Source organism: Trichosurus vulpecula, chromosome 1, assembly GCF_011100635.1.
Source record: "Trichosurus vulpecula isolate mTriVul1 chromosome 1, mTriVul1.pri, whole genome shotgun sequence".
Classification (NCBI taxonomy): domain Eukaryota; kingdom Metazoa; phylum Chordata; class Mammalia; order Diprotodontia; family Phalangeridae; genus Trichosurus; species Trichosurus vulpecula.
This window is the reverse complement of record NC_050573.1, coordinates 82,278,995-82,403,010: the sequence shown is the minus strand read 5'-3', so window position 1 is coordinate 82,403,010 and position 124,016 is coordinate 82,278,995. Positions and strand designations below refer to the sequence as shown.

The 124,016-nt window shown below is 44.6% G+C and overlaps 4 protein-coding genes across 7 annotated transcripts; 3 read left to right on the top strand and 1 right to left on the bottom strand.

Annotated features, from left to right (window-relative positions):
- The first annotated feature begins 1,558 nt into the window (after positions 1-1,558).
- VPS28 (VPS28 subunit of ESCRT-I) lies at positions 1,559-13,181 on the top strand. Its single transcript, XM_036765077.1, has 9 exons — positions 1,559-1,871; positions 2,257-2,285; positions 2,423-2,460; positions 2,909-2,998; positions 4,085-4,190; positions 4,347-4,448; positions 10,010-10,063; positions 10,296-10,387; positions 10,610-13,181. Exons 1-9 carry the CDS (start codon positions 1,835-1,837, stop codon positions 10,725-10,727), a joined length of 666 nt encoding a protein of 221 aa, XP_036620972.1. The 5' UTR covers positions 1,559-1,834; the 3' UTR covers positions 10,728-13,181.
- A 9,969-nt stretch (positions 13,182-23,150) lies between these two features.
- Positions 23,151-34,887, top strand: SLC39A4 (solute carrier family 39 member 4). The gene is made up of 12 exons (XM_036752116.1): positions 23,151-23,545; positions 25,495-25,755; positions 26,559-26,760; positions 27,246-27,409; positions 27,504-27,672; positions 29,008-29,180; positions 29,719-29,862; positions 30,013-30,129; positions 30,671-30,725; positions 32,913-33,065; positions 33,244-33,431; positions 33,532-34,887. The coding sequence occupies exons 1-12, from the start codon at positions 23,360-23,362 to the stop codon at positions 33,658-33,660; spliced, it is 1,941 nt and encodes a 646-aa protein (XP_036608011.1). The 5' UTR covers positions 23,151-23,359; the 3' UTR covers positions 33,661-34,887.
- Positions 34,888-57,655: 22,768 nt separating this feature from the next.
- On the top strand, positions 57,656-78,413 carry CPSF1 (cleavage and polyadenylation specific factor 1). The gene is made up of 38 exons (XM_036752069.1): positions 57,656-57,843; positions 59,875-60,048; positions 60,374-60,401; positions 60,531-60,673; positions 62,408-62,488; positions 62,854-63,005; positions 63,295-63,441; positions 64,432-64,571; positions 64,714-64,824; positions 64,984-65,077; positions 65,355-65,442; positions 65,629-65,766; positions 65,987-66,038; positions 66,178-66,272; positions 66,834-66,908; positions 67,108-67,188; positions 67,612-67,701; positions 68,281-68,391; positions 68,705-68,846; positions 68,995-69,173; positions 69,395-69,531; positions 69,616-69,790; positions 70,077-70,283; positions 70,401-70,490; positions 71,039-71,182; positions 71,298-71,450; positions 73,696-73,812; positions 73,996-74,086; positions 74,228-74,312; positions 74,402-74,543; positions 74,649-74,801; positions 74,916-75,092; positions 75,184-75,250; positions 75,364-75,411; positions 75,547-75,702; positions 75,797-75,926; positions 76,018-76,156; positions 76,258-78,413. The coding sequence occupies exons 2-38, from the start codon at positions 59,905-59,907 to the stop codon at positions 76,303-76,305; spliced, it is 4,350 nt and encodes a 1,449-aa protein (XP_036607964.1). The 5' UTR covers positions 57,656-57,843; positions 59,875-59,904; the 3' UTR covers positions 76,306-78,413.
- ADCK5 (aarF domain containing kinase 5) lies at positions 76,155-117,400 on the bottom strand. 4 transcript variants are annotated; one of them, XM_036752080.1, is made up of 15 exons: positions 117,283-117,400; positions 100,350-100,468; positions 98,856-99,005; positions 82,738-82,813; positions 81,699-81,899; positions 81,093-81,233; positions 79,995-80,108; positions 79,636-79,767; positions 79,384-79,467; positions 79,013-79,094; positions 78,843-78,921; positions 78,576-78,667; positions 77,235-77,487; positions 76,896-77,012; positions 76,155-76,807 (listed from the first exon to the last, which is right to left on the bottom strand). In XM_036752080.1, exons 1-15 carry the CDS (start codon positions 117,292-117,294, stop codon positions 76,702-76,704), a joined length of 1,758 nt encoding a protein of 585 aa, XP_036607975.1. In that variant the 5' UTR covers positions 117,295-117,400; the 3' UTR covers positions 76,155-76,701. The 4 variants fall into 4 exon arrangements, with proteins under 4 accessions (XP_036607975.1, XP_036607982.1, XP_036607989.1 ...); XM_036752087.1 differs by having other exon boundaries at positions 81,699-81,894; positions 117,283-117,359; XM_036752094.1 differs by lacking the exons at positions 98,856-99,005; positions 100,350-100,468 and having other exon boundaries at positions 117,283-117,386.
- Positions 117,401-124,016: the final 6,616 nt, after the last annotated feature.

The following is a 124,016-nucleotide window of genomic DNA, read 5'->3' as shown; positions in this document are numbered from 1 at the left end:
CAAAAATCTATTTTATGGAGAACTCAGGGCAACCATTCACATGGTGGTCAGATGAAGATACAGGGGCCCTCAAGGTCTCTCTTAAGAACTTTGGACTTGATTGTGTGATGTGGGAGATGCTGGCACAGGACCACTCAGCATGGCATGCCGTTATCAGAGGAGGTGAGCAAAGCGGAATTGAAATAGCTCAGAAGCAGCACAAGATACACAAATTTAGAGAATCCACCTCAAATGTTCCCATGGATTGTTTGTGGCTGTGGTAGAACAACCGGAGCTTGTATTGGTCTAATCAGACACAGTTGGACACACTCTTTTTTTTTTCTATTAATTTTTATTTTTAGTTTTGAGTTCCAGATTTTCTTCCCTCCCTTCCCCCCCTCCAAGACAGCATGGAATCCCATATAGCTTCCATATATAACTTCGCATTGAATTAATTTACACACTAGTCAAGTTATGGAGAACTGTGATCAATGAAATGAATCATTCAAGAGAAGAAACAGGACCAAAAAAAAAAACCAACACAAAAACAAAAACAAAGGAGAGAAAAGGGAAAAAAAAGGAGGGGGGGAGGCTAGCATGAAGTGGGACACACTCTAACTTGACTCTAGCATAGTGATGTCATTTTGATCTTCTTCAAGAATGAAGGACAACCATTTAATACACCTGAGAAACCCCCACTAGTAGATACTCATATATCAAATCCCTTGATTTCCTAGGTTTTAGTAAATATTAAAGTTACAATATATAGTTTGCTAACAATCAAATCAATAATAGGTGATTATTTACATATTCCAGTTATAAAAATCACTTCACCCCTCATTTGTAACTGTGAATGACAATGCAGTTGCCTGCTTTAGTTTGTTCAGGATATCAGACTTCAAGCAAGAATCCACTTTACACAAGAAAGACTGCAATAGTTGAATAAAGAAGTGCTCTCTTCCTCTTGCTACTACCGTCTTAGCCTTTAGAAAAAAACAGGTGACTCCATGTTTCATCACAAAATAACCACTAAGACACTATAACAAAACCCTATCTTTCTCTCGGCTTCTCCACTCCTAGACCATCTCCTAGACCAAAGTAAAATTCACACTCCCCGACTCCATAGAAAGACAGCTGTTACTTGGCGCCTGTTGGGTTGTTAGAGACCCGCCAAGGCTTTTGAAATGGTTTGGAGGAGACTAGATGTAGTTTTGGGAGGATTTTGCCCCTAGTCCGGTGTTACACTGAATCAGTCAAAAGGCCTGATTTCTTTTTTCGTTGGCTGTGACTGTGATGTTAAGGGCAAGGGATGGAGTTTTTTGGAGGAAACTAATGCCCTGTCCTGTGCAATTAGCTCAGAGTTAAATAGGGTAGGGAAAGCCAGTTACAGGACCGGGCCTCTGCGCTTAGAAACAAAAATGATGGACCCCCGAGGGCCGTTAATGTAACTGGGCTCAGTTTCACCCCACATTCTGATGAGCCTAGGACACCTTAGACCTGTATGAGGGGCGGAGCTTGTGAGGCGTTTCTTGCCCCAGCACCTCAAGAGGATCTGCGCAAGCGCAAGCTTCTTGGCGTACACGGACGAGGGCCGAAACATCGATCGTCCGAGAGCTCTCCAGGCAGGCGCCATCTTGGATCGAACAACCCTGAGAAGAACGATCCCCAGGTATCGGGAGTAGACCCCAGCGGGAGACCGGCGGCCCCGCCCCGCCCAAGGTGGGCCCCTGGATCTAGGGTCTCGGCCACCCCTGAGCCCTCTCCCAAGAGGAGGCCTGGCGGTAGCCGCGGCTCTCCACCCCGCCCGGTTTCAGCTTCGCGACCACGGACGAGGATCCCGGCGCCGCCGTCGAGCATGTTTCACGGCATCCCAGCCACCCCCGGGATGGGAGGTGAGTATCCCCTCCCTGCCTTGCCCCTATAACACGGGGGGGGGGGGGGGGGGCGGGCCGGGGGGAGTAGGAAAGAAACACGGCCACCACCGGTAGGGGGCGCCAGGAGCCCAGACCGAAGGAGGGGGCGGGGCGGGGGTGAGGGTCTGTCCACGCTCGCCTAAGGACTGGGCTGCCCCCCAAGCCTCCTCTGCCTTCCTGGGGCCCCGGGAGAACCGGAAGATGGAGGGAACTGGTATGAGAGATGAGCAGCCACAGGCTCCTATTAGTTTCTCTCTGGAGCATGGGCAGGGGGCGGGGGGAGACTGTAAGTTTAGGGAAGATCGGGGCCCTGCCCGCCCCCTTCCCCCCCATCTTGATCTGGAATCTTTTTCTTTGTTTTCAGCCCCAGGGAATAAGCCCGAGCTGTATGAGGTGAGGTCCGCATCCTTGCTGGTGGGAGGGAGTCGGAAAAGCCTGGGAGGGGTTCTTACTCCTGCGACCCCCACCAGCCCTCGCACCTGCCTCTTGCACGTACCGCCCTCAGAGCGGCCCTCTCTTGTCTCTTGCAGGAAGTGAAGCTGTACAAGAATGCCCGGGAGAGGGAGAAGTGAGTCCAAAGAGGAGGGACAAAGACGAGCGCCTCTTTCCCTCCGTGAACGAGGGTGGGGGTGGGGAGGGCCCCCCTACCCTACAGCCTTGGCTCCCGTCGGTCACCCCCGGGGCAGTACCGGGGGTCATGGCACGCTTGAGGCCGTGTAGCCTAGGGCTAGCTGGGCGCTCGGGGGCCCGGCTGTAACCGCTGAGCCCTGCTCCTCGAGTTGGGTAGCACTGAAATGTCAAGGGAACCGCCCGTCCCCCGGCCCTACCTCGCTCACTGGGTTCTCCGCGCGTGCCGGGACTTCCAGATCGATGAACGTTTCAGACATGTGCGGGGTCAGCGTGGCCCGCCAGGGCAGCTCATAGAGGACAGTGAGTTGGGGGTGGCTGCCCCCGAAAGAAGGGGTGGGGTACTACCTGGGAACTTCCCGTTTGACTGACCAGGCCCCTGTCCTCAGGTATGACAACATGGCAGAATTGTTTGCTGTGGTGAAGACCATGCAAGCCCTGGAGAAGGCGTACATCAAGGACTGCGTCACCCCGAACGAGTGAGTGTCCTCGAGGAAGGGAAGGGGCAGAGGCACCACGGACACCTGGCTTGGTTTGCAGGCGTTCTTTGTGAAGGCTCAGAAGCTCTGGGACTCAATGCCTCACTTGTCCTCTCCGTTACTCTCTGTGTATTGACGTAAGGTAGATCTAGGAGGAATCCTTCAGCTGTGGAAACGTTCTAGTTTTATAAACAGTTGTTAAGATTTTGCTGTGGGCAAGCTAACGTGCTAGGTGTATGTTTTCATCTATTTAAGTCAACGAACGTTGATGTTTGCTGCACGTGCTGAAAGGTTGGACCTTTAAGTTTCCTTCCAACTCCAGGTTTCCAAGTTAGGTGACTTTTTGAGCTTCCGTTATGAGGATGGACCCGTTGCTAGCCTGTGTTGAAAAGAATACAAAGAAGAAAAGTGTACCAGGCGCTGTGGTACGGTGGAGACACTATTAAATTTGGAGGTTGTAGGTTCAGGTTCCAGCTTTGTCACTTAATACCTGTATAACTTTGGTTAGTTCACAAGTCCTTTGAGTATCAGTTTTCTCTATAAAATTTGAGGGTTAGAGTAGGTGACCTGTAAAGTGCTTTTCAGTTCTAATTCTATGAGCCTGTGAAGAATACTGATCCTTTAAAGCTCGATTCAAGTACTACCTCTCTCTAGAAATCATCTTTGACTCTCCTGGTCAGTAATTTGTTTTTGTAGCGTGCTAATATACTTACGTAGTTTTGTGTGAAATCTGGGTTTGAATCGCGGTTCTGCCGCCTACTAGGTGGTACTAGCTGTGTAACCGTGGGCACATCTCTTATCTGAGGCTTAGCTTTTTCCTTTGTGATAGGAGGGAGTTAGATTAGATTATTGCTAAGGTTCGTTTCACCTGTGAACCAGGCATTTCTCACCTGCCCCATATCTTCCCTTGGCATGAGTTCTTTTTCCTTTGAGTTAATCTGCTAGAGTTCCAGGTTCCTACTTGACCTTTAAGACCCAAGCCCCTCCCTACCCTGGTTGGACTCTGATCCTGGAGAGCCAGACATATGTCTTTATCTTAGCTGAAGGTTTAGGTCATGACTCTTGCTGAGGCTTACTTCTCTACAGGTACACAGCAGCCTGTTCCCGACTCCTGGTCCAGTATAAAGCTGCCTTCAAGCAGGTGCAAGGCTCAGAAATCAGTTCCATTGATGAGTTCTGCCGAAAGTTCCGTGTGAGTCAATCAACCTGATGAGAGTACCCAGGGTGCTTTGACCCTTGCCCCTACTCTGATCTTTCTTTCCAGGTGGATGGACTTTCCCCCCCCCTGGGTATTAGGGCTATCTTCAGGTGTGTTATGTAACTTCACATCTCTTTACTCCTCTGGCAGCTTGATTGCCCACTAGCAATGGAGAGGATTAAAGAGGACCGACCAATCACCATCAAGGACGACAAGGGCAACCTCAACCGATGCATTGCTGACATTGTCTCGGTAAGACCTATGCCCTCAGAAAGGTCACTCTGGATTTAGCTCCTCAGTCTCATTTGTGTCCCGACATCAGAGTGAGGCAAGAGGAATTGTACTTTAGGACTGGTGGGAGAATCATTAGCAAGACCAACAAAAGATGGTGGTTCTAACTTTCAGTTACTGTAGAGAGCAGAAAGAATTTTTCAGTGCCCCACGTAGAGTATGCAGTACCTATATTTTACCATGGCCAAATGATCTCTATTCAAAGTGCGAATTGGTCTGTCTGCTAAAAGAGAAAATGAAGAAGCTGGAAGAACTATTCTCCCTTCTTTAGGCTATCATGGAGAAGGAAGTGTTCTTAAAAAATAGAAAGATTTCAATATGAAAACTAAAGGGGATTTGAAGAGGGAGATTGGAGGGTAGAAGACTATGATATAGAAGCAAAAGGGAAGAAGGACCATTGACATCTAAGTAACATATAAAACTTTTCTGAAAAAGGAGAACACTGGTTCCTCCAAGGAGGAAGCAGCTGTTTGTCCTTTAAGGAATGATGATTGGATCCAAGCATGCTGCTGGTAAGAGATATTCCAGTAAAGATCCAAGAAAGAAAAGATAAATAGTGGCAGTTGCGGATTTCCTAACGAGAGATGTTGAAACAGCTGTTTGTAGACTTGATAACAGAACTCAAGATCTGCTATGTCCAAGACATGAGGAGAACCTTTTAAGACATGTCAAGACATAACTAAAGTTACGTGCAAGAAACTAAAGACTTTTTTTTTCCATCACAATCACTGATAAATGGAAAGGAGAAAAGGCAGATTTAGGAAGTTAACATTTGTTTAAGATGATGGTGTCTGAAAGTGGGATTTAAATTTCTGGACAAATATAGGAATAACAGGCTTCTGGCTTCTGAAAAGACTGTATTTGCTTAGAATCTTGTCAAAGAAAAGGGGAGGTAGAAAACTTTCTTCATATGTCCACCAACTAGAGACTACAGTGTGGAAAGAAAAGTAGCAAGAGCAAGTAGCCCCTTCAAATTCAAGGGAGACGTACCTTGAAGGAGCCAGTAATACAACCCATGGCCTCATATCTGTTTACAGAGGCACAAAGTGTGGACTCAGAGGAAGGTGTCATGGAGATAGTAATGGAAGGAAATAAATTGGACCACATGGGTTACTGAGACATAATTGAGTGAGACTCAAGACTAGAATAATGTTCTGAAAGAGTAACTTTATTCAGACGGAATTAAGGTATGGGTAAAAGGAAGATGAGACTAACTCCTGAACAGCATTGTCAATGATGAAAAGTTCTCAGGAGGAAATCCAAGGAGAAAGAGTAGTGGAGCATTTGGGTGAAGATAAATGGAGGTAGAAACAGAAGCAGAACTGTCAGTCAAGGATAATGTGGACCATCTGTACAGAAAGAAGAAATAAAAGAGTTTAGGGAATGTTAGAAGCATGGCATGGAGGCTCGATGTATTGTATGGTCATGGCCAGATATCTGTTGGAATTTTCTTTCTTTCCAAAGTGGAGCAGCTAATTTCTCAGTTTTCCTTAATGATTATTTCATCCTTCAAAAAGGTGGAAAAAAAGTCTCTGGAAAGAAAGGGCTACTTCCCCTTAGATTTGACATTTGAAAAAAAAAAAAAAGAGGAAAGCAAGAGTCTGATGCAAGCTAGGCCCGAATTTGGCTTAGTCTAATAGGTTCCGGTGGTGGTTGTTTTTAATGCAAAAGATAGTTCTTGCTTTGGTTTTGTTGTAGGGACTCCAGTCACTGAAGCTAAAGGCTAGGGTTTCAGAAGGGGCTTAGCTACAGGGAGCCCTCTGAGGAAAAGGGGAGTCTGTAGAGCTAGCCCACTTTAGTGAGAACTGGATGTATACATTAACTGTAATATCCAGTTAAAACTACTTCAATAATTGAAGTTTAAAAACAGTATTGAACTACCTAACTCCACCCAGCCCCAATCCCTGGCCTTCCCTAGCCAAAAGACCATTCCTTTTGTAATTCAGACCACCAGGCCAGCAAAGCCCCAGGTGCTTAGGGGAAAGTGAGGTGGACTGTCTGGGGCCATAATAGCTACACAAATCCCAGAAACCCACCCAAGTCCCTCCTAGATTTAGAGAAGGCAGATTTCAAAGGCCTCAGGAGAGTTAGACAAGGTCCAGTGAACTAAATTCTTTTGAGTGAGGCCTGCTCAAAAGGGAGATAAGATGCTTTTCTAGAGTGAAATTCTGAAGATGTGAAGGGAACAATTCCAGTAGTGAGGAAAAAAGTTGACAAGGTTATCCTTAAAGAGACTGACATAGATGCACAGGAAACTCATCAACTTTGTTCTTTAAAAGACTGTTCAGAAGGTGGAAACAAAAGTAGACAAGGAAGGGTTAATGAAAAATAAATGATTATCAGATATTCAGATGACAGTTGTGGGGATAAGTAGTACATTGGGTAAAAAGATCCAAAAAGACTTTGAAAGAAGCACAGCATGGAGCCAAATTTATTAAGATGAAATTGAATAAGAATAAATGGAAAATCTTGCACTTGGGTTCAAAGAACCAGCTTTGCCAAATACAAAATGAGGGAGGTGTGGCTAGACAACAGTGTGTATGAAAACGATCTAGGAGCTTTTGTGGACTTTCTGGGGAAAGGAACAAGCATTTATTAAGCACCTACTATGTGCCAGGTACTGTCCTAAGTACTTCATAGATATTATCCTCACAAAAGTCAGGGCCATAGATGCCCATTTACAGGGGCACACGGTAACAACAGTGATCACAGCTAACATTTATATGGCGCCTACTGTGTTCTAGGCACTGTGCTAAGTGTTTTACAATTGTAATCTCATTTGATCCTCACAACAGCCCCTCAGGGTAGGTGCTGATATTATCCCCTTTTTACAGATGAGGCTGGCAGAGGTTGAATGATTTGCCCAGAGTCACAGAGCTAGTTGTCTGGTTGGAATCTGAGGCCAAATTTGATCTTAGATCTTTCTAACTCTAGCTCCAGTGCTCTGCGCCACCGTGCCCTGTCAATGCCTGCTTTTTTGCGCAAGCACAGCAGGCATCAGTGATGTGATCTGGCAGCCAAAACAGTGCCAAGACTAAATCCCCAAGATGTGAAGGGTAGAGTTTTCTCCCTCTGCTTGGCTCAGAAGGCATCTTCAGCGCTTTGTTCAGTGCTAGATGCCATACTTTAGACAGGGTGGTGATTGGCTGTCCTTCCAAAGGAGGGCCTCCAGAATAAGGATGAAGGAAAGACCTGGTAATGTTTGACCTGTGGAGAAGACTTAGTAAAAGGTCATGGTAGCTTTCTCCCAGCTGCTGAAGGAAGCAGAATTAGACTTGTGCTGCTTGGTTTCAAAGGGCTACACTGTGAACAGTGTGTAGAAATAGTAAAGAGTTGAAGTTAGGCTGGACGTAAGAAAAAACTAAACAATTAGAGCCACACAAAATTAGATGGGCCGCTTCAGAAAAGTAATGAATTCTCCTTCACTCAAGAATTGTAAGTCACAGGTGGCCTTTTTTCACAAATGATGTAGAAAGGATTTTTGTTCAGGTATGTGCTGGACTGGATGGCCTCTGAGGGCCTTCCATTTCAGTGGTTGTATAAGCATGGCGGTCATGCTCCTGAACCCAGGTGAGGAAAACTACTGTGTCCCTAAGTAGTGAAGCACCTTTGGGGTGAAATCATTTACTTCTGCGAGGTATGGTCATATCTGGCAGAGGCAAGAGGACTGCTTCTGGAATCTGAGGACTTGGGTTCAAATTCCAGCTCTGCCGAGTTATCTTGGGCAAGTTATTTGATCTAACCAGGCCTTAATTTCATCATCTATAAAGTGGGATTGAGCTAGATGACCAAGAGATCATGAAAAGTAGAGAGTTAGAACTATACTTTGTAGGCAGTCAGAAAGGCCCTGGAGATTTTTGATCAAAAGACTGGCATGACCAGATCTCTTCATAAAGACAGTGAGCCTATCAGCATATGTAAGATAGTTTAAAGAAGGGATTATAGAAGTGGAAAGACCTGTCAGGGCAATGATGGTGTACATCCCGTGAAGGAGATATATAAGCAATGTTGTGAGAGTAGAATGGGGGATTGGAAGTGGCAAAAAGGTGCATGTGCTACAGGGCCTGTTAGAAAGAAGCCCAAGCTAGGCAGGTCCTGATATCCAGCCTAGCTGAGTGGCACATGAAGAAGCATGATCTGGTGGATGTTGGATGGGTTGGAATGAGGTGAGTTTTCAGGCCCTTGCCATTCAGATTAGCTCAGTCCCAGGGGCAGAGGCCTGAAGCCAAGTGGATAAAGTTAAGGAACAGCTTCCTTTTCTGTATTTGTAGGGCAGCTAGGTGGCACAGTGGATAGAGTGCTGGGCCTGGAGTCAAGAAGACTCATCCTTCTGAGTTCAAATCTGGCCTCAGACATTTAATATCTGGGTGATACCTGCTTTCCTCAGTTTCCTCATCTGTGAAATGAGCTAAAGAAGGAGATGGTAAAGCACTCCAATATCTTTAAGAAAACCTCAAATGGGGTCACAAAGAGTTGAACACTGCTGAAAAGGAAAAAAATAGACAATACCGTAAGTACTAGAAATCCAGCCATAGTGTAGTCCATGATATTGTTTCTATAGGAGAATACTCTTCAATTTCCAAACAGCTAATTTGGAAATGAAGTAAACTTAATGGAACTCAACCAGTCTGTATTTTTGGGACATCGAATATTTATAAGGTGACAGCCTCAACCATTGGTTACAAAGCAAGAAGAGGGTCCCAGGAATCCCTGGAGAACTCTCCCAGACAACAGCTGACTGTGTAGGGATGGCCAGATGGCTCTACAGAGAACTGAGCATCAGTAGAGATATGGAAATAAAACAAAATTTCTTTGTTTCGTGCAAACCACCGAGCAGAAAAGTGGTAGATGTGGAAGCTTGGTGTGTCCCTGCTGGCAAGAAATAGCAGTAAATTGAAAGTCAGGAGACTTTCAGTTCCAGTGTTTGTTTTGCCACATAACTCCTGTATTATAACCTTGGTCAAGTCATTCTAGCATTTGGGCCACAGTTTCCCAGTGTCTAAAATAAGAAAGGTTAAACTACATCGTCTCTTAAGGTTTCTTCCAAGTTCAGAATCTTACTGTCCTTGTACTTCATACAACCTAGTGTCAGAACTGGACAGTGCCCCAAGAAGGGCACTGGGGACCAGAGTGAGAGGGTGCCCCAGAAGGACACTGAAAAGACAAGGGCTCTGATCTGGGGAAACAAAGGGGATCAAATCAAGGCCTCTGCTTACGAAAGGTGTGCCGAGGCACCATAAATCTGTAGCAAGGGGGCATCCCTTCAGACTTGAAGAAACAAGTTTAGAAGCCAGCCAAAAGGTGGTATTTGCTGAAAAGGTAAACAGGTTGGGGGAAAAAAGAGGAAGTTCATAGATGGCAAAGTCAAAATGCACTTTTGAAGGAAACAAGATGTTTAGGATATCCCTACCCTTTGTTTTTAATATTAGGGAGGACAGCTCTTCCTTCCCTCGAGGACCCTCAAGTCTCTGTCAGAATTAGGGCTGGAAGGCCTGTGCCTAAAGTTTGTTTTCTCTCCCTAGCTCTTTATCACTGTGATGGATAAACTCCGTCTGGAAATCCGTGCCATGGATGAGGTAAGATGTCTATAAGGGGACATTCAGAAATCCAGCCTCTATCCCCCAGCTGAGTGAAGATGGTAGAAGGGAATGCCCTTATTTTGGGAAGGCCCGGCTCTGTAGGGCACTCTGTCTTCTGCAGGACTGTGAGCTGAGTGCTTACATGTTAGGAAAAGCTTTGGTTGTTGGGCAGGAGTGGGAAATAAGGAAAAGTAATTCTTCCTGGAATCTGCCATCTCATTACCTTCAGATCCAGCCTGATCTTCGAGAATTAATGGAGACCATGAACCGCATGAGCCATTTGCCTCCTGACTTTGAGGGTCGACAGAAAGTCAGCCAGTGGTGAGTGTCCCTGGGAGATGGCTTGGAAGTGGTGGGTCATTGGGAAGGAGACTAAACAGGACTGTGTGGGAGAGTCGTCTGAGAATCTCCAAGTTACAGCATCCTAAAGAGCCAGAAAAACTGGACAGTTTTTAACACCTCCATAGTGTCAAGAGGTTCAAGGGGGAATGTCTGGTTTGTGAGCCCTTGTGGGCTCCCAGTGACCTTTCTCTCTTCCCACAGGCTACAGACCTTGAGTGGCATGTCGGCTGCAGATGAGTTGGATGATTCTCAGGTCCGACAGATGTTGTTTGATCTGGAGTCTGCCTACAATGCCTTCAACCGCTTTCTGCATGCCTAGACCCAGGGCTGGGACCATGGTTTGCGGGGCTAGAACCCTAGAATAAACTGCTCATTTCCCCCTTCTTCCAGCTTGGTGGGGTAGGGGTTGGGAGGGGACCTGTCTCAGGGTTACAGGAGAGTGCTTTTCCTTCACCACTTCCTCAAGAAGTGATTGTAAGTGGTGGCCTGGGGTTCATTCACACCAGAGCATTCTGCTTGGGCTGGCCCCAGCCCTCATAACCCAGGGTGCATTAACACAATCACTCTAGCTCACAGATGGTGTAGGAGCCGAGTCATCAGGGGCTCTCGGGTGCTTTCTCCTCTTTCCTTCTTTCCCAAGTCCACATAACCCACATCTACCCCTGACCATTTTAATCTCTCTTCCTTGGAATGGGGGGGGAATATGTGTAGGGTTAAGTAGATAGTATCCTATCTTGCCCCACTGGTACCCCAGAATAAAGATTGTTCCCTATATCTGGAATCAAGATGACTTGAGTTCAGATCCAGCCTCAGACACTAGTGTGTGATCCCTGAATAAGTCACCTAACCTCAGCCTCAGTTTCCTCAGCTGTAAAATGGGGATAATATCAGCATCCACTTCTCAGGGTTCTCATAAAGATCAACTGAGATGATATTTGTAAAAAGCTTAGCACGATACCTGGCATAGAGTAAGCACTATGTACTTACTCCCCTCCCCTTTAAATCCCTTAATTCCATGCACTGGAGTGAAGTGCTAGAATTTAATTCATACCGTTAGACTCCTTGAGAGGTAAAGTTCTCTACATCAACAGGGAAGGTTCTGCTGAACCAAAGTCATCCCCCCTTCCCTAAAGCAGTTACAAAGTCAGATACTTGTCTTTTTTTCATGATCCTCTTAGACCCGTCACTGTCTGGAGCTAGAAGGTAGTTCACTCAGTACTCCAAGCCTGCCCCTGCCCCCGAGCCTCCATAAGGGCAGAGTCTAGGCATAAATATTAGCTGATGTGACCTAAGAATCTACATCACTGTATCCATTCTGATAATCCCAGAGATTTTCCTTTCCTAGGGAAATCTGACCCCATTCAACTTAAGTTTCTGCTGTCTACCCATGGTTCTGACCCCTGTCAACAGGATCATTCTTGGTGCAGGTGTTTGCTCAGGCAGAGGGTAAATTGGTTAGACCACTTGAGTAGGGAGTTCTGCACTGGAGGCATGATCAGACTAGGTGACCCCTCTAAGATCTTTTGCTAACCGATTTGTGAGGGTTAGGCTCTGGCCTGCTATCCTTGTATTCCTTAATTTGAAATGAGCATGAGCCCCTTCATGCAAGAAACCTTGATGACTGAATAGCTGGATAGGGTAGAGATCTGGTTAACACTAGAAGGACCAGGTTCATTGACAAAAACTTTTATTGTAATTTTATTTTGAAATAAAAATTTTTATTATTTCTTTTACCTTATGGATAAAAGAAATGCTCTGTGTCAATTAATGCAGCTTAGTCTTTTGAGGTATTAAATTCTGGTCCTACTAGTACTAAGTAGGGGATGAAAACACTAAGGCCAGACCTGAATGAGACCAATTTCTTTGAGGGTTAAACATTTTCGGAGTGGCCAATCCCAGCCTTACTATGGAATAAATTATACACGTGGGCAGGAAGAGGGAGTAGATCTGTCTGCAAAAGTTGATTGACTTGCCCTAGCGCCCGAATCAGTGAGCTGCAGCAGTTAGCAGACTTCTCAACCCACAAACACCAAAGACAACAGAGAAGATTAGTGGGAAAAGCTGCCGGAGTGGAAGGAGTGGGGAGACAGAAGGGAGGGCCGACTGGGGAACAAGGCAACCAGAATATACGCCATCTTGGAGTGGGGGGAGGGTAGAAATGGGGAGAAAATTTGTAATTCAAACTCTTGTGAAAATCAATGCTGAAAACTAAATGTATTAAATAAAAAAAAAGTTGATTGACTTTTCTCTGACCCCCACATCACCTTTGTCTCCTGCTCAGCATGCTACCACCAATAGATAGAATTCAGAAAATCCCTTGAATCTGTCTGTATCCCTCTTTCCAGATCTTGTATTTTCCTTTTCTTTCAGACCTTCCTCGGGTCAATGAGCATTTCTTCACTCCAGTCTAGGTACTATGGGGAGCACAAAGTACAAAGATGACTCCATGGCTCTGTCCTTCAGGGAGCTTTTAGTCACATTTTATTTTCTGATGAGCATTCTCTCCCACTCCCTGATTGAGATAGCAAGCACAACAAACAACAAAACCCTTGTTACAAACATAGTCAAGCAATACAAATTTCCCCAGTGGTCATGATTTTAAAAACAGTTTCACTCTCCACTCTGAGTTTATCACCTATCACGAGGTCGATAACCTGTTTCGTCTTGTGTACTCTGGAATTGTGGTTGGACACTATGCTGATCAGAGTTCCAAAGTCTTTGAAAGTGGCCTTTATATGTAATGTTGTTATATAAATTGTTCCGGTTCTGCTCACTTGCCATCATTCTCTGCTTCGTTTCTTATAGCACAATGATATCACATACATCATGTTTTCTATATCACGACTTACTCATCCATTCCCCAATTGATAGGCTTCCCACAAAATCCAATTCTTTGCCACCAGAAAAGAGCTGTTATAGCAATTTTTGTACATCTGGGTCTTTTTCTTCCTTTGATCTCTCTGGGGAGTAGGCATAGGTATAGTTGAGTCAAAGAGTATGCACAATTGAATCACTTTTGGGGCATGACTCCAATTACATTTTGGAATGCCTGGAATACCAACAATGCATCAAGGTACTTGTTTTCCCAAAGCCCTTTCAGCATTTGTCATTTTCCATTTTTGTCAGATTTGCAACCTAAGTTGTTTGTGCATTTCTCTAATTATTAGTGAACTAGAATATATTTTCATATGGTTATTGACAGCTTGGGCTTCTTCCCTTGAAATTCATGGCATAGTCCTATCATTTGAGTATTTAACAACTGGGGAGTGGCTTTTATTAAATATTTGAATCAGTTTTCTGTAACAGTGGTGTCAAACTCCAATAGAAATGGATCTTTGCCAGCCACATAATGTAGGAAACCACAAATTAACATCATCTGTTATCTGTGTTACATTTTTATTTTGCATTTTGTTAAACATTTCTCAATTCTATTTTAGTTTGGGAGTGGGTGGTTGTCAGGACTTTGACGTCTTTGCCCTCTATCATCTCAGTCAGGTGGTACAATAAGAACTCAGTTTGGATTGAGTTCAAATCCAGTCTTCGTCACTAGCTACGTGATCCTGTACAAGTCATTTGACCTCTGTGCACCTCAGTTTCCTCGTATGTAAAATGAGGATAATAACACCTACCTCCCAGAGTTGTCATGAAGAGCAAAAGAGAAAATATCTGTAAAGTGCTTTTCAAACCTTAAAGGACTATATAAATACTAGCTATTATTATTATTAAATGAGACCTTTATCAAAGAAACTTGTTGCAAAGATTTTTCTCCACATTTACCTGTCCTGATTTTAGCTGCATTGGTTTTGTTTGTACAGAAATTTCATAATTTTATGTAATCAGAATTGTCCATTTTACTTTCTGTGACCCTTTCTCTTGTTTGGTCATGAATCCTCCCTTTTCCATGGATCTGACAGGTAATTTCTTCTTTTCTCCTCCCATCTGTTTATGACGCCAGGCTGCACGTCTAACTTGTATTCCAGTTTGGTTGTTTTGGTATTGAATGTGAGTTCTTGGTTTATGCCTAGTTTCTGCCATACTGCTTTCTTTTTTCCCAACAGTTTTTGACAAAGTAAGATCTTGCTCCAGTACCTAGGATCTTTAGGTCACTGTGCTCATTCGCTTCAGTATGTTGTGTGCTTAATCCTTTCCACTAATCAGCCTCTCTGTTTCTTAGCTAGCACCAAATTATTTGAGTGATTACTGCTTTGTAGTATAGTTTGAGGCCTCGCTAGGCCTCTTTCCTTTCCCCTTTTTTACTAATTCCCTTGACATTCTTTATCCTTTCTTCTTCCAGATGAGTTTTGTTACTGTTTTTCTTAGCTCTGTAAAGTAAGCCTTTGGTAGTTTTCTCCTCTTTCTTGGGGTGGATAGCATTTTTCATCATCTCATTCCATTTATACTTTAAACTCTTGCTTCAGCTCTTCCAATAATTCTAGTTGGGTTTGTGCTCGATCTGTGTTTTTCTTGGGGGGCCTTGCTTTTGGATATTTCCTAGTCATTCTCTTTTTCTGCCTTTGTGTCACAAAGCAGCCCTGCTAACCTGTTATAGCCCATTATGGTGGGGTTCTTTTGTTGTTTGCCTATTCTTCCAGACTACTTCCTGACTTCAGACTTGAGGTTAGGCCTGGGCTCTGCAGCACTTGTGGAGGAAGAGTTTCGGCTAGTCCTGTTGCTGCTTTCACGGAGTGTTGGTTCATTCCAGGATCTAAGGAACAGACTGAAGGATCTGAGGATCTGAAAGCTTTCACTGGGAACTCTCTGCCTCCCTGTGGTGACCTAGACTGGAAAAATTACTATGTGATTTTTTTTTTCTTGGCTTTCTCAATCAAGATTCTGTCTGGTGCATTTCTTAGATCTTGGTAGAGTTATCTTGGAGGAGCTGGGCTCTGTTTCTTCCTGCTTCTCCATCATCTTGTCTGGTCTCCTAGTGTCATTCATATAACACTTTTCAGCTGGTTCCTGTGCACTCAGGAAAGTGCCACCTTCATGAAGGCTTCCGTATTTGTTAATGCTCTCTCTCTTCTGAAATTACTTTGTGTTTATCTATCTGTGTACATATATATCCCCTGGAAGAATAAGTTCTTTGAGGGCAGAAACCATTTTGTTTTGGGGGTTTTGCATATATGAGGCACTTAGTATATATTTGTTTAGTTATGTGTACAGAGTACTTTGCAAGAAAAGATTAAAATGTCAAGTAAGATACAATTCCTGACTTTAAGAAGTTTGAGACCTCAATAAACATTTATCAAATGACTACTGGACAGAGTGCTGTTGTTGGTGCTAGAGAAAGTACAAAATTGAACCTGAATGGCTCCCAAACTCCAGAGACTTTAGTATCTTTTCAGAAAAGATGGTTTAAATTAAAAAATGGAATGTGCAAAGTGCCCACAAAGTACTTGTAGAGTTCATCAGACAGACTTGGGGATGGGTGGGGAGGTAGCAGCAAAGGATACACAGGGTATTAACAAATGGAGCTGGTGTTGGCTCATATCTGGGATAAAGGGTAGGGGGAGCAAAGATAGGAAAGTAACCAGGAAACAAATGGAGAAGAATTTGAGGCAGGCTAAAATCAAGGTTTGGGTTGATTTTTAATGCTGAAAGAGAGTGCAAAGAAAGGAAGAAATTTTTCCTTGACTTGCTCAGGTTTGTCATCAGGAAGTATTCCACCCTTTGAACCTAGGAGAAAGCCACTGAAACTGTTTTACAGCTGTGTGTGTGTGTGTGTGTGTGTGTGTGTGTGTGTGTGTGTGTGTGTGTGTGTGTGTGTTTTAAATGAATTTACATTTATTTTGACAAGCATCAAGATACTGGTAAGTGCTAAGCACTTAGCTAAGTATGGGGAATACTAAGAAACAGCAGTCCCTACTTTCAACCTAACTTTCAATTCTATTAAAACAGAAAGTACACTGGTAAGTAAAGATAGACTACACAGACAGTTCTCACGCTAAGGCAATTTGCATTATACAAATTCAACTACATAAAGAATTCTGAAAGAAATCCACATTCCAAGAAGATACCTTTGTTAACTACTCTACAATACTAAGCGCTCTGCTCCTGCCTATCTGCTCACAGCTCTGTAGCCCCCCCACCCCCCAAAAGCCCTAAAAGCTCCAAGTGAAAGAAAGGATATGGAAGAGACCACTGCTGCTCCAACCACCTGCCTATGTGTCTAGCTTCCTTCTGTACACAACTGAGTATATGTTTGGCCCCAATCTGACAACCACACTTACATGGCTGGCCTTGCCCCTGCCTGTTTCTGCTCTTTCCTCTCATGCTCCCCACCCCAGGTGTCCTCGAATTGAGTGCTGGTCCCCTTCCTACTTGCCTCCCTCCCAAAAAGTCTGTGGGCAAATTTGCATTAAGTAAAAATTATTCTGCCCAGAGGTCTGCAGAACGGCCCACTTAGGTGAAGTGAAAACTATATGTGAATATGTGTGGTTAGTAGGGGTGGGGGTACCTGAAGGAAATCAGATATTCCCAGAGGCTGAGGTTGGGGAGAACATTCCAAGCTTGGGAACAACCCTCATAAAGGTGTGAAGGCAGGAGATGGAATGTTCTTTATGAGGCAGTCCAGAGAGAAAGCCATGTGGAACCAGTCTAAATAGGTTGGAGCCAGTTTGTAAAAGATTTTAAATGGAATTTGTGTTTTACCTCAGAGGCAACAGGAAGCTTCCTGGGCTTTTCGAGCAAATGATTTGTGATCAGGTCTGTACTGATGTTTAAGTTATCTTCAACAGTTTATAAGTTCTTTCTCTTTTCTTCACCTATATATTCAATGATACTTTTTTTTTTACCAAGTTATTATAAACAACCATCAATAGGACTAATGAAACATGCAAAATAAGAAACAGAAGTTTACATGAAATCCTTAGCATAGTATTTTGGGTATTTTAACAACATAAAACCAAATTGACAAATCTGTTCTCCTCACGTCTGGCTTTGTTTTCTTCCTGTTGTAGTTAATGTGGATGTATTGTTCTGCTCCTGTTAATCTTACTCTGCATCATTTCATTCAGATCTTCCTGTGTTTCCTTTTATCCTTCATATTTATTTGTTTTATAGTGCCACTGTATAGCATTGAACAGGTTGAGGTTTTCAAGTGTTACAAATAAAGAGCAATTAATATTTTTGTGTGGATACTTTTTTGTGATCTTAAGGACAAGTCCTAGCAATGGAATAACTGAATCAAAGCATATCCATTTTGTAACTTGTATTTTATATTGCCACTTTACCCTCTAAAGAGTGGGGCTCTGCATCCCCACTGACAGCCCAGTGGAACTCTTTTCTTTCTCCCTAGACACACCAATATTGAATCTTGTTTTGCTTTTGTTACCTTTTTTCACTATTCCAAATTTTATTTTTTAACTTAATAGTATTTTATTATTTCCAATTGCATGTAAAATTAGTTTTCAACATTTGCTTTTATAAGATTTTGACTTCCAAATTTTTTTCTCCTTTCCCAAGAACAAGTGTTTCATTACATTCCTATACCAATACTTGTTCAGCTATCCCCCAATTGATGAGCATCCCCTCAATTTCCAGTTCTTTGCCACCACAAAAAGAGCCTCTATAAATATTTTTGCACATATGGGTCCTTTTCCCTTTTTGATGATCTCTTTGGGATACAGACTTAGTAGCAGCATTGCTGGATCAAAGGGTATGCATTTTGTTACCTTGTGCAGGTAAGGTTTAGGTTAAAGTTGTCTTGGTTTGCATTTCTCTAATTGTTAAGAAATTTGAGCAGGTTATTTATTACTCTCATAGATATGTTTCCAAATAGAGGTTAAGCTTTTGAATATAATACTTGCAGTTTTCCCCAGCAATTTTCTATATTTTTAGACATCAAAGAAAGATGGAAGAGGTTCAGGATTACCATAAAGGGTAGCTGCCAGTGGGTCACTTCTAACACTTTCTAGCGCCCTTGGGCTTCTTTGGGCATTCGCTCTTAATGATTGAAACTTTGTGAACCAAAACTGAAGTACTGAATGCCTAGGAGGTGAATGCCCTTTCTAGAATTAATGTTCATCCAGCTGCTGGCCAGAAAGACATGATCATCCTCTCCCACACAAGATGGGGGAAGCTAACATATGATGAGAGTGCTTCACTTTTCCCCTGTGATTTTGATTATCAAGGGGATGCTTCTCTCTGATGGAGTTTAGACTGTGGGAACCCTCTTGGACCCCAAAACAATTTGGGTCCCGTTTGTTTGAGGGGCAAATGATGAGAGTACAGTCTCTGTGAACCCCCTTGAACCTGATGGGATACAGTCTCTGGGAGCCCCCTTGAACTCTCCTTGAATCTTCCCACTAGATCTGGCCTTCCTCTAAGGTCATAAGCCTTATTATCATTAGGCCCAAATGTCTACCCAGCCTTGCCCTTTATTGTCCAGCTACTTCCCACCCTTGATACTATCAATATACATGCCTTCAGCTACTTCCCACCCTTAATCCCATTCTTTTGGTTCCTGTATGAGACTGGAAGAAACCAGTTAAGACCCCTGCCCCACAGCCCCGGATAAAACCCCCAGAAAGAATGGACTCAGACCTTTTGGCGTTTAGCAAATGTCTCTGGGGCTCCATGACTCCTCCGAGGAATGTCAATAGATAAGATCATCCCACCAAACGATGATCTGTCAGGGCCTTTGTCCCTGTGCCCCCGACCACCTTGTGACCTGGCCCGAAAATTTCAAGAGATGATTAACCACAGCACCCTGTTTTTTTTCTATAAATATGGCTTTTTCACCTCTACTCAGGGCTATTCTGATTTGAGTTGAACCCTGAATGGTCGCTGGCTAATAAATTCTCCATTTAAAACTTATATTCTGTGGTGTGTCTCACTCACTCTCGGTACAATACCTGGAGTCTGACTTCTTCCCAGTCCCATCAAGCTCCTCCTTAGAGTCCTCCTCAAGACCCTCCTTAAACCCCTCCTCTAGTCACCCCAGACTACTCAACAACCCCTCGATCCCTCCCACAACCTTTTTGTAAATAAGTTTCATCTTGCCTCCATGAAGGCACTCAGATTCAATCTAGCCCAGCTCAGGTTGATCTGGCCTGCTTGTGAAAACAAGCATCACAAAGGGTAAGATTTCTTAAGACAACCCATTATGGTGAGTCCTTAATAAACTTTGTCTTTTTCCTTGTCTGAGAAGGCTTGAATTCATTTGGCAGGACCTGGCGTGTCAGTATTTTGGGGTCTCCAGCACCCCTAGAAACCTATGGTTCCCTACCATCATTATTTTTCTTTAAGCTCATCATCTCTAAAGCTCTTGAGGTCTATATGTCTCTCTACCCATTCCCTACAAAAGCAGTGAGGCATAATGCCAAAGAGTAGGGAAGTTTGCCTAGGTTTATCCTGTTGCCCAGATGTAATGGCAATAGAAACCAATGGTCCTGATGAGATTAAATCTGAGCCCCTTCATGGAGGCAAGATGAGACTTACATGTAGGAGGGATTGAGGGGTGGTCTTGAGTAGTCTGGGGTGACTAGAGGAGTTTAGAGTGGACTGGGGTGACTGGAGTGAGGTCAGACTCCAGGGTGGGAAATAGCTGAAGACTACCTGGAGATGAAAGACAACAGAAGGCTGGAGTAACAAGAGCTAGGGTATAGATATTTTGATCAGGATCAAGGGTGGGAAGCTGCTGGACAATAGAGGGCTAGGCTAGGTAGAAATTTGGGCCTAGGTAATGAAAGGCTTATGGCCTTAGGGGAAGGTCAGATCTAGTGGGAAGATTCAAGGAGAGTTCAAGGAGGCTCCCAGGGACTGTATCCCATCAGGTTCAAGGGGGTTCCCAGAGACTGTACCCTCATCAGTCTTGGTCCTTATGCAGAATGGAGTCCTCCTCAAGACCCACCCTAAACCCCTTGGAATGGATTTGTTTCCGCAGTTTCATTCATTGCTAAATATTCATTGCTAAATCTTCATATAACTACCCACTATTATTATTCCACTATGTCACCCTAGGAATGGCTGGAAGCAGCTTCTTGAAGGCGGTTCCACTTGACTTAGAACAAGACAATATCCCAGGACCTCCTCGGGTGTGTTTGGAGAGGGAATTGGGTGAATAAAGTGTGGCCAATTAGGGAGGTATAGATTCTATACCATTGCAACAGTGCCTGTCTCTCCCCCTGGAAGTTTGGGGTGTCTAGTAGGCTGGCTTATCTAAATTCTTGGAGCCAGACACTCCTAAGTGAGGACTGACCCCACCTGATGACTTGCCCCTTTCTCAGGCTGGTCTGGTGCCCAGACCTGCTGAGATGGCTAAATAGTGCCTAATAAACACAGGTGAGCAAAGGCCACAAAGGCACGGGGCAGGGAGAGGCTGATACGGTGAGAGGGCTTGGCAAGAAGCACCCTAGATTTGACCCTTAGCTTCCCAGCCCACCCTCCCCCTCCCTTGGACATGGTCTCCTTGGACCTTTGTCCTCTGTAAGCCCAGCTTCAAGGCAACCAGAGAATGGATATCACTGCAGCCTTAGACACTCTATGGAAGGCATTGTCATTACTCTGGTAAAATAAAGGCTGTTTTCTGTTCCCTCCACCCCTGAGATCTACCACCATATTCAATGTCCATGTATGTTAGAGTTGGAAGCTTCCCCTCCCCCCAGGATACCTCATCCCTCACATCCTTGATTTCCCAATCTCCCCACATGCATGCCCATAAAAAGTATAGCTGTACTGGGACCTCATTTTTGGGACACAGGCTCCCAATCAGGAAACTGGAGCATGTGGATAGTAACTAACAGTCAGCAACGAGTTTCTGGTCTTCCCTAGTTAGGCCCCATATCCCTGTCTTTGGTTCTGAGAAGCAGCAGCAGCAGCAGCCATTTCTGCCTTTCCTGAGTGAGAGCAATCCCAGAACCCCTAACTGAGGTCCCTGAACTCCCAGATTGATTAGCTCAGGGTCATTGACCCTTCTTTGTGGAGCTTGCTGAACCTCTCGGGATGTCTGAGCCACACCCTGCTCAGGATCCTGGTGACCTCCCCATAATTGACCAGTCTAGGGCCTCTGACTCAAAACTTCCACCCCATCAACTAGCCAGGGACGGGGGAGCCCCTCACTATAAACCAGTTCAAGACCCCTAGCCCACTTCCTCTGCTCAAGTATACTGGAGAAGGACAATATAACAGGACAAGATGGATAGGTGGGGAAGAAGGCTAAGACTTTTCTGTTTGACCCCAGAGGACAGAACCAGGACAGTGAGTGGGAGCTGTAAAGAGGTGCATGGCTGGATAGCAGGATAAACTTCCTAATGATGAGAGCTATCTAAATTTGTAAAGGAGATAATGAGTTTTTCTCCTACCACGAGGTCTTCAAGAGGAAACTGAATGGCCACTTTGGTGTGTGACAGAGGGAATTCTTTTTAGGCATTACAGGGTCTCTGAGGTCCCTCCCATTTCTGACCCTCCCCCAGTGGCACTCAGTTCTGAAGAACCAGGTCACCACCCCACCCCACCCCACCCCCAAGCTCTGGTATTTAGAATTGTGAAAGAGTGGGAATGAAATGGCAAAATTCAGGAATTCTAGTTGCCTTTCTTAGACTCATGGCCTAGAAAGGGTTTGGGAAGGGGAAAGTAGGGAGAGGAGAGGATGGAGAGGAAGTATCTGAAGCTCCCCACCCAGTGCTGGGAAACCCCCAGGAATTGTGTAATCTGGCTCCAGGACAGCAGAGCCTTCTCTCCTCTAGCAACTCTCCCTGCAAGATCCCTCTTCTCTTCCTGTTTCTTCAGCCAGACCTAGATCTGCTGCCAAGGCAATTTCTCAGATGTGACTCTGGAGGAAAGGGGAGGGAAAAGAAAAGAGAAGCAGAGAGCAGGGAGTACCAGGAGCCCAGGTACCAGGATGGCACGAACTCTGGGAAGTTTGTGACTCAGACCCCAATTCTCCCCTGCCTCCCCCAAAGCACATGGCCCAGAGGACAGGATGAAATCCAGGAAAGACTGTTTGCTCTTTTTCCCTGTCTGGGCTGGGGCCTGACTGGACTAAGGAACCTGACTTTTAAAAACAGACTATTTCTGGTTGTATTTGTGTTCGTGTAAATCTGAGTTTGCCTATCCACACGTTTACGTAAATTTGTGTGTATCTTTGTGCAAAGTCTGTAATTTGGAGGCCCAGACACCCATGAACACCATCTCCAGGCCCAGCTTCCAGTGAGACTGGCGCTGGCATGCCATGGGCCCTCTCTGCCTATCTGCGTCAGTGTCATGGCCTGATCAGAGTAGGTTGGGCTCCTGGGTAGTCCAGAGGGGAGACCATGAGCTGTCCCCAGCTTGGTGGGGCAATTCAGGCTTTCATGGCTCTCTGTTGACATAAGTGAGAGAAACAGACCTCACAGGACAAAGGGCCACATAGTAAGATAAGGAGCCAGATGAAGAAAGAAAGGAAAAAAGGAAAGAAGGAAGGAGGGAAGAAAGGAGAGAGATTTTGCATAGGGTTGTGGGCTTGGGAAATAATTCTGTAGGTCCATGAAACAGAGGGGAAAGGGTAGGGACAAACAGACTGAAAGTTTAGGCCCCCCAAAAAAGAGAGGGGAGTGAAAACCAGGTGCTGGGAGAGTGAATGAGGAGATGGGGGCTGGATAGTTCTAACTGCTCTATCTAGGGAGGATCAACTGCTGGAATGGTTAACCTGGGGCCATCTGAGCAGCAGCCAATCACAGTGCCTGGCAGGAAATACCTACTGGGGAGATTCCCTAAGAATCCTACAGCCCAGCCCTGCCCTAGCCCAGGGCTTCTTGTGGCTAGCTGCAGTACAGTCCTCTTCTTTCTCCTCTTCCTGAGATCTAGATCTGCACCAGAGGGCCCCCACTCCCCCCTTCAACCAGGCCCCCAGAGATCCATAACCCAGCCCCCCAAGTCCCCACGTCCACCTCCAGGAAAACCTTTAGCATACCATCACCCTCCCTGAAACCTACCCTGACCCTTGTCAAGAGTCTTCTGGAGACCTGAGCTATGCGGAGTGTGGTCTGTCTCTGGCTGGGGGCATGGCTGGGGATAGCCCTGGGGACTACCCCAAGATCTGCCAGTCTATTGACCGTGCTCACCTCCAACCAAAGTTCTTTGGACCAGGATGCCCTGGGCTCCCTGTTAAATACACTGGCGGCCCGTGTGCACTGCCTAGATGAGCCGTGTGGAAAGGTAAGACACAGCAAAGATCCTTTACCTCCCTCTGCCTTACCCCACCCCTAACCAGGGCCGGGAGCAAAGGGGACAAATTCCAAGAGGGAGGGAGGGTAGGAGGCAGAGAGGAAGGGAGGGGAGAAGATAGGAGAGGACTAGACCCGAGTGTCTTGGCAGGCAGGAGAGATCCAAGGAAGAAAAGGGACCCTCCACCTCAACCCATCACTTTTAACCAGTGCTCCAGGAGAGAGAAGGACCCGGGGACTGAGGGGACAGGGCAGGAGCCAGGCCTTTACCATGCGATGCTACCTTAGGAAATGAGGGTGGGAAGAGAGACTAGCAGCTGGTCATAGGGAGGGGTGAGCCCGGTGTGTAGATATTTTGGGGCCGTGGCGGTCACCCCTAGAAACATATGGTTTCCCTACAATCATCATTTTTACCATAAACCTCTTCAGGCCCACTTGGATTGACCTTCTTTATGGGAGAAGAAATTTTCTTGGAAAGAAGAGAGTAGCTTGTGCCTTACCAGGGAAGAGCAGCCAGTGGCCCTCCAGGGGACAGACTAGTGTCTCCTCTTTATTTTCTTCCCCCCTTTTTTCCTTCCCCTTCTTTTCCCTTTTTGCCTTCAGATTCCAGACTTCCCCAAAGGGCCCAATTCTCTCCCTCAGGTTCTTAGCTGAGAGGCTCAAAGTCACCCCTGGGGGCAGAAGTGTGGATGTTGCCTACGGGCCACTGATTGTATGTTCTCCTCTCTCCCTCTCCTCCGAGTGAGAGGCTGCAGTGAATCTCCCATCTGCGTTCATGAGCAAGTGGGACCACTGGTACCCGAGTGTGTGTGTGTGTGTGTGTGTGTGTGAATGAAAGGAATCCTGTGTGTATGAGAATGTGTGAATAAATGAAAGGAATCCTATGTGTATGTGTGTATGAGTGTGTGTGAATGAGTGAAAGGAATCCTCTGTGTGTGTGTGTGTGTGTGTGTGAGAGAGAGAGAGAAAGAACTTGTCCATATGGGTGAGAGAGAGTTCTTCCATGTGTTAGAAAGATGGCACTTGGATTGAAGGAGAAGTCTTACATGGATGTCAGACAACTACGGGATGTGGCTTGCTTGGGTGTGAGAGAGGCTCCCCTGGGTCATTCCTCTGTGTGTGTGTGGGGATGAGACAGATCTTCTGTGCATGTGTGTGAATGGGGGTAGGGGAGACACCCTTACATCTTGTTCTGTGATGGAAGGTTTATGTGTGAAGGGGAACACTCCAGCTCCTTTGTCCAGGGGTGGTCAACAGAGTTCTGAGCCCTTTGTGTAAGAGAGTACTTCAGAGAAAGATGGAGGCAGAGGGAACGGCGAGCTTATGGAATCTACAGTGGGACTTCCCACCTGCAGGGGCCTTCCTTCCTTTCTGTCGTTCTTAATTTGTGAGCATAGGATCACACATTACCCAGTTTTCCAGACTTGATGCCTGGAAGTGCGTCTGTCACATGCCATGGCCTCATCCTGGGGGATCTGGGCATGGTGTTGAGGCTTGGAATAACTATGTGTAGCTTAAAGCCAGGGAATGGTGGAGGCAGCATATGGTGTGGGAGGCTGGGGGGGAGGGGGGAGAGGAAGATAGGGATTCAAAGGAAAGGATAGGGCCAACCAAGGGGAGGACTGGAAATGAGGAATCCCAGACTTTTCTTCCCCTGAGGTGGGGCAGTGGATAGAGAGCTGGGCCAGGAGTCAGGAGTTCAAATTCCACCTCAGAGACTTGCTAGCTGTGTGACCTTGGGTAGGCCACTGAAACTCTGCCTGCCTCAGTTTCCTCAGCTGTATAATAGGGATAATAATAGCACCTACCTCACAGGGTTGTTGTGAGGATCAAATGAGAAAATATTTGTAAAAATGGCTATGGAAATGCTTACTCCCCAAACTCCCCAAGACTGCCCTGATCCCTATCCTGACCACCGGGACTGTCTTTTTGTGCTGGCAGTGCATAACCGTGGAGAATGCCCTGGCCCTCTCGGGGCAGGGCTGGATTCTGACTTCCCAGAATGTGACCCAGTTCTGTGCCGGGATCGCTCTCTACCTCAGGGATCCAGAGGGCACTTGTGCTGCTATCCAGGCTGGCAGCTGGGGCTCCCAGGCAGAGAGCTTCCTGGCTTCCTTGGCCTCTGCCGGAGAGCATTACTCCAACATCCTGAACCAACTTCTTCAACAGACCCTAGGGCACTACCAAGCAGAGCCAGGCGAGGTGAGGACACCATTGTGACCCGGGAAGAGCACGAGGCACATGGAAGGGAAGAGCTCTGTGCCTGAGTCCTGGCCCTGTGTGACCTTGGGAATGTCTCCTTCTCACTGGACCTCAGTTTCTATCTTTAAAATGGGAAGTGGGGTGGACTCTGAGCTGAGGTGTTTGGACTATTCTGTAGGCAGTGGGGAGCCATTGAAAGTTTTAAAGGAGGAAGTGCCAGGGGACAAAATGATCCCTAAGGTGCTAGCAGCTCCAAATCCTGATACTGTGTGCAGTGGGAAGATTGTTCTTCAAGTCCTGAAAAAGTAGATTTGGAGAAGGGAGGGCCTGGAGGCTGGCTGGGAGTCTAGGCCAGAGGTCTAGGGCCTCAGTTAAGGCAGTAGCAATGTGAATCAAGAGGATGGATTTGAAAGGTATAGAGACAGCATCAAAAGGACTTGAGGACTGATTGCATATGGAAGCTCAGAGAGAAGGGGGCTAAGGTTTCAAGCCTGGGTGATTAAGTACACGGTGCCAGAGGAACAGTTTCAGGGGGACAGGTAAGAAACAAACTGAGTTAGGGATACGTATATGAAGTTGGATATCTTGGTGGAGATGATCTCCAGGCCACAGGAGATGTGGGACTGGAGCTCAAGAGAGAGGTCAGGGCTTGAAATGAATATTTGGGGGCCATCTGCATTCCCTCATTCCCACTCTCTCCCCCACCGTAAGCAAATTCCACACCACCACCCCATAGTTTTGTGGGGAGAAGAGGTAAGTGGGCTGGGGTAAAGAGGGGCCTGAGTTCTGTCTCTGATTCTCAGAGTTGTGTGGACATGCAGCAGATTTTGGAGGAAGCAGCAGAAGCCCAGGGGACTGAAGGCGAAGGTCCAAGTCGGGCTCTGGCTGCTCTCCTTGACCATGCCCTAGCTGGGTCCTGCTTCCATGTTCTGCCCAGTCCCCAGTACTTCATCGATTTTGTCTTCCGACTTCATGGCAATGAATCACGGAACCTCACTCTATCTGGTAAGTATTAGGGGGTTGGGACTAGAGATGAAAGGGAGAGATGGAAAAGAAAGATGGACCTTGGCGGGTTAGGCTTCAGATGGGCTCCCTTTAGGGAATGCTTTGTTTGACCTCTAGGTGTAGAAGGGTTTGGACTCAGGAAGAAGGAAGATGCCCCCAAAGGGGAAGAAATGGGACCCATGAGGGGCTAAAGTATCCAACATATCCCAGTCAGTGTCAAGACAGGGTAATATACCTTTCAGGTCCTGGTATACACACATTTCTCCATTTCTCTCTCTCTTCCTCCCTCCCAATCCTTGAAGGTGGCCAACATTTATTAAACACCCACCTCATGAAAAGAACACTGTGTTCAGTCCAGATATTCTTGGAGAAGCGGGCCAGTCCTGGAAGGCTTCCTGAAGGCAGAAGCAGTTGAGGGGGGAGGGAGGGATATAAAAGAAGAGAAGGAGCTGAGGTTAACAGCATTCCCTCCTTTTCCTACCCAGAGTTGCAGGCTCTGATGAGCCAGCTGCACGTGGGGGGGGAGACTGAGGTCCATTCCCATAGCAGCCTTGAAGAGCACCAGCGCTATCACAGAGAGTACAGCCTGGAAGGAAGGGCAGGCCGCCAGCTGAGGACACTGGGGGACTCTGACAGTGTATGGGACACGGTAAGTCAGGAGGAAGAGGAGAAGGGAGGAAAGCAGTGGAGGAGGTTAGGCTACTTTCCCCCTACTTCCTAATTCCTTTCCTCTCTGCCCCTAGGTATGCCTGAGTGGCTCTGATGTCCTGGAGGTGTATGGGCTGTCCGAAGAGGAAGGTGTGTCCCCAGAAGCCTGGGCCCGGCTCAGCCCAGCCCTTGTCCAGCAGCAGCTCAGTGGGGCCTGTGAAACTGTCCACACCACCACCCAGGGGGACCTCACTGTCACTGAAAGTGAGTGTCACCCAGTAGAGGCTGCCTCTAGTGCTGAGACCACAGAGACCCCATCCCTCTCAGCCTACATTGGCCCACTTGGCCTTTGGGGCTACTTCCTTTTGTTTTTTAGTGCTCGGTCCTTCTCTTGCCACCTGAGAGGGGTGGGGTGAGGGGATAGGTAATCCCTTAGTCTTTACACAGTTCAACTTCAATCACCAGTTAGTCCTACTGGCATATCACCAGGCCGGAAGAGCAGAAGGTTGTGGGAACAGGCAGCCACAGAGAATCAATCCTTTGTGAGAGAAGGGCTCCATGAGTGACTGTCCAAGAGGCAGCCTAAGTATTAGGAGAAAGGACCAATCCCTGGTCTTCCTGACCTTCCAAGTTCAGCACACCATGCATTATGCCAGGGTGAGGAACCTACAGCCTTGAGGCCACATGTGGCCTTCTAGATCCTCAAGTTTAGCCAGTCAAAAAGGTCCCAGGTTCCCCAACCCTGCATTATGCTATATCCTCTCTTCTCCAAGAAAAAGTTTCCCAAAAACTGAGCCAAAGCTGAGCCAAAATGGAACAGGCTGCCCTGAAAGATAGTGAGCTACCTGTCCCTGGGGGTTTTCACAGAGAAAAACTAGATGACCTGTTGTCTAGAATGTTGCAGAGATTTCAGTTCAGGTTAAGGTTGGACTAGATGCCTTCTGAGGGTCCTTCCAGCTCTGGAATGCTTGACTTACCAGGAAGGAATGTTATATTGGGCATAGAAACTCAGTCCCTTTCCACTTCCAATATGTTTCGCATGACTGCCTGTGTAGAATAGGTATTGTATCTCTTATGTTTTCTGTAGGTGGGGGTAGAGAATTGGAAACTGAAAATTAAAATAAATTTTTTTTAAAAGTTTCCACCTTAAAATCTGAACCATTCCTTTCCCCACTCCCTCCCAGAGCTTGGCCCTCCCAGTCCTTCCTGATTCAACACCTTCCTCACTCTTCCACCTCCTTCTTGAAAGATATTTTTCTTTGGAGGGCAGGAGGGAGCTGGGTGTTTCGATCACTCACAGTGGGATTCCCAAATCAAACATCCCTGTTTTGTCCCAACCCTTCCCCTCTATCCCTGTCTCCCATCTCCATGATTTCCAGCATAAGAGGGAAAGAGCTCAAGGTTCCCTGTGCATGGGAGCCCCAGGAGAAAAGGGGGCAGTGGGGGACATGTGTGTCCCCAGTCCTACCTTCTTCTCATCTACCTGCACCCACAGGAAAGCTCTCTAGCCACATTCCTCATGGGCCCCTGTCCTGGGAGAGGAGGGGGCAGCAGGGGACCTGTCCTCAGCCCTGATTTCTCCCCTACCTGTTCCCACAGAATACCTGTATAGCTCCCTAGCCACACTGATCATCTGCCTCGCCTCCCTCTTTGGCCTGGTGATTGTGTTCTGTGCCTCCTGCAAAGATGTCTCCCACTATGTCATCCAAACCTTTCTGGGCATGGCTGTGGGCTCCCTCACTGGTGATGCTGTGCTTCATCTCATCCCTAAGGTACCCCCTGAACTGCCCCCCCACTCAGGCCCTGACCCCTCCTACAACCCCTCCCCCCACAACTGCCCCCTGAGCTCTAGTACAGTTAGGGACCAAGGTGAGGTCTCCCCTTTGCCAGTGCTCACCTTGGTCTCAGGGGTGGGGAACCTGTGGCCTCCTAGGTCCTCAGGTGTGGCCTTTTGACTGAGTCCAAGTTTTACATAACAAATCCATTTTCAAGGGGACTTGTTCTGTGAAGTTTGGATTCAGTCAAAGAGCTACACTTGAGGACCTAGAAGGCCACAGGTTCTCCACACCTGGTAGGGTATGGCTCAACACCTTAGTTTTCATTTCCCCCAGGGATGACTAAAATATCCCTCTCCCTCCCTACTCTCTGATGACAGTCTTATGCCCCAGCTGCTATGCCTTGGAATCAGTCAGGCAATCAGTGAGCCTTTACTAAATGCCCGCTGCTTTCCAGGCACTGTGCTAAGTACTAGGGACAAAAAGAAAGGCAAAAAACATATACACTTCTATCTCCCTGGCTCTCTCCCTCCAGGTGCTAGGCCAACATTCCCATGAGGGGGAAAGTGAGCATGGGAGTCCTGAGCTTGTGTGGCGGCTCTTGGGTGCATTGGGCGGCTTCTATGCTTTCTTCCTCCTTGAGAACCTCTTCAACATCTTCATGTCGTGGGATTCAGGGGTGAGGAGACCCCAGGAGTAGAAGGGATGATGGGGAAAGGGGAGGAAGGGAGAGTGTTTAGGGCTGGGGGTGAGGAGGGTCATCTGAGAGTCAGTGTCTGGGGGGAAGTGTCCCTTGGACTTTGAGTGTGTTCATCCATTGTCCCTGTAGGACAAAGAGGACAGCGGCACCTGCAACCACAGCCACGGAATGTCCCTGCAGCTGGTGACGGATGAACTGTCACACCAGAAGCAGCAACAGCAACAGGAAGGCTCGAGGACAGACCTGGTAATGGCTGTGACCATGGCCCAGCCTCCATGCGGTTCAGCCGGCATTTATTAAGGGCCTATTCTGGTCAAGACTCAGTGCCAGAGGCTGGGGTTAAAGGGAACAAAGGAAGTATTCCCTGGAGCATGCTACATCATGCGTGTCTAGCAGCAGCGCATCCTGAGCCTCTGTTGCTGCTTTTAGTGCCAGCCCCAGCCCCTCTCCCGCACAAATTCTGGTTTCCAAGCCCACCATTCTCTCCTCCCCAGTCCCCCTTATTTTCTGAGCCCCTTTCCTGTACAGTGAGGGGAGAGACAATATGAAGGAATGTCCTAGGCTCCAGGGAGCCCAAAGGGGTTGCCTGAGCTTCCCCACCCCCAGGTAGGAAGACTTCCAGAAAGAAGGGTAAAGCCAGCTCCCAGGAGTTCACAAATTAGTCTTCCCAAGGCTCCACCAAACCACCTCTATGAACCTGGACTGGCTGGGTCATGGCAGGAGCCTGTGTGAGGCCTGACCTCTGGCCAGCCTCCCTGAGCATCTGTCTCCTCCTCTTCCTCCCCAGGTTTCGGATGAGAACCTAGAGCTTTCTGGTCAGGATCACCAAAAACCAAGCCGAGGTAAACCAAGCACTGAGCAGTCCTCTGCCTGGGCTCTGCTGTCTCCCTGGCCTGACCACTTGACCATCCCTTCCTCTGTCTTTTCCTTCCTATCTTTTCCTCTTCGTTCCCAAGCATGATCCTCTTTCTCCATCTCATCCCTTCCAGGGTCACTGCCACAATCTCCCTTCCTTCCCACCCCTGCTACCTCCTCCACATCCTGAAGCTGGGTTGCTCCCTCAGTTCTCCTTTACCAGTGGGATCGTGAGCTTCAAAGCTGGAAGGACCCTTAAATGCCGTCATCCAGATCAATTTTATAGCCCCTTAATGTTTGCAAAATATTTATTCCTCCGCAACACTCCTGTAAGGCAGACCATGTGGACATCACCTCCATTTTACGGATGGTAAAAGAGAAGCCCAGATAGAAGTGACTTGGCCAGGGTCAAATGACTCATATAAATGACAGAGCCAGGATGCTAGCTCAAGTCTCCTACAGCTAAGTCTAGTGTCCCCTTTTTACTATATCACATTTCTAAAGGAGGGGTCAGGCTCTGAGAAAGGAAGGGATTTACCTGAGGTCACACAGCCAGAGTTTTAACCCCAATAATCTGACGCCAAATCTAGAAACTCTTTTCAGTATACTACATTTCCTCTGGAGAAAATCCATAGAACCCAGCCTGATATTCAGGGCTCTCCATGATCTGGTCTCAAATTACCTATCTAGGCTGGTCTCTTCTCTTTTCCCTAAATGTGCTTTGTGTGATCCCGTCTCCATGGCTTTGCTCCCCGTACCTGGAGAGCCCTTCCCAAACACCCCCTCCCCATGCCCTTACTCCCACCTCCCTACATCCTTCCTCTCTTTCACTCTTAGAAAAAACCTTCCCTGTCTGATCCACTAGTTCACAAAAACATTGGTCTCTCTCTTTTCTGAAGTCTGTCCCATGGTACCATCTTTTCATTTATGCCTACTGTGTGCTGAAAGAAATACATAGCCCCTGTCTCATGGAACTCAGAATCCAGAAGCCCCAAAAGACACAAACACAGAGCTGTGTAATGTTAATTAAGTGTTTTGGAGAGGTACAAGCAGAGTGCAATGTTAGGTCTGGGGGGAAAATTGTCAACAAGCCTCTGGGGAATGAGGAAGACTTAGTGGAGGAGATGGCGTTTGAGGATGATTCAATTTAATAAGTTCCTACTGTGTGTCAGGCATTGGGAATACAGATCCCTTTTATAAAGGGAACAGGCACTACCCTCAAAGATAAAATATATAAACCCCAAAGTATATACAAAGTTATACAATGGCACGGAGAGAGAGAGATGAGATATGATGGAGGAGGGGAGACAGAGAGAGAGAGAGAGAGAGAGAGAGAGAGAGAGAGAGAGAGAGAGAGTGAGTACTAACAGCTGGTGCAGGTGGAGTTTAGGAATAGGCAGTAGACTAGACTTGCCTGGAATAAAGTGTTAGACTTTAAGCCAGGAAGATTTGAGTTCAAATCCCACTTCCTAAGTGTGTGTTCTGGGCAAATCACTTAGCCTCTTTCAGAAGGTTTCCTGAGACTGTCTACAAATTAGGGGTTTGTAGTCAGTCAGTTTGATTGAACAGAAGGTGGGTGAAAAGGAATAATATGAAGTAATAATGACGAGGTCGGTGGGAGCCATGGGAGCCATACTGTAGAGGGCTTGGTGTAATGCAAAGAGAGCTGGACGTGGAGTTAGAGGACTTGGATTGAAATACCGGCTCTGTTACTCATGTGACATTGGGCAGATCAATGTCCCTCTCTGGGTCTCATTTTCATCCTTTATAAGAGGAAGAATTTGGTCTAGATCACTTTTTTGAGGGAGGGAAGTTAATAGGGGTTAAGTGACTTGCCCAGGGTCACACAGCGAATAAATGTCTGAGGCCAGATTTGAACACAGACCTTCCTGTCTTTAGGCCCAGGCCCTCCTTAGCTACCTGGCTGTCCCTGTAGGGACCTTAGATCTCATTTAATCCAAAACCCCCATTTTACAGAAGAGAAAGTAACCTTGGGGGAAAGGAAAGTGGTACCTCGAATGAAGATTTCTTTCTTTCTATTCAAAATAGAATACGGTACTCCTTGGAAAGTCCCTGGAAGAGCTGCCCTTCTCCCCTATGGGAACTCCTTGAGGATTCCCTGAGACTCCCCTCCCCAGATTGCCTGGTAACCCCTGGCTTCTCTCTCCCCCCAGAGCTGCGGCTTCTCCCCTACATGATCACCCTTGGAGATGCCCTTCACAATTTTGCGGATGGGTTAACTGTGGGCGCTGCATTTACTGCTTCATGGAAGACGGGGCTGGCTACCTCCCTGGCTGTTCTGTGCCATGAGGTGCCCCATGAACTCGGTGAGGCACCTATCCCCAAATTCTTGATCCCAGGGAGCAAGCTGGCCCAGACTCGTGGGGGGCTGGCCTGGTCCCAGGAGAAGGGACAGAGCAGAGTGGGTGACCCAAAACTGGGATTGTGCCCTGGGGGAGAGGAGTATCCCATACCCTGTACTGACCTCCTCCTTCCTCTCCCCAGGGGACTTCGGTGCCCTGCTCCACGCAGGGCTGTCAGTGAGTCGTGCCCTGCTGCTGAACTTGGTCTCAAGCTTGACAGCCTTTGCTGGGCTCTATGTGGCTCTGGGGATCGGATCCAATGAGGAAAGTGAGCTCTGGATCCTCGCAGTCGCCATTGGGCTCTTCCTCTATGTGGCACTCTGTGACATGGTCAGTGCTGGGGCAGAGAAGGGAGTGGCTGATGCTGGGGAAAGCTGAGAGGTGGGGGAAACATACCATGCAGTGACCCTTTCTCCTTTCTTTCTGTTAGCTGCCATCAATGATGAATGTGAGGGACAAGAGGCCCTGGCTGCTCTTCTTCCTGCACAATCTGGGGCTCCTGAGCGGCTGGGTCATCCTGCTGGTGCTGTCTTTGTATGAAGAGAACATCACTTTCTGATCCCATGCTTGCCTTGTTGGCAACCTGACTGACATGTGACCCTTCACTGTCCACCCTCTACTCTCTAACTCTGAACTGGCCTCATCATAACCCCCTGGTCTCTGACCTCTGACCCCTGACCCCTTCTGTCACCTTGCGCAATGCACTAGACACTTTTCTGGGATGCTCTTTGATAATTGCTAAGTTGAGGTGCCCCTAGGTGCACTCCCCACCCCTATCACTCTCTGGATTTTTCAGGATCCTTTCATTAGAGCCTCAGAGAGAATTTCTACAAAGTTCTTTCAACACATCCTAAAATGCATACATAACTTCCACCAGAAGGGTGAGGAGGGGCTCATCACTCACTGTCCCCTGCCCCCACTGCTTTCTAACCTCCAGTGACCTTGTGGTCCTAGACATCAATTTTGTGTTCCTGGTCCTCAGCCCCTCCTGCCTCTGGGAATTCCTGCTGCACCCTTTATGCTGGACACAGAGGAGCAGGGAGAACAGAATAACCCAGGTTGAGTCCCAGAGAGGGCCTCTGCCACCACTTCATGCAAAATTTGTAAACCTGTTTTTTTTTCCTTTTTCTTGGCTGCTTTGGTCTGCCCTGCCCTTCACTGGGAAGGAGGAGGGGGAGAATGAAAGGATGGAGGGAGTCCAGTGTGGAATGGGGAGCAGGGTGGAGTGGTGGACAGATAACTCAAAGTCAGGAGGTTTGTGCTTAGAAGTTGGACAAAAGGCCCTAGCAGTTCCCTGCGGGCTGGCTTTGACAGTCTGAGTCCCTGAGATGTATTGAGGTTAGATGAGTACAATTCATCCAGAATGCTTACGGTCTTCACCGTTGGCATTTAGAAGAGTCCATGCCTCAGCTTTCTCCTTCCCTCCAGTTGCCCTAGTCAGGAGGCAGAGCTGGGAATGTTCTCCCATTATGCTCAGGTGAGGTGCCACTGTGATAGGGGAAGGACTGGAACCCACATCTCCTAGGTTCTAGATTGAGAGATTCTGTCTATGTCGAAATAAAAGAGGGAGTGAAATTGTGTGTGTTTGAGTGTATGAAAAATGACTAGTGAAATAATTTTATAAGAGGATTTCCTAAACATGTAGGTGACCTTTTTGAAGTTAGACAAAAGAATTCCATGGTGAGATAATCGTATGTGGGTCTATAAACCTTTTCTGCATCCTGGGTCCCTTTGGCAATCTGGTGATACCTATGAACCCCTTCTCAGAATGTTTTAAAATGTATAAAGTAACAAAAGAAATCAATTATGCTGAAATACAGTTATTTAAATAGTTCTTTAAAAATTTGTGATTGTAGTAATCTGTCTAGCATGGGTCTAATTGAACACAGTAATTTTAAAGCAGTAATGAGCATAAATGACATTTAGAGATATCGGCAACACCTGTAACGTGATATGAAAATATCTGATTTCTATTTAGTCACAAGGTCACAAGTACTATTAATTCCACCACGGTTTTTTGCCCATATTCGTAAATGTTAAATCAGAATTTAGTGAGAATAAAGATGTAAATTTTTTCCCCCTCATCCAGGATCACAATTAAGAAGCCCCTAGTCTTATATCTTCATCTGTACCTTGATCCATAGTGCAGACAGCCGCTCAAAGAGGGGTAACCAAGTCTTGGAATTAACTCAGGCAGGCTAAAGGTCAATACCTTAAAGGAGGCCAGGGTCTGAGAGAAGGCAACTTTGATTTCCCTTCTCCCTCAGACTGTTGACCCCAAACTGGTCTCCCTATTTCCACTTTTTCCCTCACACAGCTATCAAAAGAATTTTCCTAGTTCCCTGATCTTACTCTGCCAAAAAATATTTAGGGGCTCACGACTGTCTACAGGACAAAATACAACCACTATCCTGGCATTCAAAGCCTTCCATGTGGACCTATCCTACTCCTCCAACCTCATTTCACAGCATTCTCCTTTGTCACTCTAGAGCCCTACCAAAGTAAACTAACAGCTATTCCCTAGTCTCGTTCTTTGCTCTCCCACATCCCTGAATTCCTGAAGCTGGTCCCCGTGGGATGGAAGGCATTCCTGCCACAGTTCTATCTGTGGAAGTCGACCAAGATCCAAGCTGGAAGGGAGCTGGGAGGTTGTTGCTCTATCCCTCTCATTTACAGATGAAGACATTGAGGCCTACAGAAGGGAAGAGATGGGTCTAGTTAGTGCTACATCAGACTCAGTTCAATTATCATTAAGCGCCTACCTTGTGCAATGCATGCCTAGGCACTGGGAATATGGTGAAACCAAACAAAACAGAAGCTCCTCCCTAAATGAGGTCACATTCTACTTTGGGCACAGACTACACAGACACAGTTAAGTAAATACTAGGTAATTTGAGGAGGAATATAGGACTCACAACTGAGAGAATTACACCTGAACTAAAACTCATAAAGATAAGGATTCTTAGAGGTAGATGTGAGAAATAATACTTGGCATTAGTACAGGGAGTCCCAAAAGTCTGACTGCTGTTTTCAGCTTTAATAGCTTAAGACCCCTGGGATACCCAGTGTAATTCTTTCAAGTTTGCCTGATGCTTTGCATTATCTCGTTAGAGCCTCACAACCCTGAAAAGTCCGAACCACAGGTATCATCCCCAATTATTAAGAAGCAGGGATGCTAAATGACTTCCCCATAATCATAGACAATGAAGCAAAAAGAAGGGAAATGGATTATAGAGTTTGGGGAATAGCTGGCTGAAAATGAAAAAGCAGGTTGGAGACATCAGGGGTTCTCAGATGCTCAGATAAGAAGTGGCACAGTAAGAGTGATTTTGACTCAATTTTCCTGAAATAATAGCAAAACTATTCTGCAGGACATCCATTCAATTTAAGAAATGTTTATTATATGACTCATATGCAGGTTCTTGTGTTACATTATGAGGGGCATAAAGATGAAAAACCATATAGTCAATAACATGCCCTTAAGAACCTAATCTTCTGATGAAGATGAGCTGACAGGTACCCTGATGTCTGGACTCTCCATGACCCCATTTTGAGGTTTTCTTGGCATTTCCTTCTGCAACTCATTTCACTGGTGAGAAACTGAGGCAAACAGGGTTGTTAAGTGACTTGCCCAGGGTCACACAGCTATTGAGTGTCTGAGGCTGGATTTGAACTCATGAAGATGAGTCTTCTGGATTCCAAGCCCAGTTCTCTATCCACTGTGCCATCTAGCTGCCCCTGGTGCACTGCTACCTATGATGTATAGTAGGCAGCATTGAGGGGGGGAAAGCTCCCAGAACTCCATTTCCCATGAAGGTTGAACTCAGAGAATAATACTCATTAGGAAGAAGTCTCAGCATTCTATTTCCCACTGGGCTGTGAGTTCTGGGTTAGAAGTGCCAATTTTCAGAGCTGGGGAGGTTATTTGTATCCTCTGTTCATTCATTCTCCATTGTTTAGTAGCAAGCAGTTATGTGGTAAGTCCCTGCTTTCTCCAGGGAAATGAAATAAACAACTCAAATACAGTTCATGTATCCTAGAAAAGTTTATTTACAGAAGGGTATATGTGCAATTATTCAGTCCTTTGGGGAATAGCCAGTGTAGGGGGCAGCTCTGTGAAGAGGAGCTTCTAGCTTATTCTTTGTCCATAGAAAAAGCCCCATATCTAAAGCTACTCTGGTGACATTTTATCAGTCCTCCCTCCCCTGTTTTTTTTTTTCAATGTAAATATTTACTATTGACCTACTTGACAGACATCAACAGAAATGAACATTTCCCTAGACAAAGAACAGGAAAGGAAAATTGACTATGAAGTCATGACCTCTAATACCTACATTTTGAGTTTTTGTACATCTCAATTTAATGTGCAGTAGTTCCACAACTGCTCTGCTTGTCCATTAAGTCAACAAGCATTTATTAAGTGTTTATCATGTGCCAGGCACCATATTAAACCCTGAGAATACATATACAAGCAAAAAGTCCCTGACTGGAAGGAGCCAATATTCTAAGGGAGGAGGAAGACAACACATAAGAGGAAGCTAAGAAGGAAGAGAGAAGAGAGTGAAGCATGATGGAGAAGCTCAGTCTGGTGAGAAATGAGGAGATGGATGGGAGGAGTCATCCAGTCAGAGGAAGGGGCTTCAAAAGGAAATGGCAAACCAAAGATGCTGGTATCTTTGCCAAGAAAACCCCAAAATGGGATCACAAGGGGGTAGGATACAACTGAACAACAACATCAGTGTACCTGTCAGCTCATCTCCATTAGAAGATTAGGTTCTTAAAGGCATATATTACCTTTCAGAGAAATCCAGAGTTCAGCCTGGTGAGAAAATGAACTTCTTTCCTTTTTCTTCTGTTTTTCTCTATCTATCATGGATCTTTTTTTTAAGTATCACTATTTCCATCCCTTCCCCCTTAAACTTGTCCCCACCAAAGTTATTTTTTAAAACTTTCCCTTGTAACAAATAAATATAATCACAGAAATCCACACATTAGCTGCTATCTGAAAATAAGTGTCTCATTCTGCAGTTCTAATAATAATTAGCTTTTATATGGGGCTTTAAGGTTTGCAAAGTACTTTACATGTTATCAGACAGCAATCCTGGGAAGCAGGTACCATTATTCTCCCCATTTTATAGATGAGGAAATCAAAGCAGAGAGAGTTTAGTGGATTAAGTGACTTATCCCTGAGCATCTGAGACCAGATTTGAATTTGTCTTCCTAACTCTAAGTCCAGCACTTTACCTACTATACCGCTTAGTTGAATAGATACTTCTAGCCTCTGCCAATTTTCAAAATCTTTATCTTGGGGATTTCAAGTATTAGGGGTCTGCTGATTGGATTTGGATTAGCCTTCCTAGAACATTTGGCCTTTATCCCATATGGCATCTTTGGGTTGTAAGTCTAGAAAATACTTTTTTATGTCTTTAATAACACATTAAAGTGTTTTAACTTTAAAGACTTCCTTCTCTGAGCCAATATCCTCTTACTGAGAGGCAGTATAGCATAGTAGATAGGACACTGGACTTGGTGTCAGGAAAACCTGGAGGTTCAAACTCACCTCAGATACACACTAGCTCTATGACCCTGGGTAAGTCACTTAACTTCCCTCTTTTCTTCACTTGTAAAACTAGGGGGTAAAACTCAATGGTCTCTAAGATCTCTTCTAGCCCTAAATCTCTAATCTTCCGATATATACATGTCTGACATTTAAACCTCATCCCAGTCCCTTCAAGCTCCCCCTTAGACTCCTCCTCAAGTCCCTCCCTAAACCCCTTCTCTGGTCACCCCAGACCACCCCTCAATCCCTCCCACAATCTTTGTGTATATAATCTCCATCTTGCCTCCATGGAGGGAGGGTGGGGCGGGCAGATCCAATCTAGCTCAGACTGATCTGGCTCGCTTTCCTTACAGGCGTTACAAGGGGCAGGCCGATTTTGCTAACTCTTAATAAACCTTGTCTTTTCCCTTGGCTGAGAAAACTTGAGTCGAATTCTTTCGGCAGGACCCAGTGTGTCCGTACTTAGGGGTGTTGAGCACCCCTCACCCCAAACCCTCTTCATTTAGATGGAGAATGGTACGTAATGGGGAGAGACTTGAGGCAGACAGACCCTCCAGCAAGTCATTGCAAAAGTCTAGTCAACAAAAATCAGGTCAAATGAAAAAAAAAAAAAAGTTTATTGTGGATTGATCTATTATAGAAACTGGAAAGAAATTAAAAATGCGTGCTAGACTGATTTTGAAAATAAGAAATTTTTTAAAATCCTAATAACTTCTACCTTCCATATCTAATTGTTGGCCAAGTTTTTTGTGATACCTCTAGAATTATAAAGTTGAAAATTTATTTTAATTCTATTTTTCTAAGACTTAAGCCAGATTTAATATTCCCTTTTACAGTTTTTACCCATGTAAATTTCTCATCACATATACCATATTCCTCTGGAGAAAATCCAAACACCTCAGCCTGATATTCAGGGCTCTCCATAATCTGGTCTTAAATTACCTGTCTAGGCTGGTCTCTTCTCTTTTCCCTAAATGTGCCTTGTGTGCTCCTGTCTCCATGTCTTTGCTCCCCCTACCTGGAGAGCCCTTCCCAAACACCCCCTCCCCATGCCCTTATTCCCACCTCTCCACATCTTTCCTCTCTTTCACTCTTAGAAAAAGCCTTCCCTGTCTGAGCCACTAGTTCGCAAAAAACATTGGTCTCTCTTTTCTGAAGTCTCTCCCATGGTACCACCTTTTCATTTATGCCTGTAAGAAATGGGAGGAGGAGGTTTTGTTTCCACAGAACTAAAGGTGTGCTTCCCTGCCCTCCCCCACCCCAGCTTTCGCAGAGACCAGGCCTCAGCGTCGGTCAGGTGAGAGGTCAGAGGCTTGTACGCATGTGCTTGCTTTTTGAGAAGGCAGTCTGGGGAATTAGAAAGGCCAAACCCACTTGAACCAGTTCAAGCTTATCTAGGGTCTGGTCTTGGTCAAGAATCCAGGGAACTTAGGGGAGTAAGGAATGTAGATGTCCTAAACTCAGATAAGTCCAGGCCTACTGATTTGCATATGTTAAAGAGGGAAAGTAGGGGAAGTAAAAGAATTTAGTTTAATCCTAAACTAAGACAAGGAAAATCTAATTAACTTCACTTTTGCTTCTGTATCCTTATTATCCTACATGTATAAACTGTATAACCTAGGAAAACTATGTTAAAAAACAAAGATTGTAAACTAACCATAACTCTAGCAGGAGTGGAGGGAATGGTTACCCCTGCTCCTGCAGCTATATCAGTGTGAGTGTTCACATGAGCACTGCGCCTGCTCTCTCAAGGAGCGTAATAAAATGCCTTCCTCTGTCCACTCTGGTCCTGAGTTCTTTGGGTGAGAATGGGCAAATCACATGGATTTTCCTGAGGTCGAGTGAAGGGAAGCAACAGGCAGTGGAAGCTTGCCGGGTTTACTCCTGGATCTTGTCTTGGGGTGTCCTGTGATTCCCCACTGCGGTGTTAAGAGGGCTACCACTCTGGATTCCCTTGGGCAACCCTGTGGTCTGCACAGCCTTCTTAAGGGGACATCATTTGGTACTTTGGGTCCTGTCTCTGAAGTCTTGTGATCTTACCACTGCCCTAAGGGGCCATCACCGGGGTCTTCCTTAGGGTCTGACCTCTAGGACGCCCTGTGATCCCCACAGATTAAGGGGTGGCTACTGATGAGGGCACAGTCTCTGGGAACCCCTTGAACCCTTGAACTCTCCTTGAATCTTGCCACTCGACCTGGCCTTGGCCTGAGGCTATAACCATTAAGCCCAAATGCCTACCTTGCCCAGTCCTCTATTGTCCAGCTGTTTCCCACCCTTAATCCTGTTTCCCATCCTTAATCCTGATCAAAATATCTATACCCTAGCTCTGCTACCCCAGCCCTTGATGGGTTGTCATTTCCATATAGCCTTCAGCTATTTCCCCCACCCTGGAGTCTGACCTCATCCTTAAGTCCCTCCCTAGACCCCTCCTCTGGCCACCCCAGACCATCCCTCAATCCCTCCCACAACCTTTGTTTATATAATCTCCATCTTGCCTCCATGAGGGTGGTCAGAACCAATCTAGCTCAGATGGGTCTGGCCCTTTTTCCTTACAGGCGTCGCAAGGGGTGGGATCTCTCGGGGCAGGCTTATTTGGCTAACTCTTAATAAACTTTATCCTTTCCCTTGGCTGAGAAAGCTTGAGTCGAATTCTTTCGGCAGGACCTGGCGTGTCGGTACTTTGGGGTGTTGAGCACCTCTCACCCCAAACCCTCATCAGCTACCACGTGGTCTTCCTCTGGGAGTCCTGTGATCTGTACAGCCTTCCCTAGGGATTATCACAGGGTTCTTCCTCAGGACTTTGGCCCTGCCTAGGAAGTCCAATGATCCCCAAAGCCGCATGTTCTCACAATTTGGGGAAGCCCAGTGATCCCCAAAACCACGTTTCTCACATGCCTACTGTGTGCTGAAAGAAGTACACAGCCCCTGTCTCATGGAACTTAGAATCCAGAAGCCCCAGAAGACACAAACACAGAGCTGTGTAATGTTAATTAAGTGTTTTGGAGAGGTACAAGCAGAATGCAAGGCTAGGTCTGGGGGGAATGTTGTCAACAAGCCTCTGGGGAATGAGGAAGACTTAGTGGAGGAGATGGCATTTGAGGATGATTCAATTTAATAAGTTCCTACTGTGTGTCAGGCATTGGGAATATGAATCCCTTTTATAAAGGGAACAGGCACTACCCTCAAAGATATAAAATATAAACCCCAAAGTATATACAAAGTTGTGCAATGACATTGAGAGAGAAACAGAGAGAAGCAGAGGGAGAGACAGAGAGACAGAGACAGAGATAGACCAAGGGAAGGAGAGAGAGAAGAAGGGAAGGGGGAATCGAGGGAGGGAGAGTTAGTACTAACAGCTGACAGGAGGTAGAATGTTGAGTTTGGGAATAAGCAGTAGACTAAAATGAAAATAATAAAAATAAATTGCATTGATAATTGTAAAGAAAGTGAAATTATTTTCCCACTTTAAAGTATCTCATAATTTTAAAAGACAAAAGGGTTCATTCTACAGTTACACACTCATGAATTTTTTTTTAGATTTTTACAAGGTTTAGGTAAAGCTAAAAATGGTAAGATATATAAAAATGGAAATTTTCTAAAGTCTCAGGTGAATTATGCGTTCTTAATTTGACATTCTTCCTTTAACTTTTTTGTTAAGTTTCAGAACCATAAGACTTGAGCTGGTTTTCACCATATGAATTAGTTATTAGAAAACCAAACTGAAGAGATTGGACTAAATTATGTTGTCTTGTTACTGGCAGATTTTTTAGCAGAATTATCTAGGAATCTCTGCAAGTAATATGGACCCAAAGAAGAAAAACCCCCTTCAAGAATGAGACCCATTCCAGAATGTCCAAGAGGAGACATTTTCCCGAGACCAGAAAACTATATATGACATCTGGGACTCAAGATGAAATGATTAAATGGACATTGGGAGTGGTTTACAAGGATACAAGGAGACTTGGTATTAGTTAATAGTGGCGATCATTTTTTAATTACTTAGACTTTTTGTTCCATGATGTTTATGTTTAAGTTTTCTTGGTTACCTTGGTGACATGTAAATAAATCTCCCTTCTCAATCCATTGTGAGCTCGTTAAGTAGTTTGATATATGGCCTGATTTACATAATTCTATATGTATAGATTTGGCTTATAGATAAGTGATTCATGCCCACTTCCCCAAGAATCAAAAGGGGGAATTGAGTGAACCACACTGATTCTATCTTGTGACTCAATTCTGCATCTAGCTAAGTTCCCCTTTGTGCGGTATGAAAGGTCAAATAATGAGAGAGGCAGTCTCTAGGCAAAAGCAAAGTGAATTTATTGAATACAATCTCTCGAGAGGGGTGTCACCTCTCAGTGCAGTACTAGAGAGTGAGGCGAGCACAAAGAAAATGCACCAATAGAAATACCTTAAGGCAAAGATTCCCGCCGCCCCCCCCCCCCCATTCCTTCTCCACGTGGGCTGGGAGATAGGCACGAAAATCTAGACAAAGAACCAGGAAATCAGACAGAGCCAATCCATACACACTTTCCTTATTTGTCTACTGATGTGGTCATATCATCACTAAGATGAAAGAGAAGGAATGAGAAAGGAGAGGGGGATCTTCCTGGAGCAGAGAACAAACAGCTCACAGGTAGTCCATTATCTCCTTATTTGGTAAATTTCTTGTGCTAGCACTGAGAAAGAGGGGGAAGGGAGGGGCACCTACAGCTTCAGGCCCTGACTTTCTAGAAGTTAGGTAAGTCACTACAAGGTTAAATTCCAAGCCTCTCCTACTCCTTCAGACATTCCTTGTTCCAGAAATATGAGAAGAGAGTAGCCTCTATATTCTTACCCTGTGAAGTCTTCAGAAATTATATCCCTCTCACTCACCTTCTATTCAATTATAGGTCTAGTCCAACTTCTGTCTTGTGAGAAAACTATGTTCAGTTATGGGAATTGTGAGAAAACTTTATTGCATTGTTTGAACCTAGGCCTTCCAGGGCTGGAAAGCTGGACCACCTCCACCTGTTGCTTAGAGAGTTAACTAAGGATCTAGGTTATGCTGACCAGAAACCTAGTCAGATCCAGTTTGATGCAAAGGGTTTTCTCACAATTATACATCTCCAGCAACTCATATATCTTATCTGAAAATCGGCCCCATACTGGCCAATCAGTTATTGTTTCCACATTCCTTTGAATACACACGCTTGTGGGGAGGAGAGGTGGGGGTGGGGATGGGGGAGCAGGACACTTCTTTTTCTGATTTCAAGGAATTTTACCTATTTGCTCTCCCTCTCCCAAATCAGAAAGCCCCTAATCTTTCCTTCAACTAGAAATCAGATGACCTAATCTTAAATATTGGTTTATATTTTATTCTTTGCTATCTGAATTTCTTAAATATATCAAAATTGATGAGGGTATAGTCTCTGGGAACCCCCTTGAACCTGATGGAGTACGGTCTCTGGGAACCTCCTTGAACTCTCCTTGAATCTTCCCACTAGATCCGGCCTTTCCCTGAGGCCATAAGTCTTTCATTATCCAGGCCCAAATCTCTACCTAGCCTAGCCCTCTATTGTCCAGCTGCTTCCCACTCTTAATCCTATGAAAATCCCATTCTCCTTTCCTGGAGTCTTGATCTCTAGTCACCCCAGTCCCATCAAGAACCTCCTTAGACCCCTCCTCAAGACCCTCCCTAAACCCCTCCTTTAGTCACCCCAGACTACTGGAACACCCCTTAATCTCTCACACAATCTTTCTGTATATAAAATCCATTTTGCCTCCATGAAGGTGCTCAGATTCAGTCTAGCTCAGATTGAATCTGGTGTCACAAATGGTAAGATTTCTTAAGACAACCCATTATGGTGAATCTTTAATAAACTTTGTCTTTTTCCTTGGCTGAGAAGGCTTGGGTCAAATTCTTTCGGCAGGACCCGGCATGTTGGTATTTCGGGGTCTCGAGCACCCCTAAAAACCTATGGTTCCCTATCATCACCATTTCTCTTTAACCTCATCAAACATGACAATTTGTTCTAGCTTATATGTTTACTTTGGTAAATATTAAATCTTTAACCAAAAGGGCTCATTTTACAAGTCAGTTCCTCATAGGTTCTTTCTAAGATTCTTCCTTCAGCCTTTGGTTGGCAGTGTCTATATCAGGTACAGTGTCTAGATAAAGATAAAAAAACAGCAAAGGGAAGGTAAAAACTTAAGTTCTCTGAAGTTTCCATTGAACTGTGGCTTCCTAATTTGTTGTCCTCATAGCTTTGTTGTTAATAGTTTCAGAACCATAAAGTTTGAGCTGGTTTACACCACCAGTTGCACTGAGTCTGGTTATTGGCAGAATTTAGCAGAAACATCAGAAAAATCTCTTCAAGTCACCTGAACCAGAGAAGCAGATCTTCTAAGAGAAAACTCTCTGCTCTGAGATGCTCTGAGAACAGACCTATTCCAGAATGGCCAAGAAGAGAAGTTTTCAGAAACCAGACAATCACATGAGAAAAATCAGAGCTCTAAGATATGTTGCACTGATGAAATGGACATTGGGAATGGGTTACTAGGAAAGAGACTGAATGTTCACCCTTCTCTTTCTTTCCTTTTCCATATACCATTGTCTCTGTAAGGCTTGTTTATTTAAGGGGACCGCCCCTGACAGAGTTTGTCAATGCCTCAGTCTCTCGTGGTCTGAAAGACCAAGGGATGAATTGTTGTAAGATTAAGCCTGATGGTTGTGGGGCCACGTTTCAACAATTCAGCTAGCAGCTACTGTGGGTGTGTAAAACCAACAACAACTAGCACACAGAATGCTGCAAGCCCAGGTCCTTTTGATCTGCTTCACTAAGGAAAGCAACGTTAAGGGGTTAACAATCTTACTTTAATCCAGCATACAAATATCATTCACTTAGTTCAGGGGAAAAAGTCAGCACCCTGAACTTCAGAGCAAACACAAACGAATTACAAACATCAATAGACAGATCCTGTCTGATTCAAATCTCAATTCATAGTTACTAGAGTTTAACAAAGTCTGAACAGCTGGGTTTACAAGTTGGAGGGCTCTTAACTACAGCTGCCCAGAGTCTCCACATTAGTAAGCCAAGAGTGAGAGCCCTAAGCAAATAGCTCTTTCTTCTCTTTTTATGCACTCTTCAGCTGTCATCAAAAGTCTTCTGAGCCACCAGCACTTAAGCTCTTACTATTGGCTCTGGTCTTAGCAACTGCCCTTAGGACCATTGGCTTAGCACCTAGTAGCTAGGGGTTTTGGGCCTACTTGGGAGCTAAGCTATAATCAGACCTCCCTTCATTGGCCCCACCTGGAGCCCCACCTTAGTTACCAATGCAGGCCATCACCCATGAAATTAGTCCTATTAAAGTAGAACATCTGAGATAAAATTTCTTTAGTCCCTATCCTCATATATTAGGGTTGCAGCATTAATACAAGCAGAAATACTAACCCCTTTTTCACAACATTTTTTTCTGGAATCATTGCTTCCATATTACTAAACACTGTGGGTTAATAGACATACATGATTTTTAATATACTTTGATTTGTAACTTTAATGAGTCTAAGTGATTCAAGGAAGGCATAGCCTCCCAAGAATCAAAAGGGGGAATCATAAAATTGAAAACTGATTTTAATTCTACTTTTGCTAAGACTTAATCAAGCTAGATTTAATATTCTGTCAACCAGACCAGAACTGGCCTTTAACCTGTGAACTGGGTCAAAGGAGGGGTCCTGGAATTTTCCTCACAAAGAAAGGTGACCTCAATCAAGGCTGAGCCTGAAAGATTTAAGCAGGAAACGGTGGTACACTTACCAGACAAGGTGGGGGGATTCTGGAGAAATCTCTCCTGGCTACTAGTCTACCCCCACTGGTATCAAAAAGTCCACTTGGCTCTGTTCCATATCAAAATCCCACTTTCGATGCCAATTAATATCAACTGGACTAGAGCCAGCCTCTAATGGTCTAAATAACCTGTGGGTGGCCATATCTGAACTGAGCAGGCTAGAGACAGAAGAGTCAGGGATCAAAAAGACACCAATTAATGTGAAAGTGAGGAAAACAATACCTGCAGGTAAAAGTCCCCTTCCCCCCAAATGAGGGCTTATCTTCCTGGGGTGAAGGCAGAGTTTATATACATACTGGATTGAGCCCTAACATAATCATTTATAGTTTTTGAGTTACTGTTCCCACAGCAGGCTCATGTGTGGAATGCCTGGGGTTCTGTACAAATAGTTCTTAAGTTGATTGTCTCAAATCTCGGGGAATCATGATTATTCTGTAGGGTACAGAACCAAAGTTCTGTGACAGCAACAGGACTACAAGGAACAGTAATTGTGAGCATTGTCAGAGATGTGATGGATGTTGGCTCCCAGGTCCCTGGGAAACAGGGGAGGGTAAAATCATAAATCTTTCAGTGAATACCTGGTATTGGTCAAAGCAATACACTTTGCCAGGGAGTAAGATCATCCAGAGCTCAAACGACTATTGTTATGCTAAGCTCAGGGCACAGCCTCCTTGCTAGGCTTTAGCCCTGGAAAACAGGGTCTCTCCAAAATATTTTGACAATTCCCTTTCACAATTCCTTCCTCTGGTAAACCTCACCCTCCACTCACATCTCAGAGAAACTTGCCTAAAGGTCAAGCTTTTGTCCTATAGTTACCTCCACTTTTGTTTACTACCACCCCAACCATTACCCACATTTCAGAGAAACTTGGTTAATCTAAAGGTCACATCTCATCTATCTAAACTAGTGTAGCAACCCTCATCACCTGAAGACTACTCCCATCACCAGTCTTGTGCCTTGAATCTCCTGTCTTGGTTGTGGTGAAGGAGGTTTCAGAAAGAGGGGTCCAGATGATGTAATCTCAATTCTGACTATGTCACTGATAGCCAATCAGACAAAGACAAATCTTTGTTGCTCAAGATTTTGCTCTGTCATCTTGCTCATTGTTCTAAAAGACCTTGTCAGCCCTCACTCAGAGTTTTTGGTCACTGAGAGATACCATTTACCCAATTTATTGCTTACTGTTAACCTAAATAATAAATTGATTGTTCTTTTACCTTAATTTTCAAATGTAACAATCCTCTTCTCTCTACTCACACAATCTCTATCCTAGTTCAGATTCTTTCTACTTAATGCCTGGAATATTGAAATAGTCTCCAATTGGTCTCCTTTCTTCCCATGTCTTCCCTCTCCCATCTATTTTCTACATAGCTACTTAACTGATATTCCTAAAACTCATCTCTGATCTTGTCCTTTGCTTGTTTTTTTTTTTAAATATTTAGTTTTTTTAAATTTTATCTCACAATTACATGTGAACAAATATTTTTAACATTTGGGTTTTTTTTATTTTTGAGTTCCAAATTCTCTCCCACCCTCCCTCTTTCTTAAGAAGGCCCACAATTTGATATCAATTATAATTATACAAAACATTTCCATATTAGCCATGTTGCAAAAGAAAACAAAGACCAAAAAAACAAGAATAATAAAGGAAATTTAAAACATATGCTTCAATCTGCATTCAGACTCCATCAGTTCTTTCTCTGGAGCTGGAAAGCATTTCTCATCATACTGCCTTCAGAATTGTCTTAGATCATTGTATTGCTGAGGATAGCTAAATCATTCACAGTTGATCACCGTATAACTTTGCTGTTATCATTGAAAATGTTCTCCTGGTTCTGCTCATTTTACTTTCCATCAGTTCATGTAAGTATTTCTGGGTTTTTCTGAAAGCATCCTGCTTGTCATTTCTTGTAACACAGTAGTGTTCTAGAATAACCATATACCACAACTTGTTCAGCCATTCCTCAATTGATGGGCATCCCCTCAATTTCTAATACTTTGCTATGATAAAAAGAGCTACTATAAATATTTTTGTATGTACATAAATCCTTTTCTATTTTTAAAAATCTCTTTGGGATACAGACCTAGTAGTGGTATTTCTGGATCAAAGGTTATGCACAGTTTTGTAGCCTTTTGGGCATAGTTCCAAATTGCTCTCTCCATAATGGCTAGATTAGTTTACAACTCCATCAACAAAGCATTAGTGACCCTATTTTTCCACATCCCCAACATTTATCATTTTTCTTTTTTCACTTTAGCCAATCATTCTAATTTGCATTCTCTAATTAATAGTAATATAGAGCATTTTTTTCAAATGACTATTATAGACAGCTTTGATTTCTTCATTTGAAAACTGCCTGTTCATATCCTTTGACCATTTATCAATTGGGGGAATGACTCATATTCTTATAAATTTGACTCAACTGTCATTTTGAGAAATGAGGCCTTAATCAGAGAAACTTGCTGTAAAACATTTTTTCTAATATTGGCGACATGCCTTTTGTTTGTGCAAAACTTATTAATTTGATGCAATCAAAATTATTATCTCTTGTTTGGTCATAAATTCTTTCCTTAATACAGAAATCTGACTGGTAAAATTTTCCATGCTCCCCTACTTTGCTTATAATATCACCCTTTATGTCTAAATCATGTACCCATTTTGACCTTATCCTGGTATATGCCTAGTTTTGCCAAACTGCTTTCCAGGTTTTCCAGCAATTTTTGCCAAATAGTGAGTTATTCCAAAAGCTTGGATCTTTTTGTTTATGAAACACTAGATTACTATGGTCATTTACTACTATGTATTTGCATCTAATCTATTCCACTGATCCACCACTCTATTTCTTAGTACCCGATTGTTTTGATGATTACTGCTTTATAATACAGTTTGAGATCTGGCACAGCTAGGCTACTTTTTCATTGATTCCCTTGATAATCTTTAGCTTTTATTCTTCCAGATAATTTTTGCTATGATTTTTTTCTTGCTCTATAAAATAATGTTTTGGTCATTTTATTAGTATGGCACTGAATAAGTAAATTGATTTAGGTAGAATTGTCATTTTTATTATATTGGTTTGGCCTACCCATGATCAATTAATATTTCTCCAATTGGGGGCAGCTAGGTGGCGCAGTGAGTAGAGTCAGGAAGACCTGAGTTCAAATCCAGCCTCAGACACTTGACACTTACTAGCTGTGTGATCTTGAGCAAATCACTTAATCCCAATTGCCCTGCCTTCCCTCCTCAAAAAACAAAACAAAGCAAAATTTCTCCAATTGTTTAAATTTAAATTTATTTGTGTGAAAAGTGTTTTATAATTATGTTTATGTAGATCCTGAGTTTGTCTTGTTAGATAGGCTCCCACAAATTTTGTATTGTCTACAGTTATTTTAAATGGAATTTCCTTCTATCTCTTGCTGCTGGACTTTGACTTGCAATATATAGAAATGCTGATGGTTTATGTGTGTTTATTTTATATCCTGCAACTTTGTTGAAATAGTTAATCACTTCAGTTAGTTTTTTAGTTAATTTTCTAGGATTCTCTAAGTATGTCATCATAATGTCTGCAAAGAGTGATAGTTTTATTTCCTTATTGCCTGTTCTAATTCCTCCAATTTCTTTTTCATGTCTTATTGCTATAGCTAACATGTCGTTCCTTTCCTTGTTTAAGAAGCTTTAGTGATATGATGTGTTTCCTGTCCCCTTGTGACTTTGGGACCTTTGGGTGCATCTGTTTGTTGTTTTTAAAGATACAGAAGACAGGATGGTCAGAACTGAAAATTCCCAGCTTGCCAGGAATGTATGAAAAAGCATTTATGAAGCGCTAAGCTATGGGGATGCAAATACAAAGAGGACACAGTCCCTGCTTTCAAGGAGGCTATATTCTAAAAGGGAAAGACCACACACACACACACACACACACACACACACACACACACACAGTGGTGGCTAGGGAATGGAATGTCAGAGAAGTGACTGGGATGCTGAGTTGATCTATAGGGCAATCAGTTCACATGGTAGTCAGAAGAAATGATACAACGACACTCTCAAGACCTTTCTTAAGAACTTTGGACTTGATTGTGGGACATGGGAGACACTGGCACAGGACCACTCAGCATGTAGTGCCCGCAGCAGAGAAGGTGCTGTGCTCTATGAGCAAAGCAGAATTGAAACAGCTCAAAGGAAATGCAGGATGCTCAAGTTTAGAGTATCTACCCCAAATGTTCACACAGACTATTTGTGTCTGATCAGCCACAGTCAGACACATTAAAACTTGACTCTAACATAGTGATGTCATTTCGGTCCTCTTTGAGAATGGACAACAACCAATCTAGGAATAGTATTACTTTTTTCATAGCAGGAATGACCCTGCTATTCTGGAGTTTTAAAATTACACTTTAACTTTTTTTTTTTTCCTTTTGCTTTAGTAAATGCATTCGACCTAATTTCCAATTTAACCAATGGTTTGGGTGACATGCTGTGGAGGGAAAGCAAGATTGAGAATTTAGTGGAAATTGGTACAGAAGAGTCAAGGAAGTGATGTTATTGGAATAATCTTATCCGTAGGCCCAAAGCTGGGCAGCTAGGCGGCACAGCAGATAGAGCCCTAAGTCTGGAATCAGGAAGACTTGAGTTTAAATCTAGCTTCACACATGTTTTGTAACCCTCTCTGCCTTAGTTTCCTCAATTCTAAAACGAAGATGATAATAGCATCTACCTCACAGAGTTGTGAAGATCAAATGAGATATTTGTAAAGTGCTTAGCACATAGTAGGTATTTAATAAATGCTGGTTCCCTTCCCCAATTTGGGGGTGGGAGGTGGGGGTGGGGTGGGGAAATGGGTATGCACTTCTAGTTAAGTGTAGCCCACCACCTAGTGGCTCCTGCAGATATAGCAGACGGAGTTGCTATTCCAACCACACTGACCAGAAGAAACACTGTTTCAGTTTTAAAATAGTTTTAAAATAAATACATTTTTAAAAATGTCTTTAAATCATAGTCATTACCCCCCACCATGGAATCTTCCTTTGTAACAAACAATAGTTAAGCAAAAGTATCCAGTACAAAAAACCTTATATGACAATGTACATAATATTTTGTCCTATTAGACTCCCCATCTCTCTAAGGTGAGGAATGAAGTTTTATTGAAAGTGAATTTTCTTGGGAGAAAATAATCAACTCCATCTTGTTCTGTATCAGCCATTCTGCTGTATATGAACCTTCATGAACCACAAAACCATTGGCAGCAGCTGGTGTCTTCTTTATGCCTGATACATAGTTGGCACTTAATGTTTATTGATGGATTGATTCTTCTTATTGGTACAAAAAGACTTAGTTTTTGAAGATAGAGGATTCCAGAGTCCTTGGAACGTCGTCCTCCCTTGTCTGGTGCAGTGGGTAGTTCTCTTTGATTTATTGAAACTAGCTATACTAAGAAGATTTTTTATCTATCTCCAATAGCAAATAATATACTTTTTCCTTTAACAAGTATGCTGTTTTCCTTTGTATGGCCATCTGCATTTTAATGAGTAGCCATCTTTTTTTTCCTTGTTTCGTATAATGTATAATGTGCAAATATTGCTCCCTGCATTGTGAATGATGCATAATCCCCTACCAGCTGGTGATGGAGAACACCGCATTCTGGATGTAATAAAACCTGTCTGCTGATTCATTCTGGCTTATTGGTTTTAGCTAGTAAAAACAATCAGAAAATTCATGTGACTTTATGTTTCATTGTCTTGTATTCAGGACTTTATTTGGTTTATTTGGTTATTCCTTGTTCAGCTTCCTTTCCTCCATCTTTTCACTTATATTATTATAATTATTGTTTATGTTGTTCTCCTGGCTCTGCCTATTTTAGTGGGTCAGTGCATACACATCTTTTCATGTTTCTCTGAATCCATCGTACTCATCATTTTTCTACTGCCCAATAATATTCCATTGCATTCATATACCAATTTCTCAGCCATTCCTTAGTTGATAGTGTTTCAACAATTTGGCTAGCAGCTGCTGGGGGCGGGGTGTAAAACCAACAACAACCAGCACACAGAACATTGCAACAGTCCAGGTCCTTTTGATCTGCTTTACTAAGGAAAGCACCGTTAAGGGGTTAACAATCTTACTTTAATCCAGCATACAAATATCATTCACTTAGTTCAGGGGAAAAAGCCAGCACTCTGAACTTCAGAGCAAATACAATCAAATTACAAACAGACCAAATACAATTCATAGTTACCAACATCTGAGTTCAGCTGGGAGCTGGTCAAAGGCTGGCTCAGAGTCAAACGTCACTACTGCTGCAGCTCAGAGCTCTGGCAAAGGAAAAGCCAACCCCTGGTTTTCTATCTTTTGTTCAGGGTCAAAGGTGAGTCACACATGTGACTCACCCATGTGACCTAAAATCATCACAAAAATGCGACTTAAGCCCCATGGTCTAAAAGCCTCTGATGTCACAAACATGTCACTCAAACCCATTTTGATTGCCAATACAGATGGGCACCTACTTTGTTTCTAGTTATTTCCTACCTTAAAGATGCTATTATGAGTATTTTTGTGTGTTTCGGACCTTTGTTTCTGTCCTTGACTTTCTTAGTCATTAAGCAAGTCAGTAAATGTAGAGTAGTTGTTTATTATGTTCCAAGAATGAAGCTAAGTACTAAGGATACAAAGAAAGCCACAAACAAGTCCCAGTACTCAAGAAGGTCACAATATAATGGGGAAGACAACAGGCAAACAACCAAGTACAGATAAGCTATAGACAGGATGAACTGGAGATGATCTACTGAGGGAAGGCTCTAGCATTGAGGGGATTGCTGGGAAAGACATTTTGTAGAATAGCCCTCTGATATATGTTGCCTACAACACTCTTGAGTGTGGCCAGAATCAGATTAAAATGTGATTGGGAAATATTTAACAAAATAAGCATAAATACAATAAGATATTGATAATATTACATCATAAAACTAATGCAATATGCTGCCTGCAAGAATCCTTCTGTGCCCCCCATATCTATTTGAGTTTGACACCATTGTTGTGCAAGATGGGATTTTAGCTGGGACTAGCTGGGACGAGATGGAAGCCAAGGAAGCCAGGGGAGGCAGAGGTGAGGACAGAGATTTCTAGGCATGGAGGACAAACCAGTGAAAACACACAGGTTTGGGATAGAAAGCGTCATGTGCCAGGAACAGCAAAGAGGCCATTGAGGCCAGTGTCACTAGATCACAAAGAGTGTGTGGGGCAAGAGTAAGACATAACAGGAATGGAAAGGTAGGGCCAGGTTATAAAGGGCTTTGAATGACAAACAGAAGAGTTTATATTTGATCCTGGAAGTGAAAAGGAGCCATTGGAATTCAGCCTCTGTGTGAGTGTGTGTGTGTGTGTGTGTATATGTGTGTGTGTGTGTGTGAGAGAGAGAGAGAGAGAGAGAGAGGGTCTGCCTGCACTTCAGAAAGTGGTAATGATGAGGGCACAGTCTCTGGGAACCCCTTGAACCCTTGAACTCTCCTTGAATCTTGCCACTCGACCTGGCCTTGGCCTGCGGCTATAACCATTAAGCCCAAATGCCTACCTTGCCCAGTCCTCTATTGTCAGCTGTTTCCCACCCTTAATCCTGTTTCCCATCCTTAATCCTGATCAAAATATCTATACCCTAGCTCTGCTACCCCAGCCCTTGATGGGTTGTCATTTCCATATAGCCTTCAGCTATTTCCCCCACCCTGGAGTCTGACCTCATCCTTAAGTCCCTCCCTAGACCCCTCTTCTGGTCACCCCAGACCACCCCTCAATCCCTCCCACAAGCTTTGTGTATATAATCTCCATCTTGCCTCCATGAGGTGGGTCAGAACCAATCTAGCTCAGATGGGTCTGGCCCTTTTCCTTACAGGCGTCGCAAGGGGTGGGATCTCTCGGGGCAGGCTTATTTGGCTAACTCTTAATAAACTTTATCCCTTCCCTTGGCTGAGAAGGCTTGAGTCGAATTCTTTCGGCAGGACCCGGCGTGTCGGTACTTTGGGGTGTCGAGCACCTCTCACCCCAAACCCTCATCAGTAATTTAACAACAGAGTAGAGGATAAGAGAAATGGGAAATGGGAAGAGACATGAAGCCCTGAGATCAACAAGAAGTCTCTTGCAAGTTGCTAAGTCATTTTCTACTTGTGTATGACTCTCCTGTGACCCCATTTGGGGTCTTCTTGGCAAAGATACTACAGTGGATTGCCATTTTCTTCTCCAGCTCATTTTCCAGAGGAGGAAACTGAGGCAAGCAGGGTTAAGTGACTTGCCCGGAGTCATACAGCTATTGTCTGAGGTCACTTCTGAACTCAGAAAGATGAGGCTTTTTGGTTCTAAGCCCAGCACTCTGTGCACTAAGGCACCACCTAGCTGTCACGTTTAAGACAACAACGGCTTGCACTAGGGTAGTGGCAGTGACAGAGGAGAGAATGGGATTTACATTGGGAAGGTTGGGGAGGTAGAAAGGTAGGATTTAGCAACAGAATGAATATGGGGGAGGGGAGGAGTGACAGTAAGGAGTTGAGGATGATATCTAGGTTTCCAGGTTTCCAACCTGAGTAATTGGGAAGGTGGTGGTACCCTCTACAGTCATAGAGAAATTTGGAAGAGTGGGAAGTTTCGGGGGAAGAGTTTTGTTCAGTTTAAGATGTCTATGGGACATCCAGTTGGAGATCACCAATAGGCAGTTTGGGATGTGAGACTGGAGGTCAGGAGGGAGATTAGGGCTGGACAAATAGATCTGCTTAGAGAGGATCATTGAACCCATAGGAGCTGAGATCACCTTAGTGAGACACTTTAGATCAAGAAGATAAGGGATCCAGGACATAACCCTAGGAGACACTCACTCTTTATTATTTTAAAATACTAACCAGGATGAATCTCCAGCAAAGGAGACTGAGAAGTGCTCAGATGGGTAGGAGAACCAGGAGAGTGGTGTCATTTCTTTGGGGGTACATGCCCAGTAGTGGGATTGCTAGGTCAAAGGGCAGGGGCAGCTTAGTGACTTTTGTTGTTGTATAATTCCAAATTGAAATTCAGAACGATTGGACCATAGTCTGCCTGTCTTCCCACTCTCCCTCCAATGTTGACTAGATTTTTTTTCAGCTTTGCCAGTCTTAAAAGCGTTTGACAAAAACGGCATTATAATATCTGGTCCCTTAATGACATATAAACATTTCTTTTCCAAAAATGGGATTTGTGGATATAGTGCTTGGTGAAGCATTGAGACTGAACAGGATACATATAAGAAGAAGCAATACTGAATATGGGGGAGAGGGAAGACAGGAAAGATTTATTGACCTCCTTTTTCATCAGGCAGCAATCTGGCTAATTGCTTATGTTCCGTGACTCAACCCTTCACTATCAAGCCAGTTTCCCACTTATCAAAGTGGGAGTGGGGAGTGGGAGGAGTGTAGGGAGGGAGGGAATAAGCATTTATATACACATTATGCCAGGTACTGTGCTAAGCACTTTTTACAAGTATTATTACAACTCTGAGAAATAGCTGCTATTATCATTCCTATTTCACTGTTGAGGAAAGCGAGGAACAGAGATTAAATGGTTTAGGGTCACCCAGTTTAAGTGTCTAAGGCTGGATTTGAAATCAGGCCTTCCAGAATGCAGGCCCAGCAGCCACCAGCTGCCTGCTGAGTAAGCTGTATAGGCGCAATCAGTCAACAAGCACTTATTAAGCACCTACCAGGTACTGTCAGGGCTTTTGTATAGTACTTGAGTATTTATTAGGTGGTGCTGAACAGAGGAATGACCATTACCTGCTCTTGTCCATACTGCTACAAGGTGCTCTAGGAAACTCTGTGGAAGTTAAGATCCCTTTTAGTTGGTCATGGAAGACTGCATGGAGGAGGTAACCCCCAAGGCATAGGTGGAGATAAGCTTGAATACATGAAAGCAGAGGAGAGGAGGGTGACATCAGGAAACAGCTAGCAATCCAGTAGGCCCAAATTTAGAGGGCAATTAATATGAATTAAGCAGAAGAACCATCAAGACCAAATTCTGGAGGGCCTCAAAAGTATACATTTATAGAGCTCGGGGAGGTAAGCTCAAGGAGCCATATGCTCCACTAAGTCTTCCAGGATTTCCCTTTCCTCAAGCTTCCTATTTGATTCTCTCCTACACTAATCTTACTCGACCTGGAGTTACGCTTCACTGGGTTCCTGTTTTATCTGTCCACTCTTTCAGAAGGCGGTTCTCTTTTCTTTGCCCAGTTAAGCTCTATGAAGCTCTAGGCTCACAATCCTGAGGATGCCAATATTTATTAAGCATCTGCCATGTGCCAGGCATCCCGGGGATACACGAAAAGGCAAGAGACAGCCCCCTCAGGGAGCTTACAATCTAAGGGGAGAGACTAGTGCATACATATCATGTACGATCAGGCCGTATACAGGATCAAGAGGAAATGGTGAAGAGGGGCAACGTTCTAGGACTAAGAGGGGTTGGGGAGGCTTCTTGGAAGAGACGGGACTTTAGCTGGGACTTGGAGGAAGCCGCGGAGGCCAGCAGGGCAGTCGCGACAGAAAGAGCCAAGAGGCCGCAGGCAGAGAGGGTCTGGTCGTTGTCTTCTGGATTTTGAGGGGGTCCGATCCTCTGGATTTTGAGTGGGGGGTTCAGTTTTCCTTCCCCCTCGGGAGTTCCTTTATTCCTTCGGTGATCCGGCACACCTCACTTCCCCTCTGCGAGTCCGTTTCCACCGTAAAAGGAGGCCCGAGGTTCCTTTCTGCTCTAAGATGGAGTGAGAGAGCCTAGGAAGCAGTAAGGGATGGGGGGCAGAGAAGGGTTGTGACTCTCCCAAGGCCACACAGCACCAGACTGGGGGATGAGTGGTATTTCCCATCTTGGCTCGCCAGCGCCCCGCACAGGCCGAGAGGTTTAAGTACTTTTTAGAAGGAAAAAAAAAGTTTTAAGAAGGACTGAATGGTGGAAGGAGGGCGCGCCCACCGCCGCTCGGCCTGCGGAAGATTTCGACTCTGGCCGCATCACTTCGAGTCCCGTTACTATGACAGAGGCCGCCAATGCGCAGGTGCGGGGGAGGGGAGGCGGCAGGTCTTCCGGCTCGCGGTTTGCTCCGCCCCCTCTTCTCCGGGATTAGACTGGCGGGGTGGGGCTGGGACGCGTATAGGAGGAGCAGACAGGGGAGGGGGCGGTGCCAGGGCCGGAACGTTTGTGCTAGGGTTACGCGGAGCGGTCGGAACGCTTTGGTGGACGTCCTCGAGCCCGTTCCTTTCCCCATCCCTTCTCCCCAACCTGCCGCCGCGAGCCCAACTGCCGCGGCCCGTGCGCGCCGGGAGCGAGGCCACGTGAGGAAGCGGAGGAGGCGGCGCGCGGTGCAGGTGGGGGAGGGGAAAGAACGTTAGAGATACGGGCACCGGGGGAGGGGCGGGGAGAAGATAGGGGAGCCCTGAAGGGTGGAAGGAGAGAAGAACCCGGAGGGAGGGGGAGCGTCCTGGGCGGGCAGTGAGGGGCAGGAGAGCTGGGGAGGGGGGACGTCTTGAGGGGCAGCAAGGGGCTGGAGAGGGGGCGTCTTGAGGGGCAGCGAGGGCCAGGAGAGCTGAGGAGGGGGAGCGTCTTGGGGGGCAGTGAGGGGTAGGAGAGCTGGGGAGGGTGGGGCGTCCTGAGGGACAGCAAGGGGCTGGAGAGGGGGAGCATGCTGAGAGGCAGCAAGGGGCTGGGGAGAGGGGGCGTCCTGAGGGGCAGCGAGGGCCAGGAGAGCTGAGGAGGGGGAGCATCCTGAGGGGCAGCAAGGGGAAGGAGAGCTGGGGAGGGGAGCGTCCCGAGGGGCAGTGAGGGGCTGGGGAGAGGGGGCGTCCTGAGGGGCAGCAAGGGGCTGGGGAGAGGGGGAGCATGCTGAGAGGCAGCAAGGGGCTGGGGAGAGGGGGAGCATCCTGAGGGGCAGCAAGGGGAAGGAGAGCTGGGGAGGGGGAGCTTCCCGAGGGGCAGTGAGGGGCAAGGGAGCTGGGAAGAGGGAACGCTGAGGGGGAAGGGGGGGAAAGTTTAGGCAGGAAGGGAGGAGAGCTCCGGGGTAAGGAGAAGATTAACAATCTGGGGGTCCTCTGGGGGATGGAACCTGAGAGGAGAGGAAGGACAATGAAGGAAGCATGGAAGTGGGGGAAGAAGGGGAAAGGCTGAGGGAGACCCAGGCATTTTGAGAGAACTAGGCTTGGGGGTACTTAAGGAAAACATAAAAGGTAGATTCTGGGGGAAGGCTTGGAACGAGTAAGTTTGGGGGGACTGGGCTGGTCTAGAAAATCAGTGAGAGAGAGTTGGGGGGCCACCAAGCCCAACACCTAGCACTACTGGTTGATGGCTTGATTTAATAATAATAGTTATTATTTATATATGTCACCTTGAGGGTTGCAGAGCACTTTACAAGTATCTCATTTGATCCCCACAACAACCCTGGGAGCTAGGTGCTGTTATTCCTACTTTATAGATGAGGAAGCTGAGACACACTGGTTAAGTGACCTGGCTAGGGAAACACAGATAGCAAGCCTCTGAGAACAAATTTGAATGCAGTTCTTCCTGATTCCAGGTTCAATGTTCCATTCCCTTTGCCACCTTAGCTGCCTGATTGATTGATTGAGCACCTACTGTGTGCAGAACCCTGTAAAGGGATATTGGGCACTGGGGAATATGCAAAGTTTAGATAAGAGAGATTCTTTGCCCATATGGAGCTTATATTCCTATAGGAGGATAAAACAAAGAAACAGATACTTCTTATATATAGTATTACATGCTAAATACATTAGAGGGAGGTACAAAGCAAATCCTTGCTTGAAGTGGGAGGGAAAATGGTAATTACGGATTAAATGGGGGTTCATAGGTTTCCTCAAGAAGATGGTATTTTATTTGGGCTTTAAAAGATGGCAGAATTTCAGCAAGTTTGTGAAGGTAAGGAAGTCAGAAGGAAGAACAAATTTAGGGAGAAAAATGAGCCCAGTTTTGGATAGGTTTAGTGTGAGCTACTGGTAGGACAAACAGGTGCATGTCTTATAGATAGTTGGAGATGTGGGTCTGAACTCAGAAGAGATGCCAGGGCTGGAGACTGGATCCAGGGGGAGGGCAAGTGAGAGACAGGAGGGTTATAAAGCACTTTGAGCATTTTTGGGGGTAGGGGTAGGTAACTGTATCCCTAGGAAGCGTGAGGGAGTTTGCCCATGGAGAAGGTCAGGGCTCAGAATGTACTGTAATGAGAGGGTGATTGAAAATCCTGGGGAGGGGGTGTGCAGGGTTGGAGTGAGAGCTGAGGGAAGAGGGGAGATTTGGGTATAGCCTAAAGTATAGTCTGGAGGTAGTGTGGGTCAGGGTCTGGCACATGATGGTTATCAGTAATCGTTCTAACTTGTCCCCACTGTTTTTGATAGGTTGTAAGGCTCCTTCCCTCTGGCACCACCATGTATGCCGTGTACAAGCAAGCTCACCCCCCTACGGGGCTGGAGTTTTCCATGTATTGCAATTTCTTTAGTAATGCAGAACGCAACCTTGTGGTGGCGGGGACCTCCCAACTGTATGTGTACCGGCTCAACCATGATGCGGAGGTAAACCCCTTCACTTCTCCATGTTCCTCTTCCCTCTTAGCATGTTTCCACCTCCCACCGCATGCACGTCCCTGACCTCCTTGGCCCAGTACTTTGGATTTTTCCAAACTCATCTTGGGGTGCTCACTTAGCTAAGCTAAATGGTTTATTCCCCCTCTGGGTGTAGGGATAGAGTGGGGGGTAGTAGTAGGAATGATAATCCCAGTTGCTTAGGCTTTTGACCTTGATCCTCCTACAGACCATGAGGGACAAGGGGAGGGAATCTGCTCTGCATGCAGGGGTGAGACAATGATCTGACTTTTCCTCTGTGTTTGTTTCTCCCAAGACTTCAACCAAGAGTGATAGGAATGCAGGTAAGCAGCTGGGCCAGCGGGAGAAGAGGAAAGTATGGTGTCTTAAAGACTTCAGAGGACAGTATTGTCAGTGGATGGGGCCAGAGGTATAGGTCCCTCACTCCAATATACCTCTGCTTCTACTCCCAGAAGGGAAGTTACACAAGGAACACAAAGAAAAGCTTGAACTGGTGGCCTCCTTCTCCTTTTTTGGAAATGTCATGTCTATGGCCAGTGTGCAGCTTGCTGGAGCCAAAAGAGATGCCCTACTTCTCAGTTTCAAAGATGCCAAGGTGCCAGGGCTACTTGGTAGTGGTGAGGGGAAAGGTGGGGGGGGGGAACAAGGCAAAGGGGGGCTACTTTCCCTCCCTGTGTTTCTATCTCTCTAATAATAATAACAATGATAACATCGACATATTTTCTGAATATATTTGTGTATATTTGGATAACTATAAAAGGTTATTTTTTCTCTGTACAACAGTCAACAGAATATTAAATGTGAAGAAATATAGTAGCAGATAGTTACTAGACTTAGGACTATTTCCATCCGAACCCCATCAGAAAACATGAGAATTTTTTACATAATAATGATAATTTTGTTAGTACTTTAAAGTTTACATTGCACTGTTCTTATAACAACCTTTTGAGGTGTGACCATTATAATGCCTACTTTATAGATGAGTAAATAGACCCAGAAGGGTGATAAGATCATAGAATTTAGAACTGGATGGGACCTTAGAGATATCTTGTACGGGGGTCTTTAACCTTTTTTGTGTCATGGATTGCTTGGTCAGTCTGGTGAAGCCTATGGACCTCTTCTCAGAATAATATTTTTAAAAGCATAAAATAAAATATACACAGTTACATAGGAAACCAATCTTTTTGAAATACAGTTATCAAAATACTTTTTGAAAAGTTGATGGACCCCAGATTAATAATCCTTATCTAGTCCAACTCCTTAATTTTACATATAGAGAAATTTAGTCCCAGAGAAGTGAAGGCACAATGAGTAACAGAGAGCTGATAAATACACGAACACATTTCCTGACCTATGTCTGCCCAGCATTCTTTACAATCTTTCATGATGTCTTCCTGTGATATCAGGTTGTACATTCAGAGATTGAGGCCACAATCCTGGGAAAGGGTGAATAAACAGGATGGTTCTCATTCTCCCACTTGAAATGAACTGTGGGCTAAAAAACAGAATGAAAGTACTGATTGGACTTCATGAAATTAACCCTGTGTGGGTTATTTTACTGGACCAGAAATATAAAATGCTGTCAGATATCCAGAGGGCTTTCATGGGGGAGGGATTGGGCTTTTTCTGCCTGGCCCCAGAGGGAAGAACCTCTGAGAGCATTGGGTATAGAAAAGCAGATCTTGGCCCTGGATAAGGAAGAATTTAGAAAAAGTTAAAGTAGTCCTACAGTGAAATGGGCTTCTTTGAAAGCCCAAAGTGAATTCCATGAAGTACTTGTACAGAGATTTTTCAGGAATGTCATAGTGAGAACTTTGGTTGAGGGATTGGGTAAGTGCCCTGCCAGGGTCCTTTCCCTACCTGATGGTCCATGATTCTCAATAGGAGTTCCACAAAATCGAGTTCTTTAAAAAAAAAACAACAAAAAAAAAAACAACTGATGGCATCTGATTTGTAGAGCACTTACATGTTTACCCTGGTGCTCCAGTGATCCCAGCTGAATACTCTCCAGCCCTAGGTCAGCTAACTTTTTTTTTTTTTTTTTTGCTTGTGGAATTAGGATGGGAAAGAATGGTGTGAGAGGGACCCTGACCTTGGATAGACCTCCCCTAGCCTTGGTTCATAGGTGGGGCCTTAGACAAGGTTGACCCTGAAGTGAACTTTTAGATTCCCCATTGTGTTTCTGACTGAATTTGCTTTGCCCTCCTGGCCTCAAAAAGAGGTAATATTGTCAGTCTAGTGCCAGGGCATGGGTACAGAATCCCTGTGAGTGCCTGGGATGGTGTGAGGGGCCGAGAATGAAATGAACTCTTCTCTCTCTGGTCTTCAGCTGTCAGTGGTAGAGTATGACCCTGGGACTCATGACCTGAAGACCCTCTCACTACATTACTTTGAGGAGCCTGAGCTGAGGGTAAGAGTCTCTTTGCCCCCTCCCCAGGCCCTATGAATTGTCTCCCTCACCCTCCAGTACCTGGTTCTGTGTGCTTGCAATTTCCTACCATCCTCAGGATGAACCCTGTAAGTAGGGGCCTCTGGGTTCTTTGAGGGGGGAGCTAAATTAGAATCCCCTAAGTCAGAGTTAGGTAGGGGTTTCCCTTTTTCTACAACAGGAGAAATGTCTGTACCTCAGATATATTCATTGTGGACCTGAATTGGTTCTGGCCTTGACACCACCTTCCTGTCCCCCCTTACTCTTCTCCGGATGGGGTTGTGTGGACCCTTCCACAGGCCCTGACAGTTCCTAACCTGGCCTCCAATACTTTTCCTCCATCCCAGGATGGCTTTGTCCAGAATGTGCACACGCCTCGGGTGCGAGTGGACCCTGATGGGCGTTGTGCGGTCATGCTGATCTATGGAACACGACTTGTAGTGCTGCCTTTCCGAAGAGAGAGCCTGGCAGAGGAACATGAGGGGCTAGTAGGGGAAGGGTAAGTGTTGGGAAAGGGAGGTTGAGGAATTCCCGGGGGCCTATGGAAAAGCTGGGGCCAGTGAACCTGGGGTTTCTCTGTATGTTTGGAATTGAGCTTATTCTGGAACTCTTCTACTGTTCTTGGCACCCCTTGTTTTGGGGGTATAGACTTGGGTTTGAAGGGCAAGGACTCCTCTGGTTGGGGAGAGATATATGGATCCACCTTGGGGGCATGAGTTGGAATTGCCCATGATAGAAACCCCAGTTGGAGTTCTCTCCTCCCTCCTCTCCTAAATCCCTCTCCCCAGGCAGAAGTCAAGCTTCCTGCCAAGCTATATTATTGATGTTCGGGCCTTGGATGAGAAGCTCCTGAACATCATTGATCTGCAGTTCCTTCATGGGTACTATGAGCCCACTCTCCTCATCTTGTTTGAGCCCAATCAGACGTGGCCAGGGTAAGAACTTTCCTTTGTCTACTTTGACATTTGTCATGAAAATAATAGTGCCAGTAGACAAATATATAGTGCTTTGGGGCCTTCAAAGTAAGTGCTTTACAGACACTCTCATTTAATCCTCACAAACAATTGAGATGGACACTACAGATATTAGTATTTCTATCTTTGAGAACTGGGAACTGAGGTTTAGGGAGGTAAATGTCTTACTTGTGTTGCTCACTGCTAGTACTCTTTTTGGGCCTCATTCCTTCCCTAGTAGAATGAAAGGCTTAGCCTAGATGATCTCTCAAGGCATTCAGCTCTAGATCTGATGATCCAGAATTCTGTCATAGCTTTGCATTCTACTCCTTCCCTAACTCAGTCCAGCACTATTTCCTACTATACTGCCACATAAAACAAGGCTGAATTTGCAAGGCAGGTACCATGGAAGGTTTTCCATTTCTCAAAGGGTCTTACTACAGCAATGATCGGTGATACTAACACCCAAATAATTGCCAGACATTTCTTTTCCCTGGTGTATTTTCTTCTGAAATGTCAAGTGATATAGTCGATATTTTTTTTGTAATAACACTGCATTCAGTTCACTACATGATGCATTTATTCTTTAATAGGCTCAACCTTCATTCCTTCTGAATATTTTGTACCTATCCAATTTGAAACAGCATTTAAACAAAGTTAAATAAGTTAAATACATTACCACCCCCGTACTGGTAAACCTTTTGTGCCCTCATTGCCCTCTGATCAGACTTTTACTCACCTTCCACCTTAACCAAGGAAGGGCTGTATAGCATGACACATGCCCCTCTCAAAATTGATGTGCTTCCTCCTTGATCCTTCCTCCCATGTCTTATGGTAGGTGGCTTTCTGGTAGGATACAAACTCCATGGTGAACCTGAAGCCTTCTCTAGCACCCCTAATCCCTACGCACCCCCCCACCCAAAAAAAAGATGCTTATGGCAGCCTCTGAGTCCCTGTGTTGTCTTTGGCCAGGCGTGTGGCTGTACGACAGGATACATGCTCCATTGTTGCCATTTCTCTGAACATTCTGCAGAAGGTTCACCCAGTTATCTGGTCCCTCACCAACCTGCCTTTTGACTGTACCCAAGCACTAGCAGTACCCAAACCAATAGGTGAGCAGTGGGTCTAGGGGCCGACCCATTCCTCTAAAGAGGATTCCCTTCTGTAAGGGAGGCTAGGGTGTTGGATGGGGGTGGGGGAGGATGGAGACTCTTTTCTGAGAAGCTCTGCCTGCCCATCTGCCTCTCCTCCCAGGTGGAGTAGTAATCTTTGCTGTCAACTCCCTCCTTTACCTGAACCAGAGTGTCCCACCCTATGGTGTTTCCCTCAACAGCCTCACTGCTGGCACCACAGCCTTCCCTCTACGTGAGCCAATCTGGGAATGGATGGGAGGTGCTGGAGAGATGGGAGGGAGTTCTCTGTGGTCGGGGGAAATGAATAGAGTTGGAGGGAGATGGTGTAGATGGGAAAAATTGGAACTTTGGGGTTTATCTTAAGTCATTGATGTGCTCTCTGTGCTTCTAGGCATGCAGGATGGAGTGAAGATCACTCTGGATTGTGCACAGGCTGCCTTTATATCCTATGACAAGATGGTCATCTCCTTAAAAGGGGGCGAGATGTGAGCCTGCCCTGACTTCTGGCCTCTCTCCCCGTGATTTCTGGCCCTTTTCCCCTTGCCCGGCCTCTGATTTTGACTCCTCCCTCCCAGGGTTTAGGTCCAAAAATTTGGGTTTGAATCAGGCTGTGCTGCTCATTGCTAGTACTCTTTTTGGGCCTCATTCCTTCCCTAGTAGAATGAAAGGCTTAGCCTAGATGATCTCTCAAGGCATTTAGCTTTGGATCTGATGATCCAAGTAGAATTCTGTCCTCCTCCTGACTCTACCCTCTCTTCCCAGCTATGTACTGACCCTCATCACAGATGGGATGCGTAGTGTCCGATCCTTTCACTTCGACAAAGCAGCTGCTAGTGTTCTTACCACCTGTGTGAGTTCATGTGATGAATATAGGCACTCCCTCCCTCCTGGAGATGGGGCTAGGGAGGATCGATTGTGGAGGAGAAGATAAACTTGTTGGGGGAGAGGACCCTGGAAAGTAGTGGGTAGGGATGGTCTCCTAAGAATAGAAGGCTTTAGGCCCTCTGTGAAATATTCTTTTCTTTCATCTTCACAGATGATCACCATGGAACCAGGTTACCTTTTTTTGGGCTCTCGTCTTGGGAATTCACTTCTACTCAAATATACAGAGAAACTACAGGAACCACCAGCCAGTGCTGCCCGAGAAGCCCCATCACGGGAGGTTTCTGACAAGGTGAGATTTCTTATGCAACATAAAGGTACCCTGAAGACCCTCCAGGTCAATAGCAGGAAGGGGCCTTAGTACAGGGACTTGGAGAACAGGAATCAGGGTGGACATAACAAGATTTCCCACAATACCCCTTTTCTCTTTCATCCCTCTCCCCAGCTTGTGTTTTTATAAAGTAAACCCTAAAGTATTACATAAATGTGAATTTTTGTTATTATTTCCTCAGGATGAGCCGCCTGTCAAAAAGAAGCGAGTGGAGTCCACGCTGGGCTGGGCAGGTGGTGGGGGACATTGGCCTGGCCTTGGGGGTGGGGATGAGGAAAAGTAGCTGGGACTCTAAATAGGGGCAGGACTTTTGTTGTTTGGGGAATCTGATCCTAGGCCTGAGAGTGGCCTGATATTGGGCTGATGTTGCAGGTGGGAAATCAGCTCCCCAGGATGAGGTGGATGAGATTGAGGTGTATGGCAGTGAAGCCCAGTCTGGTACCCAACTGGCCACTTACTCCTTTGAGGTGAGAGAGAGAGAATTAGAAAGGGAAAGGGAGCTGTCCTTGAAAGACCTTTCACCACACCCACCCACCCACAGTTTTTCCATTTCTGCTTAGACATTGACTGAAGTGTGGGAATGGGTGGATTGGGCCCTGAAACTGTATCTGTCTTTCTGACTTCACAGTCCATGATATTCATCTTGTCTCCTCATAGTTTGTGCCCCTTTGCCTTTAGTTCCTTCTCATTCCCCTTCTCAGTCTTCTTTCATCTGTTTTCTCATCTTGAACTTCTTTCTGCTGCCCAATTGAGGCAGCATAGCAGGCTAGATACCTGACCTGGAATCAGGGAGAACTGGGTTCAAGTTCTACATCAAATATTTAGGCATTGTGTGACACCAGGCAAGTTATTTTAACCTTTTGAGTCTTGGTTTTCTCGTCTGTAAAATGAGGATGATAATAGGACTTACCTCATAAGTTTGTTGGGATGACCAAATTATAATGTTTACAAAACACTTTGCAAACCTTAAAGCGTTATATAGATGTGAGCTATTATTTTTATGTCTCTGCTGCTACTCACTTTGTCAGGTATGTGACAGCATCCTGAATATTGGACCCTGTGCTAATGCTGCCATGGGAGAACCAGCTTTCCTGTCCGAGGAGGTATCCCATCCTACTTGGGGCATTTTTCTTTTGAAGGGAGGCAGCTGGGGTTCTAACTCAGAGGTTAGGCTCATGGAACAGGGTTTGGGCCTTGAGGAAGTAGGGTGAGGGAAGCTAAGAGACCATGGGTGACTGAGGTGTTGCAGGCCATGTGGGGATCCTATGACTGATGCTGTTTACCTCTACTACCCATTTGCAGTTTCAGAACAGCCCAGAGCCAGACCTGGAAATTGTGGTTTGCTCAGGTTATGGCAAGAATGGAGCACTGTCTGTGCTTCAGGTGATGAGTCCATTATCTTCCCCTTGGGGTGGGAGGGGATGGTTCATAGTAAAGAGGGGCTATCAGGGTAGGGCCTTATGAAGACTGATAGCAAAGGGAAAAGGTGTGGGGGAGCTGGCCTGCACCCTGCGAAGGCCTGCAGCAGAGAGCGTGTGCTGTAGGTCTGGTACCGGTGCCATAGTAATCACTACTCCTGGTCCCTCCCTGGGCTGCCTGCCTCCTGTTGGGCTGCCTGTGAGCAGCAGCTGGGAACACATGGAGATTTCTGGGGGAAAAGTCAGGAAGACTAAGTCCCAACATGGACTGCTTCCTTCCCTACCTGTAATATGCCCCAGGAGGAGGCAGTGGGAAATGAGGAGGGTCTGAGGTGGATGTGAAGGGTACTCCAGTTGATGTCTTCCCAACAAATCTTTGCTCTTCTAGAAGAGCATTCGGCCCCAGGTGGTGACAACCTTTGAGCTGCCTGGCTGTTATGACATGTGGACAGTCATTGCACCCTTACGCAAGGAAGAGGTCAGATCCTGCCCTTGGGAATCTCCCCACCATTCCTTTCCTCTAACCTTGTCAAAGCTAACACGAAAACTAGAGTGATGCTCTACCCTTGCATTGTTCGTACCTCATGCCTATTCTTTTTTTCTCTTCCTGTTTCCTTCTGATATTACTTTTGAATATTGAGGCTTAACTTAAGATTGTATAAGCCAACAGATTAGGTTTGTTCTCCTAGGCATGGGTAACTGAGAATATGGTTTACTACATGGTTTAGGCACTTCTATAAAATATAATTCTTAAAATGAAGAGTAAGAAATTTTAATGAATAACTACTAATTACAAAGTAGGTAATTGACATCTTAAAGTATGTTTGGAATGGAAAAAGCTCTGGATTTGGAGTCAAGGGACCTGAATTCAAAACTCTTTTCTCACTCTACATGGGTGGCCTTGGGAAAATCCCTTCAAACCTCCTTGATATTTCTCTTTGTGTCCCAACCCCACCCCTCCTGCCACCCCATGTAGGCTTCCTCTGCTCTCTGTCTCTTTCCTTCTTATTGTGGATTCCCCACTCTTATGTCTTCCTCTATCTTCCTTTCCCCCCAGGATGAGACTACCAAGGGGGAGGGGACAGAACAGGAGACCAGCTCCCCAGAAACAGAAGACGATGGGAAGAGACATGGCTTTCTTATTCTCAGCCGGGAGGATTCTACCATGGTGAGGGGACAGTAAGGGGAGGAGGACTCTGTGGGGTGAGTATGGGGTACTGAGTGACAGGTTGGTGTTATAGAAAAGAACACTGAACTGCAAATGAAGAACTCTAGTTGGAATCCAGTTCTGTTATGTGAGCTTCAGCAAATCACTTCCCCTCTTGGGGCCTTGGGCTTTTTCTGTAAAATGTGGGAGGCAAGATTAGAAGGTCTCCAAGTTCTCATTCTTAGAGATGATACCTATTTATAAATACCTAGTGGGAAAGGGATGGTTTTCAATCCTAGGCCTGAGGTCTAACATCTCTGTTCATACCCCCTAGATCCTACAGACAGGTCAAGAGATCATGGAGCTGGACACAAGTGGCTTTGCCACACAGGGTCCCACTGTCTATGCTGGTAACATTGGTGACAATCGCTATATTGTCCAGGTATCACCCCTCGGTATTCGTCTGCTAGAGGGAGGTAAGAACTTTAGATCCTGGGGTTGGGGATAAGACATGTGAGAAGCATAGTGGAGTAGCCAAGCCTGAGTTCCTGGGCCTGCTTCTTCATTAGTAGGGGCATTAGATCTGGCCCTGGGATGGTGATGGGTTTGCCACTTGCCTTGCAGTGAACCAGTTGCACTTCATTCCTGTGGACCTGGGCTCTCCCATTGTGCAGTGTGCTGTCGCTGATCCTTATGTGGTCATTATGAGTGCTGAGGGTCATGTGACTATGTTCCTTCTGAAAAGTGACTCCTATGGGGGAAGGAACCATCGCCTGGCTCTTCACAAGCCCCCTTTGCATCATGTAGGGAATGCCACTACTCTCTAACCCCACTTTTCAATCACTGATCTCAAATCTAATTCCTTTTCCTTCATTTCCCTTTCCCTACCCCCCATAACTGAAAATAATTTCTCTTGATTTTTCTTACACCCAAACCATACTCTTAATCCTCTCTCTGAGCACTTACTGCCTTTCCCTGCCCCTTTGAGATGCTGTGCTGACTTCTTATTCTTTCCCTATTACAGCAATCAAAGGTGATTGCACTCTGTGTGTACCGGGATGTCAGTGGGATGTTCACCACTGAGAGCAGAGCGTCTGGAGCTCGGGATGAACTGGGAGGTCGAGGGGGACTGGAGGCTGAAGGCCTGGGACCTGAGATCAGGTATATATGGGGGAAGGGACCAGGGCCATGGGCTAAAGCTTGGAGTATGAAACCTGATTGTGCTTTGTCACTGTCTGCCTTTAGCCCCACTGTGGATGATGAAGAAGAGATGTTATATGGAGACTCCAGTTCCCTGTTCAGTCCCAGCAAAGAAGAGGCTCGAAGGAGCAGTCTCCCACCTGCTGACCGAGACCCTCCCCCATACAGAGCAGAGCCCACCCACTGGTGTGTGCTAGTACGAGAGAGTGGGGCCATGGAAGTGAGTGACCCATGACCCTCTTCCCTCTTCCCCACTGACCTGGGTGTGCTAATGCAGGAGAGTGGGAGTACTTAGGTGTGTTAACTCTTAACCTGAGCTCTGTGTTAGTATAGGTTTGTGGGCCTGTGGATAGCAGTTGATACCTATTACTGCCCTCCTCTGATATAGCCTCTTTGTGTTAGTATAGAAGAGTGGAGATCCTCTAACTCCTGCCTTTGTGGTCTTCGTGTGTTGATACAAGAGGGTGGGGTTTGGCCACTTAACTCCCTTTTTTCCTTGACCCTAGATCTATCAGCTCCCAGATTGGCGCCTGGTGTTTCTAGTGAAGAATTTCCCCGTTGGGCAGCGAGTACTAGTAGACAGCTCCTTTGGACAGCCAGCCACCCAAGGTGACACCAAGAAGGAAGAGGTGACTAGGCAAGGGGAACTTCCTCTTGTTAAGGAGGTGTTACTGGTTGCCCTGGGTAACCGTCAGACCCGCCCCTACCTGCTGGTGAGTTTCACACACAAGATTCTCCCTTTCCCCTACATGATTTCTCTTATTGCCGGGAGCCTTGAGTCTTCCTCACACTCCAACTCTAACAGCCTCTTCCCTCAATACCTCCCTTAGGTTCATGTAGACCAGGAACTGTTGATCTATGAGGCCTTTGCCCATGACTCCCAGCTCGGCCAGAGCAACCTCAAAGTGCGATTCAAAAAGGTACCTGAGCCCCTAACTCCTCTATTTCATTCTTGACGTAGACCATAACATATGGGTCAACCCATTACGGGGCAGGGCCAAGACTGGGCAGCACCTACACTGTGTGAGAAGACAAAGAAATAATAGTGGTCAGGGAAAGCTTCATGGTGATGCTAGGGGTGGGGGGTGGGTTGGGGGTGGTGATAGAAGCTAAGGCCTGAAGAATGAATAGTGTTTGGAGCAGAGGAACACTGATGGAAAGGCTTCAGAAGAGATTGGTGTAGTGGCAAGAACACTGGATATAGAATTGGAAGACCTGAGTTTGAAATTTGTCTCTAATACTTAGGTATTTGTGTGACCTTGAACAAGGCCTATTATTTAATTTTACTAAGTATTTGTGAGCTGTAAAATAATTGGGCTGCACAGACGGTCTCTTATCTCCCAGTGTCTAGTTGCGAGTACCTTCCTTAAGGTTCATACTACCTGGGAACTACTTTTGGTATGACAAGGTGTTCTCTCCACCTTTCCCTCCCTCACTGCCTTCCCCACATCTTTTTTCCATGCCTTAGGTCCCCCACAACATCAATTTCAGGGAGAAGAAGCCAAAGCCATCAAAGAAGAAGCCAGAAGGGGGTGGGACTGAAGAGGGTGCTGGTGCTCGGGGCCGTGTGGCCCGGTTCCGTTATTTTGAAGATATTTATGGCTATTCAGGGGTCGGTGGGACATGGAGGGAGTGGGGCAGGTTGATGACATGAGGGGTGGTCAGTGGGACAGGCTGGAAGCTTTGGATGAAGTCTGAAACGTTCTTGATACTCCTCCCTTACGAAGGTGTTCATCTGTGGTCCCTCCCCACATTGGTTGCTTGTGACGGGTCGGGGAGCCCTTCGATTGCATCCCATGGGTATTGATGGCCCCATCGACTCCTTTGCCCCTTTCCACAATGTTAATTGTCCAAGAGGATTTCTGTACTTCAACAGACAGGTAGGAATGGAGAAGGAACAAAAAGTCCTTCATACATCTCTCTCCTCATCTTTCCCCATTGTCACTCAGGGTATTTCTGCATCTAGTCCTTTCGTATGACTGCCAGAATACTCCACAGCACCGCTTTGCTATGACTCTCCAGGTTGCAGTCTTCAGAGCTTCCTTGAATTCTATAGGATACAGCCTTTAAAACTCCTTAGCTTGGCTCTTGAGACCTTACACAGTCCGACCTCAGTCTGTTCTTTCTGTCAGGGTTGTCCCAGACATCTCACGTTTATGCCCACTTCATGTTTTTGCTCACACTGTGCTTCTAGAGCCTCAACAACGCTGCATACTGGGTCCAGTCCCATTTTCCTCAGCTCTGGGAAGTCTTTCCCAGCTGCTCCCAACTACTTTATTCTAATTAATTCCCATACGTCTGACTCCAAATCTAGACTACACAATCTAGCACTGGATTATGTAGTCTTGAACTTTTTTCTGTTACACATGTGAAGCTAGTCTCCAACTAGACTGACCTCTTTGAAGGGAGGGCCCTCATCTTCTCGTCTCCCAATTTACCTAGAAAACATTTATTAAGCACTGACATTGGGTATGTTCTATGTGAGAGAGAAAAAGACAAAATGGAAAAACAGCCTCCATACTTTAAGGAGCTTATATGTTCCAGGGCCCACAGCGTGCCAAGTGAGAAGAATGGTCATAATTTGACAACTCAGAAAAGACTTGTCTTAGGAGGTGAAAAATGAATTGAACTAAGCATGAAAGGAAGTCTTCAAAGAGGCTTAGGTGAGGGATGGAGTGACAAGCTGCGTAAAGAAAGGCACAAAGGTAGAAATGCTAAATTTTGGGAACAGAGTTGTCCTTTTGGTTGAAACGTGAAGGAGGGTAATGTGCATTAAGCCTGGAAAGTAGAATGGAGAGAAATTGATATTGTTTAGGGCTTTAAGTGCCAAGCTAATAAGTTTGTATTTAGTCTTAGAGGAAGTAGAGAGCCACTGATTTAGCACTAGTGTGACATGGACAGACTTGTGCTTTTAAAGATTATTTTGGCATTTGTGTGAAAGCTGGATAGGAGAGGGAAGACACTGAAAGCCCAGAGTCTAGTTAGGGGCTATTGTAATAGTCTAAGGAGAGGTGAGGCAGTCCTAAACCAGGTGGTGATATTGTGAATGGAGAAAGGGAATGGGTGCAGGGGGTGTTATAAAGGAAGAATTGGCAAAACTGGACACCTGTGGTAGTAAGGAAGAATCCTGGATGATAAAGATTTTGAATCAGGGTGTCTGGAACAATGGTGCATTCAACAGGAATAGGGAAGTTGCCAGAGGTATATGCTTTAGGGTGAGAACAAATTCCATTTTGGAAATGTAGCATTTGAGGTGCCTGTGGAACATCATTTAAATGGGGAAATATCAGCAGAGGTTATTGTAACCTCTGGGAGTCGAGATCACCAAGGGAATTCAGGGATGATGACCCAGGATGAGGTCTGGGATGTGGTAGGGAAGGGGTTTTGTACAGTTATGAATTCAGCAAAGAGACTGGCCAGACAGGAAGGAGAAGCAGTGCTATGAAAAACCAAAAAGTTTGAGTATTGAGGCAAGGAGTGATTAGCAGTGCCTAATGTTGCAAAAAGGTTAAGAATGAGTGAGAAATGGTCATAGGGCTTGTTTAATTTAAGTGGTGAATTTAGAAGCCAATTTGTAAGTAAGAAGGAAGAACGGAAAAGAAGTGGAGACAGGGAGAGTGCTCTGGAGTTTAGTTGTAAAAGTTATAGAAGGATATTACAATCAAGTGAAGGGGTTTTTTTTGTTTTTTGTTTTGGTTTGTTTTTAAATTCTGGGAGAGACCTTGGTGTATTTCTAAGCAGCAAGAAAGGAGCTGATAGATTGAAGATAAGTGGGGAGAGGGTCACAAAGGCAGTAGAAGGGGAGATCTTGGAGATGGGATTGGGGTATAAATAAATACAGCAGTGCATAACTGGCTACCTCATTAGAGGCTGAAGCAAAGGTGGGAATGGATGATGATGTTTCAGAGTGTAGCAGATGAGAAAGCTCATGGTAGATGGTATCTTATTTTTTTGGTAAAGCAGGAGGGGTATATTACTAATATATAATTACTGAATGGGAACCTGGGTGGGGCAGTATCCTATTTTGTAAGTCAAATGTAGGTGGGTGAGGGTCAGAGGGGCATGGAGGACTGTGTCCAGCTCTAGGACCTGCCTGATCTCCCTTTCCCTTTCTGGATGCCCTAGGGGGAACTTCGGATTAGTGTGCTCCCAGCCTATTTGTCTTATGATGCTCCCTGGCCAGTAAGAAAGATCCCATTGCGATGCACAGCTCACTATGTTGCCTATCACGTGGAATCCAAGGTTAGCAGCCTGTCCCCATGCCTCCTCACTCAAACCATACCTGGAGATGCCTTGAACAAAATCCCCAATATCCTCCATCCTGTCCTGTTCCTATAACTCTGAGAATTTCCTGTCTCTTCTGCTCTTTACCCATGATTAACTATTATACCCCTTAATCCTGCTTCCTCCAAACAAACCAAATAGGTTTATGCTGTGGCCACCAGCACCAATGCCCTATGCACCCGCATCCCTCGAATGACAGGTGAAGAGAAGGAATTTGAGACAATAGAGAGAGGTTAGTCATTTATCCACCTAGCCTTCCCTTTTTCTTCCCCTCACATCATCCACAATCCCACTTAGCTCCTATCTCCAATGATGTACTGTGTTCTCTAAGAGTATTGGGACTAGGGGCTGACTGTGACTCCTGTCCTCCTAGATGAACGATACATCCACCCCTTGCAGGAGGCCTTCTCTATCCAGCTTATCTCTCCAGTCAGTTGGGAGGCCATCCCCAATGCTAGGTAAGACCTTGGGTCAGAACTTCCTCATCCTCTTTTCATCCCTCTTAGTACCTTAGGCCCCATCCAGTGTTTCTGGGTGTTTTCTGTAGGATTGAGCTGGAGGAATGGGAGCATGTGACCTGCATGAAGACAGTATCCCTTCGCAGTGAGGAGACTGTGTCTGGCCTCAAGGGCTATGTGGCTGCTGGAACCTGCCTCATGCAGGGGGAGGAGGTCACATGCCGAGGCAGGGTAAGCAGTCATGTACACTGCAGGAGGGACGTGGTTCTGGGAATTGCCCACCTTGAATCTTTAAATTGCTTAACTCCACCTCCCCTCCCACCCCCCTGCCCCCAGATTCTGATTATGGATGTGATCGAGGTAGTTCCAGAGCCAGGACAGCCACTGACAAAGAATAAGTTCAAAGTGCTGTATGAGAAAGAGCAAAAGGGGCCGGTAACAGCTCTCTGTCACTGCAATGGCCACCTGGTATCAGCCATTGGCCAAAAGGTAATGACCCTGTCTAGCTCTGGGGTGAGGCTTAGGCTGAAGGGGATGTGCTCTGACCAGGCCACCCACTTGTGACCCAGCTTGCCCTGCCTTCTCTTCCCTCTGTTTCCCCAGATCTTCTTATGGAGTCTTAGGGCCAGTGAGCTGACGGGCATGGCTTTCATCGACACACAGCTCTACATTCACCAGATGATCAGTGTGAAGAATTTCATCTTGGCAGCTGATGTCATGAAGAGCATTTCTCTGCTTCGTTACCAGGAGGAAAGCAAAACCCTGAGCCTGGTGTCCCGGGTATGGGACTGAGGCACCCAGAGAACCTAGGAGGGGATGGGAGGAGGGTCGGGGCCCACAAGAGAAGATACTAAGCCCAATTTACCCCCAGGATGCCAAGCCCCTGGAGGTGTACAGTGTGGACTTCATGGTAGACAGTGCTCAACTTGGCTTTCTGGGTGAGTGAACCTAGAACCCCAAGGGGTAGAAAGGACATTTTCTAAGATAGTTTGCAAAGAATTTGACTTGGGCCTACTGAACTTTCCCTTCTTCTCCCCCTCCTCCCCAACAGTGTCGGACCGGGACCGCAACCTCATGGTGTACATGTATCTGCCTGAAGGTGAGTATAAATGACTTTCCCACAATCCTGAGGGAGCCACTGAAGCCACAATGAATCACTGCTCTTCATCCATCCCAGGGATTTCTGAGGGAGGTGGGAGGAGAGAAGAAAATAAGTTTATCCCCCTGATCCTAGCCAAGGAAAGTTTTGGAGGGATGCGGCTGCTGCGACGGGCAGATTTCCATGTGGGTGCCCATGTGAATACATTCTGGAGGACACCATGCAGGGGGGCGGCAGAAGGGCCTAGCAAGAAATCCATTGTCTGGGAGAACAAGCACATCACATGGTTTGGTGAGTTACTCATTGAAAAGGGAAGGGGGTACCCTGGGTGGGGGTGGAGGGGAAGAGCCTTTGGTTAATAATGCTTGCCTCATCTTTTCTCCAGCCACATTAGATGGTGGCATTGGGCTCCTATTGCCCATGCAGGAGAAGACATATCGGCGGCTACTGATGTTACAAAATGCCCTGACCACCATGCTGCCCCACCATGCTGGCCTCAACCCCCGTGCCTTTCGGTGAGACTCTGCCACACCTTTCTTCTTACAACCTCCTTCCCCACCCCTTTTCCTCAGATGACACTATAGTTTTAATTTCCCCAAAATGCAGGATGCTGCATGTTGACCGTCGCATCCTACAAAATGCTGTACGCAATGTCCTTGATGGAGAACTCCTTAATCGTTATCTCTACCTTAGCACCATGGAACGTGGAGAGCTTGCCAAGAAGATTGGAACCACGCCTGACATTGTAAGCACCTTAACCAGAGTCTCAATTTATTGTCATATATATATATATATGTATCTGCCTGTGCCTTACCCTTACCCAATCCTCTGTCTCTGTCCTTCCAGATTCTGGATGACCTATTGGAGATTGACCGTGTTACAGCTCATTTCTAGTTGCCCCTGTCCCAAATACACACTTTTGGATAAAACAAGGTTTTGTTTTAAGGAAACTAAAAGGGTGTGGAGATGAGTATTAGAGTTTTACTTATTTTCTGTGAAGAAGCTGCCATGGGATGAAGAGGGGCCTTCCTATCACTGAAGACTCTGCTCCTAGCACCCCATAACCAAGGAAGCTGCAGTTGGAGGCATCCACTCCTTTATTCTGTGTCCCAAGGGGCCTCCTCGGCCTTAGTCTGAGCAAGCAAGACAACTTGTCTGTCATCTCTGTATTCTTGGCCATTTGACTCCTGTGGGTCTTGCTGCCCTGGTGGCTGATGCCTGCTCCTCCTCTCTTTGTTGAAGGAGGTGAATTTGTGCAGCTGAGGGTGGGTATGACAGGGCCACCCAGACCTAGGGCTCCATTTCCTTGAGTATTTCCTCAGGCTCAGGCATGACACCCAGGTAAACCAGGAATTTGATGATCATGGAGGTTAGGTGCATGGATAACATCTCCAACCTGGAGCCAAGAGAGAGAGTTAAAGGACTAGCCCCACCATCATTCCCCTCCCTCCCTTTCTCAGAAGGGTTGTTGCTTCCTGCCTCACCTGAGGACCATTTCAAACTTGAAGCTCTCCCATGTGACCTTGACCCAATTCAGAAGTCGTCGGTAGAAGGTACCTTGAGTCTGCTCTCCCACCAGCCGGCTCCAGCTCCTTACAGCACTTCTCCGCAATCCCCCCAAAATCCCATAGCATTAGCATTTTCTCTCCTTTGTATACATTCTTTGCTACCCCAACCTTTTCTAGACTCTGAACTTTCCCTTCCCTGGGAAGTGCCAAGATAGCCAAGCAACCCATCATCCCCGTCTCAGGTGGGTGGTAGACTTAGAGTATGGGCCAGCCCCGTCCCTTCTTTGGCCTTCTAAGTTCCAAGGGCACACAGACCTCTTAGCCATGAGGAAGTACCGGTCCACGGGGGCCTTCAGGGTCATGGTGATGGAGCGGACGGTGTTGATGTTGCGCAGGACAAGCAGCATGGAGCGGGGCAAGGCCTTCAGCACCTCCATGATTCGGGCAAAGTGTTCTTTGGCCATTTCCTGCATGTAGGCTGTCTCCGCATGGCTCAGCATGCCAGAATTCCACAGCTGCTTCATGTGAATTGGTCGTTGCATTAGCATCTCACTGAACAGGAAATAGTCTTGGGGTTGGGGAAGAAGAGGGTATGTTAGATACTGGGGATGGAGACAGCTGTCTTTAAGGCAGAAGTGTCAAACTCAAAGCCCAGTGTGAACCAGATTACAATGTAATTGGGAAATGTACAAAATAGAAACAGTACAACATAGAAAACCAGAAATAAACCACATTATCTAAGTCAATATGGCATTTCTATTTGAGTTTTACATCTGCCTTAAAGACTGTTGGAGATGAGCCTAGTTCTGGTGTGCAGAGTAAAGATACAGAACAATTAGAAAGTCTGCTAAGGTAGATTCTAAGTGAAGACACCACCTTATAATTATTCTTGTTCAAAAGTGGAGTGTCAGCTATCCCAGGTAATTTTTTTTTTTTTTTACAATGTATAAAAAAAAACTGGTGAGGTTAATCCTGCAAGGTAAGGCTAATTGTGAAGTGTTACTGTGTGTTCAGCTACTGCAACAAAAGAGATGAATTTCCAAAGTGCTTAGGTGTTCCTGAGAAACAAAAGAAACCTAGGACAGGGCTTTTTCCTTCCTCTGACTTTAGCCAACATCTACTTCCCTATATGTTAAATGAGGGGACTGCTAAGTTCAGCCAAGCAAGGGAGGGAGGACCAGGAGGAGAGCTTCCTTGTAACATAAGGAGGTCTCAAGTTTAAAAGGTGAGTTAAGGACAGTACCCCCCTCAACACTGATCAGAGATCCACAGTGAAGAGTGAAGTTAAACATAGAAAGCAACTGTCTAAAGCACAGAGGTGTCAAACATGGCCCCATCACAAAGTGTGTTTGGAACCAAATTAAACATTGATGTGGCATTAGGTCTAAACATTCCAGATATCTGGAAAACTTTTAACTGTGCATTCCACTTTCATATCAATATTTAACTGCTTTAGTGCAGAGTTATAATTCTATTAAAGAATCATTTGTGTTGGCCACCTGTGTGGAAAGCCTGCTTGTATGAACCCCAATCTCAGAAAGCCAAGCAACACTTTCCAACTAACTAGAGGCAGAACTTAACTACCAACTTATGACTACTGTGTAAACCCTATACATAAGGTCTAACAGCATCACCTCAACATCTCCCCTTTCTTACCTTCAACACCAAGCTCAGCAGAATGCTTCTTCATGGCTGCATCATCCCGCAAGATAATGGCCCGCCACAGTTGGCACAAGGCCAAGCGGTCCCTGGGAAGGGGGTGGTGATGGTGTGTATGTGAGATTCTTTTGGTCAGATCAGACATTCCACCCCTTCCTTGTTCCCCACAACTGCATGGTCTCTGGGGCCCCACAGGGTTGATCCAATGCAGATAAATGATTCTCCCTCCCCCGCCCAGGGTACTGTCACAGGTATGGATCTTACTTCTCATTCAGGAACTGGTACAGGCCATGATCCAGCAACACCAATTCTGCCTGCCCATCCGAGCCTTTCCGTACCAGTACTAAGAGAGAACATGGGTGGGTAGTACCCAAACAGCCCAACCTCGGATGGCCCAGACTGATGTCTTCCCTCCCAAGAGTGTGGCATCTTACCATTTCCAGGGTGGGGGTCTGAGTGGATGAAGCCCGTGTAAAAGATCTGTTCAGCAAACACTCGGATCAATTTAGACGACGTCTAAAAGAGTGGGTGCCCATTAAGAGGGGCATTAAGAAGCAGAAATAGGGCATCGCCAGCATTGTCAGGGACGGCACAGGTCTGAACCACCCAAGCTACTTCTCTCATAAAACACAAGTCCCACTCTTCCTCTTTCACACGTTAATTTTGCAAACAACTGTTTAGAGTGTGTTAAGAAATAAAAAATTCAGTTAAAAAACCGCTCCTGCCCTGATGGAGACCATCAATCTAATGGATTAAACAGTTGTAGGTCACGTACAGAAGTGCAGACAAACAGGTCCGTACTCACGTCGCTTAAACTGAGCCCCTGTTTCTGGATCTCTTCCACATTGTTGACCTTACAGCCATTACAGAAGTCAGCAGTCAGCACTCTCTGCAAATTGGGAGGCAAGGGCTAATAAACAGGCCAGATCTGCCCAGCCTGAGAACAGTAAGGGGTGGGGGAGGGTCATTTGAGGACCTAGTTTGGGTAGGACAGGGTAAGTTGTGGAAGGGAAAGAAGATCCTGAATTAGTTCTTGGGGAAACCTCAGGGCTCAAACCTTGCTGGACTTGTCCCAGTAAACACGAGGCACCACTACATAGCGAAAGTGCTTCAGGTCGTTGGCACAGCGCTCTGAGTTCCGAGCCTCGTTCTCAAAGTCTAGTTCCTGGGCCAAGGTCCCTTTCAGGTCCTGAGGTGGGGAATCCAACATGGGCAGGTGTCAGTGTGGGGACTGGGTTGTACATGGGGAAGATGTGATAAGAAGGGAGTCCTAAGGTAGCAAATTCAGAACATCCCAAGAGTGGAGGCTATTACCTCATTAGACTGGAGTCTCCCTGAGGTCTAGGTAAAGCCATATTTTCCACTCCCTTTCTAGTGCCATGTGCAATGCATTTAAGGGGCTGGGGCCAGAGCTACCTTGAGGACCCAGCTGAAGCCAAAGCTGGGATGCATGAACTCGATGATCTGCAGCAGGAGCTCAAGGGTGTAGATGTCCCCGTCAAACCTGTCCCTTAGGTCAATGTACTGCACCTGTACTGGATGCAGGAGTTGAATCATCTTCTGCCTCATCAACACACACTGACCTCTCCTGTCCCATCCCATTTTAGAACCCCTTGCTCCCTTCAAGAAATCGTCCAGGGACCATCCTATTTAAAGCCTTTCTTGATTCCCCATTTTAAGTGCTCTCCTTGAGTTGCCTTGTATTTCCCACCTAGCAGAGGGATCCCATTTACAGCCTGGAAATGGTCTTAGGTCCGCTAAGGAAAGGCTAAACAGCAGGGTACTTGCTTGTGAATGGACCAGCTTAGAAAAGGAAGAGCAGTGGGGGCTGAAACAGGTCAGCGAGACTTCCTAGTAATAGGGGGCCTGGAGTTAAATGGGCCCTGGAAGACAAAGGAGGAGGGAACACATTCCAGATATGATTGGGGATAGTAAGGAAAACTATGAAACAGGTGGATATAACAGGGAAAGGCTGGTAAGGCCCAGATCACGGAGGAGCCTTAAGTCTCTATTTTATTCTATGAGTAACAGGGAAATATTTAGTTTCCCAAGCAGGATAGTGACCTGACGAAAGCAGCCTTCTGGTTCAAACCAGTGCGGCTAGAGGAGATGGGGATGTCAGGCTGCTATGTGAGGTAAAGAAGACCATGTAATGGATTCAAGAGCAAGCCTGGAGTCACAAGATCTATGTTTGAATCCCAGCTCTCTGGCACTTAGACAAGTCATCCTCTCTGTTTTTCTCCTCTGCAAAATGCAGAGTCAAATTCTACATGATTCTTAAGGTCCTTTTCAGCAATAATGTTCTGTAAGATCCTGTGATTTCAGGCTCCACAAGCGTCAGGGACTGTCCTAAATCTGTATGCCTCTCCAAGCTGAACAAGAACTAGACGTGCTGATAGCGTACAAGTGGTATCAATGTGCCTTCCTAATGATCCTCCTGGTTCCTTCTACCAGTCCCAAATCTTTGGGCAGAGCCCAGGGACACTTAAGGGGCACCCCCACATATATACACACCTTCACAGCCACCTCTGTGCCATCCTTCAACTTTGCTTTGTGCACCTGGGCCAGGCTGGCTGCTGCTACAGGCTCGTAGTCAAATTCCTGGAACACCTCACTGGCTGGAGCCTGGAAATCCTCCAGGAACAGCTCATCCACCTGCAGGGGAAAGGGAGCCCACTCCAGGGACAGTCTCAGGAACTCTGCCTTAGGCCTACTCTAATTCATTAGCCTTTCTTATGATTACTAATAGCATCCTAGTCAAGTAACAACATAATGTTTCCAAGGCCTCAACACTCTTCCCTCCATCTCCTTGCCCCACAATCTTCATATGGGCCATCCCATACCATCTTCAACATCTAGCTCAAAATGCCCTCCTCCAGCCTCCCCAGTTCCTCCCAGGACCCTGAGCACTTGCATCTCCCATAGCTCTTGGTCCATCAAGAGTCAGAAAATCTCCAGAAGGCAAAGCCTTCAGTTGCCTTTATAAGTCAGCTCTTCCCCAGTACTCAGCATGGGGCTGGAGCTCTTCACAGCTGAGGGCATAGGAGTTAGCCCTGACTACCCAAGTCCACCCCCATGCCCCCAACCCCCGCCAATGCCTGAGGCCCAGGGGGTGCCAACCTCTTTGTATCCCCGAGTGAGGGCTTTGTCCTCCAGTAGGCGAAGGGTGGTGATGTATTCAGGGGGTAGCAGGTGGTTAAAGGAGCAGAGTCCCTGGCCCAGCTTCACATAGAGACCTCCATTGAGGATGGCTCCAGCTACCAGAGCATCAGCCGCTCGCTGGTGACACGCTGACATCACCTCCATGTAGCCAGGGCTGTTCTGGCCACAGGGACAGAAAGAAGGGATGGGGGAGGGGGTGTCTGCCTCTCCTCAACCCCCCAACCCTCAGGGCAACCCTAGGATGGCTTCCATCCTAGACAGAGAACTTTCTTGGCTTTCCTCTCCTACCTTCAAGCCTCTGCTTAGGGACCCCATAGTCCTGAAACAGCCTCCCTCCCTCCCTGCGTCTTTCATATTCATTTAATCTCTGTGGTTTGTTTCCATCTCTGTTAAATAAAAGAGTTGGACCAGGTAGTCTCTAAGGTCTCTTTCAGCTCAAAAAACTATTATCCCATCTTTTTCCTCCTTTATGCCATAATTCAAAACTATCTCCTAAAGGAAGGGTTCCTTGGTCAACAAAATTCAATTCACACTCTCATAGGAAGATTGTTAGAGTTCATAGGGGCCTTAGAGGTTACTAAGTCCAACTTCCTCAGATTATAGGAGGAAACTGAGGCCTAGGGAAATCAAATAACTTTCCTGAGGAAACACAACAAGTACTACAGAACTGAGCTTGGTCTAGTGAGAAGAAATCACAGGCTTTGGACTCAGAGGACCTGAGTTCAAATCTCATTATTCCCTGACTTCTAAGCCTATTTTATCCCGCTGCCTCCCAATCTTTAACTCCTGCCTCCCACCCTGAAGGAAGCCTGACCGATAACTCAGCCTTCCAGGGACACAGGGGACAAAACAGCACAACTAATCCAAACTGAAATGCTGACACTATTCGCCCTCTCCCGTGCACTAGAGAACCAATGGAAATCCCCAGAGCCAATGGCTGCCAGGATTCCCCTGGCTCCCAGAATGCCCTCTCTATTCCCAACAACAGGAGACATACCTCGTCCACCCCTTGGAGAACCACATTTGTGCACCACCAGTAATCCATGGAGATCTGCATGCCCACTTTGAGAGACCTGACAGGGAACAAAGGCAAGGGTTAGGTCATTGTCCAGGATCTAATAGTCCCACAGAGATGCCACCTCTGGACAGATTCCCTCTGGGCCCCTCTTGCATACAGCAATCTTGTGGCTGGGAGACTCAAAATCTGGGTGAAGTCAGCCCACTGGGGCAGTCTGCTTACAGAACTCCCTATCATTTGTCCCCTCAGGGACCTGGGGCCCTCAGGCAGCTTGGTTCAAGGGGAAGAACTCTATCTCGGAATCGGAATACCTGGGTGCAAGTCCAGGCTCCACCACTTAGTAGCTGTATGGCGTTGGGCAAATCACTTCCCTCTCTGAGCCTCAGGTTCCTCATCTCTAAAATGGGGATAACCACCCTTGCCCTGGATCAAATAAGAAAATGCATGGGAAAGGGCTTTGTAAGTGTAAGTCATTATCCACTTGAAAGTTATAACAATAACAACACCACTGTTCTTGTTGTTCCTGTCCTCTCACAGGGGGCTGGTCTCTTAAACTAATTATTGTGGGATAGTACAAATTTCATAAGTGAAACCTATTTAAGCATGGGGTATCTTTAAGAAAACTCTAGGGGTGACTTCACCATTGGGTGACTGACCCTGACTTTTGGATGGGAGCTCTGTCCTTACCATATTTTTTTTCTACTTTTTCCTTAATTGGGATGGGGGAGGGAGCATCTAATTAACTCAAGGAACATCTATTTAACTCCTGGATTCCACAGGAATGTGGGGATAGCCTACCATGCCACCAGAAGACTCGGTGGCATAACAGAAAGAATGCTCAAATTACAGTTTAAAAAAGATGGGTTCAAATCCTAGCTCCAAAAACAATTTGGAACTATACTAAAAAAAAAAAAAAAAAAAGATGAAACTTTTTATACCTTTTGATCCAGTGATATCAGATACATTCCCCAAGGGGTGGGTGGGAAATCACAGATAGAAGGAAAGATCCCAAACTTACCAAATATTTATTAAAGCACTTTTTGTGGTAGCAAAATGGGTAACCCATCAACTGGGGGAATGGTTAAAAAAACTATGGTATACAAATGTGATGTAAAATTACTGCATTACAAGAAATGCCGAATATGAGGAATTCAGAGAACTTTGGCAAGACCTGCATGAACTGATAGAAAATAAACAGAACTAAAAGAATAATAGTTCTTCTTACTAAAAGTTTTACTTACACAACCCCCTATCATTTGTCCCCTGAAGGGTCTGGGGCCCTCCCCTTGAACTAGCATGGTGAAGGGGAAAGAACCCTGAATGAGGAATCAGAATACCTGGGTGCAAGTCCAGCCTCCACCACTTACTAGCTGTGTGGCCTTGGACAAATCACTCACTTTCCTCTCTGAACCTCAGGTTTCTCATCTTTAAAATGGGGCTAACCACCCTTGCCCTGGATCAAATAAGAAAATACACGGAAAAGGGTTTTTGCAAGTCATTATGGCCACCATACTATAAAGGAACATAACAAAGACTTAAAAATTCAGGTCAGTGCCGTGATCCATTTTGACTCCAGAGGACTGATGATGAAACATACTTCTCCCAGTGGAGTTGATGTACTACAGACGTGGAATGAGATATATGTGTCTATATGGTCAATGTGTAGGTTTATTTGGCTTAACTGGACTACTTTGGTACAAGGGAAAGTTCTATATACTAGACACTGACAGTAACTGTTTTTTAAAGCACCAATGCAACATTTTTTAAAGTCTCAGGCCCAACATGTGCTAACATGCTGGCCTTCAAGTCTTAAATTCTACTTTCTACAGGAAATCTTTCCCAATTACCCCTTAATCTTCATGCCTTCCTTCTAGTGATTATTTCCAGTTCATACTGTATATAGCTTGAGTGCACGTAACTGTTTGCATGTTTCCCTTATTGGACTTCGAGCTCCTTGAGAGCAGGGAATGTCTTTTACATTTCTTTCTTTTATAACCCCAGCACTTAGCACTGTGTGTGTGCCGCAAAGTAGATGCTTAATCAATGCTTATGCACTGACTACTTCTGAGCAGGTGAATTCCTCTTTATGAGTTTCTTAATTTGGAATTTCATTTTTTTCACTGCTTTCCCTGGCCCGCCACGGTTACTATGAAAAAAGTGCATTGTAAACCTCAAAGCACTATAGGAACAGATGCTATAATGAACATCTCTGAGCTGAGAGCTGGGATTATATAGGCCAGTATGTACAGGGAGGCCAATCCCCAGGTCAATCCCCTCTGTTCTCTGGGACAGAAGACATTCTCATCTGGAACCAAAGGAAGAATAATTATGGGCTAACCCAAGCCTGAGGAACTATAGCTAGAAAGACTGACTTAGTAATGATATACCGTCCAGCCTAAGATTTTTTTAATCCACATTTCAAATTGCTTGCTGGTAAATATTTCAGAATTGAGATCTTCTCTCTTCCCCCAGTGAATAAACTTGAGAAGACGCCCCCTTGTGACCTAAAGCCTAGCAAGACAGTGGGCTGAAGGGGAGGAGGGTACACATGCTGCTCTTAGGTATGTGATCACAGTAGGTGGCAGCAGAATAAAGAAGGAACTAAGGGCATCTGATCTCTATAATCTGGGCACCAAGCTGACTCATGGGCCAGAAAAGTCCAAGGAGCTCAGTTGCCTGAGAATAGTATCTGGGGACTAGGAAAGGTTAACAAAACTATGAAAGGTGAAATCCCTGGGCATAAGGTCCATTTCCCGAGGAGATGCTCCAAGCAGAGGAGCAAGTGCCCTGGGAGACTAAGTCAGGCTTAAGAAGGCTCAGGGCTGAGGATGAAAAAAGGAATACAGAGACTAGAGGGATGAGACAAATGATAGAATGTCCAGCTTCAGACATGGGCCTGCAGGCCTTTCCCACCTCCCCCTTCCCATCCCGCCACAGTGGTGACCACTCTCTTCAACCTCAAAGGGTTTTTTTGGTTTGTTTGCCTTTCTTCGCATCCCCAGGGCTCAGCACAATGGCAGGCAAATAATGAGAACTTCATGGAACAAGCATGTATACGTGCTGGGCACTAAGTGCTTTATAAATATCATTTCATTTGATCCTCAGAACAACCCCATGAGCCAAGTGTTATTATTATTCCAATTTTACAGTTATGAAAACTGACTCAGACAGAGATCATGTGATTTGCCCAGGGTCATACCGCTAAGTGTCTGAGGCCTGACTCCAGGCTTAACACTATATCCTCTGAGCCCCCTAGCCACTTCTGATAATGCTTGTTGATGGACTGACTGAGCTAATAAAGCTAGGAGTATGTGTTCATCCTGGTGCAGGGCTAAAGGGGCCCTCTCCTTGCTTTTTAGATCTCTGCCTGGTCTCCCAGCTGTGCTTGCTAATCTAAGGCACAGAGCATTATCTCCAATGAGCTTGGGCAGAACCACCCTGCTCCACGGTCAGATGGCTTGATATGTCTTCAGTGAGAGCATAAGCCTGATTGGGAACATGGGACTTCACTTCAAGGATTACCTACCTTCCTCTGATTGCAAGGCTGGTCAGCCAAAGGAAAGGCAAAGTGGTACAGCAGAAAGAATACTAGACTGGGAAACAAGAAACATGAGCTGATATGCTGATTCTGTCACTAACCAGCTTTCTCTGAGCCTCGGTTTTCTTATCTGTGAAATGAAGGGGTTTAACTAAGTGAGTGCTAGGTGCCTTCTGGCCCTGTGGCTCTATAACGTACAAGTTTGCTCCTGCATTACTGCCCAGCTTGGAGGCCTTAACCCTCAGAATGAAGGAGGAAAGTTCAGCTAGACTCTACCTAAGATAGGCCACATTTATGCTGCTGCCATAAGTCCTAGGTATAACACTTTTAGAAGAGACTGTGACAGACAGTAGGCCTTAAGGAGAAAAACCAAGATAAGAAAGAGATGAGCTGCCATTCCACATGAGGACTAGATAAAACAACTGAAAATGTTTAAGTTAGAGAAGACTTAAAGACTTGGAGGGATATGACAGTTATTAAAGGAGTGACATGAGAAAGGAGACATTCTTCTTGGCCCTGGGAGAATAGAACTAGGTTGAAGTTAAACAGAGGAAAATTTAAGCTTCATGTAAGGAAAACCTTCCTAACAATTCAAGTTATCCCAAAGCGGAATGTGCTGCTTTGTAAGTTTATGAGTTTCCCCAGTCTGAGTATTTTCAAGACACTAACTGACTACTTGTCAGGAATGCTGGTAAGGGGATTCCTCTTTATATGAGGTGGACTACATGACACCTGAAGTCTTCTTGAGTTCTATAATTCTGCGATTTTTGTACATATGAGATGAACATAATTACTAATGGAGAAATCAAGAAGCCTATCTATCAATTATCCCCGAGACCAAACAGCCAGAGTCAGGCCTTCTGTCAGTGACAAAGGGAGATCAGGGTAAAAAAGGCAAGGATTTCACTTTGGAAGAAAATTATGACTTAGGAAGAAAGCAGACTTCTTAGCTATTTATGGGACATTCAGCTCTACTCAGACCAAGAGCTGGATAATACAAACTCTTTGAGAAGTGAGGTATAAAAGGGGCCTATGATACAAGACAAAATGGAAGCAGGAAGGAAGTTGGAGGGAGGTATCCCGAGTAAGAGGGGAAGTTGGTTAGAACTGTTTTTTAAACCTAAGGAACTGAAACTCTGTACTTACTCTACCCGATTACTCTGTAATTGCCTAATGTGACCACTGGATGGAGGTACTGAAGAAGGGATTCATACATTAGGCATAGTGGTTAACTAGATGACCTCTAGATAAACTTCCAACTCTTAGGTTCCATTTTTATTCTGCAAGAATTTACTGTCTACTTCCTATGTCCTCACCCACTGCTGAGCAGGGTAGATTTAAAGAAATGAATATAAAGGATGGTCCAAGGTTTAAAGCAGTTTACCTTATGGTGGGAATAAGGGGAGCTCCTCCCCAATTCCAAAGGAGTATGTATTAAGTACAAAGAAGCATGCCATATATCCTGAGGTCAGGGTGTTCAATGGGAAGAGAAATCCCTGTGGGTTGGAACAAGCAGTCAGGGGCAACTTGATTCTCCATTTCTCTAGCTTTATTGTTTTTCTCTAACCATCAAACCAAACTGGATTCCCCTGACATGGCTTGTACTTTCCTGTTTAATCAATCTTTGCTTGCACTCTACTTTATGGCTAGAAACACCTTCTCTCTCCAATCTCTCACCCCTCAATCAACTACCTTCTCCGGAAAGACATTATAAACCACCATTCTTTGTCAGTAATGACCTTTGGCCTTCAGACTACATGTAACACTATCTGCACCTGGATAACGCATCTGCCATATATTCTTGTATGTTACAGGTAAGTATATCTTATCCCTCTATTGGATAGGGAGCTCCATGAGGGCAGGGATTTAGTCTTATACTTTGTCTCTCCCAAGACCAAACATAAGACTTTGCACACGAAGATGGCGGCTGGAAAGCAGGGACTTGCCTAAAGCTCTCCTCAGGACCCTCCAAACAACTATAAAAAACAAATTCTAGAACTGCAGAACCCACAAAATAGCAGAGGGAAACAGGGCTCCAGCTCAGGACAGCCTGGATGGGCCCTGGGTAAGGTCTATCACACCATGCTGGGAACGGAGCAGAGCCCAGCGTGGGCCATGCCCAGATCAACCAGACCCAGGAGCCAGGCAGAACAGGCTGTAGCTCCCTGAATCAATGAGCTGTGGCAGTTACCAGACTTCTCAACCCACAAACACCAAAGGCAACAGAGAAGGTTAGTGGGAAAAACTGTGGGGACAGAGTGAAAGGAGTTCAAGGTTGGCCACTGCCCCGGGGGGGTTGGGGGAGTAGAGGTGGTACAGCTCTGAGGCTGCTTACAGAACTACAGCTGCAGTTGCTTCTGGCCCCAGGCCCACCTGGTGGGAGGAATTAAGTGGCGAATCAGAGCAGGAGTGCAGAGCCTGCTTAGATCTGAGTGGCGGTCCGGGGTGGCAGTTCTTGGGAGAGGAAGAGTGCTGCTGTGGCAGAGCTTGCTGTGTAGAAATAGCTCTGAAAACAGCACAGCCCCTCAAGCTTGGGACAAAGTACTCTCTACTCTACAAGCAGTCATACCTTGACAAAAAGCTCAAGGGTCAAGTAGCTGGCTGGGAACATGGCCAGGCAGAAAAAATGGTCTCAGATTCAGACTCAGACTTTGGAATCTTTCTTTGGTGACAAAGAAGACCAAAACATACAGCCAGAAGAACTCAACAAAGTCAAAGAGTCTACTTCAAAAGCTTCCAAGAAAAACATAAACTGGTCTCAGGCCATGGAAGAGCTCAAAAAGGATTTGGAAAAGCAACTCAGAGAAGTAGAGGAAAAATTGGGAAGAGAAATCAGAGTAATGTGAGAAAACCATGAAAAATAAGTCAATGACTTGCTAAAGGAGACCCAAAAAAATACTGAAGAAAATAACACCTTAAAAATAGACTAAATCAAATGGCAAAAGAGCTCCAAAAAGCCAAAGAGGAGAAGAATGCCTTGAAAGGCAGAATTAGCCAAATGGAAAAGGAGGTCCAAAACACTACTGAAGAAAATACCACCTTAAAAATTAGACTGGAGCAAGTGGAAGCTAGTGACTTTATGAGAAATCAAGATATCATAAAACAGAACCAAAGGAATGAAAAAGTGGAAGACAATGTGAAATATCTCATTGGAAAAACCACTGACCTGGAAAATAGATCCAGGAGAGATAATTTAAAACTTATTGGACTACGTAAAAGCTATGATCAAAAAAAGAGCCTAGATATCATCTTTCAAGAAATTATCAAGGGGAACTGCCTTGATATTCTAGAGCCAGAGGGTCAAATAGAAATTGAAAGAATCTACCGATCGCCTCCTGAAAAAGATCCCCAAAAGAAAACTCCTAGGAATATGGTCGCCAAATTCCAGAGCCCCCAGATCAAGGAGAAAATCATGCAAGCAGCCAGAAAAAAAACAATTTGAGTATTGTGGAAACAATCAGGATAACACAAGATCTAGCAGCTTCTACATTAAGGGATCAAAGGGCTTGGAATATGATATTTCAGAGGTCAATGAAGCTAGGATTAAAACCAAGAATCACCTACCCAGCAAAACTGAGTGTAATGCTCCAAGGCAAAATATGGACTTTCAATAAAATAGAGGACTTTCAAACATTCTCAGTGAAAAGACCAGAGCTGAATAGAAAATTTGACTTTCAAACACAAGAATCAAGAGAACCATGAAAAGGTAAACAAGAAAGAGAAATCATAAGGGACTTACTAAAGTTGAAATGTTTTATTTACATTCCTACATGGAAAGATGATGTGTATAATTCATGAGACCTCACTATTAGGGTAGCTGAAGGGAATATATCTATCTATCTATATATAGACAGAGGGCACAGGGTGAGTTGAATATGAAGGGATGATATCTGAAAAAAAATCAAATTAAGGGATGAGAGAGGAATATATTGAGAGAGGGAGAAAGGGAGAGATAGAATGGGGTAAATTATCTCACATAAAAGTGGCAAGAAAAAGCAGCTCATTGGAAGGGAAGAGGGGGCAGGTGAGGGGGAATGAATGAATCTTGCTCTCATCAGAATTGACCTGAGGAGGGAATAACATACACACTTAATTGGGTATCTTACCCCACAGGAAAGGAGGAGGAAGGAGATTAAAAAAGAGGGGATGATAGAAGGATGATAGAGCAGATGGGGGTAATCAAAAGCAAACACTTTTGAAAAGGGACAGGGTCAAGGGAGAAAATTGCATAAAGGGGGATAGGATAGGAAGGAGCAAAATATAGTCTTTCACAACATGAGTATTGTGGAAGTGTTTTGCATAACGATACAACATGTGGCCTATGTTGAATTGCTTGCCTTCTTAGGGAGGGTGGGTGGGAAGGAAAGAGGGGAGAGAATTTGGAACTCAAAAGTTTTAAAAGTAGATGTCAAAAAAAAAAGTTGTTTTTGCATGCAACTGGGAAATAAGATATACAGGTAATGGGGCATAGAAATCTATCTTGCCCTACAAGAAAGTAAGGGAAAAGGGGATGGGGGGGGAGTGGGGTGACAGAAGGGAGGGCTGACTGAGGAATGGGGCAATCAGAATATATGCCATTTTGGAGTGGGGGGGAGGGTAGAAATGGGGAGAAAATTTGTGATTCAAACTCTTGTGGAAATCAATGCTGAAAACTAAAAATATTAAAGAAATAAACAATAATTTTAAAAAAAGACTTTGCACACAATAGGCATATAATGTTGACTGAATTAAATTAAGTTCACTCATGGGGTCTGTTCTGGAATTTTCTTAGGCAGAATCAGCACGGTCTACTGTGCCCTTACTGAGTTTCCACAGCAATGCAATCTACACCACTTCTGGGCACTTCTTGTATGTTGTTTTCCATGGTCAGTTTTCTTTCTGTGTATGTATATCTTTTCTCAGAATCAGGCTGTGAGTTTCATGAAGGAGGGGACCATATCTCATATTTATTAATCCTAACAATGAAATGTAGTCCTTGCACTCCAAGATGTCTTCCACCAAAGTCCTACTTCCTTCTTTCCTCATGGCATGGAGCTGACTCTGGGTTCTCAAAGACTCATCAGCAGAATACTGTGAGAGGGATGGTAGGAGCTCAGAGGAAGAAGAAAGGTTATCATGTACTATAGGAATCGGACAGACAAGACTTCATTCATGAAGAATTAGCACTTAAGTGTTGGCCTCTGTTTCTCCAACAATCCACCAGGCTAGAGGAAGACAATTATTCCCTGACCTGGTACCCCAGAGCAGCCCATTCTAGTAATAAATTTTCTCCTTTCATAAGACAAGTGCCCTCAGATACAGTTAAAAGGTAAGCGCTTGATTGTTTATCTTATTACCTGCATATTTCAAAACTCTGGAGTCTCTTTTTCTCCTTCATCTCCTACCACCAGTCACCAAATACAAACAATTCTTTCTTAGTGACACATCTGGCAATATATGGAGAAAAATGAAGTGCTCATGGGTAGGTCAAGCCAATATAAAATAAAAAGGTTAATTAGTGGATCAGGTACATAACAGAAGCAAACACACAAAATAGCATGGTCTTTGATAAAACCAAAGATTCCAGGTGCTAGGGAAAAAACTCACTAGTAAAAAAAAACTGCTAGGAAAACTAGACAGCAGTCTGATGAAAATTAGGTTTAGAGTGGGGTGGGAAACCTGCAGCCTTGAGGCCACATGTGCAGCCCTCTGACTGAATTCAAACTTCACAGAACAAATCACATTAATAAAAGGATATGCTCTGTAAAACTTGGACTAAGTCAAAAGGCCACACCCAAGGACCTAGAAGGCCACATATGGCCTCATGGCTACAGGTTCCCCACCCCTAGTTTAAACCAACACCTTATACCATGTATAAAGATAAGCTCCAAATGGATAAAAGATCTAGAGGGAGAAGTGTCACATCAAAGACAAATTAGAGGAGCTAGAAAGAAGTTACCTTTCCATGACTAAAAAACAAGGATCACACAAGATAAAATGGACAATTTTGATTATATAAAAAAAGTTTTTGCACAAATAAAACAAATGCAGATAAAATTAGAAGGGAAGTAAGTAACTGAACAAAGTTTCTCTGATAAAGATTTCATGTTCCAAGATACAGAAGGAAATGATTCAAATTTATAAAACTAAGAGTCATTTTCCAGGAGACAGTCAAAGGATATGACTAGGCTGTTTTCAAAGGAAGAAATCTATGCTGTCAACAACCATATTTTAAAGAGCTCTTACTCACTAATAATCAGAGATATGCAAGTTAAAGCAAGCTTCTATCTACCTCAAACTTATCAGACAGGCAAAGATGATAAAAGAGGAAAATAACAAGTTTTGGAGGGGCTTTGGGAAAACAAGAGTACCAATGCACTGCTGGTGGAGCTGTGAATTGGTCCCGCCATTCTGAAAAGCAACTTGGACCTATGTATGCCTCAAAAATTTTTAAACCATACTATATACCCTTTGAGCTGCTGATACCACTACTACTAGGATACCTCAAAGGAAGGGGTCAAGGACCCATCTGTACAAAAATATTTGTGGCAGCCCCTATCTTGGGAGCAAAGAATTGGAATGGGAACAGATGAATAAGTTATGGTATACTATTGTTGTCCTTTGTTCTCAAAGAAGACCAAAATGACATCACTATGCTTGAGTCAAGATTCAATGTGTCCAACTGTGGCTGATGAGGCCAATACAAACTTGGAATGCTCTACCACAGGTTTGGCACAAATAGTCTGTGTGAACATTTGGGGTGGATGCTCCAAACTTGGGCATCTTGCATGTCCTTTGAGCTGTTTCAATTCTGCTTTGCTCACAGAGCACAGCACCTTCTCTGATGCTATGCTGAGTGGTCCTGTGCTAGCGTCTCCCATGTCACACAGTCAATTCCAAAGTTCTTAAGAGAGACCTTGAGGGTGTTCTTGCATCTCTTCTTCTGACTACGATGTGAATGCTTGCCCTGTGTGAGTTCTTAGCATACTATATGATTGTGATGGAGTTTGTACTCTAATAATGATGCAAGCGATGGTTTCAGAGAAATCTGTGAAGACATGTATGAATTAATTCAGAGGAAAGTGAGCACAGGAAAATTACACAATATTGTAAAGAAAACTTTGATCATCAAACTCTGATCGACACAACCAACCACAACTCCAGAGGACTTGTGATGAAACATGCTATCCATCTCTTGACAGAGAAATGACGGACTCAGAGTGCAGACTGAGAGATTTTTTTTTTTTGGACATGGACAACATAGAAATTTGTTTTGTTTTACTATACATGTTCATAACAGGGCTTTTGTTTTTCTTGCTTTTTCAATGGGGGCTGGGGAAAAGGAGAAAAAACAAATCTTGGTTAAAAAAAAAAAAAGAGAAAGTGCAACCTAGCTACATTTTAGGTTCTTTACAACCCATGATCTCAAATTAGGAGGTACCTCAGATGTCACCTGAACAGGCATGCCCCTCTATAACATTCCTAAGTGACCAATCAACCTCTACTTGAGAACTGACTTACTCTCAAGGCAGTGCATTTCACTTGTGGACAACTCTAATTTTTAGCAAGCTTTTTCCCGATACTAAACTGAAATCTACTTCTCAGTTTCTACCCACTGATCTCCCATCTTCTCTTAGGACTTACATGCTGCCACCTAGACTCCTTATAACAGCTATTATAGAAGACAGGTCTGTCTTGACAAAGGCTTTTAAAAATCTAGGCTAAGTATTCCCAGTTTCTTCAAGCCTTTTCTACCTTCCTTCTCTCCTTCACCTCTCCAGATTCTACTTGTTCTAAAAGCCCAGTTCAAATCTTACCTCTAGCAATCCTTCTCTGACTATTCAGTTTCCTTATCTGTAAAATGAGAGGGTTGGACTAAATGGTCTCTGAGGTTTCTTTCAACTCAGATCCATGATCCTATAACCCCAGAAAATAGTCTCCATCTGGGGCTTCTGTAGCACTTCCTGGAAGAACTTAATATGTTGGCTATTGCTTGTGTAAGCCTCATCCTTCTCAACAAGACTGTAAGCTCCTCAAGAAAAGAGATCTTGTACTTATATGAACTGATGCAAAGTGAAATAAGCAGAACCAGGAGAACACAGTGCACAGTAACAGCAATACCATATGATGATCAACTTAGCTATGAATGTGAATGACTTAGCTATTACAGTGATCCAAGACAATTCCAAAGGCCTTATGACAAATGTTATCCACCATCAGAGAAAGAACTGAGAGCATCTGAATGTACATCATAACATACTTTTTAAAAAAACTTCTTTATTATTCTTATATTTTTTGGTCTGTATTTTCTTTTGCAACATAGTTAATATGGAATTGTTTTGCATTACTGCATACGTACAATCTATAACAAACTGCTTTGTCTTCTTAAGGGGGGAGGGGAGGGAGAGAATTTGGAATTCAAAATTTTTAAAAATGTTAAAAATTCTTGTTTACATGAAATTGAAAAAAAAAAAGTCTTATCTCTCACAATCCTATACAGCAGCCAAATCAACAAGCATTTATTAAGCTCCTACTATGTATGTGCCAGACACTGTTCTAAGTGTTGGAGATGTAAAAACAAAAATGAAAACAGACTCTGCCCTTAATGTAGATATTAAATACTTACTGATGGGAAAATCTGCTTGCTCTAAGGGGCTCTGGTCTCAAACTGTGAACTCTTCAGGAGTTGGGGCAATTGCACCACAGAGAAACAGGCTATGAGACTAGGCTACATGGTGGGGAAATTTTCTGATTGGAATCCTGTCTGAGCTTCTTTAAAACTCATGGAAACTTGGGGAGCAGTATCACACCCAGGTTACAGCCAGGGACACAAAGGCAAAAAGAGGACAAGTGTCATGTCCCAGGACCCATGGCAACCCGGGTGCTGAGCTAGGCACATAAAGCCGTTCTCTGGACTCTCAGTCCAAGGCTCTTGTGAAGGGCTTTAGTGACAGAGTAAAAGTTATCCTGGGGCAATAGTTCTTAACCCAGGATCTATAAACATTTTTAAAATTTCATAACTATATTTCAATTTAATTGGTTTTCTTTGTAATCCTATTTTTTTTAAAGTTTGTTAATTTACAAAAAAATTATTCTAAAAAGGAATCTATGGACTTTACTAGACTTCCTAAGGGTACAATAAAACAAAAACAGTTAAGAACCTATCCTGTAGGCAGTATGGAACCACTGACACTTTTGAGCAGGGACAGACATAGTAAAAGAGGGTTAGTAATATTAGTTGGCAACTGTGTGGAAGGGAGAAGCTGGGAGCCCAGCAACAATATAAACCAGGAAGCTGTTATAAGACACAAGAGGTGTGAAGTAGTACATGGCTGTGTGAGCAAAGATAGGGGTATGGGTATAAGATAACTTGTACAGGTCAAATAGGCAAGACTTGGCAACCAACCGGACACTGGGTGCGAAGGACAGGTAGGAGTCAAAGATAACTCTGGGGTCGCAAATCTGGATGACTAGGACAGCGGTATCTTTAAAAGTCAAGAAGAGGGTGAGTATAAGGATAAAGAAAATGAGTTATGATTTGGACATGATAAATTAGAGAAGCCTACAGTACATCCAGATAGTGATATCCAGTAGAAAACAGGGCTAGAGCTCGAGACCCAGAAAAGGGATGGTTATGCAGATTTGCAAGTCATCTTCATAGAGATAAATGGACCTAGGGGAGTCTAATGAAGATAAAGAAGATAGCCCAGAATATAGCCTTATGGTACATCAATGAATAGGAGGTGCTGTGGTACAGTGGAAAGTACCCTGGATTTGGAGGTAAAGGACAAAGATTCAAATCCCTCCTACCACTTACCAGCTGTGTAACTTTGGGCAAACTATTTGACCTCACCAAGCCCCAGCTTCCTCATCTGTAAAAACGAGGGCAGTATGGAACCACTGACACATTTGGGCAGGGACAGACATCGTCAAAGAGGGTGAGCAATATTAGTTAGATTTGGAGCTAAAGGTGTATCTTTAGGGTGTACCAGGTGCCTAGACCTAAATCTAAATCTATGATCCTATGATGATGATGATCCAGCAAATAAGACATTTCTGCTGTCACGAGGTGACCCTTGCAAAATGGCCAAGCAGGAGACACCAGACTCTCTGTTGATACCTGGTGCCAGGGCAATCCCTGGGGTCTTCTTGCTAGAGAGGCCAACCTGAAGAAAGTCTTACAATGGAAGTTGGGAGGATTACCACTGCCAACCTTTGTTCCAGCTGGGGGCACTGCTACAGAGGGGTGTTTTTCATTACACTTAGTTTTTCCCAAAGAGAAGGGAATAATGGTAAAGACAATAGTAATTATGAGTCAGAGTTCTATACCACTTTCCTCATGATATATCTGGAGAGGTAGGTAGGTAGGGTAACTATTATTAGTGCTCTTTTACAAATGAAGAAACTGAGGCTCAGAGAGGTCAAACAGCTGGTAAATCTCAAAGCTAAGATTTGAACCCTGGTGCCCGAACTCCAGTCCAGTGCTCTTTCCATTATACTACATGACCACTGAAACTGCCAAGGGTGTCTGACTCAAGGAATTCAGCAGTTTGCTTTGCTTTTTGGAGATATGCAAGGTTACCTTTACAATCCTCAAATTATTAATAACTACCTGAAAAAATGTCAAACTCCCTAAAAAGTACTCACTACTTGAAAAAAATTGCTAGGAAAACTGGGAAACTGTGTTGGCAGAAACTAGGCATAGACCATCATCTCACACTGCATACCAAAATAAGGTGAAAATGGGTACATACTTAGACATAAAGGGTGATGCCATAAGTAAATTAGGAGAACAAGGGATATTTTACCCATCAGATCTATGAGAAGGGAAGAGTTTATGACTAAACAAGAGATAGAGAAAAATACGAAATGCAAAATGGACAAGTTTGATTACATTAAATTAAAAAGTTTTTGGATAAACAAAACCAATGCAACCAAGATTAGAAGGAAAGCAGAAAGCTGGGAAACAATTTTTATAGCTAATGTTTCTAATAAAGGCCTCATTTCTAAAATGTAGAGAATTGAGTCAAATTTAAAAGAATACAAGTCATTCCCTAATTGAGAAATGGTCAAAGGATATGAATAGGCAGTTTTCAGATGAAGAAATTAAAACTATCTATAGTCATATAAAAAAGTGCTCTAAATCACTACTGATTAGAGAAATGCAAATTAAAACTCACACCTATCAGATTGGCTAACCAAAACTATCTATATTCATATGAAAAAATGTTCAAAATCACTATTAGAGAAATGCAGATTAAAACAACTCTGAGGTACCACCTCATAACATCAGATTGGCTAATATGACAGAAAAAGGGAAATGATAAATGTTGAAGAAGATGTGGGAAAATTGGAACACTAACGCATTGTTGGTGGAATGGTGAACTGATCCAATCATTCTAGAGAACAATTGGGAACTACGCCCAAAGGGCTATAAAACTGTACATATCCTTTGATCCAGCAATACCTTTACTGGGTCTGTAACCCAGAAAGATCACAGAAAAAGGGTAAAAGGACCCACATGTACAAAAATATTTATAGCAGCTCTTTTTATGGTGGCAAAGAATTAGAAATTGAGGGGATGCCCATCAATTGGGGAATGGCTGAACAAGGTGTGGTATATGAATGTAATGGAATATTACTATCCTATAAAAAATGAGCAGCAGGCAGATTTCAGAAAAATCTAGAAAGACTTATACGAATTGAGTGGAACCAGGAGAACACTGTACACAGTAACGGCAACACTGTATGATGATCAACTGTGACAGACTCAGCTCTTCTAAGCAATATAATGATCCAAGACAATTCCAAAAACTCATGATGGAAAGTGCTATTCATATCCAGAGAAAGAACTATGGAATCTGAATGCGGATCGAGGTACACTATTTTCTCTCTTTACTTCTTCATGGTTTTTCCCTTTTGCTCTGATTTTTCTTTCACAACTGACTAGTGTAGAAATATGCTTTTATATGATTGTACACGTATAACCTATATCAGATAGCTTGCTGTCTTGGGGAGGGGAGTGGGAGGGAAGGAAGGGAGAAAAATTTGGAAATCAAAATCTCATAAAAGTGAATGCTGAAACCTCTTTTTATATGTAATTGGGAAAAAAATAAAATACTATTAAGTGGGGGGATGGACAGACAGGGGAGTACATATAATGACTTGTACATGGTAGGCATATAACAAATGTTTAATTGAATTACCAATCAAAGAACACAAATTAGGACCTATAAGTTCCTGAGCCAGTCTGGCCCTTGGAATCCCCATCTTCACAGCCTTGGAGCTTAGATTATGATTTTCCCAAAGACTTAAAATGTTTCATAAGCAGCAACTGACACCTGAAGATAATGCTTGCATGCATTTTAAAAGCTCTAGCCCTAGAGCTTATTCTCTACCTACTGACATGCTAGTTTATGGTCCTCCTGATGCCCAGACAGGCATCTTCTGTGTTTGGTACAAAGTTATAGAAATGGACCTAACTGGGTAGAATACTGCAGTGCTGTAGAGGAATCCTTTGTAGTTTAGGGAAACTGGAAGGATGAGCCCAAGAAAAGGCCCTTACACACAGCCAACCAACCTGCCAAATCGTCCGATGCCATCTACCAAAAGCCTCATCTTCCTCTTTTCTCGTTTGTTGGCAACGGCGTAGCGGAACCCAAACAGCAGGGGCACACCGACCACCATGACGGAAACTGCCTTCTTCCATAGGGGTCTGGGAACTGTGCGGCTGCAGGGGAGCCATAGGGCAGTGATGATTCCTTTTTCCTGTTGCCAAAAACCCCACCCTTCACCCTCACCCTCCCTCGTCCATCATCTTCCAGCAATTTTCCTCTCCACTTCCACCCCAATCAAAAACCATCATTTGAAAAGAAGGTCCCAAAGAAACTATAGAGTGAGTCTGTGTGGTTCTATAGGGTTTTTCTCCCTCCATTATGCTTTTTTTCCACCATCCAAAGAACTTAGTTTTGCTGCCACTCATACAACCAACTTAATTTCTCACACACACACACACACACACACACACACACACACACACACACACACACTATTAACTCCTGTCCTATTGCCCCAAAGGCAGTGATCGACTGGAGAGATGGGGATAATATTTAGATAATTGCTATCCCTGGGCTGCCCCACAGACAGAGCTCTGGATCAGAGAAGGCCCAGGTGATGAACCACTCTTCCTCTATACATCTCTCCTCTCAGGCAGTCATATGCTTCATGGATTTCTTTTCCTCTAAATACTATATGACACAATGCTTCGAATGTCCAACAGAAAGAGGGTTGGAGGCCCAGTAATTGAAAAGCATGGCTCTCCACTTTGGGTATTCCACACGTTTGCCCTGGTTGTAGATCCAGAGCAGAATTTGGGTCCTAGCTCCAAAATGCACAAGCTACATGGCCTTCAGCTCTGTGAGTCTGCTCCTCTGTAACACGTGAAGAGAAATACTTGCACTATTTGTCCCATGGTGGTGCGTGAGGGAAGAGCTTGGCAAACTGCTATGTGTTTTATATAAATGGAACCTGTTGTTATTATTTGTAATCACTTATACTAGGTTATAAGCTCCTCTGAACCAGAGACCAAGAGACCACAGACCAAGCCTCCTGACTGATCATGTGCACAAATAACACATTAGGCTTGTTCACAAACCGAATGATTTGAAGAGACAAGTTCTTGAAGGTAGGGGCCGATAAGTCATATACTTTGGCAACCCTCACAGGTACCCAGCATAAGGCCTTAAGAAATATATTTACAGATTGATTGGATAACACAAAGAGAAGTCATTCCTAATCAATCAATATGTGTTAATGAATGAGGGATTTTCTGGGGCAGTCAATCTCTAAGTGTATATGTGGAAGACTTATGTGTTCAAGGTTCTGTGGTAGGCACTGGGGAGCATACAAAGGGATAAGCCAGTCCCTACCCTGCCAGAGTTAATAATGAGGCCAGGAGAAAAAAACTAATGACAAGAAACATGGAGAATAGACTATGGGACAGGGCTAGGTCTCAAGCATGTAGTATAGATGCGAAGTCCTCTAAGATCCTGGTGGCCTGGGGACAGCTCATTACCTTGCAGGTAATGAGCTTGCAGGTCCCGCTGTCAAGTTTTTCCTGAAGAATACAGCTGGGGACAGCCAGGGCAGCTGCCTGCTCTGCAGCAACACTGAATGGAACCGACAAAGCTGCAACTGAAAAAGAACAAACAGGGCAAGGTTCAGGTGGAGATGCACCATTTCTTCCCCAGCCTTGGGGCATTACTCCTATTTATATTATAGGCCAAGGAGAGTTCCCAGGGCCCTGGCTTCAATGCTTCAAGATTCTGGATCTCATTGAGGACATTCTAGGCCATAAGCCCTTCTTGCCTTAGAAGACAGTGTCTGCTCTCTGCTGGCTCTGCCTGAGCTATCCTGGTCCTCCTCTGGTCCTCAGGTGACAGTCTAGCATGGGGCAGCCTTATGCTAGAAACCCTCCACATTTGACATGGCCTTCAAGATACAAGAGGCCCCTGAACAGCATGACTCTACTTCTGGCTCCCACAATTACGAGCTATGTGATAGTGAGCAAGTCACATCACTTCTGAGTTTCAATTTCTCCTTGCCTCAGTGCTGCTAAAAGGAGAGTACCGTGTCAACTGTAAAGCCCTACAGAGACAGACGCTGTTTTTATTACAGAGGTGCAAGGGAAGGAATACATTCCTAGAAGGGGGGCAGAGGCCCAGAGGGAGCACTGACTAATCAGGTCCCCTTCCTCTGAAATAAGTGGTCTGAAGGAACCCAAGCAGTCCTAAGCATCTGGTGGATGCTATGGGAAACAAATATTGGAGGTGACAGAAGGGGGGGGTGGTGAAAGGAAACCACAGTTAGACCAGCCAAAGACCTAAATTGAGGGCAGCAGCCACCTTGCTTTACCACAGAAAAATAGTTTGTGTTTACTTGTGAATACTAATACCACAGATTTAACTAGTTTCTCAGCGGAGCTAGTTCAGGCTGAGGGTCCGCCCAGGAGAGCAGTGACGGAGACCCAGGGTGTATGACAGCAAGCAAAAGAGGCACAGGAAATAATTTTAAAAGTTGCTATTTATACTGTGCTTTAAAGTTTACAAAGCATTTCGTATACATTATCATATCTGATCCTTGCACCAACCCTTTGAAATAGACAAGGCCATTTAAATTAATATTTTATATGTGAAGAAACTGAGGTTCAGAAGAGTGAAGTGAATTGTCCAAGATTAATAGGTAGCCAAACAGGACTTCAGTCTCCTGACTCCAAGCTCAGTGCTATTTCTACCCTAACAGACACCTCCCCCTTTCAGATGACATCAGACCCCTCTACAATGGTCAGCACAGGACCTACAAAGCAAAAAGAGAAGAGACCCAAGGAGCACCCCTCCAGGGAGCCCTCTTGGAAGCCCATTGGCTTGGGCAGTGGGGAAACCTGCTTTCGATGCCACAAGGAGGGTCACTGGTCTAAGGAGTGCCCCTCTAGGGCGCCCCCCTGGAAGAAACCTCCAGGATCCACGCCTCCAGGACCATGCCCAGCAGGTCCCCGAGGTTGGAAAAGTGGTAGAGCCTCCTCCCAGTACCCTGTCCTCCAGTCTTCTCAAGACTCTGAAGGAGGGGAAAGCCTGGGGCTTGGCTGTGCTCCCACTTTCTCCACCTCTCTCATGGAGCCCTGGGCAAAATCGAGGCAGAAGGTAAGGTTACCCACTTTATCACGGCTATGTTCTCTTGCTTTAACTAGTGGCTCTGGCCCCACGTGCCCCTCGACCCATCAGGTCATGGGCATCAAAGATCTGTTGTCTGAACACTCCTCTGGCCCTGCCCCCTTGGGAAGGGACCTGATGGTGAAATTGGGAAGCCAATTTTCTCTAGTTAAACCTCATAACTCCCTTTTCCCTCTGTTTCCCAGAACTCCCCATGTTCCCTCACAGGTGTGGGAGAGGGTTGAGCCAATTGTTTGGGATCAGGGAATTCCTGGGCAAGCTACTTCTGCCACCCCAGCCATAGTTCCCCTCTATAGCCTTCAATATCCAATTAAGCCCAAGGCTTGGGAGGGACTGCAACCATTAATTGCCACTCAGGTCCCCGACTCACTCCCTCTAGTGTGGGCCCCCTACCCAGCACAAGCTTTTGAGACTCTGAAAGCTAAACTGACCACCACTCCAGCATTAGCTTTACCTAATCTAGAATAACCTTTCACTCACTCTGGTGATGAAAGGAGGGGACAGGCTTTGGGAATCCTAATCCAGTCTTTAGGATCTGACCCCTGTTTTCCAAAACAGTTAGATTCTCTGGCTGCTACAGCCATTCCAATTGAGGACGCTTCTAAGCCTCTAGCAGACCAGCCCCTAGAAGCTCTGACTTGCCAGAGCACCCTGGAAGCAGAGGGCCACCAGTGCCTGGCTAACCACAGGCTCACCAAACATCAAACCTTGCTCTTAGATATCCCCGACCTAATTTGGATGTGCTACACACTCATGAACCCCGAAGCAGTGTGGTACACAGAACAAGTGATTAAGGGAGCTAGGTATGAAATAATCATCTTTAATAACCTCCAGGGAAATTGTCCTTTCTCTGTACTCCTATACTGTTTGGTTGTTTGCTTAACCTCTTTGCCAGGTTTGTCTCCTCCAGGCTCCAAGCCATCAACTTCCAGATGACTGTGCACCCCTTGAACAACTGGACCCATTGAGCCAGGAACAGATCTACACCCCTTGCCAGCAGGAAGCAGTTTCAGAAGCTGAGACCTTCGTCCCTGACCCCAAAAGAATTTGGGTGCTATTTGTTTGAGGGGGGAATGATGAGGGTACAGTCTCTGGGAACCCCCTTGAGCTGTCCCTGAGTCTTCCGGCTGGATCTGACCTTCCCCTAGGGCCACAAGCCTCACATTGTCTTTGGGCCCAGATCTCTCCCTCTATTGTTACTTTAGATATGCATGCCTTCAGTTACTTCCCAACCTTGGTATCTCACTATCTTGGATCCTGGACTCTGGCTCCACCTTATCTTCCTTAGACTTCCCCTCAAGACCCTCCCTAAACCCCTCCTCTAGTCACCCCAGACCACCCCTCAATCCCTCCTACAATCTTTGTGTATATAATCTCCATCTTGCCTCCATGAAGGGGCTCAGATTCAATCTAATTCAGTAGGTTGAATGTGGCCCGCTTGTGGAAACAGGCGTCACAAGGTGGGGGGGATTTCTTAAGACAGCCCATTGTGGTGAATCCCTAATAAACTTTCTCTTTTCCCTTGGCTGAGAAGGCTTGAGTCGAATTCTTTCGGCAGGACCCGGTGCGTCAATATTTCAGGGTGCCGAGCACCCCTCAACCTTTTACCTCTTCAAAACCTCAGCCCTATACCCACCATTCCCCTGTTCTGCTCCTATTCCTGAGCTACTGAATGATCCAAAGGCCTCACCCTGAAGCCAGCCAGGCTTCCTAATTAATTCCCTATCTCACTCCCCATAGAAGCTATTCTCTTTTCTTCCCTCCCTTCTCCCACAATCCCCTGCTAAGGAAATTGCCTCTTATCTTACTGAGAATATTTAGGCCAACGGACCTGGATGTGCTCTCCCTCCGTCATCTCCCACTCCTTCCTTTACTGTATTCTCTGGGCCAAGAAGTGGCCCTTATTGTTGACTTTTCTTTCCTTCTGCAAGGATGACACTCCTTGAAACTGCTCTAGGCCTCAAGTGGTTGCTGCTGTGTATCCATATCTGTCTTGGGTGTGTCTCAGCTTCCTTGTGGAAGTGATGTAGCCTACTGGACGCAGTTAGATAGTGAAGTGGACAGTGGAAAAAGTGCTAGGCTCAAGGGCAAGTCACTTAGCCTCAGTTTCCTCAAATTATAAAATGGGAAGAATAACAGCATCTACCTTACAGGGTTTTTGTGAGGGTCAAATGAAATAATATTTGTAAAGGACTGGCACAATGCCAAGAACATACCAGGCACTTCCTTCAAACACATCCACCTTTTCCTTAAAAATCAGCACTAGACCCCCACCACGCCCTCAAGCTATGGTTCTGTATCTCTTCTCTCTTTCTCCACCAAACTTCTTGAAAAGGTCGTCTACCTTGACTGCCCCAGGACCTACAGGCCCTGGGAACAGCAGCACACCGCTACCCCCAGCCCTGGTTCCAGCCTAGCCCCTGCAGCCATCACCTAGGAAATCAACCTTGGTGAAGATGAGCCCTAGACTCTGTCTCCTCAGCAGCCAAAAGCTACTGAAAACTAGAAAACGTCCAAGTCCTTGGCACTGTCAAATGGTCCAACTTAAGAAGTGAATGTGGTTTTATCAATGGAAATACACTAGAGAATCCTTTATTATAGGATTACTACCCTAAGGACCACGGGATCTTTTCATCCAACTTGCAGCACAAATCTCTGCATGTTGTTTCTCCTTATCAGAATTAGATCTCCTAGAGAGAAAGGATTGTTTTGCTTTTCTATTTGTAATTCTAGCATTTAGCACAGCATTTTAAATCCCACCTGTACTCAGATGACTCCCAAATCTCTCCAACTACTTGGCTATTCCACAGCTACCTCAAACTCAGCACACCCTAAATGAAATATTTAGCACTTCATTTAATAAACATTTTCCCTGGTGCTCCAGCCTCAAACTTCCAACTGCCTGCTGGATACCTCTACCTTGGTGACCCACCAGAACCTCAAAATCAGCATGTCTAAAATAGAATTCACCATATTTTCTTCCAAGTCTGTTCCTCTGTTCAACTTCCTTATTTTTGTTGAGGGTACAGCATCAATTGAGCCCTCTTTTCTGCCCCTTGATCTATAAGTCTGAGAAAGGTTGGTGTCTATCTTGATTCTTGATTATTCCACTACCACTTAATCACTTTTCCCCTGTTAAAGTTTAATCAACTTAAACCACCCTATTCCCAAACTTGCTGTTGTCATCTACCAAGAGTCAAGTCATTCCCAATGCTGATTCAATAACTTCAGTACCTGGCCACATAATTCTACTGTCAAACACATGCTTACCCAAAGGACTAGTTGATGGAGAACTTGCGTAAGGTAAATGCTCATGTGATAATCAGAAGAAGTGGTATAAGGACACTTTGAGGTATCTCTGAAGAACCTTAATATGACTGTGACACATGGGAAATGCTGCCATAAGACCATCTAGCATGGTGTTGCTGGCATCAAAGAAGGTGCTGTATTCTATGAGCAAAGCAGAATTGTAGAAGCATAAAGGAAACATGAGCTGTGCAAACCCAGAGCCACTTCCACTCTAAATGTTCTAATGTACCCCTTGTGCCTGATCAGTAGAAGTGCCTTCCAAACTCATATTGGACTGATCAGCTGAATACACCATACTCGTATTCCAACATTGTGAGGTCATTGGTCTTCTTTGAAAATGAAGGACAAACAGTAACTTGGTTTGCAGTCTTTTTCTTACTCATCCTTTGTCATAATCATCAGAGGTTTTAATATTTATATTGACAATCCCTCTAACACCTTGAACACACTTAACTTTAATAACATCAACAATCTCCTCTCACCCCACTTCAGCTGCACAATGAGGCAGAGGAATTATACCACATCCAACATCTGGAATTTTGAAAATACACCCTAACTACATCTCCCCATCTTTCCATCTCTCTCATTTTCAGTGACACTATTGCCTTTATCATTACCTCCAATTTCTTGGCCCATACTTCTCCCAAGTATTTCTTCCACTCTACTATAATCACAAAATCAAGTTTATTCTACTCACTACAATTTGTTACTTCAGTATGCTGTTGCTCAAAAGCCCTACTCTGCTCTTAGTGACTCTTCATGTCATTCCCCAAAGCAAATTCTAAACCTCTATCCTCAGACTCCCAACTCCTAGACTTGGAGCAGATGACTCAGCTGCTTACTTCAGTGAGGACACAAATCCTTACTTGATCTCTCCAGTAGAAAGTGATCCCTCCCCTCTCTGAATTCTAATGCCATTTAGTTTGTGCCTCTCTTTTGGCACTTATCCTAGTCTGTCCCTTATCATAGCTATCTGTGCACAGCTAAGCAGAACATGGTATAATAGAAAAAATGCTGGACTCAAGACAGAGTTGGATTATAAGGCCCCTGAGGTCTCTTTCAGCTGTAGACCTATGATCCTATGAATATCAATTCAAGTGTGTATGAATCTGCACTCTCTCACTTAACAGCTGTGTAACCTTGGCAGCTACTTAACTTTCTGAGCCTTGTTTTTCTCATATGTAAAAAGGGGGGGGGGGGGGAAGTGGACCATGGTGAGAACTTGGCAGGTTGTCATCTGTTAGCCTTCCCCAAGCCATGACAACTGTACACAATACAGGGGAGGTGGGAGCAAGAGCAATGAGGGTGAACTATGGGTAGCTGGACTCTCATTTCCTTTGCCATGAGCCTCAAAAGCAGCTTTGCTAGTTGAAAAGAGCTGAGGGTCAAGCCCTCTGCAAACCTTAAAGCACCATATAAATGTCTGCTGTTTCTATCATGAAATTATCACAGCATTTCTGCTGCCTGATATTGCTGACTATGTGTTTCAGATCTCTAGGTTTCACATCCCTGGTAGGCTGTAAAGTCTTCAAGGGTAGGGGATCATTTCACCTCCTTTTGTATCCCTATCCCACCCCCCACACCCCGCCCCAGCACCTGGGATGGAGCTCACAGAAGGCAGCTAATTTTTGATGAAGGCATAACAAAAGATATCTTCCTAATGAAGCCCACAGAATAGGAAGTGAGTTGGGAGGAAAGCAGTTGTATGGTGGGAGGGAACAGCTCTAGCCCAGGAGGTAGTCCCTGGACTTATTCAGGAAGGAGTTTCTCTTCTCAACTGTCTTACCTTTAAAACAGAAGATAAAACCATGTTAACTTTCAGAAGGCTGGTCCAGATGACCTTTTTGAGGTCTCTTTCAGCACAGGGCATGTTTTGGGGGCAGGGAGAATTGGCTGTTAAAAGTTAGTTAAGGGTACACTCTCTGCCATCTCATCAGACAGGTCGCTGGTAAAAATGTTAAGAGGTTAAAGGCCAAAGCAAGCTCCAAAGGGCCTCTCCTGATATAAGATGCCTACATGGTGCTCCCAGGTAGACAATGTCTCAAAAATAGCAACTCTTTGGCTTGGGTGGGAAAAATCCCCATAACACTGAGAACCTAATGGACCCAAAAGCTATGCAGAAGCAAAGCTAAACAAAACCAATAATCCAAATGAAGGAGTAAAAAGGAAAACATTCTCTGCTCATCAGGCCAATCTACGCACTACATAAGATTTGTGCCTGGAAAGAAGGTTGTTGGACCATGGGTACAGCTCCTATCCTCCATTTCACCTCACCCCTAATCCTCCCCAAAAAGCACATGAGTCACAGCTGGGCTCTCAAACTTCAGAGGGAAAGAGTCCTTGGACCATATCACAAAGATGATCATGAGATACAAAAGAAGTTGTGGGAGGGAAGATTAAAAGGAACTAGATTATTCAACCAGAAGAGGTAGCAGAAGAGAATATGCTGGGATCGGTCACTCTTCATAAGTGGTTCTGCTAATGTAAGGATCTTTATGCTTGGGACTTCATTTCCTGGACCACTAGGCTTTTACGGCATGGTCCCAATGGGACAAAAGAAACGATGTATAGCTGCCCTATGGATATGCTGTCCCTGATGAACTCTGCCCTGAAAGATAAATAGGGTGAGAACTGTGACCCAAGTGATGTTGGGGAGGATGAAAACACTGGAGAAACACTTTGAAGATCAGAAATGGAAAAGGGGAGATAATCACCATGTCCCTTTGACTTCAAATTCTGGTCCCTGCCCCTGGAGTCAGAACTCAGGTTGATGTTGTCCTTGTTGTGGACCAAGGTCAGCTCTTACAAAAAAATAAGGCAGAACTGGTTTGAAATGGCCTAGAGTGTTCTAATGCCTCCCTAGATTAACCAGAAGAGTGACTGCCTTGTGTACTGATCCCTGGAGCAAGCCTACTCCACTACTAAGCACTTACAAATTTACAACAGACCAAATATTGGCACCAACTCAGCAGTACATTTTGGCCATGGAACTTGGCATTTCAGACAATCTCAAGGTCTACCAAACAATTTAAAATTCAAAAGGAAGGGTCCTTGAACTACGGTCCTAAAAGAACTGTTTTCTTACAGAAGAACACAGACTGGGTGAAAAGCTTAGTCTTAGCAAGGCCACACACCCACCCACACACCATATACACACCCACACAAACTAGGGTACTAGCCTTGATACACTGAGAGAACCTTAGAAAAGGTGGGAAATTAAGTAAAGGGAAGAGTCAGGGCTACTCATCCCCAGAATTCTTCCAGGTGTCATTAAAGAAAGCATACTATAAAGTCTGGTGGCCATCCCCACCAAAAAGTCTCTGTGATCTTATGGCCCTGATTAGGCATCTTAAGGAGAATGGAATGCTTACTGTGAAAGGAGGCCCAGTCCCTAACCTGAACTGATCAATCACAAAGTACTTATTAAACGTCTACTATTCCCTAGCCACTTGTGGATACACGTACAAAGAATGAAACAATCCATACTGCCAAGGAGCTTCTATTTGAATGGGAGAGACAACAAATGTATAAAAAAATATATACAGCGTAAGTGTAAAGTGAAAACATACACATGGTTAAATACAAATTTAGTAGTTTGGGAGGGAAGGTCCTAGAAGTTGTAGAATCAGGAAAGGCTTCATGCAGAAGATGGTGAACTGTATCTTAAAGGAAATGAAAGTCTCTTATGAGGCAACAGTAAGAAAAAAGTGCATTACAAACCTGGGAGATGGCCAGTACACAGGCATGCAGTCAGAGATGGAGTGGCATATGTGAGGAACATAGGGAGGACCTATTTGGTCCAATCACAAAGTGCTCAAGGGAAAGTAATGTCTAATGAGGTTGGAAAGAAAGATAGGCTGGGTGTAGGTGGCATTCAGCTTTAAAAGTTAAGTTCACATTTTATCCTTGAGGCCACAGAAGCTGACTGCATAGGGGAGTCACATGATCAGATATGTACTTAAGGAAAATTGCTTTGGCAGCAGGGTGATGGACTGGAAAGGAAAGAACTGAAGCAAAGAGATCAACTAGGAGGCTGTGGCAATAATTTAGATTAGAGATAATGAGGACCTGAACTCCAATGGTAGCTATGTAAGTAAAGAGGGAGGGGCAAATGAGAGAGATATTGGGAAAGTAAAAATAGTAAGCTTTGGCAAGTGACTGGAAATGTAGGTGAAGAGAGAATGAAGAGTCCAAGGTAATGCTGAGCCAAGGAATCTGGGAGACTGGAAAGACGGTGGTGTCTTCAACAAAAACAGGGAAGTCTGGAAGAGAGAGGGATAGTTTGTGGGAAAGATGAGTTCACTCTTGGACATGTTGAGTTTAAGATGTTTCTGGGACATCTATCTGAAATGTCCAATAGGCAACTGTTGATGTGGGCCTATTCCAAAGGGGGAAAATAGGAAGAACTGGCAGGTATCCTCATCAGCTATATAATATGCAAAGATGACATCTCTCTTCAGCTTTTATTCCTTCTCCTGCTTCTGTCTATTCAAATCCTATTGAGCCTTTAGCGTTTAGCTCAAGTTTCATCTCTTCCAGGAAAATGTACCAGGTTACTCCAGCCTACATTGATGCTGCAAATTTCACTGGCACTTGTTGATGACACCCACCCCAATCTGCATACAACTATGCAGGCTTTTACTGTTGTTTTTCTTAATCTTACTTCTTCAATGAGAATGTTAGTTCCTTACACTAAGAGATTATGACCTAGCAATACCACTTCTAGGGCTGTTTCCCAAAGAGATCACACAAGTGGGAAAAGCACCCGTATGAACAAAAATATTTATAGTGGCTCTTTTTGTAGTAGCAAATTGGGGAATGGCTAAACAAGTTGTGCTATATGAACGTAATGGAATACTATTGTGCTATAAGAAATGGGGAAGATAGGGGCTTCATAATAACCTGGAAAGACCTGCATCACATGATGCAGAGTGAGCGGAGCAGAACCAGGAGAACATTGTACACAACCACAGATATATTGATTCTGTGATGACTAACTTTGATAGACTTGGCTCTTCTCAGCAATACAAAGTGCAAAGACAACTCCAAAGGACTCATGATGGAGAGAGCTATCTATATCCAGAGAAAGAATTATGGAGTCTGAATGCAGATTGAGGTGAACTATTTGCTCTCTTCTTTTTCCCTTCTTTTTTGGTTTTGTTTCTTCTTTCTCATGGTTCATTCCATTGGTCATAATTCTTCTTCACAACTTGACTAGTGTGTAAATAAGTTTAATGCGAAGGTATATGTAGAAGATATATCAGATTCTGTGCCATCTTGGAGGGGGGAGGGGAAGAAAATCTGGAACTCAAAAACATGCAGAACTGAGTGCTGTAAACTAAAAATAAAAAATCTTAATTAAAAAAAATATTATGAGAACTAGAAGGGACCACAGAGAGACTAATAATTTAATACCAAAAAGGAACAGAGGCGACTGCAAACATTTATTATGTACCAGGCACTGTGCTAAGTGCTGGGGATACAAAAAGAGGCAAAAGACAGCTCCTGCCCTCAAGGGAGAGACACCATGCAAACAAAAATATACAAAGCAAGGTTTATAGATGATAAATAGGAAGTAATTAACAGGGGAAGGCACCGGAATTAAAAGGGGTTGGGAAAGCCTTCCTGGAGGAAAACTGTACCTTTTAAATGAAGTAAATTTGCACATTCATTCCTAAGGTCCCACTCCTCACCCCCCTCCCCTGAATTTCCCATCTTCTCTTTAGTATCAAAAGAAATCACTGGTTCTGATTTTGCTGCTGTTTTCTAACACCTGACAGCTTACAGATCAGAAAAGCCTAATTAAATCAACAAGCCTTGCTTAAACACTTACTGTGTGCCAAGCACTGTGCTAAGTATAGGAAATACAAAGAAAGGCAAAAGTACACTACCTGTCCTCAAAGGGTTCAAATTTTAATGGCTGAAACAATATGTCAATAACTGTAAATATAAGATATATACAGTGAATATGGAAGGTAATCTTGGAGTGAAGGTACTAGTCTAGAGAAGGTATGTGAAGAGGAATCAGAAAAGCCTTCCTGTAGAAGCTGAGATTTAAGCTGAACCTTAAAGGAAGATAGGGAAGCCAGGACATAAAGGTAAGGAATGTACTAGAGGCATGGAAAAAAGCCACTGAAAAGGCGCAGAAGAGAGGAATGGAGTGCAAGGGAGAGCAAGAATACCGGTGTAGTTGAATCACAGAGCATGAAGAGTAGAGTAAAGTGTAAAAAGACTTCTAAAGATAAGAAGGGGCCAAGTTGTGAAAGACTTTAAATGCCAAAAGAGAGGGCTTTATAGCCACTGGAGTGTATGAAGTAGAGAAGTAAGTGGGGTGGTCAACCCTGCTGAACTTTAGGAAACTCACACTGGCATCTCAGTAGAGGACAGAAAGACTTAGGAAAAGGAGACCAAGCAGCAGGTAAGTGTGAGGTGATAGGGTCTAAACCAGGATGGTGCAGTGCTAGTGGCAAGAAAGGGATGTACACAAGAGATGTTTTGGAGGTGGACATGACAAGACTTGAAAACAGAATGCATATGTGGGGTAAGAGTGAGGAGTTGAGGATGACACTAGGTTGCAAGACAGTGATTACGAAAATGCTGGGTTGTGGTATATGATTGGGATGAAATACTATTGTGCTATAAGAAATGATGAGCAGGATGCTTTCAGAAAAACCTAGGAAGATTTATATGAACTGATGCAAAGTGAAGTGAGCAGAACCAGAACACTGTACAGAGTAACAGCAATAGTGTATGATGCACAACTGTGAATGACTTAGCTAGTCTCAGCAATACAAAGATTCAACACAATACCAAAGCAAAATGCTCCAGAGAAAGAAGTGATAGAGTATGAATGCAGATCAAAGCATATTAAAAAAAAAACAACTTTCTTTTTCTTCTTTTGTCTGTGTTTTCTTTTGCAACATGGCTAATATGGAAATATGTTTTGCATGACTTCACATGTATAAAATCTATATCAAATTGCTTGCCTTCTCAAGGAAAGGAGGTTTTTCTTTTCCAATTCTGTACAAAGTTGTCAAGTACACACAGCACACCTACAGCAAACCTACTACAACATGAGAGAATTCTACGGCACAAATCACATATAATTGGAGTTAAAAAAGTATAATTTCATATAATTCAATTGTTTTGCACAGGTTCAAAACCTCAAATAGTCCTTTCTAGACCCTGCCTTTGATACTATCCCTCTGAAGTTCAGGGGCTCCTCATCTTGGCCAAAACTCTTACGGTTCTGGTTTCTCTTGTTAGAAGTGTAGTGTCAAGAGCACTTGGTCTGCTGTCAGAGGGCCTCATTCTGAATACTAACTACTTACTACCTGTGTGACCTCAGTCAACTCACCGACTCTTTCTGGAACTCAATTTCTACAGCTATAATACGATCCTTCAGATTAGATTCTGATCTCTGTGGTCACTTTCAGCTCTAATTATTATATCTAATTATTCTAATGAATTTGAAAAATGTCCCTTCATCCTAGACTTTGTCCTCACTCTTTCCATCTTCTTGTGCTCATGGAAGCCTAGCTCCCTCGGGAAAACACTGCATCCCTAGTCACACTCTTCGACAAGGTGATCTTTCTCTCATGTCTGAAGACACAATGGGTCAGAAGGAACTGTTCTTACTCCTTGCTAATACTCCCAGGCCTTCCTACTGCTATCATTACCTAGTAACTTCTCCTTTGAGGTTTACTCTATCACCCAGTCCAGACCCTTTTTGCTGAAATCTAGCAGCCTATTTCAATGTCTTCCTCCTTGCCTTATTCCACCTCTGGCATTTACCATCTAAGTGATCTTCAGCAAGTCACTTCTTAACAATTCTGGATCCCAAGTTTCTTCACCCGTCAAATGAAAGGGGGCTAAGAACTAGACAGCCTCTGAGATCTCTTCCAGCTCTACAGCTATGTATGACTGTATGAAGTCTCTCACCTCTCTAATTCATTCTCTACACAGCCGCCAAAGTGATATTCCTAAAGCACAGATCTGACCATGTTACTCCCCTGCTCAAAAGGCTCTAATGGCTCCTTATTGCCTCTAGGATAAAGTACAAACACCTCTTAAAATCCTTTATAATCTGACTTCAACCTAACTTTACAGGCTTGTTGCGCATCCCTTCACACACTCTACAATCCAGCCAAACTGATCTTCTTGCCCTTTTCTGATTATGACATTACATCCTGTCTCCATGCCACTGCACAGCAACCATAAATGGAATGCCCTCCTTAACTCACTTCAACCTCCCAATTTTTTTAAAGCTCAACTCAAATGGCCCCTCTAACATGAGGCTTTTCCTCATTCCCTTCTCCCCATCTAACTGCCTCCCTCTTAATTACCTTGTATTTACTATATATATATATATATGTGTGTGTGTGTGTATATATATATATATATATATGAATACATACAATATATACAATACACACACACACACACACACACACAGATAGAGGTCTGCTATGAAAATGAAACTATCTCTGCCCTCAAGGGGGATAAGTATAGGTGTAAGTCTATGTATACATATGTATTTGTGTGTGTATGCTCTCTATATATACATATCTATTTATAATCTAATGGATTCCCCCTCATTGGCAACCTTCAAGTAAAGGCTATATGACCTCTCTGCGGGTATCCTGTAGAAGAGATTCTTGGTCAAGTATGGGTTGGACTAGACAGCTTCTAAGGTCCCTTCTAAGTCTGAAATTTGGTGACCTTTAGTCCCTCCATCTCTTCTTATTTTCTAGTCCATCACCCCTGCTGACTTTATTTTCTTCCCTTTATATTCTTGATCCCCAGCCACTTCTGCATAAAAAACAACTGTTTCCTGGACTCAGATTTCATCTCACCCAAAGGGCCATGGTCTGACAGTTGTGTGCAACTGGTTACAAGGGCCTCCAAGTACAAAAGTGAAAGACAATATAGTGAATTTATGTGCACTTCTAGGAAGCCAACTCAAAGTATATCCACTTATTCAACAAATAAAGTGTCATCTCTATATGCATTTTTATACCAGATGCTTTCCATGTCTTCTGTTATACAAAAAGTCATCCTGACACAGATGGAATCATAGACTCAGAATCTGAGAGCTAGAACAGGGTCTCAGAAATCACCTAGTCACAGAAACTTAGAATCTCAGAGCTGAAAAGAACCATCTATTCCAGCCTGTACTGGAATTAGAATCTCTTCAAAGACTGCTTTTAGATCCTTAGTGACAGATAGCTCACTACCTTATTTATGAGGCAACCTAATTTATTTTGGTACAGTATATTTTCCTCAAAAGGATCTGACAAATCTCTCTACCCTTCTCATTTTCCAGAAGAGAAAACTGAACCCCAAAAGAAGCTGATTCTCCCAAAGTCACAGAACTAATTAGTGTCAGAAGAGGATACTTCATTTTCTCAAGTATGTCAAGGACTCTTACTTAATATTAGCTAGTCATTACTAACAATATCAAGGCTAGTTGAATTAGACATTGTTGACAGGAGGCAATGTAGCATAGTAGAAAGAGCCCTGGCCCAGAGAAATCAGGACACCTGGTTCTGGTCTAAGCTGACACTAAACTGTTGTGTTACCTTAGGCAAGTCTTTTTCCTTCTCTGGGCATCAGCTTCCTCTTCCAGAAAAGGAGGGCACTAAATCAAGTAATTTCTAAGCACCTTTTTGGCTACAACATTTTATTTTAATTTCAATGTTAAGTACCAATTACCACCAACAGTATGTGCCAAATTAAGGGTATCCTGTATATGGTGGTATACATACTTACAGTATGTTGTATATGGTGGTAAATCACAGCATCACTACAAATAAGAAAAACTTGTAAAATTGAGAAAATGAGCCAGGAAGAGCAGCTACTTAAATGGTCCAAGGCTGGATCCAAGAAACCATTTTTCTAAAATATCTCTACAGAGAAGGAGTTATTAATCCTGGGAAAATCCAACTACACTAAAATAACAATATGCCTACAAGATTAAAGGGGGAAAGAAAACTCCAAGGTGAAGAAAAAAGTATGATAAACTCAGAACTACAAAATTTCTGAGTCAGAAGGGACCTCAGTGATCATCCAGTCCTAGTTACACATAAAAATTAATTTCTTCTTCAATACCTTGACAAGTTATCATTAGCCTTTGCTTGGAAACGCCCCCAATGAGGTATCCACCTCCCCCTGAAGTGATCCATTATAGTTTTACATAGCTATCACTGTTAGGAATAGGGTACAGTGGATAGAGTGCTGGGCCTAGAGTCAGAAAGACTCCTGCTGAACTCAAATCCAGTCTCAGACATTTATTAGCTGTTTTATCCTGGGCAAGTCGCTTAACCCCATTTGCCTCATTTTCCTCATCTGTAAAATCAGCTGGAGAAGAAAATGGCAAACCACTCCAGTATCTTGTCTAGAAAACCACAAAAGGGAAGGGGTCACGAAGAGTCGGACACAACTGAAAAAATGACTAAACAACACTGTTAGAAAATGTTCGCTTATGTCAAGCCTAAATTTTCCTCTCTATTAACTTCTAACCATTGGGACCAAGCAGGACAAATCTAATCCCTTTTCTATGTGATAGCTCTTAAAATACTTTAAGACATCACCAGAATTACTTATGGAATGATCTCAAGGCCTTTTCATCATCCTGGCTGCTCTCCTTTGGACATTTTCCAGCTTATCACTGTCTTTGCTAAAATGTGGCACCCACAAGGAAACACAATAGTCAAATGTATAGTCTGATCAAGGCAGAATTGCTTCATAATGCAGTCTAAAAATCACATTATTTTGCCTACCACAGCACACGCCTTCCAGGGTCTCCTAAGAGCTCAATGATATAAAAGACGCTGGGAAACTGGGAAAAGCAGAGCCCTTTTTAATGGGGGTTTAAGGAAACAAAGAGATGTAGAATCTTGAAAACACAAAAAAGATTCAGAGACAGGGTCCCTTAAACGAGTCACCACAGCTATCTGTAAACTTTCATTTCTCCAATAGCTTGGAAGGTTTGTTCGTTTTTGGTTGCATCTGTTCTTTTATGTAGGGAGCTCCAGGTATGAAAATTTCCTGTACCACGGGCAACTGCTGTTTGATTAGAAAACTGTCTGAGATACTGAGCCTCCGACACGTGGATACCAAGTGTCAGAAGGAAGATTCAAACCTAGGTCTTCTGAACTTCCAGGTTGGCTCTCTATCCACTACTTTCATACCGTAGGCTGTACCACGGAGACAACAGCAAGGTAAAGTCAGATGAAGCATATAAAGCACAATAAACTTGATAACCTACTTACTACAGCTCCAGTAAGACAGGACAGTGACTGCTGAAGGTTGGTAGGAGGGGTTCCTCCCAGATGAATAACAGGGAAGGGGGAAGGGGGAGGTAGAGGTGGGAAGAAGTCAGAAGCCCTGCAGCCATGTTAACAGACCTGAGAAGACATCATCTGTGAAGAGTGGGGAGGGGAGGGAAAGTCAGTGAGCATCAGGCAGGTCTAGGGACCAAGGCATCGCTCAACAGGATGGGGGTTCCTGACAACCTCTTGGTGGGGGTGGCGGAAAAGATGTATCTAGAGTCTGGGGGTGGGGAAAGTCTCTCCCAGGGATATACGTGCCCCCTCCCCTCTCTAGAGGTGCAGAGAGTTTAAGGTGGGGGAAAGAGAATCGGGGTGTCTGGGGTAAAAAAGTCCGGGAGTCTGGGGTCTCTGGGTAGGAGACATCAAAAGGCAGGAAGTATCTTGGGGTGCAGGGGGAAGACGTCTGGTTATCTCTGGGGGGAGGTGTTTCGGCGTCTGCTGGAGGGGATGTCTCGGGGTCGAGGAGATGTTGAGAGGGACGTATCAGAGCAAGGAGATTTACCGCTGGGTGTCTGGGGGGAGATATCACGGGTTCGTGGGCAGGGGTCCAGGGGGAAAGGGCCGGCCCTAGGCCAGACTGGGCAGGGGTCTCCGGGCCCGGACGCCGGGGTGGTGGCGGGGGGGGGGGTCTCCTCACCGTGCGCGACATCCCAGCTGTGCCACCTCAGCCGCTCACGCCACCGCCTCCCGTCAGGAACAGGACCGGCGATCCCTGCGCCGCCTCAACGCGCGCGCGCACCCCTCCACCCGGCGGCGCGAGGCCCTGCCTCCCCACCTAGACGACCCAGTCGTCTCTCCTCTGATTGGCTCGCTCTCCGCTGCGTGGACTCGGAGCCTTTCCCTCGGGTAGAAAGAGAGGGGTAAGGGGACGAAAGGCAAAAGATTATAGGTCAAAGGGCAGGGGCGGTTCTAGATTCTTATCCCAGGTAGGGCGAATGGGGTGCTTGCGAATGGGGCTAAAAGCCACCGTATTCTGGCTTCTGATTGGACCAAATGTAAGGCGCGAAGGTCCTTGGTGCAGAGCTCATTCATCTTGGAAAATTAATCGTGCCCTCCTCCCCAACCTCCTGGTTCCCTACTTCCGATCAGTAAATCAACAAGTATTTATTAGGCATATACTGTGTGCCAGGTGCTGTGCCAGGCACTGAGGATATTATAAATACAAAGAATGAGGTCATCTCTACCCCGAAGGAGCTATTGTGAGTTCATATCGAAATATATTCAGCATAATTATGAAATCAGTAAATACAAATATATATTTGCACAGATATATATTTGCCCAAATATTTTATATATATATATATATATATATGTATATTTTAATCCAAACCTTAGGAATGAGTTACTATACTATGTTAGTTTTTTATATCTGTTTTATGTACATATGTGTGTGTGTGTGTGTGTGTGTGTGTGTGTGTCTGCGCGCGCGTAGTAAATACAGGCATTGGGATGGAGGTTATTCCCAAGGTAATTGTGGGGATCTGGAAAGGTTTTATGCCAAAAAAGATAATGCCTGAGCTGCACTTTAAAGGAAGAGAGAGAATTTTGGTACAGAATTCTAGGTCTACAGAGTATCACAGCTTGAACCAACCCCAGGTGCCCTTTGCTCTGTGCCCATCAGGCAAATGAGGAAATGTTGACCCAGAAAGGAACACGTCCTCTCCCAAGATCATGTGATGAGTTTGTGCAAGTTCTTCCACACTGACTATAAGGCCTCCTACAAGTTAGTTACTCCATGGTTCCCAAGGGACCACTACACTCTCCTTCCCCCTCAATAAAAATGTACCCCATTTCTACCTTGAAGTCTCTTTTCCCTATCACCTCTGCCTAGAATAGGCTATTCCCTCTTGTTCCCTCCTGTTCAAACCTCATCTGGCTTACTGTACCCACTTTTGGGCAGCACATTTTAGAAGGTGTCTAGAAAAGGACTATTATAATGGTGAGAAGACTAAAAGACCAATTAAAGTCAACACGTGTATTAAGGAACAACAATGTGCAAGGCCTTGTGCTAGGTCATGAATACAAAGACACAGAAAAATTAGTCCCTGCCTTCAAGGAGCAAAGCGGTATGAGAGATGGATAAAAGTTAGGGAAAGTTAAGTTTCCACAGAAGAGTTAAGTTCTACAGAATAATCAATTGAGTTATGCAGAACAATCAATTGTCAGGTTGAGCAAAGAAGGAATAAAAATTAACCAGGATGAGGATCCCCAGCCAATCGGAATAGTTTGCAGTTTTGCAGAAACCGCAGATCCAGGATGTTGGGAAAATTGGCCTAAACTGGCCAGATAACCGTCTGGGTTGAAGAGAGAACTGGGTCAAATGGCTACCACATAGGCTTAATTGGCTAATAATATTACCTTACACACTCACAGGGAGGAGTTTTCCACCATTTTTGAACATGGGATGTATGTTGAGGTGGGGGGAACATACCAAGGAGTTGCCCGTTGGGGGCGTATAGGGAAGCTTGTGACCCAGAAGAGAGTGGACCAATCCACTGCCTGAGTGGAGGTACTGAATTGATGGGGCATCAATCTGTGTTGTTTTAACTCTATAAAACTGCTGTTGCCTTTGGATTCATTGCTTCCTCTTCCAACAAAGAGTGAAACCCGCTTCTGGCCAGAAACACAGGTTTGCATCCTCTGGTCTCTTTCTTAAATAAATTTTCCTAGATACCTACATCTCAGTGTCAAGTGAGTGCATTTCTAGCAGGGGGATTACAGGGATCTCCTGTGAGATATACAGCATAGATAGAGATAGCATTTATCAAACATTTACTATATGTCTGACACTGTACTAATGACTGGGGATATAAACACAAACGGGCAAGGCAGTCTCTGCCCTTAAAGATCTTATATTTTAATGGAGGAAGTACTGGAAAGGGGGACCTCAGGGAGTCCAAGATTCCATCAGGAGAGACAGGAGGATGATGACTTTAGAGCAAGGGCATAGTGAGGAGACCGCCAGGAAATGCATACTATGGGTACAAATAAGTCAATACAATGTGATTGAAGCAAGGAGAGAGAATTAAACTGGGGGAATAAGGAAATTCTTCCTGGAGATGATGCCAGCAGTGCCCACCTGAGCCTGGAAGGAAGAGAATTATAATGACTGTCATAATAACAGGGAAGGTTTAAGGGAAAGATAATGAGTTCTGTTTTCTATAAACTGAGTTTAAGATGTCTTCTGGACATACAGTTTGAGATGTTTGAAAGGCAGTTGAGAATGTAAGATTGGAGGGCAGTAGAGAGGCTGGGGTAGGATAGATAGATTTGAGAATCATCAGCAGAGACATGGTAATTAAACACATGAGAACTGATGAGATCACCAAGTGAAGAAGTATAGAGGGAGAAGGGAAAAGGACCCAGAACAGAACCCTGAGGGACACACAGTTAGAGAGTGCGAGGATCCAGCAAAAGAAACAGAGAAGAAGCAATCAGATTGGAGGAGAACCAGGAGAAGCGGTGTCCCTAAAGCCCAGAGAGAAAAGCATATGATGTAGGAAAGAGTGATCAACAGTGTCAAAGGCTGCAGAGAGGAGAGGAGAGGGGGGAATGAGGACTGATAAAAGGCCATTGGATTTGGCAATTAGGAGATCATTGGCAACTTTGGAAAGAGTGATTTCAGTGAACTGATAGGAAGTCAGATTATATGGGGTTAAATGTGAGTAAGAAGATAGAAAGTGGAGGCACCTATTGAAGATGGACTTTTCGAGGAGTTTAGCTACAGAGAGCACAAGACATAGAGGAAAATAGCAGAGATAGAAGGATCAAGTGAGGGGAGATACAGACATGTTTGTAGGTAGTAGAGAAGCAGTCAGTAGACAGGGAGAGATTGAAAATAAGTGAAAGAGTGGGTAATGACAGAGCCAGCAATCTTTTGGAGGAGACAGGATGGAATTGGATCTCTTGAACAAGTAGAGGGGTTAGCCCTGGTAAGGAAAAAGGCCCCTCCATCATGTGAGAGAGGGGTGAAGAAAGAAAACTCGCAACTGAGTGATAGTGAGATGAGAAAGAGGGAAGATGGAGCTCACAGTAAGTGGCCTTAATTTTTTCTGTGAAGTATGAGGTAAGGTTCTCTGCTGAGAAGGTTGAAGGGGAGGGGATTCATGAGACATTTGAGGAGGGATGAAAAGGTTTGTAAGAGCCACTGTGGAGAGTGACATAGTAAGCTGATGAGGCAGGTAGTATAGGATTGCCTAGCGGCAGTGAGGGCTCAGTTGAGGTTATGTACCATCAATTTGTAGTGGATCCTGTCAGAAAGGTTACATGGTTTTTCCCAGCTTCATTCAGCAGTCTAAGTATGTAGGCTTGAAGGCAACAAGTGAAAGGAGTGATCCCAGGGTGAAGCTTGTCTGGATATAACTGTCAATATGATAAGAGACTAGGGATTCCAGAGAGGAGGAGAGTGTGAGTTAAATTGGTTTACTCAGGAGTCAAGATGGGGAGAAGAAGAAGAGAATGGCTAATACAAAGGGGATGGCCTGGGAAAGACTTGAAGGGCCAAGAGATTGGAGGTCACGGTGTGGATGAAGAGGAGAGTTACATAAGGAAAGGCAGAGGGTGAGGTGAAAAGCTAATATATTATGGTCAGATAAGGGGAATTTTTTAACATGGAAGTGGTATATTTGTGGGTGATGCTAAGACGAACCTAAAAGAGCCTCTGCAACTAAAATCTAGAATCCTACAAGGGGTAAAGTTAAGGGAAAATGACTGTAGTGTAAAAACAAACAAAAAAACCCAATCTGTTTAGCAGCCTTTGTGGAGATCTTTTACAAAGGAAAAAAAGAAAAAGCTTAGAATGTGCTGAGGCTGGTGATGAATGCTAACTTGACACTGGTGTGATAGACTCCCTCTGTACATAAAAGGCCTTCAGGCCATGATGGGAATTGAAAATACCAACAAAAAAGGTTTATGTTAATCCCCAGTCTCAGAAAACCATATTATGAAGTATAGACAGTGTAGATAGTCAATGGCCTACACCCAGAGACCCTTTAGGGAGAGGGAAGTGAAGGATTGTTTATTGTTTTTTTATTTACTTTTTTCTGAACTTAACCAAATAAAATGGCCATTTCCACATACATAATGGAACAGAAAAAGATTATACAAGAAACAATGAATCTCTATTATGTACACCTTGCTTTTCTTTTAAAACATATAATAAATTCAACATGTAACTTTCAAAGCTGTCCCATTTGTTTGTGATTTCTTTTGGGCTTCTTTCTGTCTTCTTCCCTGTATTATGGGGGAAAAAATGCTTCAATAAGTGATCATGCCTATTTCTCACTTCTCAGTTCTGGGGAAGTGAAGACTAGTTTTAGATTACCTTATCTTGTTAGCACAAGCGCTTTTAAGGTGTGAGACAGTTTTTGTCAAGAGCTCTGGAAGGGACCAGCCTCTCCTACAGTAATGCTGCTTGCAGACAACTTATAATAAGCAGCGGGGGGATGGAGCCAAGATAGCAGTAAAGTAGGAAGAAGTGCAATTGATGGGGTGCTTGTGCTTGAATCCTACCTAATTCTAACATCACATTTCCCTTTAGCCTCTGCCTGGGTGCCTGTGCCTGAACTCTGGTTCTAAAATCACATCTCTCTCTAGCTTCAAAGCGTTGGCCCTAGTAGTCTTTCTCTCTAGCTAAAGGACAGCGTGCCCCAAACTGTCTCTGCTTCTTCCTCAGTAAGCAGCTATGCCCAATTATAGACTGATTCAGGATGCTGATAACTGACAATACACTGAGTCTAACATGTATCCCAGACATAGTCAAATGTATACTTCCCTATGTTAATCTTGTCTAACAAGACATGTGATGGAATCCACCTGGACATTGCCAGCTAGCCCTGAACTTTTGGTGACTTAGAGACATTTCACAGGCAAAACCACGCCCCTGGGTAACGCACCTCCCCCGCCCCCCCCCTTCCATGGGCTACTTCCCAGTGAACTCTGGGTAAAATACCTGCACAGTAGATAGAAAAAGTGCATGTTTCTTTAAGAATTGACCACTCCTTAAACACGCCTTAATCACTCCCTAATGCCACACCAAAATACCTAATTGACAGGCTTTACCCCTAAATCTTGTACTTAAACTTTTCCTGTAGCCCTGTATGGTTGCAGGTTCTCTAAGAACTCTTGCCCACTTTATTTACATAAAGTGTAACAAATCTTTGCCTCCTTGACTTAAAGGATGCTTGGGTCCGCAAATTCATTCCAGGTGGCCTTGCCTTGGGAACTTTGATTTGGGATTTCTACATACCTGGGTTCTTTTCTCCCTCAACACAATGAGCTGTTCTCCAGCTCCAACTTATCTAAACAGATCTAGAAAATGCACTAGACTGAATCCTGATTGGGAAATCCAGTAAAAAAAAAAAATCACAGTGAGTCTATGTCTGCAAACACTAAGGACAGGGTCTATCCAGAGAAGGGCCACAGAGTTATTCTAGTATAGGGTCAAGAAATCCCAGATCCAGCATAGAGAGGCCTAAACTTGTGAAAGGGGCTGGAAGAGGTACAAATTAGAAGTTGTACTGCTCACCACTGAGTTCTGGGTCTCACACATACAGGGCTATCTGACTAGGGAGTGGTGTTCCAAGGTGAGGAGCAATCCTGCTCCCTGTGCTGTGTACTGAATGAAAACCAAGCTCATAAGCAAGCAGCAGCTAGGTGCACAACACATTACCTTCAAATACCGTAACTACCTTAACTTGTCCAGCCATTCCCCTATTGATAGATACAGACTCAGATTCTTTTGCTTCAAAAGCTTCGATGACCCTCTTTTCTTTCCTTTTTCTAAATTTCCTTTTCCCCCCTTCCCTTTCCCTTTCATTTTGCCCCAAATAAAGGAAAAGAAAACCCTTATAGAAAATATGCACAGTTGAACAAAACAAATTCCCACATTGTTTAGGTCCAAAAACATTTGTCATTTTTTTTTGTATTTTGAGTCCATTACTATGCAAAGTAAAAGTCTTACACCATTTCCCCTTAGGGAACACTATTGGGTCCCTAGCTCCATAGAACTCTGAGAAAAAGCAAAGAATATGAAAAATAATACCTGAATAATTCTGCCTCTTAGAGAAAATATCATTTATCCAGGTCTGGCTAGTTTGACTCTAAAAGTGCGTTGAACAATAAGCACCCAGGCATTCAATCTGGGATATTTGAAATGTAAAAGAAAACCTGGTGAGACTGCTGAAAATAGTAGTGTATGTGATAGTGGAGGTCCAAAGGTTTATTTCCTTCCCTCAAAGAGTTTGCATTTTACTTTGGGTGGTGGGGAACAGAGACAACATACACACAGGTAAGTAAATACAAATATGCACAAAGGAATTTTGTGGGGTGAACATTAATAATGCGGGGATCAGGAAAGGATGCCTTAATGAA

What these genes read in the sequence shown, in the direction of transcription:
- ADCK5 (XM_036752080.1), bottom strand. An exon ending in GCACAGAGGTGGCTGTGAAG is followed by an intron (nt 80,109 to 81,092) that starts GTGTGTATATAT and finishes CATCCAGTACAG; the next exon opens with GTGCAGTACATTGACCTAAG. An exon ending in AGGGGCTCAGTTTAAGCGAC is followed by an intron (nt 79,095 to 79,383) that starts GTGAGTACGGAC and finishes CCACTCTTTTAG; the next exon opens with ACGTCGTCTAAATTGATCCG.
- VPS28 (XM_036765077.1), top strand. Translation starts at nt 1,835, where the DNA reads ATGTTTCACGGCATCCCAGCCACCCCCGGGATGGGAG. An exon ending in AGTTCTGCCGAAAGTTCCGT is followed by an intron (nt 4,191 to 4,346) that starts GTGAGTCAATCA and finishes CTCCTCTGGCAG; the next exon opens with CTTGATTGCCCACTAGCAAT. An exon ending in AAATCCGTGCCATGGATGAG is followed by an intron (nt 10,064 to 10,295) that starts GTAAGATGTCTA and finishes CATTACCTTCAG; the next exon opens with ATCCAGCCTGATCTTCGAGA.
- CPSF1 (XM_036752069.1), top strand. Translation starts at nt 59,905, where the DNA reads ATGTATGCCGTGTACAAGCAAGCTCACCCCCCTACGGGGCTGGAGTTT. An exon ending in CACCCTTACGCAAGGAAGAG is followed by an intron (nt 67,702 to 68,280) that starts GTCAGATCCTGC and finishes CTTTCCCCCCAG; the next exon opens with GATGAGACTACCAAGGGGGA. An exon ending in GGCCTGGGACCTGAGATCAG is followed by an intron (nt 69,532 to 69,615) that starts GTATATATGGGG and finishes GTCTGCCTTTAG; the next exon opens with CCCCACTGTGGATGATGAAG.
- SLC39A4 (XM_036752116.1), top strand. Translation starts at nt 23,360, where the DNA reads ATGCGGAGTGTGGTCTGTCTCTGGCTGGGGGCATGGCTGGGGATAGCC. An exon ending in TCACCAAAAACCAAGCCGAG is followed by an intron (nt 30,726 to 32,912) that starts GTAAACCAAGCA and finishes CTCTCCCCCCAG; the next exon opens with AGCTGCGGCTTCTCCCCTAC. An exon ending in TGAGGTGCCCCATGAACTCG is followed by an intron (nt 33,066 to 33,243) that starts GTGAGGCACCTA and finishes TCCTCTCCCCAG; the next exon opens with GGGACTTCGGTGCCCTGCTC.